The 134801-nt window shown below is 39.1% G+C and overlaps 12 protein-coding genes across 25 annotated transcripts; 4 read left to right on the top strand and 8 right to left on the bottom strand.

Annotated features, from left to right (window-relative positions):
* Nucleotides 1–1218: 1218 nt before the first annotated feature.
* Nucleotides 1219–8762, bottom strand: msto1 (misato mitochondrial distribution and morphology regulator 1). Its single transcript, XM_044172887.1, has 14 exons — nt 8554–8762; nt 6618–6747; nt 6257–6326; nt 5817–5892; nt 5220–5277; nt 4989–5139; nt 4373–4487; nt 4070–4204; nt 3785–3937; nt 3211–3342; nt 2921–3105; nt 2512–2616; nt 2257–2369; nt 1219–2118 (listed from the first exon to the last, which is right to left on the bottom strand). The coding sequence occupies exons 1-14, from the start codon at nt 8635–8637 to the stop codon at nt 1859–1861; spliced, it is 1767 nt and encodes a 588-aa protein (XP_044028822.1). The 5' UTR covers nt 8638–8762; the 3' UTR covers nt 1219–1858.
* Nucleotides 8763–12172: 3410 nt separating this feature from the next.
* Nucleotides 12173–18963, top strand: si:ch73-347e22.4. The gene is made up of 2 exons (XM_044172886.1): nt 12173–12331; nt 13089–18963. Exon 2 carries the CDS (start codon nt 13125–13127, stop codon nt 18186–18188), a length of 5064 nt encoding a protein of 1687 aa, XP_044028821.1. The 5' UTR covers nt 12173–12331; nt 13089–13124; the 3' UTR covers nt 18189–18963.
* Nucleotides 18964–20130: 1167 nt separating this feature from the next.
* Nucleotides 20131–25290, bottom strand: apoea (apolipoprotein Ea). The gene is made up of 5 exons (XM_044172892.1): nt 25195–25290; nt 24773–24836; nt 23813–23963; nt 21866–22153; nt 20131–20541 (listed from the first exon to the last, which is right to left on the bottom strand). The coding sequence occupies exons 2-5, from the start codon at nt 24813–24815 to the stop codon at nt 20235–20237; spliced, it is 789 nt and encodes a 262-aa protein (XP_044028827.1). The 5' UTR covers nt 24816–24836; nt 25195–25290; the 3' UTR covers nt 20131–20234.
* A 2537-nt stretch (nt 25291–27827) lies between these two features.
* LOC122865006 (apolipoprotein A-IV-like) lies at nt 27828–29568 on the bottom strand. 2 transcript variants are annotated; one of them, XM_044172893.1, is made up of 4 exons: nt 29462–29568; nt 29319–29372; nt 29055–29208; nt 27828–28619 (listed from the first exon to the last, which is right to left on the bottom strand). In XM_044172893.1, the coding sequence occupies exons 2-4, from the start codon at nt 29356–29358 to the stop codon at nt 28040–28042; spliced, it is 774 nt and encodes a 257-aa protein (XP_044028828.1). In that variant the 5' UTR covers nt 29359–29372; nt 29462–29568; the 3' UTR covers nt 27828–28039. The 2 variants fall into 2 exon arrangements, with proteins under 2 accessions (XP_044028828.1, XP_044028829.1); XM_044172894.1 differs by having other exon boundaries at nt 29055–29205; nt 29462–29561.
* Nucleotides 29569–35100: 5532 nt separating this feature from the next.
* LOC122865001 (apolipoprotein A-IV-like) lies at nt 35101–36390 on the top strand. Its single transcript, XM_044172885.1, has 4 exons — nt 35101–35204; nt 35325–35378; nt 35491–35641; nt 35728–36390. The coding sequence occupies exons 2-4, from the start codon at nt 35339–35341 to the stop codon at nt 36305–36307; spliced, it is 771 nt and encodes a 256-aa protein (XP_044028820.1). The 5' UTR covers nt 35101–35204; nt 35325–35338; the 3' UTR covers nt 36308–36390.
* Nucleotides 36391–37458: 1068 nt separating this feature from the next.
* Nucleotides 37459–43617, bottom strand: tomm40l (translocase of outer mitochondrial membrane 40 homolog, like). Its single transcript, XM_044172884.1, has 10 exons — nt 43466–43617; nt 41559–41773; nt 41194–41261; nt 40741–40833; nt 40541–40642; nt 39901–40006; nt 39571–39693; nt 39339–39415; nt 38784–38886; nt 37459–38255 (listed from the first exon to the last, which is right to left on the bottom strand). Exons 2-10 carry the CDS (start codon nt 41770–41772, stop codon nt 38116–38118), a joined length of 1026 nt encoding a protein of 341 aa, XP_044028819.1. The 5' UTR covers nt 41773; nt 43466–43617; the 3' UTR covers nt 37459–38115.
* A 1391-nt stretch (nt 43618–45008) lies between these two features.
* On the bottom strand, nt 45009–56890 carry LOC122864999 (probable ATP-dependent RNA helicase ddx6). 4 transcript variants are annotated; one of them, XM_044172881.1, is made up of 14 exons: nt 56684–56887; nt 55666–55703; nt 54061–55184; nt 53864–53968; nt 53159–53288; nt 52744–52890; nt 52350–52444; nt 52000–52122; nt 51452–51580; nt 50981–51097; nt 50640–50703; nt 50427–50528; nt 49750–49969; nt 45009–49660 (listed from the first exon to the last, which is right to left on the bottom strand). In XM_044172881.1, exons 3-13 carry the CDS (start codon nt 54301–54303, stop codon nt 49755–49757), a joined length of 1470 nt encoding a protein of 489 aa, XP_044028816.1. In that variant the 5' UTR covers nt 54304–55184; nt 55666–55703; nt 56684–56887; the 3' UTR covers nt 45009–49660; nt 49750–49754. The 4 variants fall into 4 exon arrangements, with proteins under 4 accessions (XP_044028816.1, XP_044028818.1, XP_044028814.1 ...); XM_044172883.1 differs by lacking the exon at nt 55666–55703 and having other exon boundaries at nt 45009–49655; nt 56684–56890; XM_044172879.1 differs by lacking the exon at nt 55666–55703.
* Nucleotides 56891–58249: 1359 nt separating this feature from the next.
* lipea (lipase, hormone-sensitive a) lies at nt 58250–75172 on the bottom strand. Of its 3 annotated transcripts, XR_006375364.1 has the most exons (13): nt 75079–75172; nt 69792–70039; nt 68101–68385; nt 67707–67797; nt 67445–67590; nt 67160–67345; nt 66247–66399; nt 65831–65975; nt 65363–65590; nt 63063–63454; nt 59395–59590; nt 59142–59241; nt 58250–58479 (listed from the first exon to the last, which is right to left on the bottom strand). XR_006375364.1 is itself a non-coding variant. In XM_044172876.1 (11 exons), exons 1-11 carry the CDS (start codon nt 75086–75088, stop codon nt 60939–60941), a joined length of 2151 nt encoding a protein of 716 aa, XP_044028811.1. In that variant the 5' UTR covers nt 75089–75172; the 3' UTR covers nt 59974–60938. The 3 variants fall into 3 exon arrangements, 1 of the variants encoding a protein (XP_044028811.1); XR_006375363.1 differs by lacking the exons at nt 58250–58479; nt 59142–59241; nt 59395–59590 and adding exons at nt 61073–61205; nt 62285–62482; XM_044172876.1 differs by lacking the exons at nt 58250–58479; nt 59142–59241; nt 59395–59590 and adding an exon at nt 59974–61205.
* A 3294-nt stretch (nt 75173–78466) lies between these two features.
* Nucleotides 78467–100393, top strand: LOC122864996 (sodium/hydrogen exchanger 3-like). Of its 3 annotated transcripts, XM_044172874.1 has the most exons (17): nt 78467–78501; nt 85243–85502; nt 92000–92302; nt 93386–93546; nt 94467–94545; nt 94713–94890; nt 94982–95202; nt 95310–95512; nt 95650–95739; nt 95827–95897; nt 95984–96113; nt 96216–96361; nt 96764–96887; nt 97460–97633; nt 98240–98294; nt 98400–98486; nt 99346–100393. In XM_044172874.1, the coding sequence occupies exons 1-17, from the start codon at nt 78473–78475 to the stop codon at nt 99633–99635; spliced, it is 2601 nt and encodes an 866-aa protein (XP_044028809.1). In that variant the 5' UTR covers nt 78467–78472; the 3' UTR covers nt 99636–100393. The 3 variants fall into 3 exon arrangements, with proteins under 3 accessions (XP_044028809.1, XP_044028808.1, XP_044028810.1); XM_044172873.1 differs by lacking the exon at nt 78467–78501 and having other exon boundaries at nt 84982–85502; XM_044172875.1 differs by lacking the exons at nt 78467–78501; nt 85243–85502 and adding an exon at nt 89726–90275.
* olah (oleoyl-ACP hydrolase) lies at nt 100196–104327 on the bottom strand. 2 transcript variants are annotated; one of them, XM_044172878.1, is made up of 7 exons: nt 104170–104327; nt 103864–104059; nt 103161–103299; nt 102919–103018; nt 101816–101985; nt 101614–101696; nt 100196–101176 (listed from the first exon to the last, which is right to left on the bottom strand). In XM_044172878.1, exons 2-7 carry the CDS (start codon nt 103991–103993, stop codon nt 101034–101036), a joined length of 765 nt encoding a protein of 254 aa, XP_044028813.1. In that variant the 5' UTR covers nt 103994–104059; nt 104170–104327; the 3' UTR covers nt 100196–101033. The 2 variants fall into 2 exon arrangements, with proteins under 2 accessions (XP_044028813.1, XP_044028812.1); XM_044172877.1 differs by having other exon boundaries at nt 103864–103994; nt 104170–104263.
* A 1205-nt stretch (nt 104328–105532) lies between these two features.
* Nucleotides 105533–124838, top strand: ago3b (argonaute RISC catalytic component 3b). Of its 4 annotated transcripts, none has more exons than XM_044172871.1 (20): nt 105533–105701; nt 105897–106183; nt 110274–110451; nt 110624–110744; nt 111029–111237; nt 112069–112205; nt 113195–113329; nt 113615–113702; nt 113801–113948; nt 114347–114466; nt 114564–114686; nt 115436–115569; nt 115952–116136; nt 116390–116549; nt 116821–116911; nt 117158–117352; nt 118090–118224; nt 118471–118572; nt 119385–119584; nt 119825–124838. In XM_044172871.1, the coding sequence occupies exons 2-20, from the start codon at nt 106165–106167 to the stop codon at nt 119931–119933; spliced, it is 2589 nt and encodes an 862-aa protein (XP_044028806.1). In that variant the 5' UTR covers nt 105533–105701; nt 105897–106164; the 3' UTR covers nt 119934–124838. The 4 variants fall into 4 exon arrangements, with proteins under 4 accessions (XP_044028806.1, XP_044028804.1, XP_044028805.1 ...); XM_044172869.1 differs by having other exon boundaries at nt 115403–115569; XM_044172870.1 differs by having other exon boundaries at nt 114564–114707.
* Nucleotides 124839–129170: 4332 nt separating this feature from the next.
* Nucleotides 129171–134124, bottom strand: LOC122864994 (free fatty acid receptor 3-like). 2 transcript variants are annotated; one of them, XM_044172867.1, is made up of 3 exons: nt 132990–134124; nt 132214–132311; nt 129171–130742 (listed from the first exon to the last, which is right to left on the bottom strand). In XM_044172867.1, the coding sequence occupies exon 3, from the start codon at nt 130703–130705 to the stop codon at nt 129710–129712; it is 996 nt and encodes a 331-aa protein (XP_044028802.1). In that variant the 5' UTR covers nt 130706–130742; nt 132214–132311; nt 132990–134124; the 3' UTR covers nt 129171–129709. The 2 variants fall into 2 exon arrangements, with proteins under 2 accessions (XP_044028802.1, XP_044028801.1); XM_044172866.1 differs by having other exon boundaries at nt 132214–132300.
* Between the last annotated feature and the right edge of the window lie 677 nt (nt 134125–134801).

Here is a 134801-nt window from a genome sequence, read left to right as displayed (position 1 = left end):
TTTTACTCCTCTACATTTGACAGTTTGGCATTTTTCAGATGACAGTTTTTCATACCCTTCCTCTCCAGTGAAAACCATGTATCTCCAAATTTGGTGAATGTTTGTGATGAACTGAAGGATTAAGTTCCTTTGTGGGTTGAGAAAATTCTCCTTCCTCATAAGCTAAATAAACTATTTAAACTCTCCCTGGATGAGCTGGAAAATGCATCGCCACAAATCCGAAAAACAGGCTGTTTTTCTGAGTTCATGAAAACTTTAGAGACACGTGGTTCTCACAGGACAGCAACGCTACAAACATGATGATCTTATAGACCATAATGCATTGCTGTAGATTAAACTACCCAAAAGTATATAAAGTAGTTAAAATCAGCTCAACCTTAAACATCTACATCAGTAAAATGCAACATACACATGAATGCAGCAGTAATATCAATCCAGAAACATCAGATATGATAATAAAACACTGACAGGGAACATTTTACTGCAGAACGAGTACTTTTACTTTTGATACTTTAAGTATGTTTTGCTGATAATGATCTTTACTTACTTTGACTTAATTAAAGTTTTGAATGCAGGACTTTTACTTGTAGTGGAGTATTTTCACAGTGTGGTATTAGTACTTTTACTTCAGGAAAGGATCTGAATACCACCACTGCCGCTCTGGCGAAGCCTTCAGCTACCATTCATCCGACTACCGCCATACAGTTTTATTTTCGTTAATGAGAAGGTAGTTATGTTAGCTAATGTGCACTGAATATTTCAGTTATTCAAATTCAATAAAACTCAATAACGCTGTATACTGTAGTCTAGTTCGTCGATTTCTTTTGCCGCGGTGATGGTATTATTTTTTCCTTTCCTATTAAAAAGGTCTTATAGGTCATTACATTTGTACTTAAAAATCTGCAGATACCCTGAAGAAAATTTTGTAGCCTTTAAACCCCCCCCCCCACATATTTTCATTACCAGTTTTTTAAGATTTACTACTTCAGTGTTTGGGGCTGAATGCCACAGGCAGAATAGGGGAGTCAGAAAACCGTTTGTTTTGCTCTTTTCATGGGATTTGACAATAAGAAGATACAGAATAACCTTATCCTTTAACTGCATAAAACTATATTCTAACCAAAGTTAAATGTCTAAAACAAAACAAAAAACAGTGTGCTGAAAGTTGATTCCAATTTTTCAAATCATAAAGTAAAAATACAAAGCACTTGAGGTTGCTGGCTTTAAATTGTTTAATATAAAATTGGTATGTTGCTTTTTCTGGCTGCTGGTCACTTTGGGCTGTGGCATTGAGATAAGGTAAGCAGCTTCCTATATGATCACGAGAACTCTGGTTAAAGTGTCAACATCTGTGCTATGAACTCTTTCAAGTGCCTGTGGCTAAAACAGGTGTGACAACTACATCTCTTCATGTGAATACAGTCGTTTGATAGTGTACACTTACTATGAAACACATTTAATTACAGGTAAATCGTTATTTGAGGGAATGTAACATTCCATACAGTTTCGTGATGCTTGCTTTTTATTAAGCACATTGAGGGTACGCCTGTTGTGTGAAATGTGCTATATAAATAAACTTGACTACTTCCATCACCTTCCTGAATAGTACATGCAGAGGTCTAACTTCTTAATATTCCCTCATCGCGTATTGCAGCTCAGTTCTATCAGTCTATTTCAGCTTATGAGAAACTTTTCGCCTCTTTCTGTTACCGTGTAATTCAGTCCTGGTCCATCACCAACCTTTTCTTCTCTGTGTCCGTATGAGTGGATGCGGGCTGGCAAACAAAGCCGACAGGCTGCTGTTACTGAGCTTAGCAGTCATCAGTCTGTCCAGATTATGGACCTAAGACTGCCAGTGTCAGTCATCATCCTCCTCCTCTGAGGAAGAGTGCATCGCCCCACTACTGTTGTCACGGTAACAGCGGGCCAGTAGGCGCAGCTGCTCCAGGGCCTCCTGGTAGTCGGCCATTTCGGGCCCCTGGGAGAGGAAGCTGGGGGCCACACGTCGGATGTCAAAAGTGCTGGCACCACGATGCAGCTCAGACAGCCACGAGCCGAGTGCAGGCCCAGACTGGAGGGAGGTCATGACGGGTACAGAGGAGACCGCAGGGGCCGGAGCTGCAGAGACAGAGAAGGATTATTTTATAAAACCATCAAATCAAAGTTGAAGAAAAGTTGTTTAAAGACAAAAATAAGACGTTAAAAATGGACAAAAAGGCCGACAACAAGAGGAAAGTGAAATAGAAATATGCTCACAGCCAGGCGGGGGAGGCTGGCTCTGCAGGAAGCCCTCAGCGCCGAGGGACTGACTGAATATCTGAGGGAAAGGTGGCGTCAGCTTACTGGGAGTAGACACCAACTGCAGAGCCCTGAGAGAGAGAGAGAGAGAGAGAGAGAGAGAGAGAGAGAGAGAGCGAGAGCGAGAAGACCAGTGTTGTGTTAAAATATATCTAAAGACATACAAGTAAAATGATTTGTTAGTTCACAGCGTGCGACACTGTGGGGACTCACAGAGGAGCTGTAGGATAGAAAGAGCTGATGTAGGAAGCCAGAACGTCTTCCCCACTGTGGAGGCTGTGCAGGGGAGTGGGTGGTTGAGTCCCTGGAGCCAGGGAGCTGATGGAAAGGAAATTATTTCAATAACACGTGAAAGAAGATTTTAATGTGATGATTGGGGGGTTGTTTAATACCTGTTTTTACAAGCCATTTTCTTCCTTGATAATTCAAAGTTTTAAAGATGTATTTAAAAAAAAATGTTAATGGTGTTTCAGCTTGTCTTCACATGATTTATAAATAAAGTTATGTTACTACAAATAAAACATGCTCAGCGTAGTCGCCAATGTTTTAGATACATTTCATTCTTATGTTTAAAATATGTGAAAGCATGGTAACATTACAAATTTATTCATAAAATTCTGACCTGACTAGTCTCTGGCCCGCAAAGCCTTTGAGTGTCGCCCACTGGCTGTAGCAACGACCATCATCAGGTTCAGAGCACGCTGATAGAGGTTTCCAGGGCAGCGCATCTGTGCAGGCACTCAGGGCGTCAGGGAGAGAGCTGCCGTGCATCATGGGAAAGGGGACGGCACCATAAGCAGCCACCACCTAGAATTTAAATTACGTCGGTCATCATGAGCTCAGAACCTTCTCTATAGAGATGTGAACATAGCAAAATAAAATAATGGAGCTAATCCAGCAGCAGTAAGTCACCTTTCTCCCAGATACAGCCAGCGAATCTGCCACCTGCCACATGGGGACGCTGTTGTTCCTCAGCCTGTAAGGCAAAGTGAGGGCATCCAGGGCCAAAGCCAGGACAGAGCTGGAGTGGTACCACAGTGAGGGCTGGCCCAGAGGAGAGGCAGACACAAACAGATGTTGTTAAACAATGACAAGATCAGATTCCAGTTTTCCATGTATTCATGCCTATACGCACCTATAACAGTGTGTGTGCAAGTCTTAAAATGTCCTTAATCATATTTAAACTCTAAATCTTAAAAAGGAGTAATCCAGTTTTATAAGTCTAAACATGTGGTTTAGTGTTGTGCTAGTTCAGAGGTCAGATTTATTTCCATTTATCATCATGTTTCTATGAATTTAATTTATGTATTTAATCAATATGTAATGAAAACAAAGTCAATAAAAATTCAAAATAAGGCATTGAAAAGGTCTTAAAAATAGTAAATTTGACCCAATGAAACTTGCTGATCACCACATATTGCCATTAAATATCTCTATAAAAGTCTGAAAATAATAATACGGTGATGAAAAAAATCTAAAAGCTCACATCATAAGTTAGATGGGGGAATGCTATGGGAGAGGAGGGTCGTCTGCCTAGTCCGCCGCGCACGGTCAACGGGCAGAAGAAAGAGCTGTTACTGGCCAAGTGGACTGTCCCTAATGTGCAGTTTAATTGGTGGTAGAGGTCCTTCATTGGAGTCTGGTTGAACAGAAAGAATACTGTAAGTACAGAAGCCCATTTAGAAAACATCTGCTTTTACACAACCTCTCACAAAACAGTAAGAGATAAAATAGCCAGGTAGGGACTGAGTTGACTCAGTTTATGACTTACTGAATTTGGGTGGCTGACAGGTGCTAACCCCCAGGTTAGGATGCCTCTTCCGCCATAAGAGTCCTGTAACATCTCTGTGACCTTTGACCCCAGGCCTGCAAAGCCATCAGCCAGGTCACACAAAACCTGGAAACCCTGAGAGGAAAACAGGATGCAGAGAGAGGAGGAATAATGAAATGATCGGTACGGAACAAAAGAAGAAACAAACTGAATGAAACTGTATGAGTAGAGAGGAGTTTAAAAACTTTTTAATATAATATAGTACAAATAAATTCATTATTGGGATAAAAAGCAATGACTTACCTGAAGGTAATCACACTCCTCTACAAAGAAGTGTAGTTTATCCTCCAGCTCCTCGAGCACCGGCCCCTGCAGGAGAGCCTCTCCCTGGCCAAAAGCCTCCAGACGATGTGCCTCCCTGGACACCCACAAATACAAATATAGAGCTGTATTGAGACCCATATTTGACCCACTGACTAAAACACAATCCATCCTTTAAACATGTTTAAATAGGGAGTGTAAACTTGCATGTTGCGTTTATGGCCACACCCCAGTTAGTGATGTAACACCATGTCTTAATCAGCTGTGAAAGGGACAGACGTCACTATTTGGGGTGCAGTCAGAAGTGCAACAAGCTTTAAAGATTCAGCCCACAGAGAGCAGTCTGTGATTCAAGCCCAAATCTGTGCAAAGCCTGACATCTACTGGAGAAAATCTGGTACTGTACTGTCAGCGTAGAAGGAATATGTAATTGTTGCGTTTTCTTTATACAGCGTTATCTGGCTACGAATCATAATCCTGTGCTATTTTGGAATAAAACTCTAATCAGTCTCTTCTAATCAGTCTTTACTTTATCATGAAATGAAATCCCAAAGCTTTCCCTCGTTTCATTCAACAAAGTCTTGACATTACACTTTACCCGTCATGGTTGTACTGGTGGATGACGGAGATGGTGCGAGGGTGCAGGTGGATCCTGAGGAAGTCGGACCACACCTTCACGCTGCCCTCCAGCCTGTAGCCCTTTTGAACTCGAGCAAGCTGGCTGTTCACAGTATCCACGCTCACTGCACCTGCAAATGGGAGAGTTTTCAGAGTGGTCGCTCGTATGTCATGCAGAGTGTAAAAGAAGGTTTGTTAAAGTTTTTCTTACGTGAGTACCGAGGCTGGGAACTGGAGAAAACATCTGCATCAGCCAGGCTCTCCCCTTTCTGGAGACAAACAGCTGTCAGGATAAGACACTTAACTGTTTGCGAATATTTATATCAAGCTCCAATAGTATGCCTCTACTGCAGAATTACTGAATATAATAATATTCAGTAAGGATGCCAGCATGGATGCCATCAAGCTGGTAAATTCTGGCTGCGGTGGACAGGTTTGCTCTCTCTGCCAGTAACCTGCCATGGTTTGGTCCGATGTAGCTGGAAACCTTTGTACCCAAGAAACTTTTTTCCTGTTTGGAAGCCATTAGTCATACCAAAGCTTTGAAAACTGCACTTTTAGTGGGGATCTTTTGATTCAATGACTTAAAAGCAATTCATACTACATCAAGATACTTATTCAAATATAGAACAGTGATTTAGTCATTTAGCAAACAGCTCTTCACACGTGGTTCAGGCTGTAAGTAATGCTGCTTATACACCATTATTACAAAATGCTTGGCGTCACTGTCTCAAGACAATATTGGGATGGAAAAACGTTATGTGTCATTAAGCTGCTTGTCACTTTTATTTCCACCATAAATACTCACATCCAACTTGTCCAGATCTTCAAGAAAGGGGTTCTTCGCAGGAGGACTTTCTTCGTGCATCATGAGGCTTCCCTCCCTGCCAGATGGAGTGCATTTTTATAACAAAAAACACCAAGAATTGTCCATACAAAGACTCTTGGTTTCAATACCGGTAATAAAATCTTCAATAAGAAAGGAAACTTTGTTGGATCTGATATATCCATCAATGTAGGTTTCATTAACTATGTAAAAAACACTAAAGGATTGTTGCTGTTGAACTTATAGTATTTAATTGCACCAAAAACAAATGTGTAACTGAAGGTGCCAAACAAGCGTTTCACAGAAAATCCCAACAATGTTTAAAGCTGCAATAATCCACCAGTGGTGACAAAATATGTTGGGCCCTGAAATCTGTAAACACAGACAGGCAATACTACACATACAGAGAGTCTCTTATTTACCATGTGACAGCAGAGGTGTCTTTGCCAGTGTCATACAGACTTCCCTCCAGCCGTAGAGTCCGAAGACTTCCTGTTACAGACAAGAGTGTGACAGGCAAAGAGCAGGTGATTCACCTTACCAAGCACCATACACATCCACGTTACTGTATGAAACTGTATCCACTTAAGGAATCTAAACAACAAAAACATGACCTTTGATGAAGCCATTAAACTAGTACACAAAATAGGAATCATTTAAATCAAAACACCAAGAAAAAATAAAGCTGCTCCAGCACAGAGGATGTTTTCAGCATTAATAAGAGCATGTAATAAGAGCATGTGATAAGAGCATGTGATAAGAGCATGTGATAGGAAAAGTTACCTTTGAGATCCATGGCAATGAGGCGAGGTGTGTGGGTGACATGTCCGCCCAGAGTCTGTCCTTCACGAAACACGACATCACTCTGGATGTCATCTTGTGGCGTCTCTGGATCGTATGATAAAGACGCATCCTGCAAACAAAGACAAGCATATCGTCATTTAACTGTCACAGACTTGGAAGCTGTCACAATACATTCGGCTCCATCTAAGAAGAAATGAGAGTGAGATACTGCCACCGGGGAGGTGCTGGGAAATGTATGAATCGAATCAGCATCGAAACATCAAATCTGACAGTGCTCTCAGCGGTGAAAAGAAAATAGACTGAAAACCAACAATTGCTTGTGCACAACTTCTAGTTCAACATTATTATTAATGTAGTGACGATGCAGATAATAAGTAATAGTTTTTATAAACTCTTAAGATGCAAACATTTTTTTTTACAACAAAGTGTTAACTGATTGCAGACATTTACAGACAAAAACTGAAAAACATTTATTCTATTATGATAAACTGAAGTCCAATTAGTAGCAGAACAACAACAACAACAATATAAACAGGATTTATACAGGAGTTTGTTTTAGTTTCAGACACTGTGACTGTTATGTAGGCTGTATCATTTTATTCTGGGATAGCTGGTTAGACAGATTGCTGTGGGGCATTGGGAAGAGTGCTCATGAACAAGGCTGTAAATCCACTGATGAATCCTTATTTCATGTACATTTATTCTGAACATGTGGTTCTATAAAATGGAAATCATACAAAATAAAAATGAAATAACTCACACTGCATCAATAATAAATTGTTATAAACTATAGAGACAAATTACTGCAACATAACATCTAAATGTCTATATTCATAAAAAACACTGAAACTTAATGATCCTAAAGGCTGTACAGTAGGGCTGCAGCTATTAGTCGTTCTCTTGTTAAAGCTTCTCAAATGTGAAAATCTGTTGCTTTTCCTTGTCTTAACATTATAGTAAAATTAATATTTTGGGGTTTTGGACTGTTGGTCGGACAAAACAAGACATCCGATGATGAGAAGATTGTGATGGGCCTTTGAACTGTTTTCTGATGTTATACAGAAGCCAAGCCATTAACCGATTAATCGTTTGCTGCAGCCCTAGTATACTGTTTTTATTAAATTAACTGACATGTTAAAACTCCAGAAAGACTAGGCCAATAATCTAAAACTGGTTAGCATCTGCATTACTCTGCTACTTATCTAACTCACAATTAGCCCAAACTTCCAAAGGTTTTAGGAAAAGAGCCATTGTGTGGCAGATTGTATTAGAGCTTTGGTCAGGAGACATAGTTATTTGTTTGCAAAGTAATGTTATATGAAAGAAGTCTGACACATGTTTCACCACTGCAACAGTAATTTGGGTGTCTTATAAGTTCATGTGGGCTGGGCACTTGTATGTGCATTACACAATAAACAACAACTATCTTTCCAGGACACTGAATCTTCTGCTGGATGCAGGAGGTTGCAGATGTCGACTGAGGATGTAACTCAATCAGTATCAACATCTCCATCATTTAAACAATGGCTACTATATATATTTATCTAGATATCAAGTGAAGTGATTAATCTGTATCTTCTACTAGAGAATCCCACCAATTTCTGTCTAAAAAAAAATGTGATAATCTGATCACAAATAGACTGCTGACTTGAGTCTTGATAATTAGCAGCTTTAGCACCATAAACCCTGGCGGCTAATGTTATCTTTATGTTCTAACTCCTGTGTGACAGCTTAATTATATCGCATGTCTTCAGTCTGTTAAAAATGACCACAAAATGCACATTCATGGTGCTGCTAGCATTAGCTAGCTCTACAGCTCAGAGCAGAAAGCAGCGTAGTCTCTAAAGTTTGACAACACATGCAACGCTACCGCTAGGTAGCTAGCTTTAGCGTTAGCCGTTACTGTCTTCCTCACCTGTAAATTCCACCAGTGAGTCCCAACAAAGTTTGAATAATGTCCCAACTGAAGCGTGATGACTTCTCTACAAAGGCTGCCCATCGTGACTGAAATCAACAATCAGGATAAAATATAAAGTTATCTGCTTTGAACATGATGGACATGTTTGGAAATGACAACACTGAACAGCGACAACCTAACCGGATGTCGTGCCTCATGTGAACCAGCTTCTGTGATTGGCTGGAAGATACGTATGAAGAAATGTGATTGGATGTACAAATGACGTAGTGGTAAAAGTCTGGTTTCACCGTGCCTTAGCTTCACGTGCGGTCTCTGCAGCAGTCAGCTCCTCAACATGAAAGATTGAGAAGTATTAGAAAGCTTTCTAAAATGAAAATTACGGTTTTATGAGCATTTTTTGATTCAATATACAGATGTCCAAATAAAGTATGCAGATTAAATATAATTGTTTTTTTTCTTTTATCATCAAAGAAGAAATTGTTGTATGTTATGCTATTGACAATAGTATAAAAGCCATTTGTATGTTAGGAAAACTGTTATTCATCAGGTCAGAACAAAGATTTATTTATTGACGCAGGTCAATAGCCTATAAATAACAAAAAAGCACAACAGCTGAAGTCAATAAAACATAATATTTGGTGATATCTCTGTTTTCCTTTTTTATTTTGTGGGTTCCCCACATGATTTGAGATACTGACTTAACAGTTGTGCCCTTGATTTGGTACGTGCACTCCATACCAAATATACATCTACTGCCTGAAAGTAGTACATAGAGCATATACTGTGAGCAGTAAATCCACTCAAATCCTTAGATATAATAACTTCACATTGAGTTCAGAATGCAGCCAGGTGATTCAAAAGTTCACTTTAGTGCATCTGAAAATACTGAACTGGAGCTTTAAAAACAGATCTGAGATCATGTTAGACTCATGTAGCAATCTTTGATTATCTATAGGGTCTGTTCAGTCTCATCTATTATCTGCTCACTTCTCTTCTGTTGTGATACTTGGCCTTGTAGCATTATAGCTGTAGTATTGCAGTAAGCACTACGATCATACGTGACTATTGTTATAAGCAGTGGGCAGATGAGTAAAAGTAGCAATACTACAAATGTAGAAATACTATGTTAGAAGTAAAAGTCCTGCATTCAAATTCTTACTCAAGTAAAAGTATTAGCATCAAAATATACTTGAAGTATCAAAGTAAAAGTGCTCATGATGCATTTCAGAATAAAATATATTATATTACTGGATTATAATTAGTGATGCATTCATGTGTACGTCACTTTAATGTTGCAGCTGGTAAAGGTGGAGCTGAGTTTAATTACTTTATATACTGCTGAGTATCTTAACTTATAATAATATATCACAATTTATGAGTTGATTCCTATTTTGTATTAATAATCTGAATCTGCAAAGTAACTGGTAACTAAAGCTAAAGAGTAGAAGTATGAAGTAGCATAAAATGGAAATAGTCCCTTAAGATTGTGCTTTAGTTCAGTATCAGTATTCAGTACTCAGTATTTGAGTAAATGTATCTAAGCAGCTCCTTGCTGCTGTGGAAAACAATAATACCTTTGAAAAGTTCCAATCTGGCTTTCGTCAACACCACAGCACTGAGACAGCCCTTCTCAAAGTCACTAATGACCTTTTAATGAATGCAGACACAGGCATGTGTTCAATTCTTGTGCTGTTGGACATAAGTGCTGCCTTTGATACAATTGATCATGGCATTCTTTTAGACAGACTGAGGCACTGGGTGGGCATATCTGGCACTGCACTAGACTGGTTCGCATCTTACCTGTCCAATAGGAAATTCTGTGTTAGCATTAATAACTTCAAGTCATCCTTTTCTCATATCAAGTATGGTATGCCTCAAGGTTCAATTCTGGGACCAATATTGTTCTCTTTATACATGCTTCCCTTGGGTGATGTAATCCGCAGACATGGTATTTCTTTTCATTGTTATGCGGATGACACACAGTTGTACCTCCCTGTCAAGCCCACTGACCTTAGTATGCTGAGTTCTCTGCAGGACTGCCTGTCTGACATAAAAAATTGGATGTCGATAAATTTTCTTCAGCTCAACTCAAATAAAACTGAAATCCTTGTTATTGGGCCCCAACACATCACTAAACAAATACTGCCATCCACTGGTAACCTGTCATAACATATCAAGCCTTTTGCAAGAAATCTTGGTGTCCTGTTTGATAGCAATTTATGTTTTGAGCAACATATCACTAAGCTTGTCCAATCATGCTTCTATCACCTCAGAAACATTGCAAAAATACGATCTATTTTAAATCTTAGTGATGCAGAAACTGTTGTGCATGCTTTTATCTCCTCACGCCTTGATTATTGTAACAGCCTGTTCACTTGTCTTAATCAAAAAACTTTGACACGACTGCAGACTGTACAAAACTCAGCTGCTAGGCTGTTAACCAGGACCAAGAAGTACGACCACATAACACCTGTTTTAGCCTCTTTACACTGGCTCCCTGTTGGTTTTAGGATTGATTTTAAGATCTTGATGATTACTTTTAAGGCTCTTCATGGCCTGGCCCCAGATTATATTTTAGACCTTGTAATCCCTTATGAACCTTCACGTAGTTTGAGATCTTCGGGCAGGGGTCTCCTGTCTGTTCCTGAGTCCAGGATGAAAACTAAGGGGGACAGAGCTTTTGCTATCAGGGCCCCGAGGCTCTGGAACAACTTGCCCGAAGAAATTAGATTGTCTGAGTCAGTGTCTTCGTTTAAATCTCGTCTCAAAACACATTTTTATCTGAAAGCATATCCTGATTTTACGTGAACTGGCTGTTTATTTTACTGTTTATTTTATTGCTTTTCTGTATTTCATGTGTTTTATTTCTTTATATTTCGTCATTCACTGTTATTTTATTTTTCTTGTTGTGAAGCACTTTGTACTTTGTTTTGATAAGTGCTCTATAAATAAAGTTTTATTATTATTTTATTATTATTTATAAATGTACTTAAATACATAAAACCTCATAGGCTCATAATATATGTAGTTATGCACAACATGCAGACAATACAATATGAACTTCACAGAATGTGTCACCAACTTTTGTTTTTATAAAATGCAGGAATGGGAGTTTAACACAGATGTAACAGCAGCCAATACTTTCTGCACATTGAAATGTTTCTTTCTACTTTATTAAAAAAATCTTATACATTCTTTATAAAACCATGTGCATAGTATGTAGTGATTTATGTAATTTCCATATTTCCTTTATTTCATGTTTTTCTATTGTAATCTTTACATTTACATTAAAACAATCATATCAAGACCTAACATTGTTTGTAAGTATATCCTCTTTTATTTAGCACTTGAACTGATATAATTGAGTGATATCACATATATATATATATATATATATATATATATATATATATATATATATATATATATATATATATATATATATATATATATATATATATCATATCTGCTGTCTTTACATTGAAATTATCATAGAGAAGTAAAGATATACATTATATTTATAATAATTGTTTCCTTTTTTGTATTGATTTGAAATAGTTTGCTGTAAAAGGCCATTTGGGGAGGGGGGAGGGGTTGACATCAGCTTCCGCTCTGCTATGGCTCCTCCTGCAGAAAAACAACACCAGAAGCTCGAGACACATCAGAGTTACGCACAAACTGTACGACACATGCGGCGCATGTTTGTCTTTACGTCGGAAAGTCAGGCTGTAACAGCTGAGGATCATCAGGAGTCTGATTCAGGGTTATTAACGCGGTAAGAACAAAGTGCAGCCAGGCGGGTTCGTCAAAACAACAGCACGAAGCCTCAGCTGTCTGTGGCACATAGAGCCGTTTCACCAGTGTGTTGGTGACAGTGTGCAAATTGTATTTTTATTTGTGTAGGTTTACATGCATTTTCCGAGTTATTACTGTGAATTTAGAATGAATATCTCTGCACACTGAGGTGGTAAACAACATGTTAGCAGATGTGTTAGAGCATTATTATTACATTATTAACATTGTTGAAGTGACGCTTTTTATGTGTAATAACCCCCCCTTTTTTTTACAAGGCAGGTAAGGCAAGTTTATTTGTATAGCACCTTTTAACTACAGGGCAATTCAAAGTGCTTAACATAAGACATAAAAAGATATTATGAGATATAAAGAAACACAAAGCAATATATAAAGACACATATAAATAGGATTTTAAATATAAAAATATTAATAAAATAGAAGATGAAAATAAGCTGAAATGGAACAGATGATTGCTGCTGCAAATTAGCAGCTTTGCAACTAAATGTTATGACCTTTTGAACTAATAATTATAGTTTTAGCAACTATACAAAGAATATTTATATCTCTGAAATACAATACAATACGTCTGCATTTTTACAATATCAGTCTCTATCAATTGTGTGACTTTCAAAGCAGACAGCAAAGGAAATCAATATATTTTATCTTCACCTGTTTCTCTTTTGCACTTTAAAACATTAAAGACTTTTTATGCCTCCTTGTTTTATGTTTAATGTCAGACTTCACCAACAACCTCTGTGAGAAGATCAACTGGAATGAAACGATTAAAATTAAAGTCTGCTGAAACTGTTCCCGAAGCCATCATCGAATCAGAGCACGCTGCAGGTATGTCTTCATTAGTTTCAGCAAATGAAGAGGTGTCACTTCAAACCCAAAAAAAACAGGACTGGGCCATACAATACATGGAGGGCAAAACTAGACCTCCAAAGAGCATTAAGAAAGCCAGGAAAAAGAGAATCGCTACGTCTACATCAAAATGCAAAAGGGGTCAACGAGCCGTTCAGCTGCTCTCAACAGAAGACATTTCTCTGCAGGAACAAAACGAAAAAGGCCACGATAAAGAAGCTACCAACAGCTCAACACCAGCAGTGTTCACAAATTTAAAGCTTCAAAATCCACGAAAACATGCTGCAAATACTAAACAATGTAAAGCAGAGGCTGTGAATGTACCTGTATGTGTTCCATTTTGTGATTACAGTGCAATAAACCAATGTGCGTCTGCTGAATTGTTAATGCGCACGTCAGATACAAAGACTGACCCAGCCAGAGAACCAGTGACACCGACATCAACTAAAAGGAGAAATTTAAAGACAAGAAGACAACGAAAGAGACCAGTACAGAAAGGAACGCATACAATAACTTTAAATGTCCCTATTAAAGTGGAGAGTGATTATTTTGATATGCAGTGTGATGCCTTGGAAGAGGAAACAGTCAGGAGAAATACTCCTGATAAAAAACATAAAGGCAAAGGTCAAAGAAAAAGGAAAAAGGTAGAGTACAACGCTAGTGAGCAAACCTTGAATCCTGACGTGAATATTAAAAGTGAACCGCCAGGGGAAGTTGTACCAAATCAGATGGATTTTCCTCTGATGGACATAAAAACTGAATTAGATGGGAGTCATGTGACACCCATAAAACCTCCCACAAAAACTCGACCTTCCAGGAAAAGAAAACTCCCAAGAAAATACATGGATGATGCCAAAAAACCCACCACACTGGCATCTATCGGTGGCAGTGGAGAGGAACTTCCATGTTTGGGGCCACCGGGCGATGAGTTAATCAATGCAGCTGGTGAAGAGATCAGTAATAAAGCAGAAGAGGATGTGGAGAATTTGGAATCATCAGTTTGCAAATCATTGAAGCAAAGAGGGAGGAGAAAGAAGGTAAAACCGGAGCCTGACAACATTTTCTTAGAAAACCTGCAAAGAAATGAAACAGATGAAGGCAAAAAATGCAACAAAATAAAGCAGAGAAAAGTGACATCTACCAGTTTAGGAAGTAATGATGTGATGGTTCATGGAGTGACTGCACAAACTGAAGACGGTTTAATAAGTTCACAAATAAAATCTTTATCAAAAAAAAGGAGCACAAAGATGGTTAAAAAGGAGCCGATGGTAGAGGAAGCAGTGCAGAGAAATGTCACTATTTCAGATGAAGTTTTGACTGCTCAAGACAATCTTGACAATGTGTCCAAAAATAAAAAAGACAAAAAGAAGAGGAGAGGTAAAAGGGCAAAGCAGAAGCTGGTATCAGTTGGTTCAGGTGACCGGTTTGCTGAGGCAGTTCATATTGTTCCAAATCCTCCTTTCTCTTCTTTAAATCAAAATTTACCTGAAGATGTGAAAGTGAAGAGTAAGAAGAGATGCAAAAGAGTGAAACCAGAGCTGTGTGCTGTCAGTTCAGTTGATAGTAACATAAATGTGACAGATGTGAAATCAGAACCGGAGGATAATGTCTCTGCTTCTTTAGGAGGTCCATCAACTGAGAAATGTATCACAACTTGTGTGAAGGGAAGCCGACGAGGAAGTCAAAGGCTGAAAAGTAAACGTAAGCCGAAAACCTCAGCAGCCGTTTTATCAGAGAACGCGTCACAGATTGAAGAAGTGGTATCAGATTTGCAAAATGTCCTTACAGTTTCTTTTGAGGTTGACTGTGAGGCACCGACAGCAGACTTAAAATGGGGGGAAAATATGAAAAAGAATAACATGGTCAGACAAACATCAAAGAAAAAGACATTAATGGGACTGACAAACCTGGAATCTAGTGAACAACAACACCCTAAATGTGATACTCGAGGTGTTGTGAATCAAGAAATGTGTGATAAATCAAAGATAAGGTGCAAAAGAAGGAAAAGAAAAGCATGTACAAGGTCGAAAAGTGTAAAAATGGAAAACTCTTGTAATAAGCCTCTTCTTGGTTACAGCTCTTCACAAGACACAATCTTTGATGGGATGGATTTAAATGCTGCTAAACAAGAACACGATAAAAGTGAGAAGTCAGAATTAACATCAGAGGCGGCATCTTCATTTCAGGATAAAATCATCCTGGTTGAGTCAGTCCCGTCTGCTGTTCCTGCAAGAAAATCAAAAAGGACAATGATAAGGACGAGACGAAGGAGGAATAAAACAGGAAGGGCTGCCAGGAAGAAATTTAAGCGACCTCAGATCAGTGCACACTGCAGTAATCCAGCTGACTTGGAAATATGCGCTTTTTCATTTAACTCCAGTCGCTGTAATTCAATATCAGATGATGAAATGATCACTCTTGAACTGAGAGATGAAAATGATGATGTCAAACAAAGAAACACTGTACAAACACTGATCGACGATCAAGCAGAGGAGATGACAGTCAAAGTCAAACACTCTTCTAAACTTAAAAACTACGACCCTCGCCGTCATAAACGGAAATCACAAAAACCCCTTGAATGCTCGTTTTGTGGTCGCTCGTTTCGACACATTACAGCCTTCACAGTCCACAAGCGCATTCACACGGGAGAGAAACCTTACAGATGTCCAACATGTGGCAAGAGATTTTCTCAGCTTTCCCAACTCAATGTGCATTCAAAAATCCACACTGAACCTCATGCAGTTTGTTGCCCGTGTTGTGATGAGAAATTTAAAAGTAAAGATGAAATGATCTTGCATTTCCATATTCATATGAAAAACATTCAAACCTCAAATATGACTGAAGACACAACAGAAGGAAAAGATGCAAACAACCAACAGGTGAGCGATTGTTTGGATTCTCCAGTCGCTTCCAGCCACAATAAACCTTTCAGATGCTCAGTTTGTTTTAAGGAGTTTATGAACCGAGCCACTTTTAAGATGCACAGACGAATGCATGGTGGAAAGTCGGACACCTGCTCTGTCTGCGGGAAAAAGTTCTGCAAAAGTTCTGCAGGTTTCGTCAAGTTACGGGAGCTTAAACGTCACTCTCAGATGCCTTTCTCCTGTGCCAGATGTGGAAAAACCTTCAGCAGCTTTGAATTGTTCCACTTGCATCAAGTGTTTGAAGTTTGCTCAGAGAAACAAGCCACTGCTCACAGAAAACCAAGTGGTATTGACGGATTCTTGGTTTCTCAGAGTGTTGAAGGACAGATAGTCACCCCTGTGTATTTTAAATGCCTGATATGCAAGCAGCTTCATCGTCACTGGTGCCAGTATGTTCTCCATTTGCAAACACACACTCATAGCAAGTCTTACACTTGTGAGACATGCAGACAACAGTACGACCAGACAGCTGAAATGAGGAGTCACTGCATAGTTTGCTGCAGAAGAAGTGGGGAAGAGAGGGCGTGTAGATCTTCCCTGACTGACATCTGGAAGGAACCAGAAGCTCCACAGAATCAGGTGCTTGAACCTCACCTGGACGATCAAAGTGAACCTCCAGATGACGACCAGACAGGTCAAATGTCGGTTTTACCTCAAGTGGAAACAGGTGAAAAAGAGGTTACAGACATGCAATCATCACGACCGTCACCGAGCAGCTCAAGCCTGTCTGTAAATGACGAGTTTGACATCAGTGCTCTGAGCTCAGATTTCTGTCCGGCACTTGATCAAGCATCTCGACAGCCCTCCAGATTTCGTCTTCAGTCACTAATTGGCAGGCATTGTGGCAGATACTCATGTGGACACTGTGGAAAGTCCTTTAACCGGTGGAACAAGCTGTGGCTGCATCAGCGTTCCCACCGACAAACTGGCAGACCGGCTTTCTCCTGCAGCCAGTGTGAGCTGGAGTTTCGCTTCTTGGGTTCGTACATCGATCACCTGTGGGAACATGCAGCTCAGACACCATACGCATGCCCTTTATGTCCTGACACCTTTGCCAATGAAGAAAACTTAACCACCCACATCTCTGAATGTCACAAACACCGTGATTTTAAGAAATGTAGCACATGTGGAAAGAATTTTTCCACCTTGAGAAACTTGAAGAAACACAAGCTGCTACACAAAGGGGCCAGCTCACATTTCTGCCGCCCATGTAACGTCTCATTCTCCAGTAACAGTGCCTTAAAGACTCATCTGAAGACTCACAAGACACGTCTTAACGTCCCGCAGCCTGCAGGGCTTGTTGAGCCTCTCTTATTTCCGTATCACTGCAGGAAGTGCACCGCGAAGTTCTCGAGCACAGATCTGCTGCAGGCGCATCAGATTTGTCATTTCACTGCAGGGAAAAAGCCGGAGAGCCCCCCAGAGAGTGTTGTCTCTTTTATTCACAGCAGAGCCCCAGAAGACACCCATGGAGGCGTTTCAGAGTCGTCTTGGCGAAAACGGCGTCTTCCAGTGAGCAATAAGAAGCACTTGTTCAGGTATCCTCATCCAGACCGCCTGTATGTCGTACCTGTCGTCTCCTCAGAGCCGCCCATCGTCATTTCAGATACAGAAGAGGAACGTCAGGAGGTTCAGGTCCAAAGTTCGTCCATCACTTTCTCTGCCAGCAACACAGTGTCTGATTTTCCTCAGAGACAACCAGGTTTTAATTCTTCAGATCCAAATATGCCAGATATACCACAGTCCTCAGCTGTTGCCACACTCAGAGACATGGACGAACATGAAACAGGCAGCTCAAAGAACCAACGTCAGGATCATTCAGATAAATCCCCAATCCTCCCAGAATCACATCAAGACCAGGACGCATGCAAAGGTACAAATGATATCAGTGGCTTTGAAAGTGATTCAGCTGAACTTATACCACTTCTGTTGTTTTCCGAGGATAAAGAGATTGTGGATGATATCCACACTTGTGCAATTTGCAGGGAAACATTTACAGATATCTCAAAGCTGCATGAGCATTACATAGATCATGCCAGGGGGTTGTAGAAGCAGAAACTGTAGGCTGAATTTACAGTATTGGGCCTGGCTGCTGAGTCATGAATAACTCTAATGGTTTTACAGACTTTTAAAAAAGGGAAATCGTGAATGTAAGCTTTTATTTGGTCTAAAATTAGCACTTTATTGATGTGTTTGAGGTAAAATTTGAACATTTGTGTTGCATCCAAGGTGGTTTTTAAATTTAAATTGTTTAAGAAGTAGGTGACTTTTCTCAACCTTAATTATTCAGTTTATCTGAAAAATTCAAATAAGCCAAATATGGAAATACATGTTTGTTTGTTTTTACCGGACAGAGACATTACAGTATGTTATTGTAAAAGGAAAACTTTTATTGCAACTATTGCAGCTCTCTGATATTCTGCTACTGTTTGTACACAGCTGTTTTGTTTTTACCTACTTTTTCTTTTCTCTTTAGTATAGTATTTTTGATATACAGTATGGTTATATCTTATTGTGATTATGAAAACTCACCAGTATTTGATTTGTACATTTCAGTTGAGATTTGAAATATATGGGTCTTTTTAATTTCCATCAATGTGAACAGCTGTGATCTTGTGAACGTCAGTGATGACCAGTGTTGTGCATTTTGTTTTATACTTTGTATCTTGTCTACGAGGCAAACAGTTAACGTGTTTAGAGTTGTTGGACTCAAGAAACAGAAACCATACATGTAAAACATATTCCTGTGAATCTATATTCATCCGTGAAAATCTTTTGTCATATAATAGTTTTTCAGTAAAAAATGGACACCATTATGATTTTTCTCAGGTGTTCTCAAGTGTTTCTCATTATTATACTGTGTTATCTTTCAAATTCTCCTAATGACATAAGTTTTTGTTTGTAGAAAAATTAAACAGTCTGTGTGTTGCTTTCAGACCAAAGTTTAAAAAAAAGTTATAAACCTACACATAGTGGCTTAAAATAAGTTACCATATGTAAAAAAAAAAAAAAAAATGGAGGAAATTAAGACACAATAACTTTCAAACAAGGGTATAAATGTACACTGTCTGAGCATGTGAATATGTTGGTTTTTGCCTTAAAGGTCCTGTATATGAGATTCTGAACATTAATATAGCAGCAAACAACTATTTGCTATGTAAAGATATAGTGGAGTAATGGCATCCTGAGCAGAGAATGACGTCACACTCCCTCTGCCTGTGTTGTTATCGGAGCCTCAATATGCTGTGTTTATACATCCGCGCCGGCCGCGCCTGCATGTGAGTGCGAGTGAGTCCCTCTGTCAAACTGTTGGCTTTGAGGAGAGCGATATAACGGGTTTATTTCGACCAAACCAGAGCTGGTGATTGTTGGAACAGTCGAAAAACGAAGACGGTTTTGATGAATTTTATCTAGTTTCTGTCCAATTTGAATGAAGTGTGTTTAAGATGATCTGCGAGGTAAAATTACTGTTTTTCCTCAATGGAGTCTGGTTTTGGTCTGAGATGCTGGTGCTCTAGTGCGAGATTTAGTTTAGTGGCAGTGAATGTCACATACAGTACCTTTAAGTGACAGTGCCTTAAATGCCTAAATAACAAACAACAACAAAAAAAATGTTACAGCGTCTTTGAAATGACATCAATTTTGGTTTATAGAAAAGTGAAATAGTCCCGCTACAGCCCATGTAATGCTTTCAGCTGATTCACCCCAAAATAAAATCAAAATGTTCAAAACCTACACATAGTGGCTTAAAATAAGTTAATTTCAGTAAGAGAAGATTACCTTCAAACAAGGGTGTAAATGTACATTTTAAAAACACATTATTGATTTCCAGAGATTTTCAACACACATGTGAACATGTTGGTTTTCGCCTTATGTGCCTTAACAAAAATATATGTAATTGTTATTATAGCGTCTTTGAAATGAAAACCTACTGGTTTTAATCATTTAATATGTGAAAACAATGGAGGCAATTTAGACAAGAGGACTTCCCTTTTTATAGCTGAGTATCTTTATTTATGAATCCTTTAAAACATTTAACACAGGTGGTTTTGATACAGAAAGAGATGGATAACAGATAGTCCAGACTGTTTGATTTTACATGTTACCACTGATCTTGGAGACAAAAGGCTGAAACCAGGTGTTCAGCTCCTCCATCTTCTCCCCCAGGGTTGATCGCACGTCTTCAGCGGTTTTCTCGAAGCGCTCCTTGATGTTCTCAGCCGTGGTCTGAATCTTCTCCTTCATGTTCTCCACCTGCGACCTCAGCAGGTCATTCAGGGTGGTGATCTTTGCCTGGGCGTTGTCACGCACAAGAGCAAAATAAGGGTCGAAACGCGTCTTCATGTCCACCATGTTGTCTGAGGTGCGGGACTGAAGCTCCTCAAAGTAGTCGGCAACTTGTCTGAGAAAAGGACAGAACAGTTTTAACTGAGTGAAGAGTAAGACTCAAAAATATCTGATTCATCACATTGCTTCAGCACTTAGTATGTTGTAAAGAAAGTGTTATTATATATTGTATAAAAGTAAGTATTCAGATCCTTTACTTCACAAAATGTACCACTGCCACTGTGTAAATTACAAGTCCTACATTCAAACATCATACTTAAGTAACAGTATGGAAGTAATACCAGCAAAATACACTTATTTACTGTATCAAAAATGTGTTATCTATACATATATTTCTAGAAAATACAACACAGAGGGCCTAAAAAAAAACATTGAATACTGAATGTCTCAGTCTTGATAAAGTTTCACCGGACTGTGAAAACACCTGGGACAACGATGGAGGTAAGTCCAGGACTTTATCATCCTGTCCCTGACAAAGTCTGGTACAGTGGCTATAAAAAGTATTCCTGTCTAATTGTTTTACAGCGTTATTTTGTATTTGTATGTTATGTTATGTGACCTTTATCAAGATGGCGACATGCGATTATTGAATGACATTTAGAAATATTAGAAAAAGGGACTAAAAAAAGGGGAAAATTAAATCATAAAATCATATGAACAATTGAATATTTCTTTTTCAAGAAGCAAATGCGGTAAAAGGTATCATAGACATGAATACAAAGAATATTTGTCTCATTAGAGGTAACACCCAAACAAAAAAAAACCCATTTGGTTAAAAACTCTTGAATGTGTGTTTATTTTAGGGCTGCAACTAACATTTATTCCAGTTATTTTGGCCGATTTATCAATTAATTGTTTTGTTTCTAAAATGTTACAAAATAGTAAAAATGCCCATTATAATTTTCCAGAGCACAAAATGACGTCTTCGAATTGCTTGTTTTTCCGGACCAACAGTCCAAAACCCAAATATTCAATTTACAATGATATAAACCAAAGACAAGCAGCATAAGTTAATATTTATGAAGCTGGAATCAGAGAAAGTTTGGCATTTGTGCTTGAAAAACGATTAATCGATTATCAAAATAGTAATTAATTTTCTGTCAATCAACTAATCAATTAACAATCAATCAACTAACTAATCGTTGCAGCTCTAGAACTCAATTCAGTTTACTTCACAGGGATAATCCATTACGTACAATAAAACTGATTAGTACAAAGTATTTGAGGAAGCAGCTGAAAAATTAAACTTCTTAAATTTTCTGATAAATCCTCTCAGAAGAACCCAATAAAACTCAATAAAAACAATGAACGTTTAGTTGGTAAAAGTTAACTTACTGGACAGAGTTCCCCATCAGCCTCTCAGAGTGGATTTCACTCACCGTTTGATCTGCTGTGTGTCCTTGCTGAGGCGTTTCTTCAGCTTGCGGGTGTAGGCGGAGACCCTGACCCTGACGTCGTCGGCATTCAGCTCCATCATGGTCTGCAGCTCCTGGCTGTACTTCTCCATCTGCACCCGGGCTTCGGTCATGTGTTCGCGGAGTTTGTTAACCAGCTTTTGCAGGTCTTTGCCCAGACGCTCTGCAGCCTCCTGAGTGTAGGGGGCCAGCTTGGTCTGTAGGTCGTCCTTGTACATGGCCAGCTCAGACATGCTGTCCTGGATCAGGGTGCTGGGGGGGCAAGATAGATGAGTTTAAGGATTTTGTTGGTGTTCTTGTGAAGCATTTGGGATCCAAAGGAGGACTGAGATCAGAGCAAATAAAGGCCTTATTCAAGATGAAAAACAGGAAATAAAAAGCTTTTTTCTTTGTAAAATGTAAAAATAAGGCTTTGCTAAGTCTCAGCAGAGCTGTAGATGTATCTACAGGAGCTCTGTTTGCACTGAGCCCTTCCATGTCCAGGAAATCAAAGCAAAAATCAAAAGGATTTGAACTGAAAACTTAAGTAAAGATTCAAGACGTCAGAAAAGTGGACTTGAGACTGAAGTGCACTGCAGGCCTCAGTCAGCAGCTCTTTACATGTCTCACCTCACTGACACATGCTGATTAACCTCCTCACACTCCGCCGAGGGCAGAATGTGCGTTGTGTAAGCAAGCAGAGGCCTAACATTGTGTTGATGCTTTTTCCTCAGTCCAACACACTTGAATCAGTCTGACAAGAACACAAAGACCCAGATAAAAACTAGTTTGTCCTAGTTACAGTGTTTTACCAGCGCTGGAAGAAGTATTCAGATCATTTACTTAAGTGAAAGTAGCAATACCACAATCTAAAAATACTCTATCCTGCATTCAAAAATGTACTTACGAGTATTATCAGCAAAATGTACTAAAAGTATCAGAAGTCAAAGTACTTACTGTCAGTGTTAGTTGCCAGTTTATTAAAACTAATACAGTCCTGTAATACATATTATAATTATATATCTATATATATCTTGTAGTTATAATGTTGTATAACTTTATTTAGAGAGGTGTTGATTGAACTGTATGATAATTTTGGAGGATGTAGTTTGTGGTTGTGTTGGACTGTATTGCATTATACAGAGAGTTGATATAAATGGGGTGGACAAAATGATAGAAACACATGTCAGTATAACACACCACAAACTACAGCCTCCAAAATGATCACAAAGTTGAATTAATCAATCACTCTAAAACATTTTCACCAAAAACGTCTTTACATTCATGAAGGTAGGAGTTATTGCAGGACTGCTGTATTAGACTGCATTAGTTTTACATAGGTGTACCTAATAAAATGGCAACTAAGTATATTTTGTCATTATTATGGAGTTTCCAGTTGTCAGGACTGGGAGAAGTATGCAGATCTTTGCACTTAAGTAAAAGTAGCAATACCACAATATAAAAATACTCCATTACAAGTGAAAGTCCTGAATTCAAAATATTAAGTAAAATAAAATATATGTTGAAATTAATGTTGGCGGCTGCACACTGGGGAAGGTATTAGCTGAGACATGTGTGCTTGTTACTCTTCTGCGTAATAAAAAGAATAAAGATTGGGAACCTGTTTACCTCTACCAGGTAGACAACGGTGTGTGCAGTGATCCTTTACTATATTGGACTGAATTTAAAATGTTTCCTTGAGCAGGTGGTGCAGATAAAAACAGCAATAATATTACAAATATGTCAGAAATGATGATGATCTATAGAAAATGTACAATTGTAAGAGTCTGTTAAAGCAGGTGTGTGAATTTATAGCACTTAAAGTGTATAAACTATTCACATAGAGGTCAAACACATGTACAGAAAGTTATTAATGATTTATTACTTTGATAACTATTGCTAAATTCATCACCAAGACACAAATGAACTCACTCCAATTCTCTGCTGATCTGAGAGCTCTTGATGTCGTTCACCACTTCATCGGCCTTCAAGTTCAGATCTGTGAAATAATCCTTAAATTTGTCGACTGTGACCTCCCAGGAGCTCTTCTCCTCATCCTGAGACACACTTCTTGCATGGCAGCCTAGTTTGGACAGAGACAAACAGCTCAAATATTCACTTCTAAATCTTTTAGATGGGAAATAAAACAAGATGAAGAAGTTTTGCATTGGACGAAAGGTAAAATACCTTCTTTGACTCAATGGCTGCAAACTGTAACACATATTATTTCATCTAAGGATTTCTCTTCCACTTTATAAAATCTGGGACCTGTATTTGGATAAATGGGCACTGCGGAGGCCCAAAGACTGATATCTGGGCTGGAAAAAGGACTCAGATCTTCAGAAACCACTAAAGAAACTGTAGGACCCATATATACTGCTCACATGTTTAGAGACAACTTGTGTTATTCAATATATGGTGGACAATAAGCACCCTTTGCTTCCTTTATGTTATTATTGTTAGTGTGAGAACTTTGGGAGGCCCTGGAGTAGGCTGTATTTTCAAAATAAAAGCCCCAAAGGTAACAGGAGCTTACGGCAGGCTTCTGGAGTGCTGAAGAATTTCAAAATCGAAATCTCAAAGAGTTTCTTCCTTTATTTAATTCTCTTCCTTCATGCTTTCTTTGCTTCTTTTTGCCATCTTTCTTTATCACCTTCTGTCTTTCCTCCTTTCCTCCTTTCCTTTTACAGCTTTTCATGCACTAACTTTTCAGCAGTCAGCAACTTCTAAGCACCTTGCCAACTCGCGCGCATTTTTTTCTCCAGAAAATTCTTTCTCTAGTTACTGTTTTTTCATTTTTCCAAGTGTATACTTTTCTTCTTTCCATACCTCTGTAATGCCAAAAGTTGGTTTTCGTGTTTTTATGTCCTTAAGGAGACATTTTGAACTCACCTGAGAGGACAGCCAGCACAAGGATTACTGCAAAGATCTTCATGATGATCAGAAATAATGGCACCTGGAATATCATATAATAAATGCGTTAAAATGATCTCAACACTGTCATACAGGTTTTAGTAAAATGAGTAGTTTACTAAAAAGCTAAGATTTTCACAAGTTGAACATTCATTTCAAGACCTTTTTAAACTCAGATATAACATTTTAGTCATCTGAATCATCATGTTTGTGTTCTTGAGTGATAAATGTGAATTTTTCAGAACTTATCCACTGTTTTTTAATTAAACTCTTTATATATCTAGTTTAAATAAACATAAGCTTTGCAAATTATTTGACACAGTTAAAACACATAAAACTTAATTCAGCTACCCCGAGACCAACCAGCTGTTAAAGATTTACAGAAATGGTCTGCGTCTTACCTCAGTGATCCTGAGCTGTGACGTCTGTGAGACTGACTGAGCTTGTCACTCAGTATTTATACAGTTTAGGTGGCACTGATGCGATCCAATAAATGTCAGGATTCTTGACCTGCGTCCGAAGTTCTCAGCATGAACTGTGTTGTCATCTTTTATTGCTGTGTGTGTGTGTGTGTTATTTTGGCTCCACGTCGCACACTGAAAGTACACATACAAGCACTGGTGAGAAATTAGGAACACCCAAAATATCTGATCATAGTTTACATGGGGTTGAATCCTCTGAATCACAAGTGGAATAATCTGATTTGCGTACTAACTGTTAAGTACAGTTCCAATGTGATTCTGTCCTCTTCCCAATCAACTGCAGTTTAAGTGCAAAAAAATGTGACTGCACCATCAGAAAATCAGAAAATAACTGAATTTTACACTGTCCTTCTCTGTCACAACCACAGTGCTATTGACAGCAAAATGGCCAAAGTTCATTCTTGTATCATATCATTGTCCAGCTGATCTGGTTCATAGCTGCTGTAACAACCACTGTCTGCATTTTTACAACTTTTATAAGATGGGAAACCTTCTAATAAACTACTCTCCATACAGATCTGGGTAATAAGTAACTTTTTTGTCTGTAAATGTGGATATGTACTTTTGGCCTTAGCGTTGATACAAATATAAACAGACATGAGGCAATAAATAAATAAAATGGGCAAATAAAAAGGCCAGCCGCATGCAGAAAGTCCTGATGCATTTATGATGAAACAGTTACAAACCTTTTCTAGCATGTAGGGCAGCCTATATGGTACTGCATCGCGTTTTCTCCACTGGAAGGGAGCACTCATGTTTTATCTACCATAGAGACATCTATGAGGGCACTTTTGCAGTGTTTGACTGCAAGAGATGATGTAACTTTTGCAGCCACTGTGGCCGGAAGTGGCAATGACAAGATGGCAAACACAAAGATGTAGCTTAACAATAGCACAAGTAGTAGTTGTAAAGTCAACAATCTGACTCAGTAATGTCAGTTACACAGCAAAATCTATTTCAAGTTTGCTACCATTAGCAACTGGTCATACCAATAAGGCTGTAGCAGCAAAACCCGAGCAAGTGTGTGTTTTACTGCTTATGAAATCAAGTGTCACAGTTAGTGTCAAGCCGGGTAACAAGAGAAGCTGGGAATAAGACCAAACTCAGACAAGGAGGCAGAGCAGGTGCATTTCAGTAATTTAATGACAAAAAGAAAACACAAGGGCTTACATGGCTTACATAGTCAGGCAGGCAGAGATCAAACCAGGAAAAGCAGTCCAACAAGGGCAAACAATTCCGACAGGGGTAGGAAAAGTCCACAATCCAAAATCCATGCAAGGTCCAAAATAAACCAGGTAGAAAATCCAAAAGACACAAGACAACACTGGGAAAAAGGGCCAGAACGCTTGACACGAGGGACGAAGGCGATCTGACACTGAACAAAGGAAACATGCAGCCTTAAATACACTCAGGTGAGGGGGAATGGAGTGTGGCTCTGGACTCTAACTACACATTCACTAATTATTAAATAAAAGAAAATAAAATAAGAAAAATCAATCAAAAAACACACCATAGTTTTATTCTCTCTATCAAGTTTGTTCTCCTAAGATAATGAAACAACAGATAACACTTCTCTCTAGAACTTCTTTGTAAAATATCTCGTAAATCAAACCTCATCTTTATTTCTTTAAGGTTCAGTGTCAGTTCTCTTCTCTCAGCATCATTTTTTGGACAGTGAATCATAACATGTTCTACAGTTTCTTCTTGATCACAGAATGTACATCTTCCCGTATTATGTTTTCCTATTTTACATAATGTGCTGTTTAATCCAGAGTGACCGAAACGTAGCCTGGACTGTTTCCTCTTTCCCGGTTCTCCCCGTTTTCCTCATCACACCTACTTTTCTTTGAATGTTGTATAAGCACCTTCCTGTTCTCTCTTCTTCCCACTGCTTTTGCCACCTTCCTTTCGACTTCTCCTTTTCTGTGGTTTTCATTTCTGTTTTACTAAGGGGTACTGTGATGTCACTGTGATTCGTTTTCATTTCCTTTGATTCCTATGTGTGCTGGTATCCGTACAAATGTCATATTTAGCCCCACCATTTGAATTCTATATAGAGTTTGCTGTATCTCTATTAAGACATCTGGCCTGCTGTCTGAATGGCTGTGCTTCAAGCTGATTATTGACGAGCTGGAATCTGAGCATCAGAATCCTTCTTTGCATTTTTAATAGTTTTCCTTACCAAAGCTTGCAACCTTTTATATTCAATAGGATTCTGGAAATTGTGAGTTCTTTTTAACATTTTAAAAGCTTTATTTCGAGATTTTATTACATTTTCACATTCCTTTGTCCACCATGGTACGATTTTCTTTTCTTTATCCCTCTTCCTCAAAATCCATATCGTCTTCATCATTTTCTACCTCTGTTGCACAAACAAACAAGTTTATGCCAAACACCAAGTCAAAATCCATCCTGTGTTGAACTGGGCATGGGCAAACAATCAAAAGCAGGAAGTAAAACTACAAGACACATGAGGGAGAATTCACATCAGGTTGTGCCAAAACCTGATGTGAATTTTCCACCTCACATACGAATAAAGTGACAACACAAAATACATTTAAACTATTTATTGTTGTTTTACAGATTAAAGCTTATAGTTGTAAACAGTAACACAATAGAAGAAATACTGACATTACTCAGAAGGTTGCATCTGACAGCATCTTTCATCAACATAAAAACACAGAAAATGATGTATTGCACTTTTTATCTGTCTCATGAACAACTGGTGATCAAGCAGTAGAGAAAAATTCAAAACCGAGTCCGTTTATTGAGTCAACTTAGTGAAGGACTCCCACAGAGCAGCCAGCTGAGCTTGCAGGTCCTGAGCGCTGGCGTCCAGCTTGGCCCTCAGCTCCTCTCCGTATGGAGCCAGGTTCTGCTGGATCTCCTGGGTTTTCTGGGTCAGCTGGGTCTCAAAGCTCTGGGCCAGGGGGATCATGCTCCTCTGAAACTCCTCCAGGCTCTGCTCCATCTTCTCCTTCATCTCCTCGGTGTAGGGGACCATCTGGGCCTGCAGCTGGTTCACACTCTTATCCAGCTGCCCCTTCAGCTCCTGGCTCTTCTGCAGCAGGAGGGCCTTCAGGGCCTCGGGATCCATGGACTCAGCGTAGGGGGCCGCCTCCTTCTTCAGCTCCTCCACCTGCCTCTGGAGGTCAGCTACCATTGCCTCGGCGTAGGGCTGCAGGTTAGTTCTCACGGTGGTCAGATCCTTCTCCAGACGAGCCTTCAGCTGCTCGGCCTGCTGGGAAAACTTAGTCATGAAGTCCTGAGTCAGAGGAGCCACCTGAGCACGGAAAGCATTGGTGAGCTTGTTGACGGCGTCGGTGCTCTCAGAGATGAGGGTGCTGCAGAGACACAAACAGAAACACAAACTTTGAATAAGTCACGAAAAACTCTCTTTCTTTATGTATTCATCATCCTCATTGAGTTGAAACTTACAAAATTACAAAAACAAAAAGTCAGTAATTCAGTTGAAATGTTTATTTTTAAAGGCCCTGAAAACGTTCTCAAATAGCTTCTTACTACATGGGGTCCTGCATGAACACACAATTTTAAACAGCTTTGGTTATTTCACGTTTTTCTCTTCTAACTTGTTTAACCTGAGGCTCAGGTAGAAAAAGGTGATGACTTGCATGCATCAATCAGAATTAGTAAGTTAGTGGGTTGGTCACTGCAAACCAAATCTGATCAAACAAAGTCCTGATGAAGCAGATTAACTGAGTTAAACTGTTGCTTATTTGGTCATGAATGTTTCATGTTATCATTTATCAGACCCTTACTTCACTTCCTTGCCCAGCTGGGACTGTCTGATCTGCTTCAGGGAGTCCTCGGCGGTCATGGTTGCCTTGGCAACGTAGTCCCAGAAAGCATCTTTCACCATGTCGACCTGCTGCTTGGGCTGGCTTTGCCACACAATGTTGGCATTGCAACCTGCTGAAAGCAGGCAAACGCATTTATTGTCACATGTTGAGCACTGAATACGTCTTGTTCCAACTGAAATGATTTACATGTTGATTTTCACCGAAATAAGAAAACTGTCTTACCAGTGAAAACAGCGAGGGCGAGCACCACGAGGACCTTCATGATTGACACGGCAGCTGAAAAGAAACAAAATTAGCTCTTTGTGGTTAGTTTTCACCACCACCATGTATCTCACAACCTGGAAAGTGACTTCCTGGTGTCTTACCTGTGTGGATGAGCTGGCTGTTCAGTGAGCTGTTGAATACGGAGTGTGTGTTCTGCACAGCCCATGGCTGAGTATATATAGGCTGCTGAGTCGTACAGAGGAAACACAGGAGTAAAGTCCAACGCTGAGTGCCGTGCTGTCACTGCTGCTTCCACATCACAAGAGTGCTAACAGTGGTATATCAGGGACGGCATCATCACTGTCTGATGAAACCTCATGTACATTATACATTATTACATTATGTCATCATACGTCTTTCAGACATCTTTCAGAGCACGATTTTTTAACTCAAATGTTATTTTATAGAAATATTTGGTTTTTATTTAGTAATTGTTGTAATGTCTGCGTTTATGTGACACTTTCTAGATGTATAATCAGAACAAACTAATATATTTCAAATAGAAATGAAAGTTTAAAATTCCAAATTGTATATGTCTGATAAAAATGTGTGTATATAGATAAAACTATATATATAATGTATAGGTGTTATACCCTAGCTCTGAGCGAGACAAACTTAATTGTTTTTGGCTCCAGTTGTTGACACTGGGTTATTGAGAGAGTGAAGTCCACCAAATTCCTGGGGATACGTATTGATGAATTTTTTAACTTTAAGCGCCATATTGATGAACTGACGAAAAAGTAGCCCAAATATGTTAGCTTATATTTCAAGTTGAGGCTTTTTCTTCCACTTAAATCACTTTTAACCTTATATCAGTCTTTATTTGAGCCTCATATAAATTACTGTAATATGTGGTGTAACACTTTTCCTAAGTCATCTTGTGAAACTACAGACTTTACAGAAGAAAGTTATACATGCCATATCATGGTCCAAAAAGTAAAAGCTCCCACTGACGCTCTTTTCCACAGCTACACTCTTTTGAAGCTTACTGAATGTAATATCTTTCACAATGCTTGTACAATGTAAAATGTTATATATATGCTCAACGACCTTCCCTTGCATACATATAAGACTAGGAAAAGGCATCTTATAAAGGGTAAAGAACATAAACTTAAATGTACGATATTAGTGTGGTTTGGTCCACAGGTATGGAATGAGAATGATGACACTATAAAAATGTCATTATCTGTGTCTGTCTTCAAAAAGACCTAAAGGCAGAATTTACTACTAAAATACGTTAAAGCTTAAATGCCCTAAATCAGGGGCGTTGTTTCAGCAAACGCCCAGGTATGGCAATGTGACATGAGTTCACAGCAGTACTCAGTGACGACGTGATTTGAGGAATATGAACTTAATTAAATTAAAACTTAATTGAAAAGCCGAGCCCCTTCTGCTGCGCTCAATGAGTTCACACAGTTTATTCAAAAGATGTATTTGTAGCTGACTCCTTGACTCCTGTCTCATTACTGTGTGTAAACCATGTCTCTTAAGGAGATTAAATAAAAGTGAAGGATGCAGCATAGCTAATGGGCTATGATAACTTCCTCCATTTTGGACTCTCCAGCTCGCTATTCCCTCAGAGATCAGCACTGTCAAGACGGCTTGCTATTGGGCAACAGCGTGAATTTGCGGGTCAAAGGATTTACTTTGCCTCCACCAGGAAATTCACTAATCGTGGCGATTCCATCGGAATAAACTGAATCCTCTGCGAATTCTGCCGTTTTAAATACTGGTGTGACCAGACCTTTATCCTTTCAATCTATTTTAATATTTGTGTGTGTTAGTATGTGTGCATACTAGGCAGCCAGGTTGGAAGAGTTGATAACCCAAGGAACCTAAACACACACACACACACACAAAACGGCTTCATGTGCACTATTTTGTACACAGGTAGTAACGAGGACTTGAGTAAAATGCATCCAGCAGTACTGCAATAGGCTTTAGCAGACTTTTTAGCTTGTCATAGGCTGTGTCCGAAATCACTCCATTGTTTACTCTTTCACTACTCATTATATATTAGACGGTAGCTCAGTAATTTGTCAGTAGTAAATTGAGATTTTGGACCCTTACTGATCATTTCTGACCGTTCTGTAGAGTCACACAACGGTATTTTTCGCATCTATAAAATATGGCCCATTGCATCATGGGACTGATAGTAGAAAATAGTGTACATACCGTATCATGGAAACTTTTTTTTGTTCCATTTCTGAAGTTTTTAGGGTATTTTAAATTTCAAACATAGCAGTAAACATAGTGGACTGTATAGCAGGGAGTGACTTCGTACAGTTGATACTAACAAAATTAACTATAAAACCGAAGCATCTAAATGGAATTCAGCCATCATTCATTTTGTTTTTTACACCTGTTTTTCCAACCAAGACATGTCAAAAAGTGATCTGAGTGAAATATTTACAACTCCATCTTTCTCTGACAGCAAATTACAAGAAAATATATATAAAATCAGAACCCTTACTTTTACCTCAACTATTTATTAATCAATAACTTTTTTTTGTGGGCAATGTAGAATCTACATATGAGGCTCATGTTTTAGGGTGTGGGAGGAAACCAGAGCATCTGGAGTAAACCCATGTCAAAGAGGGGAGAAAATCAGACTCCACACAGAAAGGGTCAGGCCCAGGAATTGAACCAGCACCTTTTTGTGGCCGGAGTTTCATCCATACCCTTTGACCCTTACGGAGAGCAAAAACATGACACCACAGTATCATATTTCAGCTTTCCATAGCTCTGTAGGAGCTGTTCAGGTGTTGAATTTCTTGTTGTAGAGCGTCATGCTCTCGGCTGATGTTCTCTTCCTCAGCCTTCATCGCATTGCACTTTTTCACTTTTCAACATTTTATTGAGCTCCTGGACCTCTCGTCAAAGTGTGTCCTTTTCCCGGCTCATGGCATCTCTTTCCGTTGTCAGTGATTGATACAGTCATAGAGCTCCTGAACCTCGAGTTGCAATGTGCAGTTTTGTTGGCTCAAGGCTTCATTTTCTTCTTTTATGACATTATTCCTGTCTTCCAAAGCTTGTTCCTTTACGAGCTTTTTCTTCATCTCCTGAATTTATTTTTTTCAGTGTTATTTCGGTGAGTTAGAGCCTTTTTCTCTGCTTTCATTGATTTATAATTGACCTTTTGAAGAAGTTTCGTTTTGGATCTCCTTGCTGAGCTCATGGATTTCTTGATGGAGTTCATCATTGTGTTGTCTCAAGGCTTCATTCTCCTCTTTCAGTGCATCGTACCTGTCTTCAAAGTCTTCTTTATTTAGAAGCTTTGAGAAGAGCGCTCTGGAGCTGTCTGGTAACTTGATGAACTTGTTCTTGGATATTATAATTTTGTCTGTCGTAATCTTTGTATGTTTAGCAGGTATAATGTTTACCATATTCATCACTTTTAGTTTCGCAAGTCAACGTTTGCTAATTAGCACTAAACACTAAGTACAGCTGAGACTGATGAATGTCATTAGTTTTGCAGGTGTTTGGTCATAATCCAAAGTAACTGGACAAATAAAATTTTTACCTGATGATGGCGCTACAGGAAAGGTGAGAGGATCACCAAAGTTATTACAATTCATCTTGATGGGGACATGAATGTCTGTACCAAATTTAATGGCAATCTATCCAATAGTTGTTGAGATATTTCAGTCTCGACCAAATTGGTGGAAGCGACCAACAGACCCTTATATAGTATAGAATATTATATATACAATATAAGATTATAATCATATTTCCCACTTTGGTTAACTGTAACAGCCGTGTGCCTCACAAGTGTACTGCAGTTCATCGCTGCCGTTCAGATATAAACTAATACTGAACTAAACTGGTTGATAATATAATTTATTGCTGCTCACATATAAACTACCGTGTTTTGAAAATCTTTACTCACAAGCTAAAAAACAAACTTATGAAGGACAATCACACAAAACATATACTTCAGTCCAATATCACAGAATGTGTGTAAAGCTATCGGAAAGACTGCACATTAACTGGGGTGCATATTTAATTCAAATTAGTGAAAAACACTCAGGAGACATGAATTTGGGTCACTCTTATATAACATGTGTAAACACAGTTCTCATCACTGTGTTAACAGACTCAGAAAAGTCAGCAGATAACATAGTGAGGTTGTTACTGTTTCACTCTGTTATGATATACAGTACAAATACTGCATTGTTTCTGCTGATTACGCTACTACAACTTAAGAAGCACAGAGTAAACTTACACATTGATTCACCTGAATGTTCTCAACTTGTAGACAAACTGTTGTCAGAGGTTTATAGGTCAGTGAAATGTGAGCAGGACTTTGATCCAGTTCTGACCTGCAGATTACCTTTATGAGGAATGTAATGTTTCCTTATACAATGATTCCCTCCTGACAAACTGATAAGACATAAGGGCTAAAGTCTTTCTCCCAGGAGAAACTACTGAGAAACAGCCAGTTGTTTTCATATGACTCACACAAAAACTAATTATAAGGAGACTTGGACGAAGCTAAAGATGTCCCACAAGTCAATACTTTTTTCTTCACAAATTGCATGTATCTATCATTGTGAAGTGGGAATACTTTAAATAATAGCTCCACAGGTGGTGGTGGCCTCCGCCACTGAATAGCCCTTGTTGCCAAAAATACATAACAGAAGACTTATTTAGACAGATCTGTGCTATTTCTACAGTGTGCCCTGTGAACTTTAGGCTTCTGGAGGCTACTGAGCTTACAGAACTTATGTAGCTCTCTTGTTACAGTTTTAATTTTAATCCATCAGTCCAATGCGCACTAACATAGACCTAACAACCTTTAAAATAGATTAATAAACTAATAAAGTAGTCACTAATCCATGCTGCACTGTACACAGATGACATAGGTGAGCTAATATGTTGAGTCATGACATCAGTAACATTTCTGTATTGCCTCTCTAACTGCTAATACTTCTGTAGTTTTACATAAAGCTGCACTGATCAATATTTTAAACAAACAAAAGGTTAAATGACTGACTATGTGTAACGTGAAAGGTGTCACTATCATCGGACTCTGCAGTTCCTCTCAGCTTTTTTTTTTTGCTTTTTTTTAGCACCTTTCAGCTCATTGTTTTGGTTTTACAGCCCTCAACTTTACTGTTCAGTCTCAGCACTCTCATCAACCTCATTTAAACTCTAAAAGCCCACTGAGCGCTACCTGCCCGGCACCAAACAACAGACAGACACAGTTAGTGACTAGCTGGTGAATGTAGCGGAGCATTTAGCAGCTAAAGAACCAGATATTTCCTTCTGGAGTTGGTGACGACCAAAAAAGAGCTAAAAGGAGAGTGAATATTGGACTCAAATTCATCAGGTGACCAGACACAATGACTCCAGACGCTAATGTTGCTCCGTATCTGCTGGATGCTAACACGTTTACCATACCAACTTTATAAGGGAATAAACATGTCATTGTCAGCGTCATGTTTATAGCACAAATCAATGAATGCAGCTTTAAGTGACATTTTGGGGCCTTTTCTGTACATTTATTTGCTATTTTTAAATGAAAGTTACTGCATTGCTACTTTAAAGGATTTGAACCCTTCTGGCCAGTCGTCACTGCCTTCTGTGTAACTGCTGATGCTGTTTTAGGGGTATAAACCATTACTTAACCCATTCAGATGCCAGGGAATATGTATCACAGGATGAAAAAGGCAATGACACTTAAATTATGACGTGGAGTGACAGTAGTGACAAGAATGTATCCAGCGGGGCAACCAGAGAGGGACTTTACCCTTCAGTATGGCTATAAAAACTCTGAACGGCCGTCTGCACAGCACAAGTCATCAGACACAGAGTGAAGAAGAGACAAGCTGCCTCTGCAAGGTAACACATTTTAATATTATTATTACAACACTTCTCATAAATTCATGAATAAAGTAATTGTCAGATTATACATTTTTACATGTTTATTTAAATTGTACATTCATTGTCTTCATCCAACAGAGTAAAATTCAATCATGAAGGTACTTGTGGTTCTCGCACTGGCCGTTTTCTCTGGTGAGTGAGTTTTTCCTTTGAAATTAAAGCCGGATCCATGTAAACCACAACTGGTGAAGAAATGTTTGGGTTCTACTGAACCTCTGTGCTAAATCTGCTGTTTTCTGCACAGTTTGCAATGCCAACATCCTGTGGCAGGCGCCTCCCAAGAGCAATCTGGACATGGTGAAAGATGCTTTTTGGGACTACGTTGCTAAAGCGACACTCACTGCTGAGGACTCCCTGCAGCAGATCAGACAGTCCGAGCTGGGACAGGAAGTGAAGTAAGAGTCAACGTGAAGAAGCTTATTGACATTGGAAATATACTGTATGTTTCAATTTAATAACTGTTTCTTTCTGTGTCTGTCAGTGCCAGGATCTCTCAGAGCGCTGACACAGTGAATCACTACGTGGTTGCTCTGCAAACCCAGGTGGCTCCTCTGACTCAGGACTTCATGACTAAGTTTTCCCAGCAGGCCGAGCAGCTGAAGGCTCGTCTGGAGAAGGATCTGACCGCCGTGAGCACTAACCTGCAGCCCTACGCTGAGGAGATGGTGGCGCACCTCCAGAGGCAGGTGGAGGAGCTGAAGAAGGAGGCGGCCCCCTACGCTGAGTCCATGGATCCCGAGGCCCTGAAGGCCATCCTGCTGCAGAAGAGCCAGGAGCTGAAGGGGCAGCTGGAAAAGAGTGTGAACCAGCTGCAGGCCCAGATGGTCCCCTACACCGAGGAGATGAAGGAGAAGATGGAGCAGAGCCTGGAGGAGTTTCAGAGGAGCATGATCCCCCTGGCCCAGAGCTTTGAGACCCAGCTGACCCAGAAAACCCAGGAGATCCAGCAGAACCTGGCTCCATACGGAGAGGAGCTGAGGGCCAAGCTGGATGCCAGCGCTCAGGACCTGCAAGCTCAGCTGGCTGCTCTGTGGGAGTCCTTCACTAAGAAGACCCAGTAAATAGGATCCACTATCAGCCTCCACACACCAAATATTTAAATATACCCAATGTATATTTTATTAAATAAATATTTAATGAACAAGTTCAGTCTGTTGGTGTCTTAATTAACATGGTAGTGCCAGTTTTTCACAGAAGAGTGATTCACACCCAAAGACTTGTTGACTTGCTGAGCAACACTACTGTTACTTTAAATGTTCCGCAACAAGAAAACCATTTGACCGAATGACAGAATTCACTCAGTGGACAACCTAATGGGGAAGAAGTCTGTCTGTCACAGCTTCATCCTGTGTTAACAAGCGCACTACTCAAGTGTCTTTGGGCATCATGCTAAAGGATTACAAGGGCGTGTGATCTTTTAAATGCTTTTCTGTGCTCATTCTTTTCTTACACTCCACAAAAAAAAGTTCTGTTTGAAAGTCTACTGCCACCTATGTTTTTTTTTTATCAACTTTTAGCAATAACTAAAATGCTAGTTAGATCCAGTATTCACCTTAAAACAAGTGTCTTTCCTGTATGGAAACTAAAAACAAAACAATAATGAAAAAAAAAAAACACAATCCTAATATCATATAGGATCTAATGGTATTCATATACATAATATATATATATATATTCTGTAATTTGATTCACATTATTTCAAAACTAATATTTATTCAAAAGTTCAGATCATCTCCATTTCCAGGTGCAACGATCCATCATCCTCTCCTACAATGATCAAACTCTTTCAAAAACAAGTCTTCAAAGCGAAGGAGTAACTGATTTGTAACCACTCACGAAACTGCAGCTGTACATCATCTTTTCCTGGTTTACATATTTGAATCTCATTTCTACTGGATTATAGCTGGTGGGGGTGACACAAGCCTTTTAGTCAGGATTCTGGGAATGATGAATGGCATGTAGATGTCACTGGAGAAGTTTCTCATGTCTCGACTTTTCCCCACTTTTGTGTAAATTGAGTTTTTTCTCATTTGTCAGTTTTGGGGTCTGTTGTTTTGTTCTATACTGTCCATGTTCTGAGGCCATTTCAGACGGGATCAGTGGTTATAAAATTTAAACTGACTTCAGAAAAAAGAAAAGAGCACTCCTCATGATATGAGCTCACACTCCAGCAGAGACGAGATCGACTGAAGGAGACGACCAAGACATGCAGTTTTTGTAAGAAATGGTATTTATCAGTTTCCAAGAGGTATATACAGGTCATATATACGGTTTCATATGTAGGTAACATAAAAAAGGCAACAAAACAAGTGACGGATTGTGAACGTGACATGCAGTACAGTACACTCCTTCCTGATAGCTGGTAAACTTGTCTGTAATCAATAAATCACCTTTAAACAAGCAAATGACAGTAATATTCACTGCACGCCAAAACAGACTTTACAGTAAAAAAACACGAATAAAATTCAAAACTGGAGCGACAGGCACTGAACTCAGTGACAAAAACAAAGAGCTCTGTAATTCTGTAATGTCTCTTAATGTGTTACGTCTTTCTACCGTCTATGGGTTTGTGTCGAGAGTCCACAGTCAACAAATTCCTGACCAGTCACATTATTTCTTACACTTCGGATCAATCAGGCGATTCATCTTATAGGATTAAATGCATTAGATTTACATTATTACCTTCTATTCACCACATTTGATGGAACACAATCTGGGAAACCAGTAACATGATATTGGCCGAATCAAGTGACAGATTGAGGTGATGGGACACACAGTTGTGTACATGGTATATAGTCTGCTCGTCCATAGTGAGTCTGTCCGTTCTGTGACGTCAGTCTGCGGGTCGATAACCCGCTGCTCAGTGAGTCTAACCGATAGTGACGCCAAAACCGCACTGGAACTTGTTCTTGCGGTGGTTGAGGAAGGTGCAGAGGACCAGAGACAGTGGCAGCGGGAGCAACTTCTTTTCTAACGTTGCACCAACGACCCAGTTACTGTCTAGTGAACCTGAAAGGAGAGAAGTAGGAGGCAGAATATTAGATGGGTTTAATATACCAGGTAAAAACATCTATGAATATAGGCCATTTTTCTGTGGTAATATGAAACTTCTTCTTAGAATTTTTCCATTTTGCCTCTTGGAAAACTGTCCATTTTAATTCAAATATATATAATTTGCATGACATTTCACAGGCAATGCCACAGCACAGAAACAATTCTTTACGGAATAGCTCAACATTTTGGGAAAGTTGCTTATTCGTTATATTTTGTCACAACTGACTTGTCTGGATGTATAAATACAATCAGGACCCAAACTTTTCCAGCCACCTGCTGTTGAATTTTAACAACGGCTTGTAAATCTATCAACTCTACGATTTAACAAGTGACAACCGTTTTGATTTTCCTCTGTAATCTACAACAAACATATTTGGCTGGTAAAAAAAAAAAAGTCTTTGTACTTGTGCAAGAGTATCACTGTGGTAATGAATGTAGTATATGCAAGTGTTTCCCCTGAAATAGAGTTTATACACATCATACCTTTAAACAGTAAATTGGCTTTAGGCACATCTAGCTGGTAGCCGAATGACACACTGGTGTCTTGTGTGCGGGTGCTCGCTTCAAACTCCACACCGACCTGCAACTGTTGAAGAGCAGCAGACAGTTAGACTCCGATATATGCAGATATGTGAAAAAATGCCATAAGATTTCACACACACGTAAAACAAACCTGGGTCAGGGAGCATTTACATTACCTAAAGATAAAGGAGGCTGGCTTTACTGCTCAGGACAATAAGCCAGCAAGTACTTGAAAGACAGTTTTGCAGGTTGCCGACCACAGTGAGTTAATGTGTAGGAAAATGACGTAGAAAAATACATCTATATACACTACAGTAACACCTGGAGTCGTTTTTGTGACGGAGTTATATGTCCACCTCAAAAAAGACAAATTGGACGTGACATCACACCAAGCTAGGTCAACTTTAACATTATTAAATATGGATCATAAACACGGACACCAGTGTTAGGTGAATTATAAGTCCTTTATTTGACCCGAGTCTGACAAACAGGACAAGTAAAAAGCAACAAAGTTACCTGCTCGTTGGCTTTGTGATAGTATGAAGCATGAGCCCCCGCTGAGCCGAGTGTCAATGTGGCGATGTAATTACTGCCTGTACGGAAGGAGGTCAAGTCAATACTAGTTTAACCAAAAGAAAAAAAATATATATATATAAAAAAAAAAAGATGGACTCATTCAGTCTAAGTAAATTGGATCCAAGTGGATCTTTCAATCCAGACAACATGCTCACAATAACCTGTGTCTCACCTGTGTATCTGCCAACTAACGACATCACTGTGCCTTCCTCTCCCGGCCTGCGGTGGTAAACCAGCTCCCCTCCCAGAGCCAGAGCCGCCGTTATGGACTGGAGGTAGTGTGTTACAACAATACCTGACAAGTGGACAACAGCAAGACAACAAGAGGTGTTCGGGTTCAGAACAAATCTTTGTTTCGGTCAAATTAAATATCTACTTTCAGAAAATTAAAAACAATCCTAAAACATTTACGGATAGAAAGTAATTTTAGTCTTCGGGTGATAAAATGGAAACATATCCACAGACTGGATCCTCTACACAGCATTACTGACTGAAGACCTACCAGAGCCGACAAGGACATCTGGGTTCCCAAGTGTGATCGTTGCAGTAAAATCTTCTCCCCTGACCTCAGCATCGCCTTGCCAGTTCACAAACTTCTGTTGTTGTGTCTGAGGACATGACAGAAGTTATTATAGCCGACTGATACAGCATTTAAGACTGATATCGATATATGAGATTTTTTTAAAATCTGATAATGATATATCAGCTGATAATACATTTTTTTTTACATTAACACATAACATATGCAAACATTTTTGGTAAAGATCAGTTGAATTTGATTATTTAGGAATCGTGACCAAAATACATTTTACATTGTAAAAATAAACTTTCCAGCACTCTCTGGTGGACAAACTTTGTATCGAGGCAACTGTCTCTAAATTTATTTTAACATATCTTTGGTATTTCTGTACTGCAATTTCTTGTTACTTATTGGCCAAAATATACGCTGATACAATATATCTGCGATAAGCTAATATAGCCTGGCCGATTTATCAGTCTAGCTTCAGTTAACATCATGAGAGAAATCAGGAAAAATTAAAAAGAAATAAACTTGCAAATAAACTGACCACTATGGTCAGGTTATGGCGGTATTAAAGTTGTGTAAAAAGATCCAGAAGGGAGACAAAATGTTGAAGCTTTACCTGGAAGGCCAATTTGGATCGTACTCTGTTGCTGATCTGGTGGATGATCTGGGCGTTAAGGCTGCCACTGTTGTCCATGTCTCCCACCATGACTGGAAAAAACTTAACAAAAAGAGCAGAGCATTTACATCACACTTCATATATAAAGAAAATATAAATGTCTTACAGATGGGATTCATCATGACTTTACTGCAGCATACCTCTGCTGGACCTGTCAGCTTTGATCCAACGTATGTAGCACCAAACCTGTAGGTGGACTCTCCCATGGTGCTCAGCAGCACAGTGTGATTCACCTTAGAGAGTTTAAAAAGGACACAATTAAAAATGTACCTTTAACACATTTGCAGTTCACTTCCTTTGGTCTGATCATAGTAGAATTGCTGAGATACACATTTCCACTTGATTCATTTAGTCTCACACGACCCAATGACTGGAGAACCTGGGTTTAAAAAAGGCGCATAAACTCACATGTAGCTCAATTATCAGTCAGTGGATTTTTTCCAGACTAAAATCTTATAGAAAAGAGCTTTTGAGACGTAGTCAGGCTATATTTTGTGTATCATTTAGTCAAAGGGCAATTTATACCGGGCAAAAAAACCCAGTTCTGATTTGTGTTGGTAGAAGTTTCTAAAGTAAAAAGTAACTTTACTGACCTGGAAGTGGTTGCTAAGGCCCTTGTTGACAACTAGCCTGACACCTTCCATCTGCATAGGGAAAACCTCTGAGGGGAAAAACACATGCAGATGGATTTAGATGTAGATAAGACACATTGGAAAGCAACACCAGGTAGTGCAACACTTTTGCTGTTTCTCACAAATATATGTTCACTTGCTATGTTCAGAGCTCCATAGTGTACTCACAGACCACACTGTATCTTTTTATGTGTGAGGTATAACAATGTGCATCTTGCCATCTCTACCCAGTCTTCTATTTTTTTATAGATTTTCCATTTCAGTGTATAATTTATCAGAAGCAAGACTGTGATTTCTTGAGCCCTGACTCAAATATCTCCATTTACCTTTGCACTTGCGATGACACTCATCAAATGCACCTGGGTTAGGCAAAGAGTTTTCTGCCTCTTGCTGCTGTCCTGAGGCTGCCTCAGTGGGGGGTATAACTGAGGAAACTGGAGGCATCCCAAAGCCTGGCGGCACCGTCAACCCGGGGACGGCAGCACCACCAGAAGCTGGTGGTGGAGGGTTGGGGGAGCTGGCAGCCAAAACACTGCCCATTCTGGCAGAGAGAAATTAAGGGATAAAGCAAGAGAGAGGGTGAGTGACTGGGTTAAAACCAAGAGAGAATATTTGGTTGTTGGTATCATTGATTATTTACAGGTATATCAATACAGGAGATTAAAGCAATGTACTTAGAGCTATTACGATTTAAGATGTAGGTAATGGTAGCTGACACACTATACCAATCAGTAACGTGCAATTGATGCAGGCAGGCAGGCAGGCTAGATAATCCAAAAGTATAAAGCAATTTAACACGTAAAGTTGGGGGACTCGCAAGAGACAGATTTAAAAGAAAAGAATGGCAGACGCAGAGACTTTTATTCCCCAGTATGGGTCCATTTCACATAATACAACTCAATAGAGTCTTTCATTAGATCTTCCATGCCTGGGTAATTCCTATATATTTCAAACTTCACATGTCCAATTTGTAATGCAGACCTTCAGTTAAAATGTTTTAGTCTACAATGCAGCGTTCATGCCCTGACGGATGGGAGAGAATCACCTGACAACTCAAGACAGTTGTATGACTGCGGGGTTGATCTTTTCAGGGGTTAAAAATACAATGCACTGACAATATAGTCATTCATTTTTGGTTTAATTACCTTGTACGACTGATTAAGGAGATAACACCTACTTTTTCCGGGCACTTTTATATCATTAAAAGCCAAGTCAGATATATCCGAGCTTTCAGAAAAATCTGATGTTGATGTTAGGGCTGAACAATTAATTGAAATATTATCAAAATCGCAATATGGCCACGTGCAATATCCAAATCGCAGGAGGTGCAATTTTTTGATAAATGTAAAATGTGTCACAACATACCATTATACATGAAGCACTCTGGTGCTACAGAGATGCCCCGGCCTACAAATCATATTCTCCAGACGTGAGGGAACATGCTTGTTTGGTACAGACCCGAGCAAAAATCACATCATCATCAATTTTATATTTTTTTCAGTGAAAATGAAATGCAAAAATTACCATTCCAACAAAAATCGTGGCTCATATAGCCAATATCTGTCAAAATAATCACAATATGATTTGATTTTTGCATATCGTTCAGCCCTAGTTGACGTGAACGCTATTTGCAAATCAGAAACTGGTATAAACCGTATAACAAGAGCACAGCATACCCTGATGACATCATCAGGGTTATTCTCTCAGTATTTAGAAAGCCTCCTCCAGAGCAAAAGAAAACACTGAACAACTGTGTCACAGGCTGAGTAATACTTCCCATATTGAGTAAACTGATCTCCATGTGTACAATTGGTGGAATGCCCCTTTAACCTTTCACACAGATCATGCTCATTCATATGAAGTTAGAGCGGGCGCAGGTAAGAAAGACGAATAAGCAACAATAACGTTATGTAATGGAAATAGGTAAGAAAATAGTTGATCACTAACTACTGTCTTTATTAGATGTAGCTACTGTTTTGAATGAAACCTGCTTCACCTACAAGCCAGTATGAAGTTAGCTAAGCTAGCTTCTTAGCGCCGTTTAATGCAGTGATGCTTGCTAGCTTTATAGCCGGCAGCTGACAGCTTTAAAACAAACAGTTGCTGCTAGTGAAGGAAATCAAAAACCATTTTGTTGGATGGCAACTGCCGAAAATACAGCTAATGTGTTGATATGTTTCCAGTGAAACCTCTTGTTATGTAAAACACATCATAGGTAACGCTAGCTACTCACGTTGTGATTTCCAGAGGACGATGCAGCCGGAAGTTGAATCCGGTAGCACCAAAGAAGAAGAAGTGAGTAACGCTAAAGCCCCCCTACTTTTTCAAGACACGTTATGATTGGATGACGGACCGTGAACCTCAGAAATGATTGGCAGAAACATAGGTCACGCTCATACTCAAACGCTATTTGCTAATCGATGTGCTGTCAGTTGCAAAGGGGCGGGATGTGGGATAGTCTGAGGTTACGGATTGGCGGAGAAGGTTGACGTCGGCTGTGGCGAGCAGAGCAGCTGTAGGAAAATGTCATGAAGAAACACCTTCAAGGTCAAATGGCAGCCCGACGCTCGCCACACAAAGCCATGAAAATACAGCTTATTGAATTTGTAGCTGACACACAACAGCGCCTCTCACTTCCTACAGACGATGTGTCTAATGAGGGACTAGTGTGCACACCTGTGGTACAAGTTCAAAGTATTTGGAGGAGTATAAGGCCAATAATGGCCCTGAAGTTGTAAACCACTATACGCAGTTAATGGTTGACAACTGAGGTTTTGTTGGCACTGTGTCATAAGAAGATTGATAAAGTGTAGTAGATTAAACCCTATTTTTTGTGATTTAATTTCATTGCATTTTGAAAAGGTACCAAAGCTGAATCATAACCTCCCTGTCAACAATAACTCAAAAATAATAATTAATTGCAGGGCTATTGTACTGTACAGATAACTCACCCTCTGGGTATTTTCTATGTACTCTATTGCCTCCAAGTTTCCATCAAGTACAGTGAACAGAGTAGACTTTAGATGACAGCTTCCTCGTATGCCACGAGACCCGGAAACCACCAAAGGTCCTATGCTGGAATACTACTTGGCCCCAGGTTTAATCAAGGTTTTCCATTTATCAATTAGTAATCTGAATAAACACAATATTATTGAGGAATATATCTATCATTTATGCACTACATTAAGTAAAATATCAGGTTTTTACATTTGATTTTGACACAGGTTCCCTTTACAACATAGGGTCACAAGAATACATAATGCAGGATCCAGTTGATATTGATAATGTCCTTTACATTACAGGTATTTGGCAGAAGCTTTTTTTCCCCCAAAAGGGACTTACATTAAATGCATTCAACCTCCATAGCACAAGAGCAAGATGTCAACAAAAATTGTAAGTTCATTCCTTCAAAACAAACAGCTAAGAAAGAGTGAGTTTAGTTAATAATTAATCGAATTACCAAAAACCAACTGACACACAGTAAACCTGGGGCTTTTGGGGTCCTGGGGCAGGGGCCCACTTTGCCCAATTGGTAATTCAGCCTTGTGCATTTGACTGGACAGAAAACCTGCACATGACGACCTATGTATGGTCAAATATGCTATAACAAAAACATTGGTAATAGTCCTTTAAAACTGGCTTACACAGTACAACACAAAATTGTCTGCATCCTTCTCTGTTCAGGTAACTACAGATGTAACATGGCTGCTGCCACAGATAAGCGACCACACTAATGTAATAAAAACAGAGGAATAGCCTAAAAAGAGAACACCAGACAGTGTAAGTTCAATTTATTGAATTTTATAACCTCTGCATGTATTTCCACGTTACACCAGTAGAGGACAGAGCGATTAACACAAGTTGGTGAAAACCCTTGTGCCTCTCAATGCATTTCGTAAGGAAAGAAAACAAACAAAAGCATTTAAAGATGGACAATGCAAGAATGGCATTTTTTTTTTTGCAGTACCACCCAATCATTACTGAGTTCTAATGGCACAAAAAGGAAATCATGGGACAGTGAGGGAGGAAAATAAATAGACATCCTAAACATGGAGTCCGGTTTTAAGTTTTAATTATAGTTGAAGTCCAAAGTGATGCAACTCACTTGAACGTGGGGCTGAAAATTGTTTGGGCCACCAAGGTACCAATAAGTACAGGGAAGACTGAACAACTCAAATAACAATGTGACAACAGGAGGGTTTTATGAAAAGAAAACTGAATTTTTAAGTATGAGGGATCAAATGAGCAAACATTTTTTGCGAGCCAATTTATAAACACTGTATTACCACTCCTTCCCATCCATGTTGTAGAGAAAATACTGTTGCAACTTTATCCCCAGCTACATTAAAAAACAAAAAAACAATTTGAGAGCCAATTTAGAGTCTTAACACCACTGTTTTCTATCCACTGCATGGGAAATACTGTTGTAACTTTACCCTCAGCTTACTACAATTCTGCTGAGTTCATCATTAAGTTTGGCTGAAATTGCCTGAAGCGTGGGTGAGTCTGCATTAGTGCAACAAATGAAGGGATTCAATTCAATTTAGCTATGCACAGTAGAATTAGGGGCAGTTCAGCCAGTAATACTAGTTTTAAGTCAAGGTGTTGACTTGTTTTTCTTATTTCCACCAATTTAGAATTTGCAGAATCCCAAACAGTAATCTCAAAACTGCTATCTTGTACCCAAATCCTCACCCTTTTCAAATATTTTTATTAAGTTGTCCTTTTCAAACAAGTTTTTGACAAATATCCCTCCCACCCCCGTCAGCACTCCTGACTCCACAGTCCAGAGTGCTCACACAGACAAAGACGTCTTGACAACACAAGATGACAAAAATCACTCAACATTCATAACTGCATTTATCATAACCTCCTTTGTGACCACTGATGCACGAGTTTAATCCAACATAAAATGTACAAACTCATGTCGAACATAGCTTAAAAAACAAACAAACAAACAAAAAAAGGTTTATTACAACTTAGATCTTAGTTTCGTATCTCCAGTCATCGGTTATGGTTCTTACCAAAGTTAAGTGTTGAGCTCTCAAACGCCCCATTGCAGTGATGTGGCCTTGTTCTGAGATCTCGGCAATTACTTTGGTGAGCAAAATGTTATAAGTGATATAACATATGGGTGGAGCTACAAAAGTAAAGTTGAATGAAGTTGTAATAAAGGGCAGTTTTTCTTTAAGGGGTTGAACGTTTTGTGCGCTGATTACAGGCAAAAGGTCTGGGATGACGTTTAATATTTAGTTAACGACAATAGACAGGAGATATTTTTTATGTTTCCCCCTTCAAAAAATGTATATATGAAAAATTCCTAAACTATCCCCACCAATAGGTCTTGATAGGTTCAGCTATAAATGTGTAATCTCTGCTGTTTTTGGGATCACAAAGGAGATCATGGAATGACTGTCAGGGATGTGATCAGGGACATAAAACATAAAAAAACAGAAAAGTTGAAATTTGTCATTAGAAATTAGATTTATGTCCACAAACTTGAACTCCTGGAGGAAGCGGGAGATGGAAAGGAGAACCCCCCCCCAAAAAAAATCACATCCCTGTAAACATCCATACTGATATTTAAGACACCGTACACCGCCAACAAAAACACAAGACGAGTCTGCACATGAAAATACCCAGAAAAAAAGAAAGACATTCAAGAATTACGCTTACATGCAGCCTCAAAAGGACAGTTTTATTATTTTTCCAAATTACCCGTCATCCACACGAGTAACCAAATTGGCTCTGGTTACTGATTTTCCCCAAGGACGACCTCTTAATCCAGACATCCACAGTAGGGTTTAGTTGACGCTGCATGTAAACGTAATGATTCTTAACAAAACTCAGCCTGTCACAGCTTCAAACATACGTCTCATAAATTCTCTCACACACACAAGCACACACACACCTTGTTCAAACAGTCCCACACACACACGCCTCTCCTCACTCAAACACACACCTAAATGCCTCTCATTTAGGTGTGCCACTCATACGACATTCTCCTTTTTTGGTTTTGCTTCAATGTAAATCCTGAAAATCTATTTCAAGAAAAAAAAAGTTAAAAAAAGGGAAACAAATTTCTAACTCCTCCACCCATGAAGCAAAGCATTTTCTTTTTTTGTATAATTGTAAACGACTAGTGTAAACAATGAATCATTTACAATTTTGTTTCCTCAAAATGATTCATAACACCTCGTATAAAGATTGCCCAAGTGGAAAATGGATTGAGTTGCTGAAAACAAATCATAGCACTTTGATCATCCGTCACACAAACATGGAACAGGTTCAAGAAGATCACAGTGCTTCAACACTTTCCAGAAACTCTCTCCTATATAACTTAACGCTCTCTCTGGCATTTAAAACATGAAGCAAACTGGGGGGGGGTGAAGACTTTAAAAAATCCCAAAAAGGTTTTATCTTTGCTTTAAGTACCAGAGAGAAGGATTCAAGATGTCCAGAGAGCATCTAAAAACACTTGGCTTCTGCAAACCCACCCAAAAATCCCCCAGAAGTTACCCAGTGCTAAAGCCTCACAGTCCCTCCCCCTTCAAACTGCTTTAAGCAACATCAAAAATAAATTTTAAAAGCAAAAAATACTTTCTTTTTATGTCTTTTCTTTTTATCATTACTGACGCTCTGTAAGGGGAGGAACAAAAACAAAGAAGTCACAGCTGCCTGTTCAAAGATGCTACAGTTTTGCTTTCAAACACAGAGCCCCACCCCTCACAAATGAGAATCCTCACATTTTTATAAACAGATGTGCTGGGAAAAAAAAAAAAAAAAAAAAAAAAAAAGGTATCGCTGCTGCAGAAACAAAACTGACATTTGTTTTTCTAATTTCAGCTGTAGTTCAATTAAAGGTCAACGTGGTCCTTTTTTAGACTGAGCAGGTTTCATCACTCTGGTCCATGAAACCATTTCATATCCAGTATACAATTTCATAAAAGCACAGCCTGAAGAGGAGTTTCTAACGCAACAGCAGCAATACAATTAACAACTGTCAAATATGCTCAAGAGCTTGGCATTTAACCATTGGGCTACAGAGAGTACACATTGGCAACTAATACATTCACCAACTTCAATTTTGCCATGATGGGGCTTTAAAAAAAAATTTTCTTAGGATTTGCAAAAATGCTCCTGTAATTAATTCCACCTTGTAATTCAACTGAATCTGAAGATGTGGGGAAAAAGAAAATGACAGAGAAAAAAAAATAAAAAATTAAACTATTGTTTTGCACCAACTTCCACAAAAAACACTCACTCACTGGACCTATTGATACTCAATTGTGTATCAGCTTAGTAATAGAAAATGTTGCTATCAAAACTGTTTGGAACCAGTCTCTGATGCATTAGTCCTGTGCCGTAGCTGTGTGCAGGATAGGAAAGCAGTTTTTCATTTACCAGCCACAGTGGCCGATGGGTTTACAGTATTCACCAGCCCAATGTGATATTTTTATGTAAAACAACCTCCAGACAACAGCTGTCTGCGGGAAAACTCCCCAGCAACAGCCATAATGTAACAGCATGAGGCTGCCATTCATTTTCCATGCTGTTTGTGTGGTTGTAGGCCAACATCCATGAATCAGTATGCGGGCTTGCGTCTTTAGCCGTCTTCTTGTATTAACTCTGCTCATGTATTATTCATAGCCAAAGGGAAAAACAGTCACGCAGTATTTAAGTAAAGCTGCCCTTTTTTATTGCAACGTTCACATTAAAAATAAACGTTCACATTCAAGATGTTTGTTTTGTTTTTTTTAAGGAGTTTGAGCCGTGTTTCAACACACCTCAGCAGGACAGTGTGTGTTGTCTTTTTCCCTTGCATAACGGATGTTTAAATAAACTTGGGTTACTATTAAATTCATATTATTTGTGCTCGTGCTCTGCTGCATGACAGAAGACAGCAGGCTATGAATGGATGAGTGCACATGGGGGTAAGTAAGGCACTTAAGTGACAACAACAGTGTAAGTGGACAGACCGATGGCTGGTGTAAGTGCACCATTGTAACATTAAAAAGAGACCAACCTTGCTGCTGGCAATGAAAACAGTCTCCTAGGATGACGGGTTCAAAACAGCTTTGATACTCATTTGCACGGCTGTCTCCGTTTCAACAGCAAGTGCTGTCTAACCAAGACACATTTTAGGAAAAATACGCTCAATAAGCTCATACACAGGATGCATTGTCCATTCTGAGTTTGGTGCAAAACAATAGTGTTTAACTTTCTCAATTAATAAAATAAAAAACAACAATGAGACAGCTCTCTTTGAGGAAAAGAAAAGGCTTAAAAAAAACAAACAAAAACCAACCCGCCTTTACATCCATTCGACAGGCTCTGAAAACATCTGAGAAATGTGAAACTGTAGAGTTGCCTGAAGCCTGTGTGCAAGCGCTGATGTCTGTGCAAAAGCCCGGGGTGCCCTGCTGCCCTGGAGGGAAGATAGAACTCAGATTAGGAAGACGGGTTCTACATTTTTCATGCAATAAAGTCTAAAAATTATCTTAAAAGGCATCTCACCTGTTTTAGGTGCTGTCCTGTTGGCGTCCTGGTTTCTCCTCAACCTCCTCCACATCACAGTCGGCGCCGGACGAGTGGAACTCAGCCACATAGAGGCTCTTGTCGATGCTGCCAGGAATGGGCTTGATGTCGGTCACCAGCTGGTCTTCGATGGCCTTCAGGTTGAATCGGTCCTCTGATGTGATAAGGTTGATTGCCAAGCCCAGGTGACCAAACCTCCCTGAGTGTGAGAGAATATGTTTAATATACAAATTCACTATGACATCTTCTACCCATCATATTTATTTTATCTATTCCTGAATGAGACAGGCTTTACTGCAAGTGTTTGTCCTGATTTATAGTAGAATGAAAGCCAATTCAGATCCTGCGTCCTGGAGAGTGTCCAAAGATTACCATAATGAAAAGCAAACAGAGCAGATGGAGCTGCACTTGTAGTCACCCCACAGGCCGAACTAGTATACAAGACATTGTTTTATGCATCAATTTGAACAACTTGTATTGCATTAAAAAAAAAAGCTAGATTCTTTGAGTGCTTGAACTTCTTGTTTATGTTGAGGTTTATCATGATATTGCTTTGCATTTATTTTCTAAATCCTGTTTTCAAATCAGTTTCCACAATTGAGACAGTGGAGCTTTAATATAACCAAGCAGTGCATATTACGGAGTGAACAACGTACCTGATCTTCCAATACGATGGAGGTAAGTCTCAGCATTCTTCGGGAAGTCGAAGTTGATGACGACGTTGACAGCCTGGATGTCAATACCTCTAGTGAAGAGATCTATTGGAAGACATTTGGAAAGTAGATTATAATCTCTGATAACATCTGTGCCTTTCTGGATAACATTAGATGGCAAGTTTTGAAATGTGTGCGTATACAACAGAAACTCACCAGTGCAAACCAGGTTTCTGCACAGTCCATTTCTGAAGTCGTGGAACACACGGTTTCTATATTCCTGAAAACAAACGAGATAAAATGTCTCAAAAAGAGGCTACTGGCTACGTACACAAGACATAACCAAAACATTCTAAGCCACATTAAACACTTTTTGGCCATTTTGCCTTTAGTACACAGCTTGAGCATGTAGAGTGACAGGAAACAGAGAGAGGGTGTGCGAAATACGACTAAGATACATATTTTCCACCTGAAAATATGTATAATAAAATAATAAATAAATAAAAGACATTAATGGCATTAAGGCAACATTTCTCTCAGCTATGTCTTGTTCATACCTGCATCATCTTGGCATGGATGTAGAAGCAGGAGTAACCCAGCTGAGTGATCTTCTTGGCCAAGAGCTCCACCCTCTGAGTGGAGTTACAGAAGATAATTGACTGGTTGATCTGAAGCTAGAGAGGGGGGAAAAAAATGTTATGGATCACCCTGTGGTCTGATTCTGATCAAAATCCTAAATTGACCAATTTATTGTTGAAAGAGGAATTGGAGCAGGATGTTAGAGATGTTCCAAGATTAATAGATTCCACCCCTTGAGATGCCACCATGTTAACCTAAAGAAAAACAAACTAGATTTTTCAACAACTATATTTGCACTGCTGTACTGTGTTGCCACGCAGGCTATTTGTGTTTATAATATAGAATAACACACAGAGGTAAAAAAAAAAAAAAAAAAAAAAAGTGCCTTTGTGACCGCAAGGCTGGCAGTTTAAAATGCATGGACAGTGAATATAAAGTTGGTCAGTTACCCTGGAGAATAGTGTGTTGAGGCAGTGGACTTTCTGCCTCTCTGTGACGTAGGCGTAGTACTGAGTAATGCCCTTCAGAGTCAGTTCCTCCATCAGGTTAATCTCATAGGGTTTCTGAAGGTGCTTGGCCTACAGCAAGGACACAGAATAAACAGTTCAGAGTGTGCATTTAAAAACATTTTTCACAAAATGTACAAGCATGTAGGACGTCCTTTAACTAATGAAATGTGTTTGTTTTTTGATGCACTGTAGGAGTTTAATACTAGCTTTACTTAACTGAATTCAGTATTTACATATGTTGTCTGTGTGATTGCATTCCAAAGGACACTGTAGAAGACTTTTACAGACTTTAAACAATCAAATCCTGCGACTGTTAGCTGAACTGCTTTAGATGAAGACAGCCCAGGAAAAGTATACAACAGACTAACACAAACACAGATCTGGACGCAGTGCAAGAACAGCTTGGTCTGCAGTGCGAGCCAAGTGGTGCCAAGTGGCCCCGAGCCATCGGGTTGGCTGAGTGGTGCAGCAATTAGTTGACTACTCACCATGAACTTCTGCACGCTGATGGGGAAGGTTGCAGAGTAGAGCAGAATCTGCCTGTTCTTGGCCAGGAAGCTGATGATATCCTCGATGAGCACCACAAAATCCTGAGACAGCAGCTTATCCGCCTGAGAGGAAACAGAGACAATTTAAGATGAAGCAGACAATGCTCCAGTCAAAAAAACAAACAAAAAAAACAAACAAACAAACAAAAACAAAAAACAAACTGATTTTGATGAACATGGAATGAGACAGACTTAAGAAAACCTGTTTATAATGAGATGTATTTGACAATATATACTACTGATTATGAGCAGATTTCTTAGTATTGTTTATTGGTTTTATTCATGTTTACCTCATCCATCACCATCATCTGGACTCTATCCACCTTTGCCACTCCCTTCTTTATCAAGTCCAGGATCCTACCGGGCGTGGCGATGACCACATGCACTGATGGACAGGAGAGAATTACAATTGCACAAAAGGTGAAACAACATTGAAATATAATTATCCTTTTTGTTTTCTGTCTCTTCACTTGGGTTTGTACCAGTAACCTTTTAGAGTTGATCACTTTTAAAAAGAATCTGAAAAGCTGACCTCCATAAACCAACATGCAGATTGGATTTACTAAGGTACTAATTTCTGATATTGTGATATTTGACAGCACATGGCACTGTGTGCGTGAGAGCAGTAGACCTTTTTGGACAAAATGCCCTGAAGTAGGTCAATGATACACTGTGGATTCTTACCGGTCTCATCCAGGCGCATGATGTCATCTCGCAGGTTGGTGCCCCCGGTGGTGGCCATGACTTTGACTCCTCCCAGGTGTTTACTGATCTGGATGGAGATCTGGCTCACCTGCAGTGCCAGCTCACGGGTGGGCACCATGACAAGTGCTAGGGTATAAAAATGTACAGGTTTTGAAATATGGTGGATGGTAAAAGAGAGGCAAATTAAAGTGTAGAACTAACAAGAAACAGCTTACAGACTAGAGAAAAGACACTGTAAGGGTACAGATAAGGAAGGAAGCATGAGAGAAGAAAAATGAGCACGACGATCAAAGGAACAGGGGACAAAAGTGAAGTTGATGAGAAAGGATGGAGGATGAGAGAAGAAAGCTTCAATTAGGAAGGTAACTGTTTAAAACTACAGGCAGTTTCTCACCCTGTATGTGGTCCTTTTTCAGGTCTATTCTCTCTAGCAGTGGGATGAGATAGGCTCCACTTTTCCCTGTTCCATTCTTAGCCCGAGCCAGAATATCCCGTCCAGACAGGGCGATGGGAATGCTCTCCTCCTGTAAGGAAACAAAAATATTATCTTTAGTATCATACTTAAACATAAGGCTGCAACAATTCTGTCATCTACATAATGATTTTAGCACTCCACCACTGACATTACATTGTATAATCGGACCTTTTCATTCAATGGGCTGTAAAGATGTGAAGTCAGTCTGCGTTGCACGTTTGACTCTGAAATGTTCGAGCACTAAACTAAAATACACTTGTACTGAGCTATAATGAGCCAAAAAATGTATCTATCTGCTCCTCAAGACTATAGCCGTGGGACATCCAGGTCGCCTAGTGGTTAAGATGCATATCATAAAATGGCAACGTCCCTGGTTTGATTCAACACCTGTAGCATCTCTACTATAACCTATCCAATAGAGGCAAAATGGCCAAGAAAAAAAACATAGCCATAATTTTGCTGGTTATACGAGCTGAAGGTTATTTAAAAATACAAAGAAAAAAAGTCTATATTGAACAAAGGAAAGATACTTAAAATGCTAATCTCAATAACTGCTGTTGAGGCATGAGGATCACATTGGGTTCATCTGGTCAGCAAAGAAAAGTTGACAAAAATGAACCATACCTGGATAGGGGAAGGTTTCTCCCAACCCATCTCAAAGATTCCCATCAGGAGTTCTCTTTTCAGACAGTAATCTTCAAATTCATTCCCCTTAGTGGACGTCACATCCTACAGTAGACACAGAATGGTTAGAATGACAGTACAAAACTAGTTTTAAGCTAAAGTAGGATTAGAGAAACAAGTTATCAAGTTTGACTCACTGAGGTTTTGACCCTGGTGTCTTTGGGAGGGAGCTTTAGGCTCTTTTTCCAGTCATCTCCAAACTTGATGCCTCCTCCGTCCTGAGAGGCACCGCTTGCTATCTGGGGTGCACCCAAAGCCTTTCCTTGATTTGTGGGTGCTGGCAGGACTGAAGCTGGTTTGGTCTGTCCTCTGAGCTGCCCATTCTGCTTGTTCAGTCCCATGACGACTGGGCCAACGGTTTCGGTTCTGGCGGTTGCCATTTTCACGGTGTTCCTTGCTTTTGTTTTGTTTTTTTCTTCTTCAAGGTATTAGATTTTTGCCTCTTAGGTTTTTCTTTTTAAAAATTCTCTTCAAAAGTAAAAAAGTTTAATAAAGCATTAACAAACAATATTCTCTATTCTTTTCAAGTCCAAAGCTTTCACAACAGAAGTCAATTCGTAGTATTTACATATCCACATGTACGTGCAGTTCGGTCCCCTTCAGCAACAGAGTGACTGACGTACAAGAACAAAAAAAAAAAAAAAAAAAAACACAAAAAACACGTTTTTATACAAGAGCTCTTCAAAATGAAGAGAAATTTGCATTCATATGCACAAATATACTTGCCCACAATATAGAAAAATTATATGTGAACAAGTATCAAAGCAGTTCAAGTCCTGAAATAGAACAACTAAGGCAATCTGAACTTGGGGAACAGCTTCTTCAATATAATCTTTGTTCAAGACTTAAACTTCTGTTTCTAAATTGAACAATATTTCCTGTTTCCACTTTTTAGTCCATAAAAGTTGCTCAATATCCCTGACTTGAAAAAAAAGGATGTCCAATTTTGTACAAGTTTTTCCCCAAAATCACGTAGTCTGTAATGCTCTCCGTTTATTTCCACTGTGTGGATATATGTCGGTCCACGGGAGAAAAAAAACTGGATCCTGAAATCATAAATCATACAAGGGGTTAACTAGTCCAAAGCCGAAAAGCTTTCCACCCCTTTTGATTCCTCAGTGTGCGTTTCTTTTCTCCTCCAGGTGTTCGACCCTCTCTCCACAGACACCACGGGTCTTCAGGTCGGTGTGTGAAGTGTGTGAGTGTGGCCGTGATCAACCCGCTGCCTCCTCAAAGTCAGCCAACAACTCAAACTTGTCACCTAAAAAGGAATCCAACAATGAGCAGCTAACTAACCACTCATCAACTAATCATGTTTGGGTAATTTATCAAATAAAAAGTACCAAACATTAAAAAAAAAAAAAAAAAGATTTTTTTAAGGTTTTCTCAGTTTTTATATACTAAGATCTTAAAGTTGTTAAATCAAACTACATAATTACAGCTCCAACTAACTATTTTCATTATCAATTAATCTGCCTTTTACTGTCCCTTATCCATTTGATCTATGAAATGTCAGAAAATTGGGAAATGAATTTCCTAAAGCCCAATGCTTGATTTGTCTGACCATAAGTCCAAACCCAACTCTATTCAGCTTGTGATCACAACAACAACAAACAAACAAACAAACAAAATGATGATTTTTACTTAAGAAACAACTTAAAGCATTACTCGATTATAAAAATAGTAGCCAATTAATTATATCTCTTTCGCCTAATAATTTCAGCTCTGTACATAATCCTTACCTTTGTTGTTAATAATATCGCAACCACTCTCATTTCATCTTGTGGGAACAAGTGACAAAGCAATTTCAGTACATCACTTTTTGTCTCAGGTAATTTGCTATAGGTGCTCAAGTTTTACAGAATAAACAAGCACTCGGTTTCAGTGTTCCTGAGACATCAACCAATAATGAAAATACTAGTTAGTTGCAACTTCGACAACAAACACAACCACGCTGGACCTCACAACAGTGAAAGGCTCTAACAGCTAATTCGTTAACTGACGTTAAATGGTTTGGTTTAAGATTGTACAGGTGAACTTGCCAGGTGGCAGTCTTCTGAGGCAGATTATCTTAGCCCAAACTGCCAGGACTGACCTACAGTAAAAACTCGAGGTCTGACAGAAACAAATGTAATAATTACAGTTTATATCGATTGCCAAAAACTAATGCTCAGACCATGCTAACTTTGCGTTAATTTACTTTAGCTAGCTACAAATTGTTGGCTTGTGCCTCTACCGTTCGGTTTTCCATTCAGATGAACGGCAACTTACTTTTTCCGGTTTCCAAACCCTTTCTGCAAAACAGTTAAGGTTAACTTTAAAATATTCAAACCATCGGCGAAGCTGTGCTAAATTTTCCTCATCTTCCTTTTCAAATCAATAACTTAACAACGTCACCTTGATGCTGCGTCTCAGGAGAAACATTAGCAACGTTAAGCTACTGAGTTAAAGCTAAGCCAGTGTTAGCTCTACGCTAACTAACCGCTAAGCCGTTGCAACACTCGCATCTCAGACTTTTAATAGCGAAATCTAACAATATATGCGTTAGGTTTAGCGACAAGGACGTTACATATTGTTAAAATTACGTTCATTTTAATTGTATTGTTAACGCTACATGGTACAAGTAGCAAGCTCGTTAGCCTCAAGGCTAATTTAGCACAAATAACTCCACTCGCTAACGTTAGCTCTGTGCTAGCCAGCTCACAACAACTCGGATGTTTTTAACGGAAACTGGACGGTTCCATGTCACCGCAAACCTACCTTAGTTTCTCTGTTATTTTAAAAGGGTTACTCAGTCTGCGGTTGATCAAATACTATCTTTACAATTCGCTTTAATAACTGAATTTTACTTGAAATAAATCGCCTCTATTGTGTTTCTTTTTCCTTTAAATCAACATGGTCGCCTTCTTCTTCGTCTTCTCTTCCTCGGTGTCTCTCTCCTGTTTATTACATGTGAGACTCTACGACGCTGCTGCCACCTGCTGTCACACCTGGTTACTGCTGTGGGAGGATGTACGTCATAGATTATTTTGTACTGTCCTTGGTACATTTCAAAAGAAATCTGCATTTCCATTACAATGTTCTCCATTAGTGGTTGAACAGTGCCAGAATATGCTACTCTAGTAAAAGCATTGCAGTGATAGTTTACTTTTAAGCCAGTAAAAGTGGGATACTGGCATAAAAAACAGCACTCAAGGAAAATAAAAAGTACCTAAATGTTAAAAAAAAAAATCTGTTTTAGGAAAGGGAACTTGCATGTAATGATCCCCATGTGATTTGTAAAGGACCATACAAGTGTATTTACAAGGTTTAGATCCTCATAACTAAAAATCATGTAAGATTTATGTTTTTGCTGTGCATTGTCAAATTCATGCTATACAGCTTTTTGATTTTTGGATGTCATTTTTTGTATAATTTAAATTGTTCCAATCATTTCTGTCCATCATGAAAATCAAGACGAAGAAGTCTCGTGCAACTTGCTTTCATTACGTAATCTATCATTAACTCTGCATTCACTTTGTTAAAGTTACACTATTGTTGTGGGGTGATGCAGTTAAAGTGCAGGTTGAAAAGAAAAGTCTGCACTACATTTCCTTATAATGACAACATAATAATGCAGACTTGATGTTAACTATGATGGATTACACAACTAAAGCTAGTTTCAAGAGCGTGCTAATAGATATGAGTAGCATACAGAAATGAATGGAACCCAACAGATGCCAGTAAAAAATAAGATTTTACATTTCTAAAAACCCCCAGCATGGTTTGGAAAAAGGTTAGCAGTAATGTAAAGTGATAAAGTGATTTGTTGTAAATGGGCCAAACCTGCAAAAAACTACAGGTATGGTTGTTTAGTAGAAACAGAAAACACTTCAATCTGGGCTGTGTTGTGGGTTGATGTAAAGTACATTATTTATTAATTTTATTATAACTTTTTTTAAAACTTTAACCAGGGTAGTGCAATGCTTTCACCTTCAGGAGGTCCCTGCTCCACACACACACAGAGTTATATTTCACAATTCTCACCTAGAAGCCGACCAGTACAACCACAGTCTGACCTGATGGCTGGGCACTGGGCAGCTCCACTGGAGGGACTGGGGGTTAAGGGCCATGCTCAAGGTGCTGTCAATAAGCACTGCTTTTTCGCTTTTCCCACCCAGATTTATCCTCCCTGTCAAACCAGGCGACCTCAAGGTCAAAAGCCAGAACAAGAAAAATACTGACTTTAAAATTAAAGTTCAAGAACACTAAAAAGCTATCAATGCACAAAAGTCAACAGGTCTGTTGTCATAAAGGATGTGTGTGAATCAAATTCCGGAAACAGTGTTAGCTTGTTGTTCATGCTGATATTTTATTGTCATTGTAAAAACATGACAATAAACAGTCAAAGAAGCCATGAATTGGTTAGTAAAGCCGTATAAATATGCTCCTCATATAATATGGAGTAAGTGTGTTAAAATCAAATGAACAGCAGTTGCAGACAGATTTGATCTTTCCTCTACAGATGGAGAGTGAGAGGCCACAGTGGAGTGGATCCAGTCAGTAAACTGGCACATCTGTGGAGAATAAAATGAATAGAAAAGGAGATTCAGCTGGTTCAGTTTATAAGTTATTGTGACACAATGAACATGCAAGAAGAGTGTTAGCAGACAGAGAGGACACACTGAATACTTTAGGTTGTTGCACTCTGATAAAAGTGGATATAATAAAATCAGGTATAATTAAAGGTCAAAGTGGCATTTGGAAAAATATTGTGTAAGATTCCTGGATATTTTCTGTGCATATAAATTCCAAAACAACATTTTTTTGTGTCCTCAGATACAATATTTGGAGTCTAAATTACCTTCAGATGGGACTGATTGCAAACAGAGCTGAGCGATGCAAGGGTAGTTATTTATTTATACGCCAGGATTTTGTATGAACTTCACAATTAATAATAATAAAAACCTAGATAAAACAGCACAGAAAAACATTTAAAACAAAAGCAGATAAACTAATGGCCAGTAAGTTAAAAAACGTGACATGACACAAAGTCTGTAATATTGCTAAAAAGATGTATTTTGTCACATGAAACTTAATTAACAAGCTGAAATTTGTGGCACACCATTAAAAGGGTTACATGCTATCAGAGGAACATAATTTAGGCCAGTTTAATTTTGACAAATATTAAATTGACCTAAATTATATTGTTTTTTTGTATATTTCTGCCTTCATGTACCTGCAGGACCGGCGCAGAACATGGAGGAAGTGATCCTGTTGGGGCAGGAGCGTTCACAGGATGGGCAGATCCAGGCAGTGCAGGCATTTCACACAACCGACTGGGTCACACAAACACAATCACAGACATTTTAATAGGCACACCTGCCTCATCATCTTGACATCTGCAGTCACAGTATTCAGTAATCATGGAGTGATCTTTGACCTGTGACAACGTCTACTGACTACTAGTGCAGCAACAATCCCAGACTTACAGGGGCTCTTGGTGGATCCCCATCCAGAGACCAGACACCGGGTGCCTGCAGGGGCGATGGGCTGGATGTACTCATCCAACTTTGCTGGCTCGGCAAGTTTAATCAGCACGATGTCATTGTTGATGGTGTAACGGTCTCGGGGATGTCCTTGTAGCCGATGTGGTCCTCACCCAGACGCAGCTCAACATCCTCACCCCTGAGAGGCCATAGTGGAAACACAGAGCGAGAAATGAAAGAAAAGCACAACAAATGTCTGCAGACAGGGAGGTATCAGGGAGGTGTGTTTGCACCCCATGTCAACATCGCTAACAGCTGATAATGAGGAGTGACCAATAGCAGATGCTGAAGAAGAGGGAACTGGTGTCAGAAAAATGTCAAAAACATCATATACCCTATGACAACTGCAACAAGAGCAAACAGTGCAAACACTTGGTGTAGAGTTATCATGAGAGATGGGAAATGTCAGGCTGTGTTAAATAACTCAAACTCAGAGGTTATTCTGCCAGTATAATGTTTGGGTTTAAAATGTGTTGTCTTGTGTACAGTAATAACAGCAATCATCTAACCCAATTCAACAAGGATTATTATTATTATTTATTTATTTTCTTTACAGTGTTTCTACATAATACATGGTAAAATAACCACGCTTTATGAAATGGCTGATTAAATTACATAATTTCTGATTTACATATTAATATTATTAACAGGGTTAAGAGGTTTATCAGGTGGTGTCAGGTTGTGCTAACAGTTCTAGTTAACATCATGTAACTTTTCGATTCACTTTAGCTTCAAATAAGCACAAGCAATCCTTGTAGTTGTGATTTAATTCAAACTTTAAATATAACAACACAGTGTTAAATATTTATAGTAAGAAATACTAAGAATTAATTTACAGTATAACAAGTTACTTTCACACGCACACCCTGCTGGTAAATACTACCTCATCAACACGTGATAAACTGGCAGAACCAGATTATACATTTATTCCAAATAATAATAATGATAATAATAATACAGTGCATCTGAAATGTGTTTCCTGTACAAGTAAACCTTTAATCCTGGTCAGTTTGGTAATAAAGGCAAAGCTTCTCTTCATACTCTACGCAAATGTAGCAGCATTTAAATTCAAGGCACAACAGCTCCCGTTACTGACATATATCAGTTAAGAAATTGCTGCGAGAGCTGGTTACGGTGAAATTTCTGTCAGTCTGTAATATTCTCAATGTGCGTTTGATCTGGATACTGAACATGTAAATCTTGGTAGAAAAATACTTAATTATTAAATTTTTTGTCATCATTTAGGATCATATTAGTGCTGGTTATAGAAAGTTTTTAGTGGCTCTCTCAATCATTGTTGCCTACAGAAAATGTGCAGAATAGATCACAGTGTCCCTAAGCTTCCTCCAGTTTTACAGTTTTTGTTGCATCCTCATAATTCTCCCTGACTTGTTTCCTTTTCTTAAATTTATTGCAGCTCTCTAACCACATTATGTCAGATCTCTTTTTCATCCAGGAACAAGAAAGTCCCACGAATGACGGATAAATCAGCCTGACAGATTGGTACTCGGGTAAGTCTTTTGCAGCTTTGGCTGTTCGCGAAGAGCAGGCATCTGGGTTTCTTGCTGAAAAATCTTCCGTATTTTCTCCACACAGATTTCTGCAGCAACCTCCGTCTCCTTGGCGAGCTGTGATAGGCTGAGGAAGCCATGAGGCAGTTCCTCCACCACGGTCAGACTCACAGGCTGGCCCATGTCTCGCAACTTCTTGGCAAACATCACTGAGTCATCCAGCAAGGCATCCAGAGCAGAGGCCTGTGAGGACACATGGGGGAATCAGGAAGGACAGTTAGCTGGAAAATATGCAAACTCAGCTGGGAATAAAATACTTTAGGCTGACCAATACTGGATTTTTGAGGCCGATACTGATATCCAATCCAATAACAAAATATCACTCAATAGGAATTTGTTTTTTTTTTTTTACATAAACACATAACACCTAGTTTAGCATTTCTGTATTGCAATTTCTTGTTACTTATTGGCCAGCATATATAACGATACCAATATATTTGCAATAGGCAAATATCGGCCTGGCTGATTTATCGGTCTAGCTCTATAACAGACCCAACAAACATGAAAATCAAGCTGGCTTAGGGTGTGTGTGTGCATGACACTGGACCACAATGAGCTAGTAAGAGCAAACTGTTTGTTTGTTTTTTTGCATGCTTTAGCCCATTTAATACAAATTCATATATTTCACACTACTGCTGTCTGCTATTACTGGGTTGATGAGAGTGGAGTAGCGTTGGCCAAAAAAACAAAACAATCATCGTAGAGCTGAGGGGAACTACAGAGTTGGGTGATCATTTTCTAATTGTCACTATAGGTGAACCCTTTCACATTACACAGTCATTTGATCCATTGTTATTATAAAAATCTTGATTAGTGCAGCTTAAAAGGTATGCTTTAAAAGAATGGAGAAATGTTAAGTTCTAGGAAGTTGTAGGAAAACATACAAAAAACATAAGTATGGTTATACAAAGTGATATAAAATATTTTGTAGTGTTTGTGTGTCTCCCTTGTTTTCCCTGTGTTTCCCTCTCCTTGTGTTGTTGTCAGTCCCCTGTTGGAGTTTTCCCCTGTTTCTGTGTGTGTGTGTGTGTGTGTGTGTGTGTGTGTGTGTGTGTGTGTGTGGTGTTCCCTGCAATCAGCAACCACCTGACTCTCCCGCTCTCCCTGCTGCACACCTGAAGCGAATCTACAATCAAGACTCTGCAGTATATATATGGACCCCGGCTCTTCACTTCAGTCTTTGTCAGATTGTCAGTTAACCTTTGCGGTAACCACAGGGCCAAACCAAGTTCTAGTTTAGTGAACTCTGTTTTTGTGTGTACCTTGAGCAACTTTGTGATTCTCCTGTGCCCAGGCCTGCCTCTCTTCCACTCACTCCTGCCTGACTGCCTGCTCCATTCTCTGCCACGCCAGACAACGCAGAGATTCCACGTGTTCGTCGCCATTGTCTGCAACCTCCTCTCATCGGCAGCCTGCCCCACACCGGACTATTGGATTCTTCCCCTCTCTCATCTGTAAAACTGAAATAAACTATGTTCCTCGTCATATCACAACTCTGAGTCTTGCATTTGGGTCTAACTGTCCTAGTGAACTGTAACAAGGGGCTGGAGAATTTTTGTACAAAACGAGCATATAGTCTGGAACGGAGGTTTTGAAGTGTAAAAATACCTGCACCTGGCAAAGATTAATCATTAAGTCATTAATATTGATTATGGTGATCAGTCTATGAACTCAACCCTGATACAGACGGGGACAAATTAGAGGAAAAACCTGAATAGGAAAAAGAGTGGAGAAACATCACATGCAGATGCTTTAATGCACCAGGGCTCTCTGAATGGTCTGGTGATGTAAAAAAAAAAAAAAAAAAAAAAATAAAAAAAAAAAATACTACGGCCTTTACGTTCACCAGATCTCAACCCAGTTTCACACCTATAGAAGATATTGGACCACCGTGTAAGACAATGCTCTCCACCACCATCTCCATAAGACCAAATAATATAATATAAATTTATCTAATTATATTTAGTGATGTCTGTGACTGTCTCTGATGCTATATGTCCTTTTGTTATGTCTGGCTAGAGTTCCTCTTTCCTCTCTTACCACTATGTGTACAGGTGGAAGACCTCTCAGCAGGTTGTTCGGAGCCAGCAGGGGCGACACAAACGGGTTCCTGATAATGGGGCAGGAAGTTGGGCGAATAAAAGCCAGGCACTCGGCACGCAGGGGCTCAAAGCCCTCTGGGTAATCCACGTGATCTCCGCAGTTTGGTGTCGAGGTGTGTGTGGATGTCCTGCGAGTATCGTTGATCTGGGACCTCCTCTGCATTGATGACAGTGAGCGCACTCCACCTGAAGTCCGCATGGGGTCCAGAAAGGACTGGATCCAGTTGGAGGCTCCCTGGGTGAGATCACTGAGCAGCACAGCGGTGTCTCTACCCAGAGTGCTCAGACTGCTGCTTCCCACTGCAGGCTGCACCGTCTGACAGTCTGCACCTGGGAGGGAGATGATGTGACGTATGCAAGGGATGAAATATATCAGAGAAACAGAAAAAAAAAAAAGACACCTGAGAGAAATAAGGACTAACGCAACATGAATGCGGCTTATGTCTGAAGTTCTCCAATAACCACTTAGAACACTATAGATGTGTCAGACAGATAGTTTTAGATGTACTGTAACAGTTTCATTTTTGTTGTTAGTCACAATAGCAAAGGGTAATTTACTGCTTGAATGGGTGAAGATGGTGAAATATTGGTGAGTAAAAAACTAAATTAAAAGAGATAATACAAAACTAAAAAGGTGAAAACAACTTCTACTTCAGTGTCTTTTGAGGAAGCTAGGCAATAAATCCTGATTATTAATTTCTCCTCCTGTATAAACACAGTTCACGTGGCAACAAGATGCTCATTACTCAAACTGCTGTATTTACACAGGAGTGTTTTCGGTCTTGTGGTCAAGGATCTTCTATTTTGTCCTTGAATATCATGTCAAGTTACTTTCATAACCACATAGATCTCGTCAATATGTGAGGGTTACATTATCAGGAAATGCTAGATAATACAGTACATTTAAACCAATTGATTTTACTGCAAATGTAAAACTATAATCCTGTTTACCTTAATGTAGGCAATGGGAAACAAAGCTTTCTCTTATACACAATGACAGTAAGTACACAGAGAGCAGCTCTCTGGCACATGATCTCCAACACCTGAGATATGAGTTCAGAAAAGCAAAAGTGCGTCACTGGCTCCAAGCTATCAAGGCATCAAAACTTGATATGATAAAAATCTCCTTTTCTACATCAATTTCAAGTTCACATAGCCACAATGTGTCACTCTTGAAACTACTAGTCTCTCTCTTCCAGGAAATCTGAGATCTCTTGTTTTCCTTGAATAAAATCGAATTTATTTAACTGTTCATTTATTGAGTTACACTGTTGGAAGATTCAAAGAGTGACAGACTCATATCAGAGGCTTCCAGTGGAAATGACTAATATCAGGCCGACCAGCCAAACCAGTAAGCCAACTAGGCGGTGCCACAGTGGTGAGGATTAAGGCAGACCAAGGGTTGATACAGACTTTATATTTAGTGCAGGAATGATCATTGGTTTGATAGTGTAGAGGACAGCAGGTAGTGATGTTATTTGTTATTTGCCAATGATCCGATTCATTTCAGCGGCTCTTTGCTATGAACAAAGGGAACCGAGTCGCTCTTGGTGAGATGCGTTCCTTTTATCGTTGTGCCCAAATTTCACTAACCTGACGCGCCAGATGGTTTGTTACACAGAACCATCTGAGAAGTCGTCCTTAGAAATTGCCCTGGAAAAGGGCAGGCACTTTCAAAAAACACCTGGCAGGTGAATGGATGAACCATCTGTCACCGTCTTCAACCAATCAGATCAACGAACCATATGACGTAGTAGGAGAGCGGAGTTGGTAAATCAAACTCTTCGCCAGTCGGGAGACATTAGGTCTGGCAATATGAGTATTTTAGTGCTGCTAAACTAGTCAACACATGTGAAATTAAATTATATTGGTGGGATGTCTAAATTGAATCTGATCCCTATCATAATCCTAGTGATTATTTTGCAGATAAACCTTGTAACCCCTGCCCCCTAAAAAAATTAAAATAGAATGATGAGCCGTACTTTTGAACAGCTCTCAGACAGGAATGGAGCCATAAGAGCCGTAATTCTCGTCACTAACAGCAGGTTGTTAATTATTATCATCTTCCTTTCCTCCCACATTATCCGGTTTATACATAAATCCCTGTGAGATTCTGTTTTCTGTTCCAGTGGCGCCGGAAAGTTTTCTTGTGTTAAATGAGGCGTGACACAGTACACACCTACAGCTGTTAGCACACACACACACACACACACACACACTCCCTGTATACCCACATACCTGCATAGGCATTGATGCACTTTGTGAGAACACCTAGAGGCAACAGCGGGTCGATGAGCGTGAGCAAGCGGGAGGGCGAGGCGTCAGTGGTGAGCAAGGTGGCGGGGTAGGCAGCCATGATGCCGTCAGGGACTCGGATGCCGCTGGACATGGCCTTCATGGACACAGTGATGCAGAGGTTCCCTCCGGCGCTGTCACCTGCCAGACAAACCCGCTCTGCTGTGGAGCCTGAGACACACAGACAGAACTATTAGTATCTAAATAATAATGATAATTTCAACTATATTAATAAAGAACAATGATTGTATAACAGGCTGTTTGGTAGATGTTATTATCTAAATCTCTTTATACTACCATTACGTGTTGAAATGATAAGTTGGTTTTAGGATCTCCTGCTTTTCCATGTGTTTTATCAGTGAACAATGAATGCCTTTGAAATATTGGACAGTTGATTGGACATACACATACCCAGCAGATGACAGTTTTTGAGAGCCCAGCAGTAAGCGTAGAAACATTCCTCCAGAGCTCTGGGAAAGGGCGCTTCGGGTGACAGAGAGTAGTCCACGGAGAGGACAGGTACGCTCAGCTCCTTCGACCAAATCCGCAGGTAATTCTGATTCATGAGGGGGTGGATAGACAACAGAATAAATACTTGTTATGAATTGAAAACCATTAAGAGTTGCTTATTTTGATTGAATTTAATAAATAATTTGTTATTTTTGCAGACTGTGAAACACTTTGCAGGATTGAAAGATCTGGTGCTAAATTATTACTATTATTATAATGGAATTCATAATAGTATAAGTAGTAGTATTAACCATATAACCTTTGCAAACATCTACTAAAGATTAAGCTACAGTTAACACCAGCATTTTGTTCTGTACCTCATGGGATCTAGAAGTCTGGGCCACGAAGCCCCCTCCATGGAAGTGGATGAGCAGACAGGGGGAGCGAGGCTGCTTCTGTACCCAGGGGAGATGGGAAGCGGAGATGGGGGGAGGATCGCTTCGAGAAAAAGCTAGCAGCTCTTCACTGTCCTATAAAGTAAGTCATAAGGTCATTAAAAACAAAGGACACAAAGCAATAAAAACACATAAAAAATGATTTTCCCCCATCTCGATTAACATGTCATAATGTACAGCTACTTTATATTAAATTCGAGAAAAAAAAGGACAATCAATTCTTTGTATTTTTGATCAGAAATACAATACTTTTTCCCTTTTGCTCCTCTTGTAAACATTTTTTGTCTCCCTTTCTTGTATCTCTTTGGTTTACATTTTGCAACATTCCCTTTCATAATTGTGTCCAACCCCACCATCCAGTTTCAAGAGGAAATGCATCACATGATCTGTCATGGTACAGTAAATGCATACTAATATACCGATTAGGGTCTGCTTGTACATTAATTTGTACACTTTTACGTGTTATATCTCTGATGCAACCGATCAACCGATTCAGGTCTTCACATTTTAGCTAAACATTTGACCTTTAATTATTATTCCCCAAATGGGCCAATCTGTGAAATTTGAGGGAGTGGTGGGATTTCTATAACAAGTTTTAAAGGGAGATCCCTTTGTCAAAATCTGATCAAATATTAGCAGATTGTATCACATGGGGGACAAAAGGACAGAAAGTTCATGTACAAGTAATGTCTAAGTAATGATTATATGCTCCATCTAAGACTATGTCTGGTCCAGATTCAGTTTCTACCAATTCCCAAAGGCCACTATTGTCTTCTGTGTTTTTCCCCGTACACGTTCCTCACCACATCCCTGTGTTAGACCTGTGGAGCCTCACCTGTCCTTCTCGAAGCTCACAGGAGATCAGACGCATGTGGACTGGCCCGGGGCCACAGTGGGCTATTGGAGGTGACACGGTGGCTGTTAGACTGGAGTCTGAGGCCAGTGGGAGGCGTAGAGTGACAGGAGGCACAGTCAGGGTGAAGTTCACCTGTACTGGGCAAGAGGCTATTCTGCAAAAGCCCTGGACAGATAAAGACATGGAAGGGATTGAGCAGTTAAAACATTAAAGAGGACTTCATCTAATTTGAGAGTGAGTGGAAGAATATTTGATCCTGCCTACTGCTATAAGGCCGGACTCTGTGAGGTTCCAGAAGGACTTCCAGAACTGCAAGTCCAGGTTCTGTGTAATGCGTTCAAACTCAGCGCCCCGCAACTCTGGATCAATGACGTACTTCCCTGATGTGAGGAGGGAAAGGGCTGCCATACCTGGAAGAGGATGGATGATTTTAAACATTAACATATCTGAAAAGGCCACGACAGTTTCTTCCATCAATACCACGACATCACAGACAAAACCAGACAAAGACAAGAAAAAGACTAACCCATGCCAGACTGCTGTTTACCATACATCTCTCCATATGAAACCATGCTTATGACTATGGTTTGGAGGAATGGACGAAGAGTTGGCGAGAACTGTGAAAAGAAACAATGGACAGTTAATGATAAGACTTTTGGTTTCAAATTATTAAAATGAGTGACACATACTTTTTCATAATGAACCCAAGGCTATATTAAAATTATAATACTAAACTTGTTATTTGGGATCTGATGTTTGACTACATGTTGTGACCGGACGAGAGTTGCTCAATGAGCGATTGGAACAATCAACAGGCTTGTATCCCATAAGTTATTTAAATTACATTTTGGTGAGAAAACAAACTCCAGTGTGCTAAAAACTAGTTGAAAATAAAAGTAAGTCAGTTTTTGCTGGCTGACCTGAAAGCCCAGACAGCGGCCATAGAAACAGGCTTTGTGCATGGAGCTGTACTCCTGCACAAACCTGCGGCTCAGGTCCCCGTCCTGCATGGAGTACAGCTGGCCGTATTCATTGTCGTGGATCAGCCGCTGGGCGAGGTGGAGCAGGGCACGCAGCTGGCACAGAGCGCTGCAGTACGCCTCCATCTCAGAGGCATTGTGGTCCGCCCTGAAGAAGGCACTGTTGTAATTGGAGACAATGTAACGGCCCTTGTGAATGATGTGCAAAAGGCAAGACAGCAAGACCTGAAAGAAAGAAAAACAATGTAACTTGCTGAGAAGGTAGGGAGTCTGCATTTAAAAGGATAAGGGTGGTGATGTTCTATATTTTTATGAACAAATCCCATGAAAAGGCCGAAACCAACAATGACTACCAAGTATAGTGTAGTCAAAGCTTGATATTGTGCAGCTTATTTCTCTGACCCATAGAGCTCCATTGTTGTGCAAAAACTATTATATAACACATCAAAGAGACACACTGTGTGCCACTGAGAGGGCAGGGAAGTACTAAGAGCCAAACTAACACATTGTTGGTTTTGGTGTTTTAATGAGATTTTTGTCAAGAAAAATACAGAATAACAGCAGTTTTATCCTTTAATAGATTTAAAATGTGCAGCATTGGGTACATTATTTTACAGACATCAGTGTAAACAAACAAAGCCAGTCAGACAGTTGCATTTACATCACACTACATTTAACACTATGTGCTCATCTAACATATTCGAAAATATAAAATACTTTTGTTAGAATTGAAGAATTGAGTAATTTTGGTAATTTATCTGAAAATATTTAAATTTCCTGTTTTAGATGTCTGACTACACTGGAGCATATCATTACAAAACTGTCAAACTGTAAAATGTCATACGATAAAACGCTTTAAATGCTTGTTTTTCACATGAAAATGTGTCATAATGAAAAACGGTATTTTCTGTATTACAGAAAAAATTAATAGCCACTCAAATTTAACTATTAATTATTACACAATGAAAATATAGTACTACTGTAAATCACCCAGCACAAGAAGCAAGTTTCAACACCTTGTGACAAGAAGCAACAGGATTCATGGGAAATTAAGTCTTCCCACTACCAAGTGCCATGAGATCTAAGCTACGAATCATCTCAGCCACACTTTCTTTAGTGTACTGTAACTACCACTTCTCACCAAAATTTAATAATGTTATATAGAACTGAAATGATTAGTCTATAAAGCAATCAACAACAAATTAATCTGCTACAATTTTGATAATAGATTCATCGTTAAAGTATTTTTTTTAAGCAAACATCAAAAATTCACTAGTTGCAGATTCTCGTGTGAGAAATTAATCTTGTTATAATATACTGAATAGTTTTGGCCTTTGGACTGTTGGTCAAAACAATCAATTTGGTGTGTCAACTACGGTTTGGGAAAACTGTAACGTATATTTTCACTATTTTCTGACATTTTATAGACTGAATGATTAATAGATTAATCAAGAAAATAATCAAAAATTAAAATAATCATTAGTTGCAGCCCTAATGTTATAATACTTGTTTAAAATGTTACATGCAACACCTTTAAAACACTGCAACAATCACAATCACACAAGTACAATCAAAGCTCAAATATCAACAGTGAGTGGCATAATACATCCAGTCAGCGGGATTAGTCATACCTTGACCAGGGTGCGGTAACCATTCCCAGGCGTTTGTGCGTCAAAGTCATAATGATGGAAGACGGCGGTGAAGCTGCAGACCACAGGCTCCAGGGCTCGGCCGTGCTCCTGAATCTGTCTCATACACGTGACCAGGCGCTTGGCAGTAGCGCCGTACGGCAAATCAGAAAGCCCGCACATAACAGAAATGTTATCTTCACATACTGTATCCAAGGCTGCAAACACAACCTGGTAATCCATATCTGAGGCTGGGAGAGAAAGAGACAAGAGCACCTATTAAACCTTTAACCTCCTTTATATCCACCTCTAGCTGTCGACATGGCAGACACGTGATGTGCACTGTATATCTTGATGAAAAGGGACCATCACCCAACGGGTAAACAAACAGATCTTAATGACCTCATCTCCTGCAACACGACTCATTGCTTTAGTCATTATACTCTTGTTATCTGTTTGGTCACGGGTTAAAGTTCCAGTATAGCCTGAGGATAGCACGTGGAAACTAGGCCATTTTGATGGCATCAAGTACTGGAGATGATTTTATTTTACAACAAACAACAATAGTCCAGGTGGAGCAGAAACTCTAGGTTCTGTACAAGTTATTCCTCTTATGTTAATAAAAACACAAAGACACGGACAAGATTAAATCTCTGGATGTCTTACTTAAACGTTCATATGTGTTGTTACACTGACTGAAAATACTGAAAACCTGTATATCAAGAGTCTGCTCTCTTTCCAGACAACTGACAAAGACTGAAAATGTGCACTTTTTGATTTGCATGTACATGCCACAATGCAAATTAACAAGCAAACAGCTATGGGTTCTAATGTGAAGCGTACAAAATATAAGAAATGGATAAATCAAAAATTGCTTAATGACCGGTAAACTGAAAGTGAGGGCCTGCTCAGCTGAGACAGAGGTCTCATTGCAGGTTCCTAGAATTAAGATACGACCAGACTACATTGTTACACAAAGTGTCTCTCTTTCAAAGCGAGCTTTACAAATATAGTTATTATTAAGATATTGTAGCCTAGTTTAGGCTTGGGTGATATGATGATATATACTGTAAGACCATAAAAACCCTCAAAGACGTTCCTATGTTATTCTGTTATATCTGTTAGAGCCTGTCCGATTAATCAGCTGTGGCAATATATTGGTTGATATTAGCTTATTGCAAATATATTGGTATTGGTAAATTTGCTGGTCGATAAGTAACACAGAAATATCAACGACAATACGTTTTTTGAGGTAATTTAGAGACAGTGTCACCATTATATAGTTTCTCCACCAGGAGAGCAGCGACAAGTTTATTTTTCAAATGTTAAATGTCCCTTTTAAAAAATATCAAATTTTTTTAAACAATATGAATACCAGCCGATTTGTCGCAATCAGATTATTTTAAATTCTTAAATATTGGTACCAGTAATGGCCTCAATAATGTAGTAACACTATAATATCTACCCCTTTGGTATGTCTGAATGTAGTAGGTCATTATGGTCAAAATTGCAAATAATGACCAAGACTACTTTATGGCAATATTGGATTTACAGAATTTGTTTTCATCAGTGTGACAAAGTAAATTGGTTTGTCAGGTATTTAATTTGCTGGATTCAAAATCACAAATCTCAATTTTCCCATGAGAGATGATTTAATTCACATTGCTCACTAATAGTTCTTGATGTAGATATATAACCATACATAATGAATACACAGGAAATGTACTGAGCATACAGTGTGCATCAGTCATACATTTTACCAAGCTACATTTAATCCATCCCGTTAATGTTCATGAAGGCGTTTACAAGTTGTGCGGTGTGGCTTTAAATATTATAAAAAGTAGAAAATCTCTACTGTGTCAACAGCAGCTTACAGTTTATATAGCCTGCAGCAAGGAGTGAAATTAGGACACTGCGCTAGATGAGGCAATGCTCATAAACCCTAGGGACCTTAACATAGTTTTGACACATGCTTGATTGTGTTTTTCTTTTTGTGCTCAGTAGTCTCAATGGGTAGCCTTTTAGGCTTATAACATCAGCAATATGCCAGCTCTGTAACTAGATGTTCGTAGAACCATCTGCATTAGACATGGATACATTTTCATGCCACTAGGTCCCAGTGTGATCTGCATTTGAGCACAGGCAGGGCTGTAGACAGGAATAGATACAAGACACCAAAAAACTGTCCAGTTATTTTAGCCTAAACTCTTTTGGAGAAATACTAAATCCCTTCGTCACATTTTCACTCAAACTTTTTTCCTTAAAAAATGTGAAACCCTCCTCAGGTCATTTAAATCCCCACAAACAATACTGAGGACGTAACTTCAGAGTCTTCCTGCTGCGGCCCTGACCACAGTAGAAAGGATTATTCTTTGTGGTTATAATTTGGTGTAGAGCTCTGTAACTGTATTGTGACTGCAGAGATAAAAGTCATCAAACAGTCAGCCTTCTAATGTCTGACTGTAGTTTCACTTCTTGCTTGGATTGTTTTTTAGAGGTCTGTCTCTCTTGAGCCCAGTTTTTCTGTATTCTATTTAATTTAATTCTCTTTTGAATAGGTGCTTTTAATTTTTTTCCCCTCTTCATTGTGTTCATTTAATATAGCTCTCGTGCATTTCTTTGCATTATGTGGCACAATGTCGGCCAGTAACTAACGAGAACAAAAACGTCAAAGATATTATGGTAATTTAGAAATGGCGTCTCCGTTACATAGTTTGCCCACCAGAGAGGACTGACAGGTTCTTCAGCTGTAAAATGTCGTATGTCAGACAATATTTTGGTCACAATGCATTAATAACTAAATTTAAGGGATCTTTGTCAAAAATGTTTAGTATTATTTGTTATGTGACTGTGTTTGAAGACGATTATATCAGCTGACAGTAAATATTGTACAAACAAATCCCATGAAAAGACTAAAACCAACAATGTATTATCTTTCAATACTTTCCAACTTCCCTACTTTGTCATGTGCAGATGAAGACGTAAACGGGTCACGCATATATAGTTTCATTTTCTAAAAAAGAAAAAAAGGCTAACAACAATGGAAGTCTAAAGCACAGAGGAATAAGCTATATCAGGCTTTGGATACAGAGACAATAAACAATAAGAATAATATAGTATATCACCAGTCTTTTTCCTTAACTTTCAAATATTAATAGCAGTATCGGGCCTAAAAAAACAAACAAGTTTTGATTTCTGTGTAATAGCGGTACACTATCAAGTTTCAATTTACAACATCTACTTAAACTACAAATACATAGTTAAATTAAAGTTGCAAGCAGCAATGAACTTCCCCTCGCACCTGAACGCACATTGGGGCATGCTGCAGTCGCGGCATTGTTGCCGGAGGTCGGTCGATGCGGCTCTGGATTTTCATTTGTTTTGGACGCTGCACGGAGGAGCTGAATGTCTAATTATATGCTATGTTCCAGTATATGAAGTGTGGACCACACCCTGAAAATTTCATGTAAATCAAATGACGACTGTCACGCAAGGCTGACTTCTTGTTGCCAGTAGGTGGCGCAATAACTATAACTCCAAATTGGCATGTAAATGTCCTCAGGCAGGGACTTTGATCAAGACAAGTTACAACAACTTACTGTGTCATGGCGAAACAGTATATAGGCTAAACATCGAAATTCGATGCTACGCCACGGACGGGCCATTCAACAAAAACTCATAAGCCTCACAATATAGCATCATTGAGGTCTTCAGGCTTTTCTGGAGAAATCTGAGCTGGATCTGGTCAACCTGCTAGGAGTACATCAAAGTATAAAACATGTAATTTCCTGTTGCCAGTAGGTGGCGCTACTGATTATTGACCTGTAGATGTCTTCAGTGCGGCACTCTTATCAAACACGTTAAGTTTGAGGCAGATTTGACCATGTCCACTCAAGTTGCAGCAACTTCCTATTTAATGGAGAAACATCGAAATTTGACGCCACGCCACGGACACGCCCTTTAACGAAAACTCACAAGCACACACAGTCGATTCAAAATAGCTGACTTCCTGTTGGGTTTAGGGTATGGCTCCAGGAGGCTTATTTGTGAGTCTTGGGATGATACATCTGCCTCCCAAATTTCGTACATCTAGGTGAAACTTAGCGCGGGGGCTGATTTTTTGCAATTTTGTAGGGGGCGCTATAGAAGCCATTCTGCCACACCCATTGGTTCAAGATCCACAAAACATATACATTTTCGCCACTTTGGACAAGTGTGCAAAGTTTCGTGACTTTTCGAGCACCTTTTGCCCCCCAAAAAGGGGGCTAACAACTCATCCATCCCGTTAATGTTCATGAAGGCATTTACAAAGTGTGCGGTGTGGCTTTAAATATTATAAAAAGTAGAAAATCTCTACTGTGTCAACAGCAGCTTACAGTTTATATAGCCTGCAGCAAGGAGTGAAATTAGGACACTGCGCTAGATGAGGCAATGCTCATAAACCCTAGGGACCTTAACATAGTTTTGACACATGCTTGATTGTGTTTTTCTTTTTGTGCTCAGTAGTCTCAATGGGTAGCCTTTTAGGCTTATAACATCAGCAATATGCCAGCTCTGTAACTAGATGTTCGTAGAACCATCTGCATTAGACATGGATACATTTTCATGCCACTAGGTAATTAATAATAAGAATTATTATTATTCCTCCCGTTTCCTTTAGAAGAGCCTGGTGTTATTTGTACTTATTCAGTCCATGAGTTAAAATTTTGTTTTTCAGTTTCTGTTTTGCAAAACTCAGTACTTAAATCCTTTTGTTTCCCAGCTGAATCTCACCATGTACCAAAACAAAAAGCCTGGGTTGTCCTGCAGCAGCCCTTTACACCAAAACAGCTGATAAATTACGTTAATCTGTCAACAGGCTGGCTCCCGTCACTGTCCAACACTGATGTAATGTAGATATCAGTTTTCAGCAAAGATATCAGCGTTTGTTAAAACACCTCTCTTCGGGGTTTGGAAGCATTTCCAGGCTCTTCCGCTAGCTTGTCTCCATACCATCACACAAACTCCACCGTTAAAATATCGACATAACCGTTAGCAGTACTGTAGCTATCTAGCAACCGCTTTGTTGTTGTTTTTTTTTTTTTTTTACCGGTTGACAACTTCACCCACAACGCCAAGTTGGACTTTAACGATCACCCTGTTGCTTTCTGTTTTAGAGACATGTAAAAACGCCAAAATACAATGACGCTGTTTCATATTCCGCGACAAAACATTATACATGTGCCAAACACGACAGATACGTACATATAAATGTGCGTTGGTACTGTTTTAAACTAGCTTCGTCACTTACCGACCCGCATCCTCTTCCGTGATCTGTTGGTTTCTGTCCCACAGAATGCTGGGTAACGTCATATGAGCAGAGCGCGAGGCGCCGCGCGTGCGTGCGCCTGTTAGCATAATGAATCAACAGGTAAGCTAACACTTTCACAAATATAGGGTATTATTATAAATCAGGTTCAGATTTTGAGATAAAATTATCGGACAGAGGCCTCTTATTGAGTTTGATTACGTTTGGAGTGATTATCTGACATTTTACCCCTGTTAAGTACAGTAATTTACTGTATATTCAGTCTTTCTCATAGCAAGTTCATTAAAAAAATGTAATGTAACGTTAGCCCACTTTAATTAATATATTATATATTATGTACTGCAGGCTGCAAACCAAACATGAAAAGTTAGGAATGATATAAATAAAAATACTCATGGTGAATCAGTATTATGAGATACTAAGCCAATGTTTTGAGCTATTTGGTCAAATTTCAACACATTTACAAACAGTAGGGTATCTTTATGGATCAGGTTCAGATTTTGATAGTAAAAATATCGGAAAGAGGCCTTACTTATGGAAGTTGGGATCATATCAAAGACATCTAATTCCCTGGGATGACTTTGATTAAAGTTGGAGTATCTGACATATTAAGTAGTTTAATTCGTATATTATATATTATATACTGTGTAGGCTGCAGTGGTGGAAAACTACAAACTAAATGCATTTACTGAAGTACTTGTACTTTACCTGAGTATTTCCATTTTATGCTACTTTATACTTCTACTCTACTTCATTTCAGAGAGAAATATTGTACTTTTTACTGCTCTACATTTGTCTGATAACTCTAGTTACTAGTTACTTTACAAATTAAGATTTTACATAAATAATAAATAAAATACGATTAGTTTATAAAATACAACACATTGCTAAAGATTAAACCAGTGGTCTCCAACCTTTTTGCTTGTGACCTTACAATGTGTGCTTACAATAATACAGCGTCTAGTTGGGAGATGTTTCAGATGTCTATGAGTTGTTAGCAGTTCCACCAAAGAAAGATTTCCACACTAAACTGCTCACATGGTTAAACTACCTAACTGTATAAAATAGTTAAAATTAGCCCAGCCTCCACCAGCTACAACAGTAAAATACTATCTAAAATCTAATAATGTCCCATATAATAATATATAAGTCACGGGCAATACAAGTACTTTTACTTAAATATTTTAAGTACATTTAGCTGTTATGTACTTTCACTTAAGATTTTGAATGCATGACTTGTAAAGGATCTGACTTCTTCTTCCACCAGTGGTGGGCTGCAAACCAAATATATGGAAGCCCCATTCTGCCTGGAAAGTGAAAAGTTAGGAATGATGAGAATTAAAAATACGCACAGTGAATCAATATTAAGAAATAGTATGTTGTTTTTTTACTTTCTGAGTCAAAATTAGCTGTGATACTAAATCGATGTTATGAGATAAGTGGTCAAATGTCTGGCTATCGCCCCTTTTATGTTTCATTGTAATGTTAAGCTGACTGTTTTACGTAGCAGACAAAGCACACACCTGTGTTTTTAGCATTCATATTCTTTGTTGTATGATACACTTGCTCCTCACTGTTGTACAAACACAGAATACAACAAACCGTAATGACTACAAAAAATGTTGTGCATGTACAGCAGTGTATCATCCTCATTGTCTTTTGTGTGTGTGTGTGTGTATGTGATGAGATTATGGGAGTCTCTAGTGGCCACCGGTTCACTTGCAACACTCTGGGTATGAGTGAAGTTTTGGACTTGGACTTTAATGGTTGTACAACCACCCAGGTTTTTTTTCACCTAATAAAACAGAAGTATTAGCCTTCTTGAATTTAGTTGAGGAACACACAGGTGTTCATGAGAGTTATTTACAGCAGTATAACTCATGAGATATACAGAATGATACCTTTTTGAATAAAATACACAATATGGCAAAAAGTGCGTGGATGTCTTTGAGTTTAAGACTGTTACCTTGGGCTCTGTTGTAATTTTTATTGTGACTTTCTGACATCTGTTAAATGATGATTAACAGCCTGTCCATAACCGGTTTTCATGAAGCAGATCCTATACATTTACTACATTACTGCACAACCTGTCTATAGTTCATTTTTTATTCATGCATTTTTAAATAGGAATATATAGGAAATAGGAATATATTTTTTGCTCAACAGATCGAAGCAGCTCAGTCGGCCAAAATTAAAGGTGTTGCAGGCTCCACAAAGCCGAGCAAAGTCACTTCAGCTAGTTTAATTCTGTTTAAAGAAGGAGGGAGACCAATCACACACTTGTTTCATCATCACAAAGCCTGCAGCGTTTAAATAATTGCACACTCAAAGTCCTGCCGTTTGTCCCCACTTCATCGAATCTGAACGAAACTTGGCGTGTATATTCAGGAGATAGCGCAGAATGTCTCCAGTAATTTAATCCGGATTGCTCGAAGGCATCTTGAGTTATGATCACATATGTAATAGGCCACGACCACGTGCACCAATCAATATAAAACTTTGGATTTTGGTTAATACTTGCCCCCAGAGCATGCACAATTTGGTGAAATTCTGTCCGCCAGTTTTTGAGGTACACTTTTTTGGCATTTGTGGTGCCCCCTATTTGGACAAATTGTTAATCAGTTATGGTCATTTTCCTGCAAAGCCCTGCCCCTTGTGAATATATTTTGGTTGATGTTGGCCATGTTTTTCAACCGATCTTACTCATTTATAATAGAAATGTGTATCTAAGTCCTGCAATGCTGTACCCCAAATTTGGGGTTGATAGAGTCAAAAGTACATTTCACTTTACTGTTTTTCACATTATGCTAATTAGCAAAAATCCATCATGACGGACTTTAATGGTCCAAGAGGCTTTTTTGTAGATTACTGGACTGCGAGAAATTTTAAGTCAATCGGACTTACAGTGTGAGGGACGTGGCCTTTACAAAATTGGTCTTAATTACAGTGCCACCATCTAGCCGACTGCTCATATTTCTTGGAAAGCACTAGCACATCATTTCCATTTATTGGGCCAAGTTTCATGTTTCTTGCTCATTCTAGCTCATGGGAATTTGAGCCACTGTGGCAGGCAAATAATAATAAACTAGCACAAACTCAATAGGGTTCTACTGCCTTGTGGTTTGAACCCTAATAAATACATGTAAATAAGGGAAAAGATGTACAGCTCATGTTTTTTGCTATACATCTTACCATGTAGTAAGTAAAATAAAGCTCAAAGGGTCAATTCAGGTGTATCAATTTGATTTGCAGCCTAATGTGAGGCTAATACTTTTTACAATCTCTTTCTCAATCTATTTGCTCTCTTGTCTTTTTGAACAGCATCACAAGGGCAGGCTGAGGTTTTCCTCACAGGAAAGACATCATGAATGAATTGATGCTCAATATGCAGATGAAAATTCTGAGGTAAGTGATAATCTTATTGTTTAATATCGCTTTTATCTCCTTGAGACACCTATTTGGAGGTGGAGGATCTTGTTTTTGCAGAATCTATCAGGTGTTCTGCCTACTGGGTGTGGTTGGTTGCACATATACATTTTCTAAATTACTGCACAACCTGTCACTACTGTACACCAGTCTGCCACAGTATTATATTTTATATCATATTGTATATATATTATATTTTATTTCTATATTTTAACTTCTGCACTATTTTATGTCTTAGATTCTATTTTTTTTACTTGCATGATTTTCTTTTTTATACAATTTGTATGAACACTGTTAGAGGGAGCCTAAGAACAAAGAATTTCCTTGCCAACGACTGTTTCACTGTAATTCCTGTGTACATGACAAATAAAGAACCTGAATAGGAAAAAAAATCAATTAATCAATAATAATAATTAATCATTTGCTGGCCTAGAATTTGAATTTATCTAACAATAAGTTGAATAAATTCCCCAGCAATGCCAAATGCCAAATCTGAAGAAACCGTTGGGCATTCATAAAAGCTGTCTCTTGTTGTGTTTTGAGGTCAGGTGGCAACAACATTTCTAGCTATGTAGCATTAACCGTTAGCTTCAATGCTACTGCCACACACTACAGTGATCTTGGTTTAAATGTCACCAGACCTAAGTAAGGCTTTATTTCGGCACAACAACAAAAAAAAGCTAATTACATTGATGCAAAGTGCTAATACACCTGTGAGTTGTGAGGTGCAGCAGGTCTTTTGTCAGCCATGACAAAATGGGAGAGACTACACAGCTACCCTCATGGCCTACATACCCAGAAAAACTTGTGGTCCGAAGAAGTCCTTTGAAAGGAGTTGGACTGAATCAGAGCTTTTCTGTTCTAGTCTAGAGTCCCCTGGATGAGTGCCTCTGAGTTGAAACTGAATTTTGAGAAACTGAATTTGAAAACTGAATTCCGAACTCCAATGATATTGAAATAATACTCACAAGTTGAAAGCAATTTAATTTCAAACCATTAGATTCAATTTCAATCTGTGAAATACAATTTAAAATTTTGCATACAATATTCAGTTTGAACATTTCAAAATCAAAACTCAGATACTAAATTCAGATAATTTGAGGTAAGTGACTAATCTCACTTTTCTGAAAAAAGTATCTTTGAAACACCCAGCTGGAGGTGACCTTCTCACAATCTGTCAGGTGTTACATGATCTATTGGGTGTGGTGCTTACACTGAGCTTACAGTATCGGTGTCATTGTGGTCCCTTTCTGTGTAGGAAGTATTCTGGTTTGTTTACTTTTATGTTGCAGACAATCACTTGTTCTTCAGTTACAATAAACTACAGGGGTTATATAACTTCAATAATAACAGATTGGTGCACATATCAAAGGTCACCTCAGTGATCTTATGTTGGTTCAACATTTCTGTGTTACTTGATGTCCATGCAGGTTTCAGGTTTTCAGGTTTTATTTAACATCCTCTCCTCTGCAAATTGACACCATAAACAGACTGTGAGGCAGATGAACATGCAGTGATTTTCCCTAAACATCGACATTCAGTGGGAAAAATGAAGTTGTATTTGTTGTGCCAAGTTTCCGACTACTTAAGACCTCCTTGCTCCCTTCTGCCACAACTGTGTCATCTTTCACAAAATGCAGTTTAGGTCTAACCAGAAGTGCAATAAGTTAGTGCAGGATATAAAGTGTGTGCATAAATGCAGGATAGAGCAATATTATGAAAATATTTACAAGTGGTACTATGGACATTATATACAGATGGCATTACTATAAACAGAAGTATACTGATGGATATGTAGAATAATGAATTGGACTAGGCAGAACAGTAGTGCAATGAATATAAAGGAGTGCAATTTATGGAAATAGTTAACAGTGCAGTAGATGAGTTATTGCAGTATTCAGTACATAGTACTGGAGTGCAAATGATGCAGTATATGTATAAATAAATAGTCCAGTAGTGCAAATGAACATGTGGTACATGTAGCAAAAACAATATAACAGCATTTAAAGTTAAGGTATATGAGGGGACAGTGGAATCAGCGGAGGGCAGAGTTCAGTAGGAAGACAGCTCTGGGGAAAAAAGCTGTTTCTCAGTCTGCTGGTCCTTGTCCGGAGGCACCTGAGGCGCCTGTCTCTGGCGGAGTCCTAAAGAATGCTGCAGGCTCGACACAGACAGCGTTTCCTCTGGATGTCCTCAATGGCTGGAAGTGGAGTCCCTGTGATGTGCTGGGCAGTTTTCACCACCCGCTCCAGTGCCTTGCGCTCTGCAGCAGAGCAGTTCCCATACCAGACTGTGACACAGTTGGTTAGGATGCTCTCTACTGTGCAGCGATAGAAGTTCACCAGGATAGCTGAGGACAGTCGGTTCTTCTTCAGTGTCCTCAGGAAGAAGAGGCGCTGGTGAGCCTTCTTGACCAGGCAGGAGGTGTTGGTGGTCCAGGACAGGTTTTCCAAAATATGAGTCCCCAGGAACTTGAAGATGGAGACACGCTCAACAGCCATCCTGTTAATGTGGATGGGGTCATGTGTGCCTTCTCTCTCCTTCCTGAGAGGAGGCTCATTTTGATTTGTTGTAGAAAGCCCCAAGTTCATCCTCATCTCGTTCCATTTTGTCATGACAGAAAGTACTTTGCAGTCTCAAAAATGTGGCAGAGAATTAAAAAAACATAAATTTACTTATGTGGAGTGTTTGTGAGCATGCTTTGTATGATAAAAGAAAAAAAGCAGTCACTGGGCATTTATTGACTGTATTGAATGTATTAATAGACATAAGCATGTCAAATCAATCAATAAGATATTGGCAGGGACGATCACTAATCTAAATATAAACACTGAAAACTTGTTAATAATGAGGAAAGTTCCAGTTAGGTTTTATTTTCGCTGATGTTTCTTCCTCTCTGTGACTCAGCATTCTCTACTGTAAACGTTCCCATCACATAACATGCAAGTCAGTACTCTCATTGATAAGTTTTCATGGTCTGTATTTCAATCTGTAGAATGACATGCTGTATATAGTCTGGTGTGCAAGCTTTGTGTGGCACTGTGTGTTTCATGTGTACATACAACGACCGAGCTGCAGCCCTAACAGTATTATTAAGACACGACTATAACTGTAATAGACGGTGACGTCTTCAAATTGTTTGTTTTGTTGTTTTCCCATTTAATGAATTAATCATTTAGTTTATGAAATAGGTAAAATTGCCAGAGGTGTTAATGCTAACACACTAACATGCTAAACTAAGTCTTTGTTCAGCATGTTCAGCATGCTGATGTTAGCATTTAGCTCAAAGCGCCAGCCTCTGCTAGCATGGCTGTAGTATTGTTGCTTGATAAATGATCGAACAATTTATTATCGGATTTGTTCATAATTTTTTTGTCGGTTGTGTAATGGAATCGTTGACTAATCATAATTGCACTACGTTTAAACAGACTGATGTTGATTTATTGCATTTGTGACTCAATTAAATGTAATTCTGATGATATTACATAGAGGTCTAAAGGCTAACCCTTTTATTTATACCAAAACCCCCATGGTGTCCTGGTGCGAGTCTGATCTGGTTCCTTCCAACAAGTTTCCTGTTGATGCCCGAACTTAAAGGTCAAGTCACAGCCACAGGCACTTCTTTGTTGACTGCTGCCCTCACAGAGACCCTCTGATTACCACTGACCTCAGATACAGGTGTCTGATCTATCTTGGGTAGCAATCAATGTAGCCCGTTTACTCATAAACTGTCAACAGAGCTGCAAACAGCTCCCCTAAAGTCTGTGCTGGTGTCCCGGAAGAGAACACCAGCATGAAACTGACTGTGCAGGTTTCCGTGTGGATTTACATGTTAAGATGAGTCTAATTTTCTGCTTAATGCAGCTAAAAGTAACAGGATTTTGTTTGCGTCTTTGTAGTTCTTAGCATTTGTAGTATGTAGAATGTTTGCTCGCTTTTTTTGGTTATTGATATATCTCAAACACTTGTTTACAGATTTCAAGGAAATTTAGTGAAAAGTTAAGCCATGCGATAAGGAGAAAGTGATAACAGTATGTATGTATTTATAACAATGTTATTTTTTGTTATCTACGGCACTTATGAGGATACAAAAATCTGCGAAGTCACATCAAGATATGTAAGTTTGACATGTCTTATAGATCCAAAAAATATGTCAAACTGAAGAGAGCCAAATTAAGAATTCAGGTTATTCATTGTAAGGCTAATACATAAAGGGTCTAATTTCCTCATTAAACATCCCCAACACTCTTGGCCAACAAGTTACAAGGAAAATATGTACTTAAACACTCTCTTTTTGGTACATTTGTTCTTTGGGATTTTTGTAAAATACTGGATTTCTGGAAAGACCCTGATTGCACATTTCCTCAACATCCCAGATGTATGCCCTGACTTATCTGAGTGAGTGAGAATGAAAGTCTCCTGAGGTTCTGGGAGCTGATACGGCTGTTTAAATTTTAACAAAAGGGATTCTGCCCAGCAGGGAAGCAAACCTTGCCTCATGGAAACGAAACTGCATGTCAAAACTAAGGTTCATTTAAAAGTCTCTGTCACCTAAACACACATGCATACTGGCAATAAAGGCTCAACACAGTCACTGTTGTGCAATTTGGCGAGAGGAGGGGATGTTGGGTGTACAGGCGCGCCTTTCCAATAAGGGAGACAAATGAGTCAAACTGCCTTCCTGTCCTCACATCATTGGATAATTACTGTATACATTTATGTAAAACTCTGAGAAAGACATGCACACACAGTGATAGTCACAAACACACAAGGATACAGTGAGGGATAGAAGGGTCTGTTTTACTGAACAAAGCCACTTGGAGGAGGTGATAAAGTAAGATAAAGTATAATATTTCTTCTTCCAGAAAATCCTGGTTAAGGTGTAAGGTGTTAAGGTTTCAGAAGGCCATATGAAATACAAAATGTATTTGATAAAACATTTCTATTTCTCTTACAACCTGGATCTTATTTTTGTAGTTTTGCCCATCATTCCTATTGGTTAAAGTTTCATTGCTGTAATCTGGGGATATGGTTGCATTGCTAGACATGCTATACATTCTATTAGGGCAAACAACACAAACTATGCAACAATTATACAGTCTTAAAACAAGTTCAAACAAATTTTCTAGACTACTTACTTGAAAGTAAAAATACAGGTGAATTTACCTGAAATCTTGCACTACAAAATGACATTCATGCACAACTACAGCGAACATGAGAGGTCAGGTTTGAACCGGGAAGTAACTCTGCTAAAACTAATGTACATTTACAACAAACTGTTTGGATACTTGCTTTAATATATACCTTTATTGTCACTTCCAAATAAGTGATTTAGCAGTGGTTACCAATCTTTTTGGCTCCTGACCAGAAAGTAGAGCATTACAATAGTCCAGCCTACTAGTGATAAAAGTGTGCACAAGTTTCTCAGTATTGGCCTGGGAGAGAAACGGGCACAATATTTTTCAAGTGATAAAAGGCAGATGTGGTCAGTTTGTGTTGCCGGTCCACATGGACTCCATTACAAAGATGTGTTCAGCGGTCTTGTCATATACCCACAACTCTAAAATACTCCAGTTTGTGATGCAGACTTTCCATTAAAAATGTGTAATATCCAAGCCCAAGCTGAGATAACCTTAATGACATCATCAGGCTTATGTTTTCAGACTTTGGAAATAGCTCCTCCAGAGCCATGATGGACACTAAGACTGCAACTAATTGTTGATTATTATATACAATTATTATTATTGATTTATCTGCCAAATATTTTCTTGAATAACTGATTAATTGTTGGTCTAAAAAATGTCAAAAAATACAGAAAGTGCCCATCACAAATTCCTAAAGCCGAAGGTGTGGTCTTGAAATTGCTTGTTTTGCTCTAGTAACAATTTAAAACCCAAAGATATTCAGTTTACTATCACATAAGACAAAATCTTTACAACTGAGAAGCTGAAACTAAAGGATGTATGTCGATAGACTAATTGATTACTTCATTAATTGTTTCATTTCAATAATTATATCCCTAATGGACACTATACCACTGCTGAGTAGTACTCCTTATGACTAGTAAACTCAACTTGATGTGTGAAGAGTGGCCCTTCATCATGGCCAAAAATAAGAAAATAAAACAAATAATTTTTCAACCATCAAATGTAGAAACATACCACTAATATACTTCAACCAAGCTCTTAGGACAGGATTCCTTGAAATTTGTAAAAGGACTTCAATTCAAAGAAGGAATTTCTTCTAAAGTGAGGGTATTTTGCAATAAATTATGTGCGAGAAGTTTAACATCAGTGAAAACATTCTTATAAAGCATTCGCAGCCAATAAAGAAAGTACGAGAGCATCAAATCTTCTTCTGAGTAAAGTGGTCAAACTAGCTGGTCTGGGTACAAAGTGGGAGGAGACAGACTAGCATCAGGATGGGCTGAACCTCACCTGTTGTAAAAAGCTGTATCCCTGTCAGAGAGGAGAGCAGAAAGGGAGCCGCAGTGCTCAGGCCAGATAAAGATGTGGGTGTATGTAAGAACAAAATGAAAGATATCTGAGTGGGAAAGAGGAAACACAGAAAGGGAATGAGAGACTCGCACACAATCTGAGGTTGACCTGAGCACTTAAGTCAGCCTAAATCACAGTTAACTAAGAGTGGAGCAATTTTCCCAAACATGGCAGCCACTTGGCGATTTGCACTTTTTCTCTGTATGTTGCTGATGGTGTCCAGAAGCTCGAGCCTGGCCAACAAAGTCACACAGCGCAGCAGTGCGGTGAGCAGTGGTCAAGGGACCACCTCAAGCTCAGACTCGGGCACCAGCCACGGGACGGACTCAGGCCATAACACGAGCGGAGACACCGGAGAAGGTGGCGATGGTCATGGAGGAAAGCCCATCACCACTCTACCTATTGTGACCTGGAAGTGGGGACATGTATCCACCCCGTACCTGGTGGCTCTCTGGGTCCTGGTCAGCTGGCTTTGCAAACTCGGTGAGTCCTAACAAGTCTTGTCCATGGAGGGCTGATCTGACTCTAGCTACATCTAATACAGCTCAGTGCCCTAAAAACGATTATTTTAATAGTAAATACAATTTAGATTAGTATATTTTTGATAAACTTATTGTGGTAATTAGAGTTAACAATTGACTGATTAGGGTGTTTTGTCAGTGAGTAGAGTGCAAAATGAACACTTCAGAGGTAAGGGTGGTTGATAGCAGTTGTGGAGGAAGTACTGGTTAAGTAACTGGTTTAGTTAAGTAAAAGTATCAATACCACAGTGGACTTCAATACAAGTAAAAGTCATGGATTTATAATTTAACTTAAGCAAAAGTACAGAAATATTATCAGCAATATCTACTTAAGGATCAAAAGTTAAAGTAATGTGAAGAGTTGTTATATTATTATATATATAATATTACTGGATTTTAACTACTTTAATACAGTTGGGTAGTTTAATCTATAGCAATGCATCATATTTTATAAGCTGATCACACACTCTGTTACCAGTTTATTAGGTATACCTAGAGAAAACTAATGCAGTCCAAAACAACACTGCTGAAATAAATCCAACCTTCATGTTATGTTATAAGCAGTTTTTGAGGTGTTGATTGAACTTGATGCTCATTCTGGAAGCTGAGAGTTTGTGATGCTGTTGAATTGTATTGCATAACAATCTTTATGGAAATTCAATGAAGAAACCATTAATAGATAAAATAACCAGATGAGAGTATCTGGTTACATGTACTGAATTAAATCAGTGAATTAAATACCTGAAAAATCGAAGTACTTAATCACAGATATTAAAGGTGTAGCTGCCTTCATTGTATATATCGTCACATCGCCCAACCTCATTCCAAAGTTTAGGGATTGGTTGCAACTGGGTCTGTAAAATATCATCAATTCATGGTACTGTCAGGCAGTTTTGATAAAAGCTGTCACCCAGTATCACGTTACAAGATGTCTGTGTTTCAAATTCAGATGCTTTGATTGAACCGGACAAAATACGCTTCTGAATTGGACATAAATGGGGCCTAAAGAGATCTTGACCTAAGCCTACTTGTATTGTCCTGCAGTGATTACGGAACATGGTCATTAGCATTTCATGTATACACAACAAATGCAGCACTGTATGTGTATGTGTGCATATTTTCCGGTTGTGTACACCTCCAATTACATACATATGGGACTGTGGTTGTCTGTATATGATGCAGGAAATGACTGCGTGTAGTTACAGTAGATAGATCAGTTTTGGCTGAAAATGTTACAGCCGTGTTTGTACTGACAGTAACTTGCACAAGAGGTTATTAATGATAACAAAGAAATATGTTATGAATGGTTTTGGCAGATGTTTCTGCAGCTACTGACATTTGTCTTGAGTTGAGTTTTTGTGCAAAGAAATGCTTCCAAATTTTAGAGAAGTTAAATACTTTAAATTTGACTCAACATAGATTAAGTTTATTTAAAATCTAAAAACTGATTTGCAAGTATGGGTTTTTAACAATTTTCTTGAATTGGAAAGATTTTAAAACGACAGCTTATCTATCAAAATCGCCACATTCCCTCGAGGTAATTTATGGTTAATTAATTTACAGTTCACTCTTGAAATAGTTAAAACAAAAACATTAGAAAAAGCAAAGGTTGTGTAAAAGGCAAACATTTACACGAGGATTAGAGGACATCTCTAAAATGTTACCACTAAGTCTGCTATTTCATATAGGCAAATTTTATGGATATAGAGATAATAGGACAAATTTGTTTTGAATCTGGAAACCATTGGCATGTACTTTACTTTGTGTTATGAATTTCAATATGATTTAAGAATTGATGTTGTTGGTTTGTCAAACTTATTTTTAAAGTAACTGGAACAAATCGGTTACATAAAGTAATCGAAGTAAGTTATAAACCAAAACACAAACAATATGTGCACATTATAAATGTTGACATTATGCTTACTCATTGTAGTTCGCTGAAATGCAGTCTATTCCCTCTGCTCTAAGCTAACTGAAGGACAATTGACAATAAATGCAGGTTTACATATCTGTCATGGGCTGGAACGCTTCCTTTTCACCCGTCAGTCAGTGCATGAACGTAACTTCTCTGGTCTGACCTCACCTGGAAACATTTTGTATAATCAAAATGGAATTATTACACATTTCAGAAGTTTAGGTTAATTTCTTTTCAGTCCAGGGACACAGGGACATTTTTCACATGTACTGTCAGTGTCAGTGTCTCTGATCTTTTGACTCCCTACAGCTTGTCCCTCATAGAGTTACTCATTTGACATTTCTCAAAATGAATAGCGTTTGCTTTCACACTAAAGCGTTTGCTGGGTGAGGTCACAAATTACATTTCATAGAGCAAAAATAGATTTTTCACAGTAGCCTGACAAACAGTAACACTCCTTAACTGTAGCTACCGTACCTCCCAGTCTGAAAACAACCTTTGAGTGACCTCTCTTTTTCACCATGAAGTTGACCTCTCTCTGTAGCTGTTAAAAGTGTGCACATAGCTGTGGCCATTTTAGAATGATTGAAAGGTTTAAGTGAATGGCCAGCCACTGTTAGATACTGCAAGATATATTAGGTCATTAGTTAATAAGTTCACGCTTCAGTGTGCAGGCTGTGCAGCTAAATGTTCTTTAGGAATGATTTACAGCATTTAGAGTACATCAGAATCCATCAAGATGTCTATCAGATACAGTATAAAGCTGCTTTAATTTTTCAATAGACCAAACTTATTAATGGCTGTCAAATTATTTAACTGAATTAGTAATTATGCTGAATTATATTAACTCCACTGTGAAATGAATAACTTACCAAATACAATAAATGAATAAATTACCAAATAATACATTACACAATTAATTTCCATTTGAGCAATGTCAGATATTTTTGTCCCTTACATAAAGCTCTTAGTAGAGACATACTGGTTCACACAGTGAATCAACGATTATGGGAATAAGTACAGTATGTACAGGAGGATGCAGAGAGTCCATTTCACAGTTTCTCTATGGAGAGATGTTTGTGTTGTCAGCCATGCACAGACCTGAGTTTGCTTCCTTTTTAAAAACTGTAGTGGTCATTTAAAGGATAAGGCTGCAGTTATTCCATATTTTTCTTATAGTCAACAACTCATAAAACATTATTGGTTTTGGGCTTTTCCTGAGTCTATCTCTTAATACTTTCCAACTTCCCTACTCTGTCTGTGGAACTCATTGACCCATTGATTACTACTGAAGACATAAATCTTTAACAATGGCTTGGAAATATACAGTTTTTAAAAATGACTCAGTAATTTCCTAAAACAGCTGGGCAGTGTTAGCTTTTAGCAAACGTTACTCAAGCAAGAGTAAATGGTGAACTTTTTTGGGAACTATTTTCAGCTGCAGATTAACACACGTTTGCTGCATTGGACAACAATGGAGTTCTATAACCCATTAGAATAAAATATATCAGGCTTTTGCAACACAGGCAATACTTCTCAGTAGTTTCAGTTGTTGGTTTTGGTCTTTCCATTGGATTTGTTGACAATAAGAAAATCATAGAATCTGTACAATTTTCTATAAATTACGGATATTTAATTTTGTAGTTAGTGTAAGTTAATGTAAAAAATTTCAAAGGAATAGGCTGAATATTAACTGAATCATAGCTCCATTATATCATAGTAGTAGTTTATTTAGGGACATTCTAGAGGACAGCTTTCTCATTTCTCTCACGTCAAGTGACTGGGAGTCTTTAACCAGGATTGAGTAACGTCAGTGTCAATCATTAATAAGCACAAAGCTGTGAGATGAAGCAAGTGGAAATGTTCCTAAACACACACACAGGTATTCGTTCAACATCTATCAAATGACCTCTGCTCCATCACTTACTTCCTCACTCCCACACACACACACACACACACACACACACACACACACACACACACACACACACACACACACACACACACACAGAAAATGTGTCATGACAAACCTGAGAGGATGCGTTAGAGACCAGAAAGCACAAGTAAAGCAATGACTGGTGAATGTTTCAAATGTGACTGAATAACTGGAGACCTTTCTTGGACATCCGTTACTCCCCCTTTAATACTCCAAACCTAAACACACACACACACACACACGCACACACACACGCACACACAACCTTGGTCATAGAGGAGATACTGTCCATATAAAAGGCTGAGTCCAGGGTTCTGCACACTTCGCTGCTGACCGCAGACTGTGAGAGGAATGAAGATACAAAGTCACAGACTGAGATAGAAAGATAGAACACTAGAGGGAAAGAGGAGGAGATAGAGTAGTGAAAAGACAGTGATAGTAAACTAGTGAGACAGAGGAAGCAGAAACCCACAAAAAAAAGGAGGGATCCAAAGTGTGACACATTGTCTGTCAGTTTTCAGCCAGGCCTTGAACAGACAGTTTAAGACGAAGGACGTTTTTTGGAGTGTGGCCTCTCTTTTCATTCTATTTTTTAAATTCATCTGATCAAATGCAACACTGTGGATATGTACACTTCTGGCTGTTGGGGTCAGTGTTACTGATCTGCCTCATCTCAGGGGTCACAAGGGTGAATGGGGGCGTGGCGCTAACACATCAAGAATCCCACCTGAAGCCATCAGAGCCAAAATCGAACTTGAATCAGACTGAACCTGACCTTGGCTCCAGCATCATAGGAATACAGATCGTGACCTTTAAGTGGCACCATGTGAAGACCCCTTATCTAGTTGCATTATGGATATTGGTGGCTGGTTTGGCTAAATTGGGTATGTAACAAACATTTTAGGAAATAAAATGTGCTTGAAAGGTGTTTTAGACTGGAAATATGGACTACCAGTTACCAGTTAATACCAGTTTCTCATCTCATATGACTATTAGTCTTATGAGATGAGAAAAGAAGTTAAGAAGAGCCCAAATAGCAATGCGTCAGCTTGTTAAGAGTTATGTCACACGTAGTTTGGATGTTGCAGTCCGACAAATTCCTCTGTTCAAGAAGATAATGTTGAGCTATTTGTAACCCACCCAATGAAAAATAATTACAATGTTGTTATACACACTGGAAAACTCTTGTTAGGTCTATGTTAGAATACGCATTAAAAGTAGTTTTGTGAAAGGAGGGAAGATTCATTTATATTTGTTTATTTAAAGCCGCTGAACAATTACTTTTCAAGTGTTTCTTTATGACATTAAATATTCATGACTAAACAAGCAACAATTAAAGTTAAAGTCTGAAAAAAATATCCTTATAATTTATTCTCATAAAACTCAGCTGATCTGCTTCATCGGGACTGTGCGGGTGTGGTTTAATCAGATCTGACTGACAGTGCCTCCAACAAAACAACCACATAACTGTTGTCAGATTTTGATTCAAATATTGCTGAAATCTGATTGGTGCACAGAAATACCTGACATCACGTTTTTCCAACGATCTGCCCACTTAAAACCAGTGACAGCAAGAACAAAAACACAAATACAGAAATCTGTAATGTGAAATAACCAAAGTTGTTCTATCTTTGGCTGAAAACTGTATGTTCATCTAGGACCCCATTGCTAATAGTAAGAAGCTGATTGAGAAAATGGCCGTTCAGGGCCTTTAACCATGCACTGTGATGTGCCTCTAATATTGTAACAAACAGTGTCACTGGTTGCAGCAGTGATCAGTAGTCTGTGTTATCAGCACAGCATGCTGTTCCTGAGAACAGAAGAGTTTCTTCATGTTTGTAATGTATTAGAAATTCCACAGATTGTCAAGAGTTTTAGACCCTTTATAATCACTTCATTGTTTGATGTTTGATCTTATTGAATACTAAATACCGCAAAGCTTGTGTGCTAAAATAAGTGAAAAAAGATGCATCATATTTACAGTTTTACACTGATCTTCCACTTCTCTCTTAGCTTCTTCTCTTCCACTCTCATGTACAAATATAAACACAGTATTGAAATGTAACAGACCTTCATCCAAAGTTTCCTTAATTTAATCTTCAAGTACTTTTAAATGGAACATATCAGCACAACAAAAGTCTCGCGCTGTGGGCTCGACAGAGAAATCAACATTGGGTAATTGGGTCTATCCTAATGGTTCAGTAGGTTTGATTATTAAATAAGCTTTAGTGACACTTTGTCAGGCCATTAAGTCAAGTAACCTTAAGCAAAAGTCTGTCTTTAGTTACGTAGAGAGATTTTTAAACCTTAATACACACTTCCATGCTGGTTAATCCTATGCCCAGGATCGCACTTTCTCAGTTGAGTGCAACAGTTGATCATTTGCAAATTTTGCAACCTCACAAAGGGTTTTAGTTTTATGGTTTAAACTACAACCAAAATTGAATACAGACAGCCTTGTCCCAAATCTTAAGAAAATTCAGTTGTATTGGTTATTATGAAAATACACGTGCTGGTTCTTGTGTTGGAACCCACTAGAGAAAGTCTCACATTAAATCTTATTTGTTTTTGATCAATTTCAAGAAAAACTATCCTTCTCTTCTCTCAGTCATCGAGGCCAACCACCATGTGACCAATGTGATCCCAGAGAGCGCCCTACTCATCTGCTTTGGCTTCATTCTGGGTGGGATAGTTTGGGGTGCAGACAAGGTGCAAACCTTCAAGCTGAACCCAACAGTGTTCTTCTACTTCCTGTTGCCTCAAATCATCCTGGACACGGGCTACTCCATGCCAAACAAGCTCTTCTTCAGCAACATGGGGGCCATCCTGGTCTACGCCGTCATCGGGACCGTCTGGAACGCTGCCACCTTAGGGTTGTCGCTGTGGGGGTGTGACAAGGGAGGAGCCATGGGTAAGAGGGACTTTCACTTTAATTCACTTCAGGTGGCTGCCTGCCACTGATTTCTTTCTGTTATTTATTTCTAGTTGAAACTGGATATTTGTGGTGGGGTCTAAGATAGGAAGGGATTATTCAGAGTGACAATATAAACCAAACTGCACTCCTTCTCTGAGTCATAACTCACTCAAATCTGAACACACAGACATGATATGACACATATTTTTAGAGTCAGTGTGACTTTCATTTGCTGACAATATCGTTATCTCCATTGCGAATAAACGTCCATAAACCTACTTAGAAGTCATAGAAAAAAGGCACTCCTTTTTACTCCAGAACTTGACTGAGAATCATCACTTTTTGAAGTTTTCTTTAGTATCAAAGTCCAGTAATAGTTGTCTGTACATTAATGGGTACATTGCAAACAGGAAGTGCTAATGGCTAATTCGGCATACTTTAAAGGTCCAGTGTGTAACATTTAGGGGGAGCCATTGGCAGAAATGGAATATAATATAAGTAAGTTTTCATTAGTGTATAATCGCCTGAAAATAAGAATCATTGTGTTTTTGTTACCTTAGAATAAGCCGTTTTTATCTACAGAGGGAGCGGGTCTCCTTCCACGGAGACTGCCATGTTGCACTGCCATGTTTATACAGTAGCCCAGAACGGACAAACCAAACACTGGCTCTAGATAGGGCCATTTGTGAGTTTCAACAAATGTAGGCAAAAAAAAGGGTGCCCACAGTGTCAGGCTTTGAAAACCACTGCACTACGGTGACAAATACTTTTATTTGATAAGAGGGATTGGAGAGAGGTCTGAGACAGAGTTATACTAGTTATTACCATGATTGTCTGTATCAAACTGCATGGCATTCCATCCAATAGTTGTTGAGATATTAGTCTGGACTTTATCATCCATAGAGCCATGCTGCTGGTATGGCTATAGCGATTTAGAAGGGCCTGTCATAGGATTTTAAGGTAACTAGTGGATTGTAGGGTTGTTAAAGGGCTTGATTTCCTACAGGTTCTTTCAACTTCTTGCTCAGCTACATTAAATAAAAGCCTGATTTAGTGTATCTCCTGCCCTGCATGCTACAGGTGACCTGGAAATTGGTCTGCTGCAGTATCTTCTCTTTGGCAGTCTGATTGCTGCTGTGGACCCCGTAGCCGTTATCGCCGTGTTTGAGCAAGTCCACGTCAACGAGGTCCTCTTCATCTTGGTGTTTGGAGAGTCGCTGCTCAACGACGGTGTGACAGTGGTTCGTATGCTATGATGCTAGGCAACTGCTGTGCTTAACTTTTTGTTGATGTTACCTAAGAAGTGGAACAGTTGTGAGTTTGCTGAGACATCTATCATTGGAAAGTACACTTCCAAGACATGAAGTTTAAAGAATGCTAAGATTCTGCTCTTCAAAGTAAGGACCTTTACCTTGCCTGAACTTTGTCTTTCACTGGTCAATTAAAGTGCTTTTTGAGGTGGTTGTTCTAATAAGAAATATTGCTTCTATGTGTTATGAATCATGAAACTCTTACTCCACTCTAATGATTGCTGAAACTACACAGAGGAGTGAAAGGGAATAAAAAGGTGTTACTTTCAACTTTCTAAAAACAGTGTTTAAGACACTATGTCATCTCTGAGGCTTATTGAAAAAAGCATTGCACTGTTGTCACATCAAAACTTTGAAGCTCCAATTTTGGTGTTTGAACATCCCTTCATTTGTTGCAGGTGCTGTGTAACAATAATCTGCACCAAAATACGAAAAAATATCTGCACACTGCTCTTTCATTCCCAGTTCTTCTTTCATTCTACGTGGACATGACAATGTTTTGACCACATGGTCTTCATCATGTATAGATGAGGTGTGATGACACCTCACACATCATCTGTGAATTGGATAATCGACAATATACATGTGAGGACAATATTCCTAATTATTTAACTACTGGGAGCTGAAGAAACACTTTTCTAAAATGTGTTCAAGTGATGTGGAAGCCAGTTAAAAAACAAGATAATTTTTCTTAAGTTTGGAAACAAGAAGTCAAGTAAATTTATGTGCGTAGCCTAATGTCTAATACACAATCTCAATTTAGCCTAAAACACAGGAAACGATGAAGATCAGTCCAGTAATTATAGCATGTCTATATGTTATATCCATTTCTCTTTTTCTTCTTCTCCTAGGTGCTCTTCAATGTATTTGATGCGTTTGTGTCACTGGGAGGATCCAGAATTGATGCTGTGGAGATCATCAAAGGAATAAGTAAGAAGTGACATTTATTTACCTGCCTGGCTCAATAGACTCAACTGGGGGTTGGTTTCAGAGATGCTGTATGTATGCAGACATGTTTACATAGGGCTATTTTGGATAAAAGTGTTCAAACAGCATATAATCCAAGTTATACATATGTCCTCTTTCTCTCTCTCTAGTTTCCTTCTTTGTGGTGGCGTTTGGTGGTTCCCTCATGGGCTTTGTGTTTGGCCTGCTGGTCTCTCTTCTGACCAGATGCACTAAAAACATCCAGATCATCGAGGCAGGCTTCATCTTTGTCTTGGGCTACCTCTCCTACCTGACTGCTGAGATGCTCTCCCTCTCTTCCATCCTTTCGTGAGTACTCCATGAAAAACATCTCATTTGTTTTTATTATTAAAATCAAGCTTGTTCATACTAAGTTTATTTCTGTGTTTTTGTTCTGTAGGATCGTCTTCTGTGGTGTGTGCTGCCAGAAGTACATAAATGCAAACATGGACGAGAAGTCTGTCCTCACAGTCAGATATGTCATGAAGGTTTTAGCCAACGGATCAGAAACCATCATCTTCGTGTTCCTCGGCATCTCTGCCATTGATACGACAATCTGGGTGTGGAACACGGGCTTCATCCTCCTCACGCTCTTCTTCATCTTTGTGTATAGATTCATCGGTGAGATTTTGTCTTTTGCTGTCAGTTTTGAATGCAAACAGTACACTATCTGATGTCAGAGGTCACAAAACAGATTGTGTTTGTGTTTGTCTACATGTATACTACAGGCGTCTTTATTCTCACCTGGATGCTGAACAAGTACAGGCTGGTCCCCGTGGAGTTCATAGATCAGTTGATTATGAGCTACGGTGGCCTGCGAGGGGCTGTGGCATATGGTCTGGCTACTTTGCTGGATGAGAAAAAGATAAAGGAGAAGAATCTGATGATCTGCACTACTCTCATTGTAGTGTACTTCACTGTCATTCTTCAGGTAACCACTTTTCTGTCTTGTTACCAAGTTAAAATAGTTATTGGTACATTTTTTTTTTTTTTTTTGCAGCTTACTTACACAAAACACATAACAGCTTAATTTTGCTAAACCTTTGCTTGAATCTCTTTCTGTTGCAGGGAATAACGATGAAACCTCTGGTCACCTGGCTTAAAGTAAAGAGAGCTGCATTGGCTGAGCTCACACTCATAGAAAAAGTGCAGAACAAGGTAAAGCTCAAAATTAAACAACACCGAGAACCATAAACTACCGGGCTACAGTCCAACTATTACAGAATCTCTGTTTTTGTTGTTTAGGTGTTTGACCACATGCTTGTTGCCATAGAAGATATATCTGGACAAATAGGACATAACTACATGAGGGACAAGTATGTAAAGACATTTTTAATGATTTAACTCGTAAAATTTCTGAACTGTTTGAATGAAGCTACAATTTTCTTCTCTTGCTATAAAGGTGGAATAATTTTGAGGAGAAGTGGATGACGAGAATTTTGATGAAGCCGTCGGCGAGGAAGAACCTCAACCACGTCGTCAACGTCTTCCATCAGTTGAACCTCAAGGATGCTATGAGCTACGTGGCTGAGGTGAGGGTCATATGCTGCATACGTTTGTTGTTGTATATTCAAGTGTATTTTGTTCAAGTGGACATTAAAGGGAACAAACATGAAATGGTCTCCCTGTTGCAGGGTGAACGTAGAGGCTCTCTGGAGTTTATCCGCAATGAAACTGCATTTATCGACTTCAAGAAAAAGTTTGGTGACGAATTCTCAGAAATCATGCCTGACATCATGGCTGACATGTCAGACGATTACGCTGCAATGTCCCATATAAGGTGAATAAACACTTTTACCAGATGTACACCACAATCACAGAAAATACAAGCCAGTGTACAATCAGCTGGTGAAGAACTCTTTAAGAACAATTACTAAAAAGCTCTCCAATTCCTTTCATTATTTTCATTTAAGCTATGAATCTGAAGATGGACATATCTTTTCTGCTATTTTCATTGAACATCTACTTACATTAGATCTGCACAGACACTGGCCCCTGGTGACCACAAGCAGTCACAGCATTTTTCTTTCACACTTCCAAACAAACCAAACTAGTAGAAATGATCTTGCACTGACCATCTAGCTCCAATTCTTCACCATATTTTGTATGAGAAGCCTAAATTAGTGCCATACTTGAGTGTGATAAAGACATGAAGTAACTGGCATGACTTTTCCTGCTGTAGAAGAGACCCTGTGCCATCAGTGAGCCTGGAAATGCATGAACAGAACATGAAGGGTATGAGGGAAACAGAGGACATTAACACTCACCACCTGCTGCAGCAGCATCTGTACAAGGGCAGGAAACAGGTAAGCATTTTCAGTCACATCACTATATACACTACATTCATCACATGACAAGTGTACTACAGCAGTTTAGTATTACGCTTCCATATAGTTAAATGACAGATTTTTAAAAAGAAAAGTAAAATTGATGCAGCAGAGGCCAATATATTCAGATTTTTATTCCCTACTATGCCTCCATCCCCAGAAATGCTGTATTCTACATTTCCCATAATGCAACACAATAACAGCTTTCTTTGATGCCACCTGTAACCTAATCACCCCCTTCTTTCAAACCCTACATCCCCAGTTTGTAATGCAAGATAACCCATCATCATGGTTATTTTTTGAAACTTTAGAAGCCACAGAAGACATTATACACCTGTTTTCAGAGGTTGAGTAGTACTCCTCATGAGAGAAACTGAATTTTATGTGTAAAATTGGTGGAGTGTCCCTTTAAAAACAATGTCTGAAACTTGATAAACATTCTGGATGAGTAACAAGTTACAGACTTCTTGTCCTCTTTGTCTTATCAAAAACAAGTTCTCAAATTCTCATACTGACTCTTCCATTTTTGTTTCTGGTTTTCTGGTTTAAAGCACCGGCACAGGTACAGCCGGAGCCATTTCGATGTCAACCAGGATGAAAATGAGGTGCAGGAGATCTTCCAGAGGACCATGAGGAATCGCTTGGAGTCCTTTAAGTCTGCAAAGATGGGCATTGCTCCACCAAAGCCAATTACCAAGTACACAAAGAAAGACCAACAGCAAAAGGTCAGAGCCTCAGAATTCATTTTTATTAGACAGTATGACATACATAGAGTTTTACACAACAGCCAAAAGGATCCTGAACTTCAATACTTTTTTGGTAGCAACCAAAAGGTGTTCACAGCACTAAGTATCAAAAACTGCCAAGTAACGAAAGCTGTAATCAAATATCTGTCCAGATTTGTAATCTTGTAAACTTATTTTCTGATCAGATATAACCTGATTTAAATCATAATTTTGCTAATTTCATACTAATTTATTTAGACAGTTCTTGTGCGACTGATTGTTTACATAACTTTTTTTAGGACTTTGGTTTCTTTTATTAAAAGTTCTTGTGCGACTGATTGTTTACATAACTTTTTTTTTAGGACTTTGGTTTCTTTTATTAAATCAAAAAAAAGTTTTGCAGAGAAACATGATTATATTTATCAAAGTAAGGTATTAAAAAAGCATAATTTTGGTATTGTACCCACTCTGCACTAGTACCAAAAATTGCAAATAATACCCAGCCTTAATATTCAAAACATGCGTATTACGGCTTTGCTTTTCACATTTTGTAACTTAGTTTTAAGATGTAATTTACAAATATAATGACTACTCTATTTGCTGCAGATGCCAAATGGAAAATCAATGGACAAAACTAAAAGCTACCACTCTGGTGATGAAGGTTTGTATTTCAGTTTAAAAAAATATACATAATAATATATATAATAGTCCAAGTAGTTAATGAAAAAGTACTTTTTTGAAAAACATTTTCTCTTTTTTTCTCTAGATTTTGAGTTCTCAGAAGGAGACAGCACCTTTGGCTATGAGGCATCAGGCAGTTCATTCCACACGAGGGTCACCTACAGAGCAGGAGGTAAAAGTCCACCATCTTGTCCACTTATCTTTAACCACTGGTGGAAGAAGTATTCAGATCCTTTACTTAAGTAAAAGTACCAGTACAACATTCCAGAAATACTCCATTATAAATAAAAGCCCTTCATTCAAGTATTATCAGAAAAATGTACAAAAGTATCTAAATTAAAAGTACTGGTTCTGGAGTAAAATGTCCCCTGTGACTGATATTATATTTGACATTATTAGATTGTTAATACTGATGCATCAATGTGTAAAAAGCATTTTACTGTTGTAGCTAGTTTTTTACTTTATATACAGTTAGGTATTTTAGTCTAGTGGTTCCAAACCTGGGGGTCGGGCCCCTCCAAGAAGAAAAAACAAAGTTCTGCTACACAAATTTGTATTCATTTTTTGGACTTTTCTCTAAGCTTTGCTGTTTTTGTGAAACACTGAATAATTTTACCTCTTTGGGTTTCAAACTTTAAATGAAACCATTTGAGAAGTTTAGAGGGGAAATCAGCTAAAAACTCAAAAGCATTTGAAAAGTGACAAGGGGCCCCAACTAGACACTGTTTTTAGTAAGGCACAAGCCAAAAAGGTTGGTAACCACCGGTTTAATCTTTAAAATGTATTATATTTAACGTAAAATCTTAATCTGAAAAGTAAATAGCTGTCAGATAAAAGTGAAGCAAAAGTATAATATTTGCCTCTGAATTATAGTGGAGTAGAAGTATAAAATAGCAGAAAATGGAAATACTCAATTAAGTACCTCAGAATTCTAAGTACCGTACTTAAATAACTATACTTAATTACTTTCCACCAATGTCTTTAACCCTTAAACCCTGTCAGCACTAATTCAGTTTCTTTCTTTCATCCAGCTGGAATTGAGAATCCAGCCTTCATACCGGACATGGACCCCACGGCACAGGGTCAGATCCCTCCGTGGCTGGCGGAGGCCGAGCTCGACAGCAGCATGGTGGCTCCTTCTCAGCGAGCCCAGGTGAGGCTGCCGTGGACGCCCAGCAACCTGCGCCGCCTGGCTCCTCTTCGCATCAGCGCTCACTCCACCGACTCCTTCATGCTGGCCGACACTCCTGACACGCAGGAATGGGACAACGAGCAGCTGCCGCCACCTCCACCACCTCACAGTGACGGAGGCCAAATGTAGCAGCGTCCCTCCCCTCCCTCATCTCCCTCGAACCTGGTTGCCAAAGACACAGAACCCAACCTCAGACTTTTCTACTCTCAAAATATTGACTAGGGAATGTTTTATTTTCCGTGCCATTGTTTAATCTAATTCCAGAGTTTCTAGACAAAACATTCACAATCACATAACCTTTGTGCTCTTGAGGCAGTTTCTTGTGTTGCTCTAACTTCACCCTTCACTAAGCAAAATGAAGCTGCACATAAAGTGACAGATCCTGTATGCACAGTGGCGTGTTATTTATGTTGAGCATTGTCCTATTTCCTCCTCATAGTAAACCAGTCAAACATTGCAAATCAGTCCCTGAGAAGTATCTCATCCATGAATGTGATCCAGAAACCTTTTTCAAGAACTATTTACGAATTGTGTTATTTATAAAGATAATAAACTTGATTAGTGTTGCAAAAATAATTCCTCTATAATCTGAATATAACATTTTTGTGTGTTTTCTCATTTATCTCAGAACAGTACTTGAAGTTGAATATTGAATTTGAAGAATAAGACCACTGTAAAAATGTCACATGTATGATAAAGACATATATTTATTCACAAATTAAGTTTGGTATTGTGTGGACATTTCCATCATCTCAAACCTGTGCACAAGCGAACAGTTACATATATTTTATGTACCTCCGACAAAGAACACTTTGGCTGACTGGGCATGGTTTTGAACTGTATGCATTTAAAAGATGGATTTAGAAATAAAAATGAAGAAAAAAGTCTCTGTGGAGTCAGTTACACCGTGCATTAAGTGAAATAATTAGTAATTTCATCAATTATTAGAGAAAATTAATCCACAGCTACTTTGATAATTGATTAATCATTGATTAATTAATTTATCAAGAAAAAAATGCCAAACGCTGTTTTTTTACTGCTTTTCTGTTTTTACATTATCGTAGAATAAACAGCTATGGGGGTTGGAGTATTGTCTGGACAAAACAAGCACATTTAACTGGACTGCAGATGAAAACTGATGTTAATTAATGAGTGATGTACTTAATACATAAAAGCAAGGTAAATAAAAATACGTCACCTTCAGCAGTCATGGCCATTTTTCACTATCTTCTGACTATTTTCTATTTAGTAAACTAACCTATTAACTGATTCAAAATCTTAAAATAATCATCAGATTAAACAATAATAAAAATAATTGTTAGTTGCAGCCCTAATATTGATAGATGTGGGGCCAATCAAATTGTATTGACTCTTTAATATCCACTCGACACTTGTTCAATTAAATTTGTCACACAATATGTTACACTTCTGAAATGCATAAAGAATTAATTTCCATCACAATAAATTAGTACAAAAACATTTAAGTCATTAGCTACAATATACAGTGATTGTACTGTACATATTTCATTATAAATAATCCATTTCGGATGTTTCCAGGTGTTTCGTGACGTAGTCTAATAGAATCTTTTCATTTCCAGAATCCTTCAGGTAAAAATGAGATCCGTCAAGCATCCTGACGGTGAAATCTCCTGATGTGATGTCTTTCCAAGCTGTTGATAAAATACATGCATATAATTAATTAATTAAAAACAGGGACACATTCTTTCATTTCATGTCATTCTTTCATTCACTGTCATCAGCACACACACAGGGCACGTACAGCACTGTACTAACATACATTTATACTTTATGTGAGCACCTACAGACACTGCCTATTGTCTGATATGCATTTTGGAGCAATATTAGCTTTTTCCAGAGGAGTTTGTGTCTTTCTGTGGGGCACTTTCTGATGTGCACTGTATGTATTTGGCACTAAATCAATAATCTTTCAAATCCTATGCAGTCCATGTAAACAAACTGCCAACTTGTATATCTAAAATTAATTTGCCTAGACCAAATATTCCATGATTTCTGATACTGAGCATCCAGAAACCTACCTAGGCCCTGTGTATTAAAGGGTGGAGTGAGTAATAATCAGAGGACTGACCTTGTAAGTCATGAGAAATGTCCTCCTTTCCGTCAAAACATGTGACTGGGCAGGAGAGGAATGGATTGTCTGGCTTGTTACACCTGCGGGAAAGTCAGCAACTCCAATTCACTACAAACATTCATTCTGAAATTCTTCACTAATTATTTAAAATGAATGTGTTAAGTGCAGATTAAATAAAGCAACAGAGTTGTCAGCCCACTTGTAGTTCTCCACAATGTGCAGGTCGGCCTTCAGGGCAGGAAGGAAGAGCTTCAGGACTTCAGGGTTTGCCAGCAGCTCAGGGGGAGTTCCTCCAATCGAAATCAACCACTTGAGAAACTCGTCATCAGATAAGTCGCTTCTCTTTGGGGCTTTGATGCGTATCTCTGACTAAAAGACAACACATTAATGGTATATTATCAACACCAAACCCTTGTCTTCTATTAAAGAGTCTAAAGTGTTCAGTTGTTACTCTGTATATATAGAAGGAACCAGATGTTTTGGTCCATAGACCTTCATCAGTTAAGATTAGAATCGAAACCAGTTCCTTCTGAATAATAAGTGAAGAACAGCGTGCAGGATACTTCCTTCTCAGTTTACAGGCTTTTTTGGTCATATGCACCTGTCATTAAAGACTGTATGGTGTCGTCTATTTATCAACATCTTTGAAGATTTTCCTCCACACATTATCAAAGATATTTAATGAAGACATTGTATAAACTACCTGCGACCCTGAACAGGAGAAGTGGTTTAGAAAATGGAATGGATGCATGTTGAATCAGGATTTTGTGCGATCGATTAAATTTATTAAACTTTGTTCTTTTTCTTCAGGCGGTGTTGTACTAAACTGGACTGACTGACTTACCTCACTGAATAATTAGCAAAATTCTCTCAATCAGGCAAATTTGCAGCCTCGCAATGCTGGTTTAATTACTTTGTCGTGAATAAATAACCATTTTAACCTAAATGTTTTTATTTGCAGAGCATTATAAAGAATATCATTGTCATTTTGAACCATAGCAAACTTTAAAACTAAAGCCATGGAAATTAAAATATTATGGTGGTTAAGATTTGATACTGTCTATGTTAATTACAAGCCTTCATTATTATGGTGCCATTATCTGCAATCCATTATAATCAATTAGACAGTTCTACAAAGGAACAAACATGTCTACAGGCTTTTAAATATAAACTGAAATCTGGACATTAGTACACTTAATCAGTGTTGTGTTAGTGCAGACTGTTTTTATTATTTTATCCCTTGGGTGCATACTGAGTGGATAATCCTGGCGAAGTACAGCTAAATGTAATAAATAAACTCACATAAGGTGCAGAAGCACCAGACAGGAAGATGTGAACTGGTTCGAGGCTGTGCAGTCTCTTCAGAGCGTCTGCCACGGCGAAACTCGTGAAGGCACCAAAACTAAAACAGATCAGGATAGTGCGACCGTTAACGGAAAAGAAGTTGTCAGTGGTGGAATAAAAACTAAACAAAAAAAAGTGAGAAAAGGAGAGAAGTGAGGTGTGTTGTCATGACAGATATGAAACCTCTAATGTTACCATACCTGTGGCCAAATAGAGCAAACGGCTTCTCTTTCAGCACCGGTAACAGCACACCAATAACCTCGTTCACAATCTGCTGCATGTTCTGAAAGAACGGCTCTTTGGCGCGACTCTCTCTGCCCGGAAGTTTGACAGCAAACACTGAAAGTGACAGAAAACGTGTTAAAAACATTTCAAGTAGAAATTTAATCATACAGTAACATGTGTAGACTTTGTTTTCACAGTACAAGAATATCATTTTTAAGTTCAAGTTCCAGTTCCAATAATTCCTTTTTTAGCTGATTTTTACTGTAGATAAAAGACATTAGTAATATTTACAAACATCTGAGGAAGTGTGAATATAGCGCAAACAGTTTAGATTAACAGTGCAAAGTGCAGCACTTCCTCGTGCGACCCTGCTCGCACCGTGAGATCCTCTGACAGGGGCCTTTTATGTGCTCCAGACTCTCGGCTGCTCTGGAACACCCTGCCCGAGGAAATACGTCAGGCTGAGTCAGTGGCTTCTTTTAAATCTAAGTGTATAATGTACTTTTATCGCACGTTTGTTTAATATTTTTATTCTATTAGTGCTGTGTTTTATTTGTTTTTATGTTATGTTTTATGTGTTCTTTGTTTGCTATGTGATTTGTAACTTTGTTTTGATAAGTGCTATATAAATAAAGATATTATTATTATTATTTATACAGCATCTTCCAGGCGTGTTACCTTCTATGGAGCTGTTTAGGAGGTTTCCCCAGCGTGCATAGTGTATGGACCCTCCACCTGCCCAGGGGAAGCAGATCAGCCGGGCCACAGCATCTGGCTTTTTCTTGAAACAGTTGATCACCTTTTCCATTCTAATTTAACATAAGGGCGAAGATCCAAGACTGATTCACATCTGCTGGGACTGTAGTTTATACTTCTGTTTAACAAGAGATCACACATGCAATACTGTTGTTACACCACCAAAACAATTCACCTTAAAGCAAAGGTGATTTAAAACATTTAGGGGGAATTATAAAAAAATGTTACCTGTTTGTTGCTGGCAGCTCCATCAACTTCTGCCAGGAAAACAGTGTTAATTCCTCTTGCTAAAGTGTAGCATTTCCTGGTTATTTTCTTCTACGGTTTATGCATGGAGCTGGTGTAAAATTATATGGATTCTGGCGACATCTACAGCATGGAGTGTGTATGTCCATGAAAAATGCTCACAATTGAACAATTAATTTATTAGTTCATGTCATAATTTTGTAGAATGTTACTTATAATTACTGAAAGGATAGGATAGGATATAAACTTTCAATACCTGAAATACAAGCAATTAATTCAAAACATGACGTAAATAGTTGAGAAAAAAGTTTCTCGGAAGTGATGTTGTTTTCTGCAGTTGGTATTTCCTGATGGGTTTCCCTCGGTGGTGGAGGAGGAGGGAGTAGCAGCTTCGTCAAGTTAGACAAAATTAAACGGGGGTAATACCGGAAAATCCTGCATTCAAACTTGCATTCAAGTAAAGGCCTTCAGAGGGAGACAATTATCAGAGATATGTATTTAAAGTATCAAAAGTAAGTAATCATTATGCATTATGGACCTTTACTAGAAGTTTACATTGTTATTTATATCATATTATTTTATTGTTATAATGCATCAACTTGTAAGCAGCATTTTAATGGTGTATTTGGTCAACATGGAGCCAATTTTCACAATTTTATATAGTAGAGTAGTTTAATCTATGCAGCGGTTCCCAGTCTGAGGGGGCGAGAGCATACAGAATTGGAAAGCAGAAAAAATACATTTCTGCTGCACAAAATTCTGTGTATTTGTATGATATTTCTAATCCAGGCTTTTATTTAGCTTTTATTGAGGCCCCTAAACATGTTCAAATAAGAATGAAAAACCAGCCTTTGGTTGAACTGACCACCACCACCCAGTGACATCTGCAACCTGTGATGAGGGGTTGCAAGTCGACATGGCTTCATTTTAATGGCACACAAGCTGATTTATTCAACATTCTGCAAGCTGATCATGTGTTTTTTTTTATGTAAAACTGTAAACTGAAAAGCAACCACTAACAGATGTCAAATAAATGTGGTGGAATAAAAACTACAATACAACCTTCTGACATGTTGTGGAGTACAAATATAAAGTAGGCCAGCATAAAATGGAAACACCTCAAAATTGTACTTCAGTACAGTATTTGAGTAAATGTGCTTCCACCACTGATTATCGCAGCGTATAGACCAATAATAATAGAAATTATAAAGAAAATATATGTGGCACTATAGCTCTAATACAGATGCTAAAACATCTGCCTTGCAACACTTCTCACAATTTATTCGTTAGCTATACTTTTGTTTTGAAGGTGTATTCCGGAAGTGTTGATTTTCTATTGTCGCTAGCTTTATGTTGGTGAGTGAGAGGGCGGTGTAAAGTGCAGACTTCAGACCGGTTTCTAGTCGATATCGAAGAGGACGCCGGGGTAGTGAACCCCTCATATTTGTTTGATAAAGAAGAACACCGGATTGTCACATTAACTAACCGGGACGACGAATTGATACACTGACCGGGTAAATATTCATATCCGTCTTGTGTGTCGAGTTGCCAGTTAGTTGCTAGTTGTCGTCGGCTAAAGCTAACTAACGCTGTTAGCTTAACGTACCCACCGCAGCTAACGACTATCGGTGAAATTCAACCGACTCTGTGTCTAATCTAAACTGTCACAAACATTTCCAACAGTGAAAATAATCTTATTCTTCTTTCAGATACAAGAGAAAGAACTTCAAAGAACGGAAGCGGGGACATTTTGTACAACTTTGAGCTGTCAGTTGCGGTAAGGCAGGTCGGGGGCGAAGACTTCCAGCCGAGGGGAACCCCAAGCGGCCCGGTTCCACATCAGCGACCAAATTCTGGGAGCGGGGAGCCGCGTAGCCGGGGAGCGGCGTGTCGGCCATCGGATCTATAGTCAGGTTTTAACCGGCGCAGGGAGAAGTAATCACTGGGTGCCGGGTCATCCGGACAGATACCTCATGAATGGAAATCGGAACAACAGGTGGGATCCCCCGACTAACGGCCATGCTTATCGTGCTTAACAGTGCTAATTTGGTGTTCAGGTGCTGCTCTTGAGTTATTTGCGGACAGTGTGCGGTGCAAGACACAAGTTTGACCCCCGTGAATTAGCATCTGGGAGCTGCAAGTGTTTTATGTTGATCTAAATGGGCAACACTGTGGTTAAATACGTTCCCAGGCTATCGTGGGTACTGGTGCTCAGCTTGAAAATGCAATTCAAATGCCCATCTTTTTATCGGTCTCTTGTGTGTATGCCCCAAACCCGTCTCACGGGTTACTTGTATTGTCTACGTCATTCTTTGTCGGCTGTCAAAGGCAGGTGGTGATTCCGTCAGGTGTGCCTGAAGCCTGAGAGAGGCTGGCTCACTTTCAGGGAAGTGTGTGTGTGTCTCTCCGTCTGTGTATGTGTGTGTTCAGGGAAGTGTGTGTGTCTCTGTCTGTGTTTGTGTGTGTGTGTTCATATCTGTTTTTAAGGGCAGCCTTTCACACCAGCTGTTGCCATAGTTACCCCTAACTATTGAATAATGTTCAGTTAACCATTGCCTGTGTTAATTATAAATCAATTGAGCATGACAGGACATTAGTCAATTTAGATTGTTGCCAAGGGCCACAATTTGTGAGTCCCAGCTTGTATGTTATTGATGTTGTGGGGGCCAGTGGTGGACTGGGAGGGGAAACAAAGGGCCAAACTGGTTCACTGAAACTGACCCATTCATTCTTCACCCACTTCACCCATTTTTCACCTTATGAGCGGTATAGAGCAAAGCTTTATCAGAGAGTAACATAAATGTATACATTTTAAAACAGTGCCAGACTTTGATTAATGGGCTCATGTATGTTTATTTCAAAACTGATTTATCAACAGTTGTCGACAAGGTTGCTGTACTCTGCCTGTACTTGTGAAATCTGTGTAACACGGGTATTCTTGAAAGTAGGGCTGCAACTAACAATTATTTTCAGTATCAAATAATTTGCCTGTTATGTTTTCAATTAATTTAGCATGTAAAATGTCCAAAATCAGTAAAATTCCCCGTCACAGTTTCCCAGAGCCCAATGGGAAGTCTTTAAATAGCTTATTCTTTCAGACCAACAGTCCAAAACCCAAAGATATTCAATTCATCATGACATAAAGGAGCAAATCCTCACATTTTAGAAGCTGGAACCAGTGAATGTTTGGCATTTTTGGTTGCTAAATTTACTTAAAAGATTAATCGACTATCAAAATTGTTGTTGATTACTTTTCTGATTGTTGAAAATTGTTTCTGCTCTAATTATCCTCCTTAGTTCTCATATGTGTTCAACTCCTAATGTGGACATTTCTAACAGGCACATTGAGGGCAGCGAAATGTTCATTGATTGGGATGACCCCAGCCAAAGTGTATGTGTAACGCAATGGTTGGGGGGGGGCATGGTAACAATGGTGGGGGTAAAGATGGACTACTTAACAGCATGGGACTTGATGAAATTCTTTTTCTTTGTCAGTGGGTTTACAGCAGGTGACCCACCAAGAAAACTTTTTATGCTGCTTCAACAGGCCAATCTTCCCCTCGTTGAGGCTGAAATTATAAATTATAGGACACTGTGTGAACATGATGATAAAAAGATGTTGGAGCCATCTGTAGTTATTTATTTAATAGAGCGTGAGAAAAAAAAAAAAAAAAAAAAAAAGGCTACGTCTTCATACTGCTGTTTGAACCACACAGTTCAACCTCGGATTCGTCTTAAAATTCATCTTGCAAACATCCCTCGGCCATGTTTTGTGTTCTCACATGTTTTGTGTTATTTCACCCTTTGAAAGTTGTAATTTTATGCATAAATCTACAGTTTCCCTGTGTAAAAAGCCACTTAATGTTTTGTTCTGTCAGTAACTTGAAACATCTAAAACATTTTTTGCCACATCATTATTTTTTTTTTTTTACAACTTCCCATGCAGTTAATAATGTATGTGTATCTGGTTTAGGGCTGCCTGCAACAAACGAATATTTCCATTATTGAGTTATCTGTCGATAATTTTTTCTTCTAATTGATTAACCATTTAGTCTTAACATTGCCAAAAAAATAAATGCCCATCATATTTTCCCAGAGCTCAAGGTAACATCATAAAATTGACTAACAGTCCAAAAAACCAAAGATATATTAAATTTCTGTAGTGATGTTAAGACTGTACAATATTAAATCAGTGGAGGGCTCTCTTAAAGTGTGTGGGTTGAATGTCAGCTCCGTGTGGGCTGCTACTGGTTGTGCAGTGCATTTGTATGATGAAGCAGCCTGATAAGTGGTCATTAAACATTCTTCAGGCTCTCTTAGCCAGAGCAAGGAGGGGAGTTATATTAAGAGCCTGTATTTAGTCGGGCGTATTGGTTGAAACGCAGACCGATTTCTGGTACTGGCTCACCTGGTAATAGACGATACACTGGAAATAACCAACATTGCATCGCATATTAAAGTAACCAACAAATATTGACGACACAGCTGACATCAAAAAATTAATATTCTTAAAAACAAATAATGACCATACAGATAAAGTAAAATATATAGTTTTAAAAAAAATATTCCAAATAGTCATTGTTTTCGTCACCGGACCTCCAAGATGAATGAGACAAATCTGTGTGCACCTGTTTTCCCTCCTCCTGTCAGCATGCCTTTAGTTGCCATGGCGAAACTGTAGCAACATGGGCGCCATCGCCATGGGAACGGCGCAGGGGAGGAAGCGACCTGGGGACGCATCAGCAGAAAGAGCAGTCCTTTACTGAAAGATGACTCCTTATGGCAGGTTCAGGGTCTGCCCTCGACCCTGACAGGAGCTCTTTGCTGCACGCTGAAACAGTTAAATACTTTCCACCCACAGCTTCTGTCCCAGTTAATTCACAGCCACATTCATCATTACTGTTTTTCAGTAGGGCAATTTTTTCTCTCTCATTACAGCAAAGCGTACAACTCGCTATTTTAACAGCTTGAGCTCTGTGCGTATGTGCAGACTTTATGTCATGTTGGTCATTGTGTTTGTGTGTGTGTGTGTGTGTGTGTGTGTGTGTGTGTGTGTGTGGGTCCTCTGAGTCACATTTGTGGAAATTGTGTGGTTGTGTGATGTCACTTTTTATCACTGAGTACTTTCCAGTTTGGCATTCATGGAAATTGGTGTCAGATTGGCGTCGTGTCTCACCCGCCTACTTCTCCTCCCGTCTGGCAAAGGCCATGTCAGTCAGGAGAAATCTTTGAATGCTGAGTTGGTCTTTATTTAAAATGTCGCCAAACTCTGTAACCTTTTATACGGCCATTATCAGATTGATGTGGGAAAAACAGCGTCTGCGTTTGTTTCAGTTTTTTCAGTTTGATATGAAGCAATCTGTAATGTCTCTTGACCTTCAGTCCTAGCACCCACCTTCTGCTCTTTCCTCCTTATTCACCACTTCCTTCCTCCAGTTTGTCTTCCTCTCAAAGCTCTTAGCTTGTTTGAAAGGGAAGAGCACATTCATGATTACTGGTTTGGGTTCTGTTTCAGCTGTTTTGGGATGTTGAATGTTGGGACACAGATGGTCCAGAATTGACATAAATGCTGATGGGTTGGTTTATAGACTGGATTTTGTAGGATTATGTGCCAAGTTACGTAAGTTAAAAGTGTTGCTCAGGGAAAAATGGACCAAAATCCAGGGATTAAAAAACAACACAGGGAAAAACATAAACTGCCAGTCTTATATTAAGATTAAGAGAAATATTAATTGGTTAATTTTGGCCACTTGGGGGCAGCGGTACAAGCTGTAAAACACACAGTTGATATATTTTCCTTAAAAATGTCCTTTTCCTTAGCACCTTTTATAGTTGATATGGCAAACGTGTTAGCAAATACTTTCCTACCTACATCCAAGAGATATGGAGCAACATTAGCATTAATCTGGAGTTGTGTTTGTGTCAAGCTGGCACATTTGAATTGTATTACTAAGATAGATACTTTAATATACAAGCATATTCAAATTATCATTACAGTTGTTATAATTTATCAAGAAAGCCAGCGTGTGATGTAAACAATTTGTTTTTTTTAAAAACGTATTTATTTTTGGCATGTTTTGTTGTAGGAGCCGCTGAAGCCCAAGCCCAAGCCCTTTTTTCGTTGCCACGGCGACCTGGCTATGGCACCATTGGGAAGCCCATCAAGCTTCTGGCCAATTGCTTCCAGGTGGAAATACCCAAGATCGACGTCTATCTGTATGAGGTGGACATCAAGCCTGAAAAATGTCCTCGCCGGGTCAACAGGTAACAGGAAAGACTGAAACTGGTTCAGGTCTTGAGCTTGTCTTTACAAACAGACTGTCCTCAAGAGACTGGACTAGTTTGTTCAGTGTAGACCAGATGGACTGTGAATCTATCAGAGAGCTAGCTAATACTAGATGTGTGTTTATGTTTTTTCCCCTGGTGGTCTTTTCAGGGAGGTGGTGGACTCCATGGTTCAGCATTTCAAGGTGACCATCTTTGGCGACGTTCTGCCAGTCTACGATGGGAAGAGAAGCCTCTACACTGCTAACCCACTTCCTGTCGCCACTGGTGGGGTAAGACTCTACACTGAAGTTTGGATGCTGATGTTTTGTTTAGTCTGGACCAACAAAAATCACAGTTTAGCTTGACAAAGAATGTCAAGGTCACAAATGTTGTGTGAACGGCTGCTCAAGTCAGCTTTTCTTGTCTTCTTCTTTGTCAGAGGGACACCCTGAAAATAGGCTCACACTTAAAAACAGTGTTATACCAAAGTTAAAGTAATATATAATGGGGGCTGCAGGCACATTCGTTTTATCATAGATCAGTAGGCCACAATAAACCTTGTTTTCCTCTTCAGGTCGATCTGGATGTCACCCTGCCAGGTGACGGTGGGAAGGACCGCCCGTTTAAAGTCACCATTAAGTTTGTGTCGCTGGTCAGCTGGCACATGCTGCACGAAGTCTTGACGGGGCGCGCTGTGTCCGAGCCGGTGGACCTGGATAAACCGATCAGCACCAATCCTGTTCACGCCGTGGACGTCGTCCTTCGACACCTGCCCTCCATGAAGTGAGTTTTCTCCCTTGACCGTCTGCAAAGATTTGTTTTCCACATGAACACCTTTTTATAGGAATATTTAAAAGGAATAGTAAAGAAATGTATGCATAAGTCATACTAAAAAACTTCGAATCATATTGAAAGCTCAGTGTAGCCAAATATTTGAGATAATTACTAGTTTCTAAGATTTAAAGTTGAAGTGAAATATTTAGCTCAAATCACTATCACCTCAAAATAATTAAGATTGATGACTACTGTATATGATGTAGTCTACCTTTACCATGTTACAGTTTTCAGTGTCAATGACGGGAAGATGATGATAAGAGTTACGATCTAAATAGCACTGAATTAAGCATGAGGAGAGTATTTCTTGTTGATTAGTTCTGGTCATGAAATATGATCCAAGGATACTTGCATCCTGGAGCTACTGTATAGCTCCCTTAATTTATTATGCAGTTTTTTAACCACAAAGACGTCACATATTTGAACAGGTGCAGTTTAGTAGAAACATGTATGTACCCTACAATACCACAGGTGGATATATTTTCAGTTTATTAGATGGCCCAAGTGGGATTTGAATACAACATGGACAAATGGATTAAAAGCATATTTTATGTAATCTACGTCAAGATGTGCCATTTGGTGAATCCATTAACCAAAATAGCTTTTAGTAACATGAACGAAAACCTTTTTAGCCTCCTGTGGTATCAGACCTGTAACTCAGCGCTTGTGTTATGCTGCACCCAGTGAACCACACAGGCAATGCAACTCTTAGCCTGAGTTTTATTTTTGTGCTCTACTAACCTTTGTGTCACCTTTTGTGAACCTCTCTGTCCTCATTAGGTACACGCCTGTCGGACGATCGTTCTTCTCCTCCCCAGAGGGCTACGACCACCCACTAGGTGGAGGAAGAGAGGTTTGGTTTGGCTTCCATCAGTCAGTACGGCCAGCCATGTGGAAAATGATGCTCAACATTGATGGTGAGTAAGCACTGAGGAAACCACGGACATTTAAAGGAATAGTTCGACATTTTGGGAAATACGGTCATTCACTTTCTTGCCAAGAATTAGATAAGAAGATCAATACCACTCTCATGTCTGTGCAGTAAACATAAGGCTACAGTCAGTAGCTGGTTAGCTTAGCTTAGCATAAAGACTGCCAACAGTGGGAAACAGCTAGCCTGGTTCTGTCCATAAGAAACAAAATCCGCCTACCAGCACCTCTAAAGCTCACTAATTAACATGTTCTATGTTGTTAGTTAAATCCTTACAAAAAACTAAGGTTAAAAACACACTGAGGTTTTACATGGGACTATGTGCTAGAGTATTATGCTAGTTTTGTCATCACTGTTGTTGCCAGGCAACCATTGGAAATGGTCTGGCATATAACCCTGCGTAAAACCAAAACTTGTCATCTTTAACCTATGGTTTTTGTACAGATTAAACAAACGATAAAACATTTTAATTAGTGAGCTTTAGAGGTGCTGGGATTTTGTTAACTTTGGACAGAGCCATGCTAGCTGTTTCCCTGTTTTAATCTCAGCTCAGTTATACAGAGATTCTGGGAATGCAACTCGTGTCATTCAGACGTAGGGAGATAACAACACTTGTGACAGAGAAATCTGTGATCAGAATCTCCCTTCTCTCAATAGTGTGCTTTTTAATAACTACTAATCAAATTAAACTGCTCCTTCATTTTACTCAAAATGCCTTGAGTTTCTACATAAGTTACAACAAGTTACAAGCTTTCTTTTGTTTTTCTTGTTTGTACTGGCTAACTGGCAGTGTTTCTTCTAATGTGCAGGCACTGTTCATAAAATTTTGTCTCAAAAGTTATGCACTCTGCAACAAATTTTAATGCATTTATCTTTTTGGCCCCAAAGTGTGTGCCTCATGGCTCTAAGTAAACCTTCAACAACCTCCACCTGTGTTAGTAATTTTCAGTTTGACCTTGTCCTGTATCGTTTCAGTGTCCGCCACAGCTTTTTATAAAGCCCAGCCAGTCATCCAGTTCATGTGTGAGGTCCTGGACATTCACAACATTGACGAGCAGCCCCGCCCTCTCCCTGACTCCCACAGGGTCAAGTTCACCAAAGAGATCAAAGGTATGTCACCAAGGAAAGGCAGTGCTTGTTTTCACTGTGCTGCAGTACGAGGCTTAGCCTGTAAGGCTTTGTGTGTTGTTGAATGGGAAGCTACTGAAGCTTTTGATGTTGCAGTAGACTATTCAGTGTTAGATGCTTTGTATGTTGTGACAGTTTATTTGATTCAAGCTGAATCTTGGTGATGTAATTTCAGCCTATTCAATTGTTCCAGTCTATGAATAAAAGCTTCAGCCACTTAAATGTTGCTGATGCTTATTCACATTGATGTCTCCACCATCTTCACAGGTCTTAAAGTGGAAGTGACACACTGTGGAACCATGCGTAGGAAGTACAGAGTCTGCAATGTAACACGACGCCCTGCCAGCCTCCAGACGTATGTTTCTACATAGCACTTCATTAGCTGTTTACCCGCAATCAAAGATGTCGATGGCTTACATTAACAGGAGATTCTTGTTACTTTCAAATCCACAGTTTTCCGTTGCAACTTGAGAGTGGTCAGACAGTTGAACGCACAGTGGCGCAGTACTTCAGAGAGAAGTACAACCTGCAGCTGAAGTACCCCCACCTACCTTGTCTGCAGGTGGGCCAGGAACAGAAACACACCTACCTGCCCCTGGAGGTAAGGACTGTATGATTCCACTGCCAAATGCTGGTAAAATTTCTCTTTGGTAATTATAACATTAAATATTACCTGGCTGGTAACGTTTTGAGACAATATGCAAGTTTTACTGTAAAATTCATGCACAGTTTTCTGTTTCAGTCAAGGCTCATTTATTATTTTACTCATAAACCAGAAATATCAAAATACAATCAGTACTAGAAATCATAAATCACATTTTTATATCTAGCCTGCTGCTTGAAAATGTTGGGCCTCAGCATGTGTAAAGGTTATAGGGTAGCCTGGTTCCAGACCTCTGGATTGCAGCCCACATCTCAGAAACAAAATGGTAATTCAGTCAGATTATCAGGCTGAATTAAGAGCTGCATAAACCTGAACTGCCGTTTTTTTCTATTCAGGTGTGCAACATTGTAGCTGGACAGCGCTGCATTAAAAAACTAACAGATAACCAGACGTCGACCATGATCAAAGCAACAGCCCGCTCTGCACCAGACAGACAGGAGGAGATCAGCAGGCTGGTGAGTGTCCTGTAGACCAGAGATAAAACAGCAAGAAGCTTGCTATTTTTTCTTTTTTTCCCCCCTGTTCAATAAAAATAATTTCCCCTCTTCTCAGGTGAGGAGTGCAAATTACGAGGCCGACCCATTCGTCCAGGAGTTCCAGTTCCGCGTGCGAGATGAGATGGCTCAGGTGACGGGCCGCGTCCTGCCGGCCCCCATGCTGCAATATGGCGGCAGGGTGAGCTCTGAACCATTTATGGTACCTTCCCTTTAAATCACGCTTCATATGCATGTGTGTTTTTCATGTCTCTCTGTGTGTGTTGTTGTGTGTTTGAGACAGCGGGGTTTCCTCCAGTTTGTCAGGAAAGCTGCACAAGTGGGACTAATAATCCTGACTCTTGACATTTGGTGGCTCTGAATTTCTGTGCCAAATTATATTATATTATATAATGATCCTTTCAAGTAGTGATCAATGACATGTATATGTGGAACTCTTTCATCAGTATGACAACAATTTAAAAAATGAGCCACGCTCAGGCAGTTCTGACACATTGTCTGTGGGGAAACCCTGTGATTACAATCTGTAGTTTCATTTTTCTCACATTTAATTTGATGTGTCACAATTCTCTCTGATTGCATCTTGACTATACTCTTACAAATGCATGCGATTTTCAGAGATCATACCAAGATGTCGTTTTAATTTGAAAGCAGTCATTGATTTGCATGTCTGCCATAAAAATGTTTTCTTGTAATACACGCTAAATGCATGACCCAATCAGAAGCCAGCACAGATGAAATTTGTGTCTAATGCCATGATCAGACAATCAGTCAATCTCAGCCTATTAAATAATCACTAGCCTTGATCTTGAAATCCCACTGGCTGCCCGAATCCTTTGAATCTTTGAATCCATACTTTCTGTGTCCTTGTACTGTATGTGTCTGTGTGACTGCCAGCCCCAGCAGATCAACCCTGCACTGTCGTTGCAGAACCGCACGGTGGCCACACCCAGCCACGGGGTGTGGGACATGAGGGGGAAGCAGTTTCACACCGGAGTGGAGATTAAGATGTGGGCCATCGCCTGCTTCGCCACCCAGAGGCAGTGCCGAGAAGAGATCCTCAAGTGAGTACACAAAACTAGTTTAGTTTAGTTCGAGTGGTAAAACTAACAGGGGAAGTAATAAAACACTAAAAGAATGAACAGATTAAAGGAAGGATAATACACAATACACAGGATGTGAGATTTTAAAAAAGCTCTGGAACCTATGAAAACAATCTTACATTTAAAGAAACCAAATGTATTTAGATTAACAGAAAACATGATCTGTATTTTGAGAATTACAAAGTCTAACATATTTATACTAGGGTATGACAGTTAATTTTACAATTATATATACATTTTTAAAACTGCTACAGGCAGAAAAGGTTTTTCTTAGAATAAAAAATAGTTTGAGCACAGGTAAATGTAAAAAATTTATGGTAATTTATTTTTTCTTCTTGCTTAGGAGCTTCACTGACCAGCTGCGTAAAATCTCAAAGGATGCTGGGATGCCAATCCAAGGGCAGCCATGTTTCTGTAAATACGCCCAGGGAGCTGACAGCGTGGAGCCCATGTTCAGACACCTGAAGAACACCTACGGAGGGCTGCAGCTCATCATCGTAATCCTGCCTGGGAAAACACCTGTCTATGGTACAAAAATAACTATTTCTAAACCAAATGCAGTGTTTCAAATTAGAACAGCACAACAACAGTAACAAAAATAAATCAAGAAGTCAGCGTGTATAGAAAGATTGGATCTAAACCTCTGACCTCTAGGCTATTGCTACCCTTTATAAAGACAAACTTTAAGTAGTCTCACTTCAGTCATATGAACTTTGTGAGGCGTTTAAGTGCATACAGTAAACCGTGAATGTAGAGTTAAAGGAACATCTCTGACCCACAGCTGAGGTGAAGCGGGTGGGTGACACCCTTCTTGGCATGGCCACTCAGTGTGTGCAGGTGAAGAACGTAGTGAAGACGTCCCCTCAGACCCTCTCAAACCTCTGCCTCAAGATCAACGTCAAACTGGGAGGAATCAACAACATCCTGGTTCCACACCAACGGTAAAATTAACACAGCACATAAAGATAGACCTTCCGAGTTCTTGCTGCTGCGGCTTATCAGTCTTTTTTCTACCTAGTCACATTCTGAGTTAAGTGGGTAGGTAACATAATCATGCTATCTGACGTTCATTTCTTCTCAAATTTTTATTATTTTTGACTTCACATGAAAAGTCTCTCTGAAAATCTCTGCCTATTGGTTGCCTGTTTGAAAGACCGTGTCGCATCATGACTGATTGGTCGGAAGATAATTTTGTGTCTCTCATCCATCCAGACCCTCTGTGTTCCAGCAGCCTGTCATCTTCCTCGGGGCCGATGTCACTCATCCTCCAGCAGGAGACGGGAAAAAGCCATCTATTGCAGCGGTGAGACTTCACTTCAGAGAAAAGCTACTTGGCCAATAATCTTGTATTTTCTCTTCACTACTCATATCAGTCTGCGTCTGTTACCAAGGAATGCACTTTCTTACCCTGAAATAATTTTGCACTGGCGGCAGCCTTTTCCTTGCTGAAACATTTGACAAAAAAATGTTTCTTAAATGCTCTTAAGTTGCAATGCCTTTGCATATAATTGAGTTTCTCACCCATCTGACTGATGTTGTGCCTCTACAGGTGGTGGGCAGCATGGACGCCCACCCCAGCAGGTACTGTGCTACAGTGCGCGTCCAGAGGCCCAGACAGGAGGTCATCCAGGACTTGGCCTCCATGGTGCGAGAGCTCTTGATCCAGTTCTACAAATCGACCCGCTACAAGCCAACAAGGATCATCTTCTACAGGGATGGAGTGTCAGAGGGACAGTTCAGACAAGTATAACGACTTTTTTCTTTTTTGCTGAAATCTTACATGTTTTGTTAGGCACTGTCCAACTTGACCAGTAACTATAATTTTCCTTTTATGGAGGGAGCCCATGATCTTAAAGTCCCCCTCCACTCAAAAATATTATGTTGTTCTTCTTCCTACACTTGGATGTTTGAGCTTCATTGTGCAGAATGATGTATGTGCAGAGTTTGACACTAGAAGGCTGAAAGTGGAAAGTTTCTCTGAGCTCATTGAAAACCTGATTTTAAGGGGTGGGCCGACTAGCATGATTTGTCACATCACAAATAGTTTGGAAGCCAATCCTAGTCGAATTTACAACTTATACAAGTGTGATGTAGAAACTTGAAGCCACCAGTGCACATGCACTGAGAATGGACTTTACAGTGAAGTAGGAGACATCTTGTGTCCAGTATGAAAACTTTAAAAAAAAAAAAAAAAAAAGCATATTCATAGATTCTGGATTTTTGTTTTTTTGTGTGAGGGGAAAAAAACATATCAGACACACATTATTGTTCCAAGCAGACTATTTGTATATATGTTTTAATACATGTCTGGAGGGGATCTTTAAGTTCTTGACAAGTTGCAGATTGTCTTAATGCTAGTAAAATGGTTCTACTATATAGTAGATGTCTAATTCTTACTAATCAATCTGTCTCTGCACTTTACAAAAACACACATTTGCTAATTTGTTTACTTAGTAAATCTAACTGTATTTTTCTGTGTAGGTGCTGTACTATGAGCTGCTGGCTATCAGGGAGGCTTGCATCAGTCTCGAGAAGGATTACCAGCCAGGGATTACTTACATTGTAGTACAGAAACGCCATCACACGCGCCTCTTCTGTGCAGATCGCAACGAGCGGGTGAGTAACACAAAGGAGTTCTTTTTGTAGACAATATTAATGGTGCTCTGAGAATATTATGGCTGCTGGCTCTACATCTGTTTGATTGATTTGGTAAATTGGGGTAGAAGGTAATTAAACAAAAGAAAAAAGGGAGACTGAAGAAGGATTTGACATCCGGGTCAGAGCGCAGGCTTGTAAATGTGATTTTTCAGACAGTGTGACCTTCTCTTAAAATCAGTTGGTTAAATTAAGTTTTCCTCTCAGGTTGGAAGAAGTGGAAACATTCCTGCTGGCACCACAGTGGACACAGACATCACCCACCCCTACGAGTTTGACTTTTACCTCTGCAGTCATGCTGGAATACAGGTAAAGTTCGTAAGTCAAACAGCAACAAGATAGAGAACTATAGTTTTATAGAGATTTGATTCAGTGCAGGATGAAAATACCATTACGCTTAAAAAATAACTTATCAAAACAGAAAAACATTTCCAAACAACCAAGTTTCAGCTGTGGTCTCAGAATTCGGCAGCTCAATACATTCAGAATCAGAAATACTTTATTGATCCCAGAGGGGAAACTCTTTCGTTACATCTGCTCACTATCACGTCAATGCACACAGGAACAGAAGTACTAATAGAATAGAAATAGAAATAATAATAAAATAAGTCTGCAACGAGACAATTATTTCTTGTAAGAAATAAGAGATGTGCAAATCAAAATATAATACAGCTAAGATAAATTAAGTACAAAAGTGGATATAAAGTATAAAAGCTAAAACAAGTGTAAAGTACAAAAGACTAATCATTAGGTACTAATTTTATGAAGTCTCAGTCCGGGGCAGAATAGCATGGAACAATGATATGGGTATTCCTTCATATGTTTGTGTTACCTTTCACTGTAGAGACTGAATTATTGTTGTATTGTATTTTAGCCACATTGCTGATTTAAGGTCTTTTTGAAACCATACTTACATTTTCTTTAAAATTACTGAACTGATGTGCTTACTGTATGTTATACATACTTAGACCAACCTGCGGTGAAAGAGTATCAAAGAATGTTTTATCTTACTCAGCCACACTTGAGCAGCTGCAACTTCTCCATTTCATCGCTCATTGTTTTCCTCTCTCCATGGAGCTGCTTTCTCTGGGGTGTGATTAACTCGGCTTTCCTCCCTGCAGGGTACAAGCCGGCCTTCCCACTACCACGTTCTGTGGGACGACAACTGTTTCACCGGCGATGAGTTCCAGCTCCTCACCTACCAGCTGTGCCACACCTATGTCCGCTGCACGCGCTCTGTCTCCATCCCTGCACCGGCTTACTACGCCCACTTGGTGGCCTTCCGCGCCCGCTACCACCTGGTTGACAAAGAGCATGACAGGTGGAGAGAAACTCTTTGAATTTTAAATTAGATTAGATGAGCTCACACAACCCTGGGGTGCTACTGAGTAAGGGACTATGGAAGGTGAATATGTCTGAATAACTTTATGTACTCCATTCGAAAGAAATGAATGGTATGGGATTAATTAATTTTTCAGGGCAGACACTACTAAATGGAAATAATGTAGACTTTTTAATATGTAACTGACCATTATGTCCCTATGTCATTCCCTCCTGACAGTGCGGAGGGCAGTCACGTCTCAGGGCAGAGTAACGGCAGGGACCCCCAGGCGCTGGCCAAGGCTGTTCAGATCCACCACGACACACTGAGGACCATGTATTTCGCCTGAATGCCCCCTCCACTTCCCTCCATCTTTCCCGGCCTCTCAGCCAGTCTCAGTGTCCGACATCCATCGTCGCCTCGTCTCATCACGCAGAGCGACCCCCGGGCTGGTGAAGCTTCGGTCACTGGAACTCGGTGACAACGGCTGCGACTGCAGGCTGCGTAAGGATGTAATAAGCCAGAGAGGAGTTACAGCCACATTATGCAATTTGAAACCAGCCAATCATTTCTGTACTCCCGCCCGTGCATCTCTTTCTCACCTACATCTCCTCTGCTGTATTTAAATTACAATGGATTTTATCTCCTAAAGCTCGCAAGTCATGTCCTCGCCTTCCAGTTTTGACAGCAGCTCAAAGTTTTTATTTTGCTGTTATTTCCCCCTGTGTGTTTTAAAGAATGACGGAGCAGCAGGGAATACAAAAACTGATGCTTTTTTTGGTGCATGGGTGGGCATGACGCAGGACCAGTGAGGACCTGACTTGCTCCGTAGCCTCATGTTGAGCCTAATGTTGCTGGTTTATGTTGTAGATGGTTTTTACATGTTTGTTTGTGGGTTTTCAACTTGTCAATACAATGTGTTATTTCTCTGTTGAGCAAATGTGTGATTGCCATGGCAACACGTTAGTCGAGTACGCTCGTAAACAGCAGGCTGCCTTAGCGGTTACTCTTCTGTCTCCCTTTAAGCCAATGGTTCCTCATGGTCATTTAGCCAGACAGTAAGAAACGTAACTCGGCACTCTACCAACCACAGACACTGAATGAAATCTTTTTTTTTTTTTTTTTTTTTTTTTTTTTTTTTTAAACAAAGCCACGTACAGTCATCAATGAGGTATTGTGTATCGCTTGATGCCTTACTGCGTGGCGAGGTGCATAAAGAGGACTGCTAGAATACAATGCCATGGCCAGGAAATGGACAATTTTAAACTTCTCTCAGTCATAGTTCAGCTTGGTACAAAGTGTTATACCAAACGTTTCTTGTGTGTTTTATTCCTCTTGCTATTTATGAGTTGTTGTTTTCTCTTTAACTTAAATTAATATTTGCTTTCAGCAATAGAGCAGAGTAGACCGTTTATATCTTCTGACGACCACAAACCTTTTGACTTTTCCCAGTTTTTACACGAGGAACTGACCAATTTAGTTGTCAAAAACTCCTTCAGTGCAATAAGGTGTTAATACAGAGCGAGCAGGTTCAGTGGTGAATGTTTCCAATGAGCATTGGTGTGCTAAAATTGTTTGAGTGAGTTTTGGCAAGTGACAATGAACTTGGATTCAGGAATGTATTTGAAGTATTTAACATTCTTATGAACAAGTAGGACTGATGCCGCAGATGTGTGGATGAGTCGTGAGATCTGATGGTGTTTGGAGAGATCAAACAAAGTGCCTGATTTGGTTAGAGAGTGAACTGTTGGTTGGATGGAAGGTTTTTAATCGTATGTTGGTTTGGGTGCCTCTGTTGCATTTAGTGAAACAGTCCCAGAATCCCAGTGAACTGTAAAAGTACTGCACTGCCCGACACATGGGGCTGGACTGTAGTTGATCTCAACGCAATGCCAAGTTTGTGTGATTATTCATCATCATTCAATGTTTTGTTTTCTCGAGATCAGGAAATAATTACTTTCGCATCGACTTAACACGCTTCGTGCCCTTGTGATCGCAAAATATCACGCATTTATGGGAGATCATACAAAAGTTTCACCATAACACAAAAAACAAAGCTTACATTGCTTATGAAATATGACAAACTGTAGTTTTCTGCAATTTTTTCCCAGCTTTGTTTTTTTTCATGATGATAGTGTCATGATTTAAAAAAAAAAAAAAAAGCTTGAAGTTGTCAGTGAGAAAACAAAAATATAAATAATCACACTCATTGCTTCTCTGGCCTTCCTTAAGATGCAGTTATAAATGTGAATTTCTGAGCAGGTGTTACATGCGGCCAGGTGAAGGCAGAAACTTGTCTACTTGGATGTGTGTCCTCACTTGGTGCACTGATAGGACTCACTGTTTGCACTCATTCATATTCAGATTTCAGTCTTTATCACCTCGCTTTGTTGCGTTTGCTTTCAGAGGAGGTCTGGGCTGGGCATCTCCAAAACTGGTTTTCATCCTGCAGCTAAGGATTATTTTAATCATCGATTAATCTGCCCATTATTTCCCAATTAATTGTTTTGTTTATAAAATGTCTTATAATTATTATTATTATTATTTAATATTTGTTAAAATTTCTCACAGCCCAAGGAGATGCATCAGATTTCTTATTTTGTCCGACAGTCTAAAACCCAAAGATATTCAGTTTACTATCATATATGACAAAGAAAAGCATCAAATTCTCACATTTGAGTCGCATTTTTTGCTTTAAAAATGACTAAAAAGATTAATCGATTATCAATATGGTTGCAGATCATTTTTCTGTCAATCGACTAATTGATTAATGGACTAATCTGTAGTTCAGAGAAAGCACTAAAAAGCAACTATTTACTTTGGAGAAAACTTTTTTCTGCTATGTTTGGACACACCGGTGGCTCATCAATTTCAAATTACAACCAAATAATTATCAATATAATCACATAAAAAGACATCTTCTTGCAAGAATCCAACATTTTGAAGTTCATCAATATTTTTTATGCCTTTTAATCAACGTTGCCAGATATCAGTCACAGTGCTACTTCTTTTCAATGCCCAGCCCTTGAGGGTGTTGTCTGTCATGGCCTTGCAGTATAGTTTAACACAAACGAAGCCTTCAGGTTTCATCACTTGGACCAAACCAACGTGCCTGGTTGGGGTGAGGGTGGAGGACTTGGGGGGAGGGGTTGCTGTACTGTACGGATAGCTCTCTACTCTCACAGCCTTACAGCATCGTGCTGATGGGCTCTGTACTGCTAACTGTGCTTAGCCACATGCCACCAGAACCAAACTTACGCTGCTATAAGAAAACACATGTATTAAATACTTCATCAGATACATATAGGCTATATATTAATACAGAAAGACTAAGAGGATACGGTATTTTACTGCACTTAGAAAGATGCATGTGTTTATGGTTGAACAGAGACGTGATGCTGTGAGATGTGTGTTGTGTCCGGGCAAAGTTTGTGCTGGATTGGATATTCTTCATGTTTGGAGTCGACCTACAGTTAAAAGCATTTTCATTCTAAAAATATCAGAATGGTTTGTCCCCCTCTGTGCTTGTTGTCCTGTTGAAGCTGTTTCTTAATGTCAGACATTACCAGCATTTGATTTTACTTGAAGAAAAATTAGTTGTGGGCATGTTTAACATTGTTGGCTTGTGCTCTTCTTGTTTTTGAAAGTCTATTTAGAGCCTTATTACGGGAATCCCTTTTACACTCATAACGCCACGTACAGTAAATCGACCTCTGGAGCCTGTAGGCAGAGCTTTGTGTCTTACAGCGCTGGACATCAGATGCCTTTTTCCTCAAAAATAAAAGCATTTTTAAGTCTGAATTGAGATATATTTATATGTAAGGATACTGATGTAATGCACACACCACTTATTTTTTTCTAACAAAGTCCTATTTGAAGTAGAAGCATAATAGCTATATTGAAATATGGTGTTTAATAATCGTAGTGGTCTGTGATCATTTTTCCAAATTTGATAATGCAATAGGTTTACTTGTGTTACAAGCAAAACTGATGTGTTTGCTGCATTGACCTGCTTTGTGGAGACTGTTGAGGGTTGTTTTGTCATGTAAGTGATCAGATGAACCATCAACCCTCCTCTGCAAAGACCTGTGAAGACCTCCCTCTGCTGTTATTTTATCATCTCAAAAGCTCATCAAAGAAGTGAAAGACTTTGAATTTGATGGGGTTTACGACATTTATCAATGCATGTGCTGCAAACTGCATCAGTTTGGTTGTTTGTTTTTTAACTCTTTTTGCATATTCATGAGAGGAGGAGGGTTGAAAGTTCATCCTCAGACCGATTTGTCCGTTAACAGACTGTGCCTTTCCTGATGGTGCTGAAAACAAACAAACAAGTAAATCAAAGAAATCTTAACTTTCAGAAAGGGCGCTGAGGCCCGAGTCTACATTGATAAGTATATATTGATACATGACAATACTGTAAGGTGTGATTGTGCGCGTATATGTATTTGTTTGTGTGTGTGTGTGTGTGGATACCTCTGCCAAGAACACAAAAATATGCAGAACTGATCAGTGTGGAGCTGACAGGACCAAAAGGCCTGTGGGGATTGGTTTCGTGGACGGGCACTCTCAAGCACAACCCAAAAACTAACATTTCTGAAAAATAAAAAATGGGGGAACACTCATGACTCCATAGGTAACGAGTAGCTCAGTGTAGAGATTATGTAGCATTATTTATTTAACTTTATTTCTATAGGGACATGATGCCTCCCTTACTGCCTGTAAACACGTTTATTTTTCCTCCTTTAGCGTTTAATTTATGTGTTCATTCTTGAATGGACGGCAATAATGAAGATATCGTAAAGTTTCTGTGCAATCAGTTTGTCTGGCCTTCCCTCAGTTTATGCATGTCACCACCCTTTTTATGATTTTAGTTTTTCTTTTATCTTCTAATGTGAAATTTAGACGTTTACAGACTTGGGATAGTTCTTTGGTTGAGTTGTAACTCCACGAGTGCCCGTCTCCCATGTTAAGGGATTCCCCACAATAATAAATGTTTAAACCTCTGCGGTTGGCTGCATATCATACTCAAAAAGAAAAATAATGTTTGGGTTTCACAGTATATTAATGTGCTTTTTTTGTTTTTTGCCTGATTATTAAATGGTGTCACTTTTAAAAGTAAAACTGTATGTCAAGACTTTTTTTTTTTTGTCTTAACACTCATCTGACCCGGTCCTACGTTGAGCCTTTTTATTTGGTTGTCATATTTAATTTTTTTTTTTTTTTTTTGAATAAATACTCTATGTATGAAACACGTTTGTTTTTGCTATTTGGACATCAGCAGGATGTTTCGCCCTGTTGAAATCTGCACTCATAAGAGGAAATGGAAAGGTTTAGAAAGCAGTGAACACGCTCTTAGTTCATAATCCAGAGAGGAGGTGGCAGGTGTGAAGAAGAACACTGATCACAGATTCACACTTGAACCCATGCATACTCTTTGCACAATCATAAAATTAATTTCATGTGATGACGTTCACATCGGGTATCGCCGCCTCGAGTTGTTTGCACAACAATATAAATCTGCTAAGTCTCCTTTCTCAACTTAGTGGTTCAACTCCACTCAACAACTTACCGAAAGCAAAAGTTATGGTTGCAGCACATTTTAGTTGGCTTTAATCTCGTCTTGTCCCTTCAAAGGGCAACAAAAAGGAGCAACGCAGATTTGTTTTATATTCAAACACTTCCAGTTAAGATGCCACACCAGCCCTTTTACTGTCAGTCACCAGTTTTATTAAGTGAGTGTTACTGTTTTTGTTTAACACAAGTAATTTCACTGCTTCCTGTTTAGGATAATCTTACCACAACAACTGTACAAGTAATACTCCCTAATTAATTTCAGATCTGATTTTGTGACACTTTATTATAATAATAATAATTTATTATTATTATTATAATAAAGTTCTTATTATTACAAATGTCCACTTGGACTCAAGGATGAACTCATTAGAATTTGGTTGTTAAAGGTTAAAGGTCAAGGTCACTGTGACCTCACAAAACACATTTTTGGCCATAACTCAAGAATTGATGACCATATTTTACAGTTGGTCGGACAACGAATAGGAGACACTTTTGACTCAAAGGTTTAAAGGTCATTGTGACCTCAAAAGAATGAAATGGGCGAATCCAGATTCACACATGTTGACTAGGACGACACAATGAGTAAACAATAACTAGCACGGTACGGGCTTGCCTCCGTCTCGTCCATTTTGCCTTTCACTTCCTGCCTCATTCTGAATTTCGAGCGTCATCGGAATCACGTGACTGCAAACAATGTATTGGCGCGCATCTAGCTAATCGTGATCCTGTGAGTTAGTTTCACGTACAGCTCAGAGAGGCTTTGCATCTAATAATGCCAGGACAAAACAAAAACACCACATTTTGTGTAGCTATACTCTTATAAGAATCCATCTTTACATAGAAATCAAGTACATGTTTATCCAATACATCTATGACAATCCTTCATTAATCAGTTCAACAATGTATATTCACTGGACTCGTACATATGTATCATCAATATAGTGATAACTTCCATTTAGCCAAAAATACACTTTTACCTTTTTATTCAGTTCCTTCCAAGTACTCACTGCATATATTATATGAGTCTGGACAAACATGGATGTAAACTGCAACTTGACTGGCTGGCAGAGGCATACAACCGCAGGGCGGTAATTCTAGTTTTAAGGGGTTAATTTCTTCTTCTTTTCTACTGATTATAGGTAAAAATGGAGACAATGTTCTGAGACAGTAGACATATTACATAAGTTGCCACTCAGGTTTTGTCTCCTATGGATGGCAAGGTCAGCCCACCACTTTGTTCCAGACTGAATTATCTTTCATCTTTATCTTGAACTTTGTACAAACAGTCATGTCTCCCTCAGGATGAATTGTAATAACTTTACAGTTTAAGTTAAAATAAGTTTTCCTGTAGCACTGAAACTGAAATTTTGACCAGTATCTGCAAAACTAATGACATTCCATCAGCCTCAGCTGTACTGTGTGTTTACTGCAAATGTTAGTATGCTAACACGCTAAACAGAGAGGGTGAACATTATACCTGCTAAACATCAGCATGTTAACGTTGTTATTGTGAGCATGTTAGCATGCTGATGTAGACAAGACCCAGGGAATTATATTTGGGTATTTATTATTGTAAACTAAATATCGTAAACTCCATATTTGATGACTTTCAAGCTTGCAACTCCACAGGAAGATGAACATTTTTTGCACGCTCAGCTGGCCTGATGTGTACTGAATAAAAGATGGTTACTTTACTGGTAAAAAGGTAGGTTGCAATACTAATCAATTAGAAATAATTCAAAGTGTACAGATTGTTAGTACCAAATTAAATGGCCATTTTCAGGAAACTTATAATACTGATTAGGAAACTATGGCACCCATAAATAACAGTGTATCATAATATTAAACATGTAAATGAATGAAATGACGCTGACATGGGGATGTTTGAGGTGAATTTGAGCCAAAAAAAAAAAAACCCACAGCAAGCAACAGTATAATGTCTTTTTCAGCAGGCTGCGGGAACATGAGGAGATTAGACAGCTTTCATTACACTTTTTATAAATTGTAGGAGTACACAATAAACTAATAAATGATCAAAGTGCACTGCTGAACCAACATGCCTGGCTGTACTCTGTAAAGTATACAACAGGACACTATAAAGAGATGTTATCTGTGTGTACATGCACTCCACCTGCATAGGAGCGCTGGGTTCATTGTTACTGGCAGGAAATGGCCAGAGGGCGGTTATCAGTCACTTCCTGTTTGAAGACCCCAGACAGAGGCTCACTTTATAACTGCGCTTCACTACAGTGTTGTGTAGACTACGTGTTTACACTCCCGGCTGTCCGTGCTTATAACTCCAAATGAGTTTGGCTGTGTACAGTCTCCACTTCCTGCTTATGTAGTATCCACTGGTTTTTTAATTGCTTTATCCCTCGCTGCTATAAAACACTCATCTTTGATTAAACAGTGTCCTTGTTGCACTGTGAGTCACAGAAAAGGATATTTAACCAGGATACTTTATGTATGTGCTCTGACGGGACAGTTTCCTGCTTCATTTATACCCAAAGGTTGCAGAAAATGCAGCTTTAGTCTTTTTGGTGAAAATGAACACTTTTGTTACTGTGACACATTTGGTTTCCACGGTTACCCCAGTACTCTGAGAACAGTAAAACTATTTTTTCCATGAACAATGTTATGTGACTCACAGTTGGAGCACTTCCACTGCTTGGATGGGCATGAAACTCTCCTTGTTAAATAATTTGTATCATGCCGGTTAAATCTGGTTCTGGAAATATTTTTTCATATTCATCTTTTAAAGGCATTCTCAACGTTCGTCAACACAGAAAGAGTCTGCTGCATAATGTAATGATCCCATAGGTTTATATTATGGCCACCAGTTATAATTGTTTCAACTTTGTTTCTGAGAAATCATTCTTTGTCCATCAGTTTGACACGGTGGTCAGCTCTAGACTACAATACCCATGAGAGTTGCAAAATGGGAGGAGCTATTTTGGGCGCCTCTGGTTCTGGAGGTAAAAGTCCCATTAATTTTACTCATAGACAATGTTACATGACTCACAGTTGAACCACTTCTACACTTTGGATATACAATATCTCCTGGTTAAATCATCAGTACAAAAGATGATCAACTGTGTTAGAAAAGATCTGGTTCTTTGGGGTAGAAGTTAACTCCGACTTCTATGAATGCCTATAAAGGGGCATTTCTACGGAGCCCCCTAAAAGTCACAGCGAGAATTTTTTGAGTACTTCTGCATTTCCTCGCAATACTTTTCTTCTTCGTAGTGTTGAAATTCTCAAGTTAATGTATTTAGCATTGTTTATGGAAACCTCATCTTATATGATGTCCATTGCAAAGAAGTTATCAGATAGAACATTATCAAAGTTCAAATCAGTTCAAAGTAGGAGCTGTACGTATAAGGAACATCAATTATTGCTCCACACATAGCAACAGGCCTTCTACCAAACCCTGTTTCAGCACTGAAGGTTACCTTTACCTTTCCTTCTCGTTTCTCTCGTCTCTCCTTCTGTTGCTTTCAGCAGGTATTTCTGCCTCCGGAGCTGCAGAGTTTGGATCTGTGGTTGTGGGCCACCTGCTGCCCCCGTGTTCCTGCTCGACAACTGCTACTACAGTTGTTGTTATTGGCTCTGTTACTAATACTGACATTGTATTTCCTATAGCTGTCATTCCTATCATTATTAATTTATTAATATTAACACTACGATTACAATTCTACTATTTTAAAAATTGTTGCTTTTTTGACAAATACAGCACATTAGCTTTATGAGGTAGATTCAACTGCACATCTGTAATTCCGCCTCTGGAGACGTCTCCTCTTCCTCAGTGAAACCCCTCTGGGGTAAAGTACAGTAACTGTTCACTAATGAAACCGACAGCATCCTGCAGATTACCGTACTGCTTTCTTCTGGAGAGATCTCTTGATCTAAGAATTAGTTTAAGTTTACTTTCACTAATTACATAACCATGCGTGCCTATTGAGCAGTAGTACTATATCAGCATACTTAATGCCCAGTTCAAAGTCAAATTCAATGAGCTGATATGGGGCATTGCACTGGGAGCAGCTGAGTGGAAATGACATGCGGCTCTGAAGGAATGGAAGAAGAAAAGTATTGTGAGGTAACGCAAAATTTATTGCAAGAGAATGCAAAAAATAAATTCTCAGCGTGACCTTTAGGGGGCTCCATACACTTCGGCAAGAAGCATCCAATCAATGAGCTTAAAATTCTGTAACGACGGGCCGAAGCTAAAGATTGCGCTGTTGAGAAAACTTTTTTTCACAAACTGCGACTTAATTAAGTTAATTTCTGGGTTATTTTTGGATGAATTCAGCAACTATGGTGCTGTCTTCCAGCAAACAAACTTGCACACTGAAATGTTTATTGCATCCCTTTTCAGCTCTGGAGCAAGCGTTGCCTGTAAAAGGTACTGACATGACACTAACGTGTCTGTAGCCCCTCTCATTGGTTAGAATGGAATAACAACTCCCAACCCTTCATTTTGTCCATATTTCTTTTGCATGAAATAAACAAACACTCACATTTACATTAATAACTCCTCCTGAACTTTCAAGGAAGGGGTGCTTCCTTGTATTTTTCAGTCTTTGAGGGTCTCTGGTGAGGACAGTGAGGAGCCCCTCCACACCTCAGGATGTGCAGCTTTGCCATGATGTTCCTGAAGCAGTGATTTAACATGCTTCTTACAGCCGCTGAGGAGAAGTAGAAGATAAATGGATCCAGGCAGGCGTTGAAGGTGCTGGAGAGCAATGCCACGTTTCTCCATCCCTCATTGTCCTGATGAACAAACCCCACCACATGGGAGGCGTTGTAAGGCCCAAAACAGATGGCGAATAGTATCAGTGTGCCGAGCGCCAGACCAATGGCACGCAGCCTCCGGCGCCTGCCGATGTTTGGAAGACGGGACAGGATGAGGATGAAGTTGACGTAGCAGAAGCAGCAGATGAGGAAGGGCATGCAGAAGAGAACTATGAAGAGCTCCAGGCGGACTGGCAGTAGGATGGCGAGCTCTTCCTCTGTGAAATTCAGGTAGCAGGTGGGGGGAGGCAGGGCAGGGTTGCTGGTGGTGCTGCCATTGTTGTTGTCACTGTCTGCACCTTTGCTCCACTGGGCGTAAGGCATGATGTAGACGATGCTGAGGTTCAGAGAGGTCACCACCCAGAACATGATGCTGGCCAACACGGCGTAGCGAGGTCTGCGGCACAGGGAATACCTGAGGGGGTAGGCGACCCCTAGGTAGCGCTCCACACTCACAGCTGTGAGGAGCAGGGTGCTGTTGTAGATGGTGACGAAGAACAGAAAACCTGTGAAGGGACACAGCTGGTAGGGCAGCATCCAGGCCATGTCGTCGGAGGCCTCCTTCATTTTAAATGGCAGGAAAGCCAGGAAGATGAGGTCGGAGATGGTGAGGTTGAGGAGGAGGATGTCTATTGGGGCTGCCTTGCGGCGCACCTTCCGCCAGAAGGTGCAGAAGGCCAGGATGTTGGCAGGGACCCCCATCAGAAAGGTGAGGATGTAGATGGAAAGCAACAGATAACTGCACAGCATGGTGGCTGCTCACACCAGGAACAGACTCTCTCAGACACTGGACACAAAAAAACATGAATCATCATTCATAAAAGCAAAGCAGTCAAGCCTGATTTTGCTGAAAACTTAACATTTTTGACAGACTTTTGAAAAGTTTGGTCTCATTTTCAGCCACGCTAGCGTTGTGGCTCTAGGCCTGGCAATATCGGTCGGTCCACCACTTTGGTCCAGACTGAAATATCTCAACAACTGATGGATGCACAGCCATGAAATTTTCTATAATTTTGACATTCATGGTCCCCAGAGGACGAATCCTACTGACTTTGGTGACCCCCTCTCTTTTCCTGTGGTGCCACAATGGGGTTGACATTTGTGGTTTTGAGTGAGATGTCTAACTATTGCCATAGATATTCATGTTCAACTCAGGTTGAATTGTAATCAGGTCAACATTTTATCTATTTATTTTTATAAAGTATAAAACAACACTTTGTTTTATGACCAAGTACCTGTAAAACTAATGAATTTCCCATCAGCCTTTACGCATCAAACATTATACCTGCTAAACATGTTAGCATTGTCATTGTGAGCATGTTAGCTTGCTTACCACCTCTGTTAAACAATTTCTTGAAGGAAACTGTGCCTGTCCAGCATCAAGACATACAATTACATAAATTTTAAGATTTTTAAAAGAGATTAATTTCTAAGGAAACCTACATCAGGTCAGATTCTAAGTCCTCTGTAAAGGCAATGAGTTCTTTCTTCTACTTAAAAAAAAAGTTATGACAAAATGAAATACTTAAACAAGTCAGTGGAAATTAAAAATGAACTACTCAAAGAATCTCTTTTCATTCATTGTAACTATTGCAAGATGTAGAACTTCTGCTTCAAATATCTGACAAACCAAAATAATACATCACCTTCTTAAAAACTTCACATACTCTTTTAAATTCAATCCAGGGATTTAAATTGATAGATGCAAACTGATAAAGTAGAGAGTACAGAAATCTACATGAAAAAGGATAAAGCTGCCGTTATTCTATATTTTTCTTATTGTCAACAAATCCCATGAAAAGACCAAAACCAACAATGTTTCCAACTTCTCTACCTTGTGTTTGGCACTCAGCACCAAGCCTTCACTTAAATCTTAAAAAACAGGTCACAAATAGTATGTATACATTTCTTTTAAAAAGGCTAAATAATTTAAAAAGCTGGGTACTGTAGTTTGTAGCATATGTTACTCAAATAGGAGTAAATTGTTAATATTTTGGGGACTATTTTCAGCTGTGGATTTGTTGCTATAGTGAGTATTAGGACAGTGTTTGTGGGATTGACAAAAATAAACTACACCCAGTATAACAGCGTGGAAGAAGCTCTTTGAGCCTTCTGATACACAGACAATATTTGTTAGTAGGATCAATTCATTGTTCAATTAACTGCTAATAGACTCTTATATATACCAATCCATCCATGCCACTGAACAGAAGTAAAATATGTCCCTTCATAAGTTATAAGAAGTGTGACTAACTCACCTCTGTCAAGCTTGAAAAAACAGGCTCTCCATCACTGTGCGGCTGTCCTGTCTGGTGCTGCAGCACTCTGGCAGCATACTCCACCTCCTGGAAGCAGACTGTTTGATCAGATCACAAGACTGCACTTAATATGGATGTCCCACTGAATATCTGCTATCTCGCCTTCAATAGGGGAAATTTAATAAGCTTCTGGACGCAATCTTTGTTCACCTCGCTCTCCAAACATCATCTCCCAGCAACCGTTTAAAAGCTCGAAGTGATGTAGGTGGAAATGTACTGCAATAACTTTTTGTGTGAAAGGTCTTGACAAGTGACAAATTGAAGGGCAGATGTGGCATCAGTTACAGCTCTGACCAGAGAAGAGGGAGACTTTGTCTGTAGTGGCCAGCAGAGAACAGAGGACTCAGATTTACATGTTCAGTCTACAGGTTCCCAGTGAAAAATCGCAACTTTTATCTTGTATTCACAACAATGCTCAAAGAATATGCAGTGGCTATAAAGGGGGAAGCTACATCTTCCTTTGTTAGTTTTATTTACAGATGAGGTTGAAATTTAGTCCTTCATCAATTATGAAGGTTTATCTTTTTACAAGACCAACATAATCTGATTATGCAGCAAAAAGTATGTATTTTATTAATAAGGGTTCTGCATTAAAAAATTAAATAAAAGAAATCCCAATGAGAATCAAGAAAGCTGTAAATGTGCTTGATTAATAAGGAAAAACTTTAAATACAATTTAATGTTTACAAATCAAGGAGAACAGAAGTCTGACTCACCTGTTAGGCGTTATTACCGGTGACATGTTTTCCACTTCTGGCAGCTGACTGGTGTTGGTGTCCGGCTCGGTCACTGAGGATCAAGCTGCCCGAGGGAACAGATGGGTTCAGTTTGCAGCCTGTGGAGTCTCTCAGCTCCACTGTGGTCTGTCACTCAGTCAGTTTGTATCACAACCCCTCCCACCCCCTTTTTATACTGTCTGTCTGCACAACAACGTTCTCAACAACAAAACTGTGATAAGTCTGCAGCATGGTGCCAGATGATCCCTGGCTGATTTGTACGGGTGCAGGTTGAACATTTAAGACACATTAAGACCAGATATGTTTATCAAGTGGTTCATATACAAGTTTGTATGTACAGTAGCACAGTATACCCACCAAGATTCAGTGTTTATCTTTGTTGAACGATGTTTTCAGTACTGGAGAATCATTAAAATCAGAAGTTATCCAACACAAGGAGAACAATGTGTATTACTTTCAAAATCAATTTTTAATTTTCTTCTTATTTTATGTTCACTTTGCATTATTTGTATTTATTTTATTGTTTCCTTATCACCTCTTTTTTGACATATTATTGGTATGTTAAGTGGGTTACCTCCAGAGCAGTACTTGTTTCAGCATATCTGACCCTTGTGAATATTGTTTTTGTGTTAAATATGTGATTATGTTGGAAAAGTCGCAAGTTCAGTGGTGGAAGAAGTATTCAAATCATCTACTTAAGTAAACGTTGCAATACCACACTATTAAAACACTCCATTACAAGTAAAAGTCCTGCATTCAGTAAGTAAAAGTATGAAAGTATTAGCAACAAAGTGTACTTAAAGTATTAGTCTGTTTTATAAACTGGTCCAACAAGTCCATATGTTTTGTGAGTAAAATGTTAATCTGGAAAGTAACTAGCAACTATTGAATAAATGTAGTGCAGTATAAGTATAAAATACCCTAAAATAGATATAAAGTAAAAGTACCTCAAAACTGTACTTAAGTACTGTACTTGAGTAAATGTACTTAGTTACTTTCCACCACTGCACATGTTTAATACTCTTCATCAATGATGCAAGCATCCCATTATTGTTTTGTATTCGTGATTTTATATTATGATATCACTTCCTGCCTTTTCTCTATTTCTAGAGGCACGTCAGCATTTTCTCAGCCTCTTGATGCCTTGTTCTTCAGTGCCTTTATTTGTGCACATATTGAGCATATTAAATTCTCTCCCTTTTTTGCATTCAACGGCTCCCCTCCTTTTTTTCTGAGTATTGTTTTATCTATATAACAATAACATCATCATGTGATTTCATCCATGATATTTAAATTTCTTTTGTGTGTGAAATTGTAGGTTTTTGTCTGTACTGAATGTACTGCCAGGATGACTAAGTTGAAATCTTTACATGTTCACTCTAATGACTCTTATATTTAGTCAGGGTTCATCTAAAGTACATGTAGCGTGTACTGTATTTCTAGCAGTAGTGGTCATCTTGCACCCTCTGTGGTAATGTGGTAATTAATCATTCATCAACTGAATGTGATAAAACTAATAAGCTCACCAGTAAAGATAAACATGGATCATTCATTCAGCATATGAAAAATGTCACGCTTTATAAGCTTTTATAGCAGAGTAAAGCATCAAATGATTTGAACATTGATGATGCTTTGCTGAGAAGTGTTTTTCATTAAAATTATGAACTCAAGCATGACAATCATTAAATTTTTCAGTATTTAACTTAATTGATTTACTCAGTTTCCAAAACTGAATCTTTTAATTTTGGTGTCATTGACTTCATCCTCCAGCTGAACGCATGTGTGTGTTGT

This window comes from Siniperca chuatsi, linkage group LG17, assembly GCF_020085105.1.
Source record: "Siniperca chuatsi isolate FFG_IHB_CAS linkage group LG17, ASM2008510v1, whole genome shotgun sequence".
Lineage (NCBI taxonomy): Eukaryota > Metazoa > Chordata > Actinopteri > Centrarchiformes > Sinipercidae > Siniperca > Siniperca chuatsi.
Note: the sequence above shows the minus strand (reverse complement) of the source record. Positions and strands in the feature narration are given on the sequence as shown.

Coding starts and splice junctions, on each gene's coding strand:
- msto1 (XM_044172887.1), bottom strand. CDS start 8,637: ATGGGCAGCCTTTGTAGAGAAGTCATCACGCTTCAGTTGGGACATTAT. Junction 5,278..5,816: donor AAGATCTGGACAAGTTGGAT/GTGAGTATTTAT, acceptor GTTTGTCTCCAG/AAAGGGGAGAGCCTGGCTGA. Junction 3,938..4,069: donor CTGTCAGCCACCCAAATTCA/GTAAGTCATAAA, acceptor CTGTTCAACCAG/ACTCCAATGAAGGACCTCTA.
- si:ch73-347e22.4 (XM_044172886.1), top strand. CDS start 13,125: ATGAAACGATTAAAATTAAAGTCTGCTGAAACTGTTCCCGAAGCCATC.
- apoea (XM_044172892.1), bottom strand. CDS start 24,815: ATGAAGATCTTTGCAGTAATCCTTGTGCTGGCTGTCCTCTCAG. Junction 22,154..23,812: donor CAGATCAGCAGAGAATTGGA/GTGAGTTCATTT, acceptor TTGCCCCCCCAG/CACCCTGATCCAGGACAGCA. Junction 20,542..21,865: donor GACACACAGCAGATCAAACG/GTGAGTGAAATC, acceptor TCCTTTTCTCAG/ACAAGTTGCCGACTACTTTG.
- LOC122865006 (XM_044172893.1), bottom strand. CDS start 29,358: ATGAAGGTCCTCGTGGTGCTCGCCCTCGCTGTTTTCACTG. Junction 29,209..29,318: donor CGCCCTCGCTGTTTTCACTG/GTAAGACAGTTT, acceptor GCCTGCTTTCAG/CAGGTTGCAATGCCAACATT. Junction 28,620..29,054: donor CAGCTGGGCAAGGAAGTGAA/GTAAGGGTCTGA, acceptor GTGTCTCTGCAG/CACCCTCATCTCTGAGAGCA.
- LOC122865001 (XM_044172885.1), top strand. CDS start 35,339: ATGAAGGTACTTGTGGTTCTCGCACTGGCCGTTTTCTCTG. Junction 35,379..35,490: donor CGCACTGGCCGTTTTCTCTG/GTGAGTGAGTTT, acceptor TTTTCTGCACAG/TTTGCAATGCCAACATCCTG. Junction 35,642..35,727: donor GAGCTGGGACAGGAAGTGAA/GTAAGAGTCAAC, acceptor TGTGTCTGTCAG/TGCCAGGATCTCTCAGAGCG.
- tomm40l (XM_044172884.1), bottom strand. CDS start 41,772: ATGGGCAGTGTTTTGGCTGCCAGCTCCCCCAACCCTCCACCACCAGCT. Junction 41,262..41,558: donor GTGTCATCGCAAGTGCAAAG/GTAAATGGAGAT, acceptor TTTTCCCCTCAG/AGGTTTTCCCTATGCAGATG. Junction 40,834..41,193: donor GCCTTAGCAACCACTTCCAG/GTCAGTAAAGTT, acceptor AAACTCTCTAAG/GTGAATCACACTGTGCTGCT.
- LOC122864999 (XM_044172883.1), bottom strand. CDS start 54,303: ATGGCAACCGCCAGAACCGAAACCGTTGGCCCAGTCGTCATGGGACTG. Junction 53,289..53,863: donor AGAAACCTTCCCCTATCCAG/GTATGGTTCATT, acceptor GTTTCCTTACAG/GAGGAGAGCATTCCCATCGC. Junction 52,123..52,349: donor AGATGATGGTGATGGATGAG/GTAAACATGAAT, acceptor GTTTCCTCTCAG/GCGGATAAGCTGCTGTCTCA.
- lipea (XM_044172876.1), bottom strand. Junction 67,798..68,100: donor GCCGCTGTCTGGGCTTTCAG/GTCAGCCAGCAA, acceptor TTCTTTTCACAG/TTCTCGCCAACTCTTCGTCC. Junction 61,206..63,062: donor TTCCACCTGTACACATAGTG/GTAAGAGAGGAA, acceptor GTGTCCTCACAG/GCCTCTGCTCTGGATGCCTT.
- LOC122864996 (XM_044172873.1), top strand. CDS start 85,187: ATGGCAGCCACTTGGCGATTTGCACTTTTTCTCTGTATGTTGCTGATG. Junction 96,114..96,215: donor CTATGAGCTACGTGGCTGAG/GTGAGGGTCATA, acceptor TCCCTGTTGCAG/GGTGAACGTAGAGGCTCTCT. Junction 98,487..99,345: donor GGTCACCTACAGAGCAGGAG/GTAAAAGTCCAC, acceptor TCTTTCATCCAG/CTGGAATTGAGAATCCAGCC.
- olah (XM_044172877.1), bottom strand. CDS start 104,192: ATGGAGCTGCCAGCAACAAACAG. Junction 103,995..104,169: donor GAGCTGCCAGCAACAAACAG/GTAACATTTTTT, acceptor ATGTTAAATTAG/AATGGAAAAGGTGATCAACT. Junction 101,177..101,613: donor CATTTCTCATGACTTACAAG/GTCAGTCCTCTG, acceptor TTTTATCAACAG/CTTGGAAAGACATCACATCA.
- ago3b (XM_044172868.1), top strand. Junction 111,238..112,068: donor CGACACCTGCCCTCCATGAA/GTGAGTTTTCTC, acceptor TGTCCTCATTAG/GTACACGCCTGTCGGACGAT. Junction 118,225..118,470: donor GTGCAGATCGCAACGAGCGG/GTGAGTAACACA, acceptor TTTTCCTCTCAG/GTTGGAAGAAGTGGAAACAT.
- LOC122864994 (XM_044172867.1), bottom strand. CDS start 130,705: ATGCTGTGCAGTTATCTGTTGCTTTCCATCTACATCCTCACCTTTCTG.